Source organism: Anomaloglossus baeobatrachus, chromosome 5 (genome assembly GCF_048569485.1).
Source record: "Anomaloglossus baeobatrachus isolate aAnoBae1 chromosome 5, aAnoBae1.hap1, whole genome shotgun sequence".
NCBI lineage: Eukaryota > Metazoa > Chordata > Amphibia > Anura > Aromobatidae > Anomaloglossus > Anomaloglossus baeobatrachus.
This window is the reverse complement of record NC_134357.1, coordinates 156899514-157043692: the sequence shown is the minus strand read 5'-3', so window position 1 is coordinate 157043692 and position 144179 is coordinate 156899514.

Sequence of the window (144179 nt, the reverse complement as noted above, 5' to 3'; positions counted from 1 at the left end):
GCTAGTATAATGGCTTAGTTATAATGAATTGGAGTGTGCAATGCAGGCAGAGGTGCTCCAAATGTCTTTGCACTAGTGGGACTATAGCAAAGTCCAATAGCCACGTTTAGGATGCCACTAGGTACACTGAGTGTTTGCTAGTATAATGGCTTAGTTATCATGAGTTGGAGTGTGCAATGCAGGCAGAGGTGCTGCAAATGTCTTTGCACTAGTGGGACTATAGCAAAGTCCAATAGCTACGTTTAGGATGCCACTAGGTACACTGAGTGTTTGCTAGTATAATGGCTTAGTTATAATGAATTGGAGTGTGCAATGCAGGCAGAGGTGCTGCAAATGTCTTTGCACTAGTGGGACTATAGCAAAGTCCAATAGCCACGTTTAGGATGCCACTAGGTACACTGAGTGTTTGCTAGTATAATGGCTTAGTTATAATGAATTGGAGTGTGCAATGCAGGCAGAGGTGCTGCAAATGTCTTTGCACTAGTGGGACTATAGCAAAGTCCAATAGCCACGTTTAGGATGCCACTAGGTACACTGAGTGTTTGCTAGTATAATGGCTTAGTTATCATGAGTTGGAGTGTGCAATGCAGGCAGAGGTGCTGCAAATGTCTTTGCACTAGTGGGACTATAGCAAAGTCCAATAGCCACGTTTAGGATGCCACTAGGTACACTGAGTGTTTGCTAGTATAATGGCTTAGTTATGATGAGTTGGAGTGTGCAATGCAGGCAGAGGTGCTGCAAATGTCTTTGCACTAGTGGGACTATAGCAAAGTCCAATAGCCACGTTTAGGATGCCACTAGGTACACTGAGTGTTTGCTAGTATAATGGCTTAGTTATAATGAGTTGGAGTGTGCAATGCAGGCAGAGGTGCTGCAAATGTCTTTGCACTAGTGGGACTATAGCAAAGTCCAATAGCCACGTTTAGGAGGCCACTAGGTACACTGAGTGTTTGCTAGTATAATGGCTTAGTTATAATGAGTGAAGTGTGCAATGCAGGCAGAGGTGCTGCAAATGTCTTTGCACTAGTGGGACTATAGCAAAGTCCAACAACCACGTTTAGGATGCCACTAGGTACACTGAGTGTTTGCTAGTATAATGGCTTAGTTATAATGAATTGGAGTGTGCAATGCAGGCAGAGGTGCTCCAAATGTCTTTGCACTAGTGGGACTATAGCAAAGTCCAATAGCCACGTTTAGGATGCCACTAGGTACACTGAGTGTTTGCTAGTATAATGGCTTAGTTATCATGAGTTGGAGTGTGCAATGCAGGCAGAGGTGCTGCAAATGTCTTTGCACTAGTGGGACTATAGCAAAGTCCAATAGCTACGTTTAGGATGCCACTAGGTACACTGAGTGTTTGCTAGTATAATGGCTTAGTTATAATGAATTGGAGTGTGCAATGCAGGCAGAGGTGCTGCAAATGTCTTTGCACTAGTGGGACTATAGCAAAGTCCAATAGCCACGTTTAGGATGCCACTAGGTACACTGAGTGTTTGCTAGTATAATGGCTTAGTTATAATGAATTGGAGAGTGCAATGCAGGCAGAGGTGCTGCAAATGTCTTTGCACTAGTGGGACTATATAAAAGTCCAATAGCCACGTTTAGGATGCCACTAGGTACACTGAGTGTTTTCTAGTATAATGGCTTAGTTATAATGAGTTGGAGTGTGCAATGCAGGCAGAGGTGCTGCAAATGTCTTTGCACTAGTGGGACTAAAGCAAAGTCCAATAGCCACGTTTAGGATGCCACTAGGTACACTGAGTGTTTGCTAGTATAAAGGCTTAGTTATAATGAATTGGAGTGTGCAATGCAGGCAGAGGTGCTGCAAATGTCTTTGCACTAGTGGGACTATAGCAAAGTCCAATAGCCACGTTTAGGATGCCACTAGGTACACTGAGTGTTTGCTAGTATAATGGCTTAGTTATAATGAGTTGAAGTGTGCAATGCAGGCAGAGGTGCTGCAAATGTCTTTGCACTAGTGGGACAATAGCAAAGTCCAATAGCCACGTTTAGGATGCCACTAGGTACACTGAGTGTTTGCTAGTATAATGGCTTAGTTATAATGAATTGGAGTGTGCAATGCAGGCAGAGGTGCTGCAAATGTCTTTGCACTAGTGGGACTATAGCAAAGTCCAATAGCCACGTTTAGGATGCCACTAGGTACACTGAGTGTTTGCTAGTATAATGGCTTAGTTATAGTGAGTTGGAGTGTGCAATGCAGGCAGAGGTGCTGCAAATGTCTTTGCACTAGTGGGACTATAGCAAAGTCCAATAGCCACGTTTAGGATGCCACTAGGTACACTGAGTGTTTGCTAGTATAATGGCTTAGTTATAATGAATTGGAGTGTGCAATGCAGGCAGAGGTGCTCCAAATGTCTTTGCACTAGTGTGACTAGACAAATGTCCAATAGCCACGTTTAGGATGCCACTAGGTACACTGAGTGTTTGCTAGTATAATGGCTTAGTTATAATGAGTTGAAGTGTGCAATGCAGGCAGAGGTGCTGCAAATGTCTTTGCACTAGTGGGACTATAGCAAAGTCCAATAGCCACGTTTAGGATGCCACTAGGTACACTGAGTGTTTGCTAGTATAATGGCTTAGTTATAATGAATTGGAGTGTGCAATGCAGGCAGAGGTGCTGCAAATGTCTTTGCACTAGTGGGACTATAGCAAAGTCCAATAGCCACGTTTAGGATGCCACTAGGTACACTGAGTGTTTGCTAGTATAATGGCTTAGTTATAGTGAGTTGGAGTGTGCAATGCAGGCAGAGGTGCTGCAAATGTCTTTGCACTAGTGGGACTATAGCAAAGTCCAATAGCCACGTTTAGGATGCCACTAGGTACACTGAGTGTTTGCTAGTATAATGGCTTAGTTATAATGAATTGGAGTGTGCAATGCAGGCAGAGGTGCTCCAAATGTCTTTGCACTAGTGTGACTAGACAAATGTCCAATAGCCACGTTTAGGATGCCACTAGGTACACTGAGTGTTTGCTAGTATAATGGCTTAGTTATAATGAGTTGGAGTGTGCAATGCAGGCAGAGGTGCTGCAAATGTCTTTGCACTAGTGGGACTATAGCAAAGTCCAATAGCCACGTTTAGGATGCCACTAGGTACACTGAGTGTTTGCTAGTATAATGGCTTAGTTATAATGAATTGGAGTGTGCAATGCAGGCAGAGGTGCTGCAAATGTCTTTGCACTAGTGGGACTATAGCAAAGTCCAATAGCCACGTTTAGGATGCCACTAGGTACACTGAGTGTTTGCTAGTATAATGGCTTAGTTATAATGAGTGAAGTGTGCAATGCAGGCAGAGGTGCTGCAAATGTCTTTGCACTAGTGGGACTATAGCAAAGTCCAACAACCACGTTTAGGATGCCACTAGGTACACTGAGTGTTTGCTAGTATAATGGCTTAGTTATAATGAATTGGAGTGTGCAATGCAGGCAGAGGTGCTCCAAATGTCTTTGCACTAGTGGGACTATAGCAAAGTCCAATAGCCACGTTTAGGATGCCACTAGGTACACTGAGTGTTTGCTAGTATAATGGCTTAGTTATCATGAGTTGGAGTGTGCAATGCAGGCAGAGGTGCTGCAAATGTCTTTGCACTAGTGGGACTATAGCAAAGTCCAATAGCCACGTTTAGGATGCCACTAGGTACACTGAGTGTTTGCTAGTGTAATGGCTTAGTTATAATGAATTGGAGTGTGCAATGCAGGCAGAGGTGCTGCAAATGTCTTTGCACTAGTGGGACTATAGCAAAGTCCAATAGCCACGTTTAGGATGCCACTAGGTACACTGAGTGTTTGCTAGTATAATGGCTTAGTTATAATGAATTGGAGTGTGCAATGCAGGCAGAGGTGCTGCAAATGTCTTTGCACTAGTGGGACTATATAAAAGTCCAATAGCCACGTTTAGGATGCCACTAGGTACACTGAGTGTTTGCTAGTATAATGGCTTAGTTATAATGAGTTGGAGTGTGCAATGCAGGCAGAGGTGCTGCAAATGTCTTTGCACTAGTGGGACTATAGAAAAGTCCAATAGCCACGTTTAGGATGCCACTAGGTACACTGAGTGTTTGCTAGTATAATGGCTTAGTTATAATGAATTGGAGTGTGCAATGCAGGCAGAGGTGCTGCAAATGTCTTTGCACTAGTGGGACTATAGCAAAGTCCAATAGCCACGTTTAGGATGCCACTAGGTACACTGAGTGTTTGCTAGTATAATGGCTTAGTTATAATGAGTTGAAGTGTGCAATGCAGGCAGAGGTGCTGCAAATGTCTTTGCACTAGTGGGACTATAGCAAAGTCCAATAGCCACGTTTAGGATGCCACTAGGTACACTGAGTGTTTGCTAGTATAATGGCTTAGTTATAATGAATTGGAGTGTGCAATGCAGGCAGAGGTGCTGCAAATGTCTTTGCACTAGTGGGACTATAGCAAAGTCCAATAGCCACGTTTAGGATGCCACTAGGTACACTGAGTGTTTGCTAGTATAATGGCTTAGTTATAGTGAGTTGGAGTGTACAATGCAGGCAGAGGTGCTGCAAATGTCTTTGCACTAGTGGGACTATAGCAAAGTCCAATAGCCACGTTTAGGATGCCACTAGGTACACTGAGTGTTTGCTAGTATAATGGCTTAGTTATAATGAATTGGAGTGTGCAATGCAGGCAGAGGTGCTCCAAATGTCTTTGCACTAGTGTGACTAGACAAATGTCCAATAGCCACGTTTAGGATGCCACTAGGTACACTGAGTGTTTGCTAGTATAATGCTAGTATAATGGCTTAGTTATAATGAGTTGGAGTGTGCAGAGGACAGGAGGGTACAGTGCCAGGATTGTGGGGCTCTGGGTAGAGGAAAGGAAGCCTGCCTTTCTATTCCCTCCTAATAGGGAAATGCAGGGATGAAATCCCTGACCTTTGCTACACAGACGCTGTCGCTGTTTTTAGGACCTGTCACCTATGGCTCTGACCCTACCGGTTTGAGCCCTTAAAAGGACTGATAGAAAGTGCTATCCCTATGCTGTCCAGCGCTGTGTATGGAGCGCATACAGCTGTATCGGCGATAGGACAAAGGACGGAGCTGCGACAGTGATGTCTGACACCAAAGACGCAGAAGAGATAATGGCGTCCTGGAGGAAAATGTCCGGTTTTATAATGCAGGGACATGTGACATGGACATCCTATCACACATGCCGTTTCTTCTCTGGCTAAAAGTCCACTTAGCTGTGTGTGTGTCTGGGATTGGCTGACATGCTGGCCCGCCCCACAAGACGCGCGTGCTTAGGGAAGGAAGACAAGGAAAAAAAAAAAAATAATGGCCATTATACAAACAGCAGTGATATGAAGGCGCTGTTCCCGCACACTATACACTGAAATGTCATAATAGTGTGATTCACAGAGTGACTTACACTATTACAGCGGAAACCAAGCTAGGCATTAGCTGTTTTTTTGCTGCTAGAACCGTTCTCGAACGTTTCTAGAACGATCGAGCTTTTGCAAAAAGCTCGAGTTCTAGTTCGATCTAGAACAGGCCCCAAAATCACTCGAGCCTAGAACTGGGGAACCTCGAACCGCGAACCGCGCTCAACTCTACTCATTAGCTTACAATAAAAGATTTTTAGAAATACTTTTTCTAAAGATCACTTTATCTATGCTAGGGACAGTTAGGCAGGGATTAGCAATATGCACCTGTGACGCCCCTGAACTAGTCAAGGTGTCACAGGGTACTGCACTCCTTTCTCTCTTGGTGCAGGACTCAACCCCCCCCCATGGTTCTGGGATCCTAACGGTTGGTATTGCTCCATCAGCATCCAAATCCTAGTCACACCTCACACCACACCCTGTCAGGCACACTAGTGGGTGGTCTAGCTGGAAAAGGGCAACTCGCTTAGGGGTCAAGCAGACTGGTAGGAGGGAGGAAGTCAGTGAGAGGAAGTGGAGAGCAAAGCTTAGTCAGTGTAATAGTAATTCCCAAAGAGTGATGAGCTGGGAGTTGGAGATCCCTGGGGACTTTTGGCTAGGTTGCCTGCGGTGGTCTGGGACGGAAGGAGTCAGAAACCCGGTCATAGGGTACTGGAGAAGGATGCCAGGCTTAGTTTAGGAGAACGACCGGCATCGGAGTACCTAGTAACTGAACCGGTACTGAGCACACTGGGGTACTGGACCCTAGATCAGGGAGTAGGTTCACGCAACCTGATAATTAACCTATGGAGAATAGTCACTCTATGAACTTTCCCCAAGAGCTCAGAGATTGAAGGCACCAACATAAAGAAGGGGATAGGGCTTTCCAGCTTATGCGGCCCACTGAAATCCCAAGTGGCAGCCATCGAGAGCATAGCTCCCCTACTTAATAGTAGGGAGCGAGACCCCGACAGCTTCAAGCAGAGGGGTCACTCAGAACATCTAAAATACATTGCATGGAGGCAAGGTACAAACCATCAGCAATACCAACGGGAGCGGACTCCCGGACGAGCTCCCTCTGAAGTGGCAGCGGCACCCAGAGATTTGGTTTACTTCTGTGTCAGAGTCTGGTTTCTGGTTTAATCCATACCAACGTGGCATCAGTGAGTACGCTGTCCTCCCCTTCCCCAATCTGCACCACACACCCCTACCCTCATCATCACGAGGCCCGGGGTCTCCCCAACCCGTGGAGGGAACATCATCCGGCTTCCCCACTCCATGTACCCTGGGTACTCCCATCGGTAGTGGCGGCAATGCCCCCTACCGGGAACTACCGGTGGCATCACAAACTCTTATCCCCTGTAAATCGCCCCCTTTTCATTTGAAGTTGCCGCAAGCCCCCGAGTCCGGAGACCCTCGAGCCATGGCAACCCCCGGATCCGAGCGGTTCGACCACTGCAGGGGCGGCACACACCCAGAACTGCTTGTGGTTCTGGGTACATATTGCACCTAACAGGTTCACTTTAATCTCTATTCCTCACAAACTAATCTCCTTCATATGCTGTCATACACTATCTCCAAAGTTTATTCAGTGCCTTTATTTTTTTCTCCTTATCTTGATGGCTAACTTATGACATTTGATATCTTCACTCTATCAAAATTCACCACAAAATGGCCAAACCATTCCCTTCATTTCTTTCATGCAATCTTCTGCAGTGTGTTAAATGGAAGCAGTCTTTTAAGCAATTCTTATTAAATGAATACCAAATTGATTAAATATTGAATGTTTTATGAATTTGTAAATATTTTACATATATTTGACTTGCATTAAAATAATTTTTAATCTCTGCAGACATTTATAGTTAACCCTTTGAAACACAATAATTTGTATTTCTTTTTCTTTGTCTACTAATCCTGGTCTTTCAAAAATCATGTTTTTTTTTTCCCATTGACATAGCTGTGAGGTTCTTGTTTCTAGTATTATGTGGTATATCACAGAATGGCTGTCTCTGGGGGATACCAGATGGAAATGTGAAGTTTTTTTTTTTTTTTTATATATGTGTATATATCTATTTATATATATATATATATATATATATATATATATATAAAATTAACTTTTTTGGGATGTGTGCTCCAACTCTCATATAAAAGAGTACAAACATTTCAAACATTCATAGCATGTATATGTACATACATACATACATATATATATATGTGTATGTGTATGTGTGTGTATGTGTATATATATATGTATATATATATATATATATATATATATATATATATATATATATATATATAAATATGTATGTATGTATGCATATGTATGTATGTATGTATGTATGTATGTTTGTATATATATATATGTGTATATATATATATATATATATATATATATATATATATATATATATATATATATACACACACATGTACTGAGCTGGTAACTAGGATACTAGCTTGTGTGGGTGAAGCTTGAGTGCTGCTACAATTAAAAAGTTCATTCAGAGTTTAGTTGGAAATCAGCTTGAGCACTTGCCAGAAAGCATGTTGGGCAAGACTTTTTCCCTTCCAGTGAGCTTAAATGGAGATGGACTGACTGAAAGCAACCTGTATGATGGCCTGAGGACTAGCGCCCTGTAGACAGATGAAATACCCTGGTCTGCACAGCACAGTCTTATGCCTGCTTTACACGAGACGACCGATTGTGCGATTTCACGATCGATCGTACCCGCACCCGTCGTTTGTGCGTCACGGGCAAATCGCTGCCCGTGTCGCACAAAGTCATGAAACCCCCGTCAAACGTACTTACCTGCTGAGCGACGTTGCTGTGGGTGGCGAACATCCTCTTCCTGAAGGACATCACACAGCCGCCGGGCAAGAGAACCGGAGGGGCGGAGATGAGCGAGATGTAAACATCCTGCCCACCTCCTTCCTTCCGCATAGCCGAAGGGATGCAGGTAAGCTGTGTTCATCATTCCCGGGGTGTCACACGGAGCGATGTGTGCTGACCCGGGTACGATGAACAACCGGCGCCATTTTAAAATAAACAATATTTTGAAACTGAGCGACGAGTATACGACTTATGATTTGTGAGCGATACTGCGCCGCTCGGAGGTGTTACATGAGACGATGTCGTGAATGATGCCGGATGTGCGTCACGAAAACTGTGACCCCGACGATGCATCGCACGATAGCTCGTCTCATGTAAAGCACCCTTTAGGCTGTGTGCGCACTTTGCGTTTTTACCTGCGTTTCTGCAGCGTTTTGAACTGCAGCGCTTTAATGCCAAAAGGCATGCGTTTTGATTTTTAAGCAAATTAAAAACGCATCGTTTTAGTTGCAGAAAATTTGGCAAAAACTCGGCGTTTAAAGAAGCAGCATGTCAATTGTTTTTGCCATTTTGGCTGCGTTTTGCTAACATTGAAGTCAATGAGAATTTGCAAAACGCAATCTACTTAAAAAATCTAGCGTTTAACATGCTTTTTTGATGCAGAAAAACATGCTTTTGGGACCAATTAAATGCATGCATTTTTGACAAAATATTAATGGCATGATATGTCCCTTTACACACAGATACATAGTCTGATAAATAAATTTATGAAAATCAATAAATAAATGTAATTGTATGTATAAATATTAGCACACAGTTATCATTTTAATAAAATAAGCCATTTTATGTATGATTTTAATCTTGATATTTGTAATAATTTTTTTCCTGTTTTTAAAGTGTTTGTATATTTAAACTTTATTTAGCATTGTATTTATAGTCTAAACGCATCTGATTTTAAGCAGTGAAAAAGCATGTAAAACGCGATGAAAACATGGTAAAAACGCAAGCGTATTTTTAGCGTTTTTGTGGTCAAAACAAAATTTGACAAAGACAATATCTGCCAGAGGATGCAGTTAAAACTGCAACTACCCCGACGCAAAGTGCGCACATAGCCTTAAGACCGCTTTACACGCTGCGATCTCGCTAGCGAGATCACTAGCGTGCGTACCCACCCCCCGTCATTTGTGCATCATGGGCCAATTGCTGCCCGTGGCGCATAACATCGCTTTGACCCGTCACACTACTTACCTGCCTAGCAACGTTGCTGTGACCGGCGAACCGCCTCCTTTCTAAGGGGGCGGTTCGCTCGGCGTCACAGCGATGTCACTAAGCGGGCGCCCAATCGAAGCGGAGATGAGCGGAGCAAACATCCAGCCCACCTCCTTTCTTCCTCTTTGCGGATGGCCGCAGGTAAGATGAGGTTCCTCATTCCTGCGGTGTCACACATAGCGATGTGTGCTGCTGCAGAAACGACGAACAACCTGCGTCCTGCAACAGCAACGATATTTGGGAATGGAGGAGCGTGTCAACGAGCAACGATAAGGGGAGTATTTTTGCGGTCGCTCATTCATTTCACACGCAACGACGTCGCTAACGAGGCCGGATGTGTATCACGAATTCCGTGACCCCAACAACATCGCGTTAGCGATGTCATTGCGTGTAAAGTGGCCTTTAGTCTAAGGGTGCGCTCACATGAGCCATATGACTCGCACGAGTTTTGCATCGCATAAACCACACACTCTCTGGACAGGAGTGTGTCAGCTGATTCGAAATACATGCAGCCGGCCCACTCCTGTCAGGACAGAAGCTAGTCACACCGGGTGATGCAATCCAATACTAATTAAATCTTTCAGCTCATGTGATTGCACCCTTAAAGAAGCTCTAAGCTGTGGATGCAGGGGGGAGTATGAGCCTGCAGGATAGTCCCTCATTGGAAAAATAGGAATGCAGGAATTCTACAAAATAATGAAGGTTAGAGGGAACAGGAATTTAGGGTACTGATAGAGAACAACACTCCAGTGGAATAGAAGATAACTTTGTCGTGTCAACATGGACAGCAGAATAGGCTCTTTTTGCACTCCCTAAATATCATTCCTCACATGTGCCGGTTATGCCTGCATCTGTCGCTATCTGTCTGCCTTTGGAACTGATTCAGCTGAACATGTTATACCAACTATGTCTGTGTACACTTTGGGTGCTGAACAAGTAAAGTTCCCATGCCCTACTCTTGAGTAGTCTAATGACTCCCCTGTTTTCCTGCACCAAAATCATGGTGAATGCCACTAACAACCTAGGTACAAGGAAATAGTAATTCTTGCGTTAATCCCCACACATCCCCAGCCATGTGTCTATCACTGTCACTGGTGTTCCAGGTGGCGGGCACTGCCACCACCGCTGATTTCCTGGGTACATTGTGCACTGGATGTCACGTAACGTCATGTCAAGTAAAAATCTTTTGAGTAACATCATTAATTTTTCCATATAATGTTCTAAAACATAGGAAAAAATTCCAAGTGCGATGGAAATGAAAAAAAAAAAAAAAAACAAAAACAACAACACTTCCACTATTGGATGTTATTGGATTTGGTTTTACAAAATTCCCGTTGCAGTAAAAATTACCCCGTAACTATTCCATGGACCTGCACAGTTATGGTGATTAGGGATGGACTAGAACTAAAATGCTTGTGTGCTTGTTACTCGAGTTGAGCAATTTGTAATGCTCAGGTGCTCATCTCAAGTGACAAGCTTAATGGAAGTCAATGGGAAACTCTGAAAGTTTTCCAGTAGACTAACAGGAGGTCTAGAGAGGGGCTGAAAATCACTGAAATGGGTGGAAAATCAGCTGAAATGGAATGAGAACAGCATGGAGAAGATGCCTTGACAAATCTCTGATTCATAGGTTTCTGCTGAAAACGATGCTATCAGAGTATTACAACACTTTTATAGACTGATGATAAAACATACAATACAGTAGATAAAATGGATTTCACTGGAAAAAAATGTTAAGAAACATTCATTCCGATATAATGACTTGTATACAAGGCAAAATACAAAAGAGAAAAAAAATAGCCTTCTTCACTCCTTAAGGGGGTTTTACACGCTACGACATCGCTAATGCGAACTCGTTGGGGTCACAGGATTGCTGACGCACATCCGGCCGCATTAGCGATGCTGTTGCGTGTGACACTGATGAGCGATTTTGCACAGTTGCAAAAACATGCAAAATCGCTCATCGGTGACATGGGGGTCCATTCTCAAAAATCGTTACTGCAGCAGTAACGAGGTTGTTCCTCATTCCTGCGGCATCACACATCGCTCCGTGTCACACCGCAGGAACGAGGAAGCTCTCCTTACCTGCCTCCCGGCCACTATGCGAAATGAAGGAGGTGGGCGGGATGTTACATCCCGCTCATCTCCGCCTCTCCGCTTCTATTATTAGAAAGGAGGCGGTTTGCCGGTCACAGCGACGTCGCTGGGCAGGTAAGTACGTGTGACGGGTCTGGGCGATGTTGTGCGGCACGGCCAGCGATTTGCCCGTGTCGCACAACAGATGGGGGCGGGTACCCACACTAGCGATATCGGGACCGATATCACAGTGTGTAAAGCGGCCTTTAGGATATGTTTATAATTAGCATTTTTGCACTTTCTACAGTACAGTTTATCATGATCATTCACATGAACAATCTGAGTGTGATTTCAACATTCGGGAATACAGATTTCAAGTTGTCTGAATTTCTTTTTCTGTACAGTACAGGAAGAGTCTCACAATGTTTAGTAAGAGACATGCAGTGCTTGAGATGCTCCCATTCATTTAAAAGGTCATCATAATTCAGGTCTTTGTGATACATGTTAGCCAGAAGTTCGAACTATTTTGTGCATCAGAACTAATGGTTTTCAGTTCACTGTAGAAAGGAGACATATTGCCAATCTGTGAATAAGCCTTTACAAGTTTTGTTGTTCATATTAAATTAAAATAGGAATGAAAGTTTCCTCCATGAACTTTTCAGTTTTACGGAGAGGTACCTCTTATTCTGCTGATCCATCAACATATCTACTAAGACGCACACTCTGTTTTCGTTCCCACTTTCCCATTGCTGTAATGTGTATCTGGACACATACTAATGGCTTTCAATTCATTAAATTTGTCATCAGCTTCCTGAAGATAGGGTTTCACAGACTCAAAAAGATTTATGGCAAAAAGGATGTTCAAATCGTTTGATTGCAGGGCCATGCTTGGGTTGTTCATACTTTCCAGCATATCCTTTAAAGAATTGGGACAAAGATTGCCTGCATCTTTTCCATTTTTTTAGCTCAATCCTTTTGCCTCTTGCCTTGCATTAACTTGTTGTTCATTGTCAAGTGACAGAATCCAATTAAAGTATTTTTTAGTTTTTTTTAATCAAAAATCCCATACAGAGCATGAACAGCATCAAAATGTGCTGCCTATCATGTGCCAGATAGATGATTGACCACAAGTTCTTTTCCTAAAAATGATTTCAATGAATTCCAGTAATGAGCAGTATTTTTTGTACACACTACATCCAAAAAAAATTGTTTTACCCCTAGTGAAAGCCATTGAGAGACTTCATGTGTCACGGTATATGGGAAGAGCACAAGGGACAGGGGTTCCTAGACTGGCCTTCAGGCTAGGGGTCCCTAACTATCCTTTATTTCAGAGTTACCTCTGAAGGTGAGGATATCTGAGCTACCACCCTTGCAGGGGTAAGGGCTGTTTCATATCTCCGGTATTTTGCCGGATGCCGGATCCGGCACACATGCAGTACAGGTACATTAATTTACAGTGGAAGCGCGACACAATGTGGTTGTGTGCAATGTGAGTGATCAAGGGGTTTTTGTTGCACCCCACCCCTTCACAGCTGACTGCACTTGTATGTGTATATACTGGGGCAACTTAAAGTCTGCACCAGACTTGGTCTGCACCATGACAAGTATGCACCATATAAGTATGATGCATTGAATTAGGCCAGAGATATTATTATGATGCACTTGGTAATCTAACATCACTTCTCTGCCATCATCTAATCACCATATCTATCTTCCCACAGGTATGTCAATTCATCCATCCAACTTTCCCATCAGCTGATCTGCTCTCCCTTTTTGTCTGCTGTGTCTTTTAATACATGGTATGTCAATTCATCCATCCAACTTTCCCATCAACTGATCTGCTCTCCCCTTCTGTCTGCTGTGTGTTTTAATACATGGTATGTCAATTCATCCATCCAACTTTCCCAATATATCTGACCTGTTCTCTCTTTGCTTCAATATCTCCCTGGCATGCTGCAGCATCTCACTGTGATCTCTCACCCCCTGTTCCCCACCTTACCTTTATGACCTTTGTTTATTTTGCATATGTGAAGCTGCATCTGGCAATCTGATTGAGTGATCAAGGGGTTTTTGTTGCACCCCACCCCTTCACAGCTGACTGCACTTGTATATGTATATACTGGGGCAACCTAAAGTCTGCACCATGACAAGTATGCACCATATAAGTATGATGCATTGAATTAGGCCAGAATTGGGCCGGAAGTGACAGGAAAGTAACTGCATACATAGTCACTGTAAATAATGTTTGTGTGTCTCTTAACTTTCACCTCTATAATACTTCACTTTCTACTGCCCCCTCTGATCCCTAAACCCAGTAATGAACTATTTATCTCTCCCTCCATCCTCCCCACCCATCTCACCTTCCCCTCACATATTTTCTACCACATTTCACCCAGTGTCTCCAGACACACACGGCCACCTCACGGCCTCTCCTGCTCCCACCTACTAACATTCTCACTGCTGCTCCTCACTGCTGGAGATATCTTTCCAAATCCTGGTCCTCTTCACCACATCCCTATTGTCCCTTCAAACCCTCATCCACAATTTAACACAAATTTCCGCACCCTCTCAAACCTCATACCCATTCACCCAGCCCCCGCTCCCCCAGTCCCACTAACAGGAGCTCTATGGAACTCTTGCTCTGTCTGCAACAAACTATCCTACATCCATGATCTTTTCATCACTAATAAACTCTCCTTCCTCGCCATCACTGAAACCTGGCTCACCCCCTCTGACACAGCCTCTCCTGCTGCACTTTCTTATGGCGGTCAAACCAACTCTCCGCCCCAGCAATAAGCATGGTGGAGGAGTTGGTTTGCTCCTGTCCGACCAATGCTCCTTTACACCAATTCCACTACCACCCTCTGATACTCTCCCATCTTTTGAGGTGCACTCCGTACGCATCTACGCCCCCTCCAACCTTCCCTCCACAGCCAGCCACTGCCTTTTTTGACCATTTCACCACCTGGCTACTACACTTCCTTTCCACCGACATACCCACCATCATTATGGGTGATTTCAATATCCCCATTGACACCTCTCACTCATCTGTCTCCAAACTTCTAACACTCGCTTCCTCCTTCGGCCTCACCCAATGGTCTTCTGCAGCTACTCACAAAGATGGCCACACGCTGGACCTCATCTTCACTCGCCTCTGTTTCCTATCTAACCTCTCTAACTCGCCTATCCCCCTATCTGACCACAACCTACTCACATTCTCTTCCCTCTCTTCGCCAAGCATGCAACCCCCACTCCATAAACTTTCACACCCTCGCAGAAATGTCAAACACATTGACTTGCATGCCCTTTCTCAGTCCCTTCTCCCTCTCACAGACATTGCATTTTTACACTATGCAGATGCTGCTGCAAATTTATACAACACTACAATCTCTGCAGCTCTCGAATCAGCTGCCCCCCTCACACACACCAAAACCCGCACAATCAACAGGCAACCCTGGCACACGAGGCAGACTAAAGAACCAAGACGGGCTTCCAGAATTGCTGAGCGCAGATGGAAAAGGTCTCATTTCAATGAGCACTTCATTGCATATAAAGAGTCCCTGACCACTTTCAAGTCCACACTCACTGCTGCAAAACAAACCTACTTCTCATCCCTTATATCCTCTCTCTCTCACAACCCTAAACAGCTATTCAACACTTTCAATTCTCTCCTCCGTCCTCCAGCACCACCTCCCTCTCCTCTCCTCTCAGCTGAAGACTTTGCCTCTTTCTTCAAGCAGAAGATTGACAATATCAGAGCAAGATTTGGCCCACAATCACTACAGCCACTTCTCACAACTACTCAGCCTTCTTCCTCCAAATCCAGCTTCTCCACCATGACAGAAAACAATCTTTCCACTCTACTCTCAAGATCACATCTAACAACCTGTACACTGGATCCGCTCCCATCCCACCTCATCCCCAACATCACCGCAGTCCTCATCCCAGCCCTAACCCATCTCTTCAACCTATCACTAACAACTGGTTTATTCCCTTCATGCTTTAAACATGCTTCTATTACACCCATCCTCAAAAAGCCCTCCCTTGACCCATCCTCTGTGTCAAACTATCGCCCCATATCCCTTCTCCCCTATGCCTCAAAACTACTAGAACAGCATGTCCATCTTGAACGGTCCTCATACCTCTCATCCTGCATCCTCTTTGACCAGCTACAATCTGGCTTCCGACCGCATCATTCCACTGAAACTGCCCTAACTAAAGTCACTAATGACCTACTAACCGCCAAAGCCAAGCAACACTACTCTATCCTCCTCCTACTGGACCTGTCCTCTGCCTTCAACACAGTAGACCATTCCCTCCTACTACAGATTCTCTCATCTCTGGGCATCACAGACTTGGCCCTATCTTAGATTTCTTCATACCTAACCGACCGAACTTTCAGCGTCTCCCATTCTCACACCACTTCCTCATCTCGCCCCCTATCTGTCGGTGTCCCCCAAGGCTCAGTTCTTGGACCCCTGCTGTTCTCCATCTACACCTTCGGCCTGGGACAGCTCATAGAGTTCCCACAGCTTTCAGTATCATCTCTATGCCGATGACACACAGATCTACCTCTCTGGACCTGACATTACCTCTCTTCTAACCAAAATCCCACAATGTCTGTCTGCTATTTCATCCTTCTTCTCTGCGCGATTCCTAACACTTAACATGGACAAAACAGAGTTCATTGTCTTTCCCCCTCCTCACTCATCTCCTCCAACAAGCCTTTCCATCAAACTTGATGGTTGCTCACTCTCCTCAGTCTCACAAGCTCGTTGCCTTGGAGTAACCCTCGACTCTGCTCTATCCTTCAAGCCACACATCCAAGGCCTCTTCAACTCATGCCGATTACAACTCAAAAATATCTCCCGGATCCGTGCTTTCCTTAACCAAGAATCAGCAAAAACATTAGTGCATGCCCTCTTCATCTCCCGCCTCAACTACTGCAACCTCCTGCTCTCTGGCCTCCCTTCCAACACTCTTGCACCCCTCCAATCTATCCTAAACTCTGCGGCCCGCCTAATCCACCTCTCCCCTCGCTACTCCCCAGCCTCGCCACTCTGCCAATCCCTTCACTGGCTTCCCATCACCCAACGACTCCAGTTCAAAACATTAACAATGACATACAAAGCCATGCACAACCTGTCTCCCCCCTACATCTGGGACCTAGTCTCCCGGTACCTACCTGCACGCAACCTCAGATCCTCACAAGATCTCCTTCTCTGCTCCTCTCTATTCTCCTTTTTCCACAATCGCGTACAAGATTTCTCCCGTGTATCCCCCATACTCTGGAATGCTCTACCTCAGCACATCAGACTCTCACAAGAGGAACCTCAAGACCCACCTCTTCCATCAAGCCTACAACCTACAATAGCCCTCAGTCCAGTAGACCACTTCGCAACCAGTTCTATCCTCACCTATTGTACCATCACCAATTCCCTGTAGACTGTGAGCCCTCATGGGCAGGGTCCTCTCTCCTCCTATACCAGTCTGTTTTGTACTGTTAATGATTGTTGTACATATGCTCTCTTTCATTTGTAAAGCGCCATGGAATAAATGGCGCTATAATAATAAATAATAATAATAATAATAATAATAATAACCACATGTGTCCGTATGGCGTTACACTTCCACTGTAAATGAATGTAACTGTACTGCATTTTTTCCGGCTTCTGGCAAAATACCGGAGATGTGAAACGGCCCTGACTGGGATAGGTTTCCAGCATGTGATCACAGAGTGTAGCACTTGCTAGCCTGACCATTAATGAGCAGACAGCAGTCGACGCACAAGTCTGCCTTTATAACTCAGAAACACCAAAGAAACCATAATATGGAGTGTAGAATCTGTACTGTGAACAGCTTCTGATGCCGCCATGACATTTTTTTTAGCAAAATTCTGTTTGACAGTACCCCTCCCTCTATGAAGGGCCTCTTGACCCTCAGAACCAGGTCTCTCCAGATGATGTCAATGAAATGCCCTTACTGTACAATCAATATGGGTATCAGAGTCTGGTACCCAACTCAGGACCATAACCTTGCCAGTGAACCAAGTAATGTAAAGAACATGAGAATCTATAATTACTGATACCTTAAACTCCAAAGACCCATCAAGTAAGACTAGACGTAAGGGAGGAGGGGCTCCTGACATCAAAAAATTTCTCTTTAACAGAGATTTATGAAAAATGTTATGATTTTTTTATGATGCTGGTAACACCAGATGGAAAGCCAGTAGATTGATGACAGCATTGATTCTGAATGGACCGATGAACTGAGGACCTAACTTAAGTTAAGGCAGTTAAAGCTTATTGTTTTTCATGGACAACCACACCAGATTACCCACACACTGGTCCGGACCAGATACACATTTACAGTTAGCCGCATGCTTATACTTAGATCCCAAGTCATGCAAATGCTGCTAAACCTTCTCCCATGTAGATGATAGTGCTGACACCAATTGGTCCTCCTCAGATACCCCAGATGAGTACCCCTACTGAAATGTACAGAACTGATGATGCTGACCATAAACACAAAAAGAAAGAGGTAAACTAGAGGATTCATAGTGGCAAATATTAATTGCAAACTCGGCAAGAGGAAAGAACGAGGATCACTCCTCCTGATTATCTGAGACAAAACAGAACAAATACTGCTCCAAATTCTGAATTATGTGCTCTGTTTGTCCATTAGAATGTGGATGGAATGTAGACAAGTGAGACAGTTAAACCCCTAACCAAGCACAGAAAGCCCTCCAAAAGTTGGCAATAAATTGTGTTCTTCTATTAGAAAAAATATTAGATGGGATTCCACGGAGTATGATGATCTCACATATAAATACCTGGTTAAAGTTTTAGGATTGGATAACAATGGTAAAGTGATAGAATGTGTCATTTTAGAAAACCTATCCACCACAACAAAAATGACCATATTACCAGCAAAGAAGGGAAGATCCGTAATGAAGTCCATTGAAATGTCCATACATGGTTGACAAGGGACACTCTAGGGCTGCAGACAACCTGACGAATGAGATTGTAGTGCCTTTGTTTGTGCACAGTTGGCACATGCAGACACATAAAACACCACACCCCTTTGGATTCTGGGCCACCAAAAGCAATCCAATGGGAGATCCAGGGTGACCAGCAAGCACAGAATCATGATGCATCTTCAGAACCCTAAGGTAAAGATTCAGGGAAACAATGTGACTTGTTAGCTGGCACCTCAGATGGCACTTCACCTTGAGCCTCAGCAATCTCAGATTCAACCTCAGTACTGAGTCCCGACACCACCACTCCCTTCTGACGGATAGGAACAGGTTCCTCACAAGGTTACCCCTTGGAAAACTCCCGGACAATGCATCGGCTTTAGTGTTCTTAGAACCTGGACGATAAGTTATGAAAAAGTTAAACCTATTGAAAAATAATGACCCTCAAGCTGGTCTCGGTGTAAGATGTTTAGTCGACTCAAGGTAAAGAAGATTTTTATGGTCAGTATTTAGAGTAACAGGATGCATAACTTCATGAAAAAGTGTCGCCATTTCTCAAACACTAATTTGATAGCAAGTAATTCCCTATTGCCAAAAATATAAATACATTTGGCTGGAGATAACTTCTTAGGAAAGAAAGAACATGGATGCAGTTTACCAATAGATGAACCTTGCGACAATACAATTTCCACCCCCGCCTCTGATGCCTCAACTTCCACTGTGAAGCATTGAGAAACATCAGGCTGTACTATTATTGGTGTCGATGCAAAGCATTTTTTTAGACATTCAGATGTGTACAAAGCACCCTCAGACCAATTAGAAGAGTCTGTACCTTTTTTCTTCATGTCAGTAAGAGGTCTTGCTATGACAGAATAATTTGTAATAAACTTCCTGTATTAATTTGCAAACCCCAAGAAATGTTGAAGCTCTTTAACGTTCTCAGGATGGTCCCATTTCAATATAATATGTAACTTATAGGGATCCATTTTAATACCAGAATCGGAAATTATGTAACCTAAAACCGAAAGTTCCTGAATGGTGAAGACATACGTTTCTATTTTTGAATACAACTTATTATCTCTGAGAATATCCTGTGAATATATGAGATTATTATCCAGGTAAATGATCACAACTACCCTAAAGGGTGAGAAGAAGGAGCTATGGTCAGACAAAACGGCATCACTAAATTTATTGAAGTGACCCTCTGGTGTCTTGAATGACATTTTCTGCTCATCCCCCTATAGGACCCGAATCAGATTATAGGGCCCTCTAAGATACAGTTTGGAGAACAATTTAGCACTAACAATCTAATTAAATAGGCCCGGGATGAGCGGCATAGGATATGGGTCACAAACTTTAATCTGGTTGAGCGCATGGAAATCCAGACATGAACACTGTCCATCATCCTTAGTTTTGCCAAAGAAGAAACCAGGAGCCAAAGGAGACGAAGATGGCCTAATTTGCCCATTAGCCAAACTTTCCATTTTATACTCTTTTAGAGAAAGTCTGTCAGGACTGGACAGATTATACAGTCTGCACAAGGGTAACTTGGACCCTAACATCAACCTAATGGTGCAGTGATAATCTCTATGCAGCAGCAACTCCTGACAACCTTTCTCGGAGAACACATCACCAAAATCTGAGAGAAGATTTGGAAGACTAGAAGTTTTTGCAGAGCTACATGTCCTTTCAAACTGCATGGGCTTAGGTGAGGCCTAAGGAGGTAAAGTAGGTCCAGTAATCCCCTCCCAGAGAGTCTTGGTATTATGAGTAGAGATGAGCAGTTCCATCGAGGCTCAATTAGCTGGCAGCAAATGAGCCTAGCTCCATAGACTGGAGCTTGACCCAAACCCTGGATCAAGTCACTGATTGGCATTTTGATTCTACGCCCACATACAGCCAGCCATAAGGAGATCACTTCTGGGAGAGGGTGGGCAGGTTTTTTCAACCTTTTCTTGTTGCACACTACATGTGATTATGCTGTTGTTCCCCCAGTGTGCATCGTTCAAACACTACAAACGGCTTGCACAGGGCTGAGCACCAAGTGTACCTGAGGACATCTTTGCTCTCGTGAGTTTTGTTTGCATGTAAAGCATCTGAACCAAACCTGAACTTTGATTTTTAAATGTGGTGTTCAGTTCAAAAACCGAACCTCAGGTTTGCTCATCTCTAATTATGAGATCTCAGTTGAAAACACCAATCAATATGGATTACGAGAGCCATGGCCCTCTCAAAAGAAGGTGGAGTTTCATGCATCACCAACGCCTCCTTTACCCTCTCGGACACACCCTGAAAACACTGTTTTTTGAGTTGTTCCACTAAATGTCCATGGACTAGCGCTGGAATTCAGTGCAATGATCGTCTGCCAAACGATTTTGCTGGTGCAGTGAATGTATTTTAAATTCAGTTAAAGATACCTTATTGGGGTCATCATAGATGAGTCCAAGTGTAGAGAAAAATCCGTCCACCAACAGAAACACAGGTAACTCAGAGGCAAGGAAAAACCCATGCAGGGACAATGCCTGCAACTGCCTAGATAGTGCAGCAACTGAGTCCATGCCAAAAATGTAAGTATGGGCTGACTATAATGTCAAAGTGAATGGGGAAAGTGCAGGGGACAGGAGCTCATAGACTGGACTTCAGGCTAGGGGTTCTCAACTATCTCTTATCTCAGAGTTACCTCTGAAAGTGAGAATATTTCAGCCTCCATCCTGTCTCTGCTGCTAACCAGCTCTAATCTTATATTCCCCCCCAAATCCTTTGGACTGCGGGTACAAGAGTGATAACATCAACAGAGGTCAATTGGGTTGTTCCTCCAATGACCACATTTGGTCGTGAATGGAGGTGACTTGTCTGTAGGCCAATAGAGTCTGGTATCTCTGACCAGAATTCAAACCTGGGACCACTCGCACCCCAAGCGAGATGCCTACCACTAGACCAATGAGGGGAATTAAAGAACATCAATTTGACTGTTCCTTCAATGACCACATTTGGTCGTGAATGGAGGATTGGACCTGCCAATTGTCCATAGGCCAACAGAGTCTGGTACCTCTGACTGGGATTCAAACCTGGGACCTCTCACACCCCAAGAGAGAAGCCTACCACTTGAACAGCGAGGAGAATTAAAGACACCAATTGGGCTGTTCCTCCAATGACCACATGTGCTCGAGAATGGAGGATTGGACCGTACACCAATTCTTAACACCAACAGAGATAGAAAACCAGGGAAACGAAAACTCAATCTCAAAGCACATTCACATGGAGATATTATGTTTACATCCTGCTCATCTCCACCCCTCCGCTTTGATTGGCCGCCTGCCGTGTGACGTCGCTCTGACGTTGTACGACCCGCCCCCTTAGGAAGGAGGCGGGACGCCGGCCAGAGTGACGTCGCAGGACAGGTGAGTGCATGTGAAGCTGGTGTAGCGATAATGTTCGCTACGCCAGGAATCACAAGATATCGCTGCTGCGACGGGGGCGATGACTATCGTGTGTGACATCGCAGCATCGGCTTGCCATGTCGCAATGTGCAAAGCCCACCTAAGACACAACAGCACAAAGACCAACACAGCATAAGACTATAGTCGGCATAGAAAGACATATATTACCATTTTAAAAAGTCTGGAGTAACTGTGATAGGTTTCCAACAACATGTGATCACATAGATAATCAGCAGGCTAGCAGAGTTTAACGCTTGGTAGTCTGACCATTAATGAGTACACAGCTGGTCAACGCCCAAGCCTTCCTGTGTTAATCAGAAACACCAGACAAAATATAGTGTGGAGTGTCAGAATCTGTAGTGTGAACAGTAACTGATGCTGCCATGACATTCGGTGAGTTTTGAGCAAATCTATGTGTGACAGCATGTGGCTTGCACTGGGTTGAGCACTAAAGGCTACTTTACACACTGCGATATCGGTCAAGATATCGCTAGTGTGGGTACCCGCCCCCATCTGTTGCGCGACACGGGCATATCGCTGCCCGTGCCGCACAACATCGCCCACAGCCGCCACACATACTTACCTGTCCGGCGACGTCGCTGTGACCGGCGAACTGCCTCCTTTCTAAGGGGGCGGTCCGTGCGGCGTCACAGCGACGTCACTGAAACGTCACTGAACCGCCGCCCAATAGCAGCGGAGGGGCGGAGATGAGCGGGACGTAACATCCCGCCCACCTCCTTCCTTCCTCATAGCGGCCGGGAGGCAGGTAAGGGGAGCTTCCTCGTTCCTGCGGTGTCACACGGAGCGATGTGTGCTGCCGCAGGAACGAGGAACAACCTCGTTACTGCTGCAGTAACGAGATTTGAGAATGGACCCCCGTGTCGCCGATTAGCGATTTTGCACGTTTTTGCAACGATGCAAAATCGCTTATCGATGTCACACGCAACGGCATCGCTAATGCGGCCGGATGTGCGTCACGAATTCCGTGACCCCAACGACTCCGCATTAGCGATGTCGTAGCGTGTAAAGCCCGCTTTAGTGTACCGTAGCACATCAATACTTGATCGAGTAGCTATTAAACATATAGCAGCCAAACTCAGAAATTGGATTGTGATTTTTTTTGTAAAGTATGTGTTCAGTAGGAACCCCAAAATGTACAGTTCTGGTCTGCTCATCTCTACTCTTGATATATTTTTGGCATTATCATTTGACTTACTAAGACAGTTTCAGTGGAATTTAGTTCTCAATAAGAAAATCCACAACCGTGTCTTTTAAGGCCCTGTCACACACAGAGATAAATCTTTGGCAGATCTGTGGTTTCAGTAAAATTGTGGACAATCAGTGCCAGGTTTGTGGCTGTGTACAAATGGAACAATATGTCCATGATTTCACTGCAACCACAGATCTTCCAAAGATTTATCTCTGTGTGTGACGGGGCCTTTAGACCCTGTCCTCCATGAGAAAAGATGGGAATGACCATCATGACACGTTCCACAGGCTCACAGCCTTTAATGTATTGGACTTTAAATGTCAGTTGATCTGTGTGTTAGATGTCTTAAATGGACTCTACACTTAATGAGTAATACTTGACTTTTACTTCTTTAAGAATAATGCAAATAACCTGCAGTTCCATTAAATCAATAAATTCCTCACTAATATCTGCAGATAAATGACATTCTCTTTTTCAGGATTTCCATACTTTTTTAGATGTTTGTCCAAAAAAAGATACCAAAACTTTCCATGGGTTCACTTAGTGATTATTGAATCTTGTACTATAAACCAATAGTAGAAGCTTTTACCCCATTTCATTATTTCTTTTATATTACAGTTTTTGCCATAAGAATCACTCACTGAACTAATTATTCACTATGATTTACACAAAATGAACTACAGTTTAATCCAATTTCACACTATGGACTCTCTCTAACCAAGTTATATTATATATTTTCAAAATCTGTAATAGATCTGGGAACTAATACTAAAACTCAGAGCTTACAATCTATTTTTGCACACGGGTTTCATCCAACTTCTAGTCTGAACACTCCTCTATTTTAGTACAAATGAAATAATTAAATGCCTTTTTTTTAAATGTGATATGATCAAATATCAAATACAATTTATCTTCTAATGCCCTTTTCCTATTTTTTAAGTGATTAAAGTTTTTATGTGATATGTCAGGTGACTGCACGACACCCGTGCACCTCTTTTTGAACATTAGCGTTCTATGTAAGGAATCAACTCCTTTTGATTTGATGTACATCACTGATTTTTTCCTGAAGAAGGAGTTGGAGTAAATAAAAATCAGATGTTTAAACTTGATCAATCTTATCCTCCTTCCTTTGGCAGCATGGATTAACCCTTTCTATCACCTAACATTTATCATCTCTCTGAATGCAAAATGGGCTGGAATCATTTGCAGATGCCATGTCATGATTGGAGAGCCCTTGATGTGCCGAAACAGTGGATATTCCCCAAATGTGACCCCATTTTTTAAACTAGACAACTCAAGGCGGTCACCACCACCTTGAACCAGCAACTGCTTCACAGAATTTTGTAACGTTGTACCATAAAAATGAAAAAATATATTTTTAACCACAAAAATGTTGCGTTAACCCACCATTTTTCTTTTTCACAAGGGTAACAGGAGGTAATGGACCATGTGATTTGTTTTGAAATTTCCCCTGAATATACCAATATTTCATATGTGGTCAAAAACTACTTTTGAGGCACAGTGCACAGTGACAGTGAAGAAGGGAAGGAGCACTATATTGGAGTGCAGTTTTAGTTGGAATGGTATGCGAATGCCCTGCCAGAACAAGGCAAGAATGAGGCTTTCACAGAGATGCATTGAAAAGGGACCTCCTGCATGATCCATGAAATACTGGAGCATCCAGCAGGTCACTTTTTGCTGCAGACTAGAGTTGAGCGCGGTTCGCAGTTCGCGGTTCTCCAGTTCGCGGTTCGAGTGATTTTGGGGTTTGTTCTAGATCGATCTAAAACTCGAGCTTTTTCCTAAAGTTCGATAGTTCTAGTTACGTTCGAGAACGGTTCTAGCAGCAAAAAGCAGGGCTTTTTACAGCTACAGTGTGCAGGGAGCCATCGCTGGCAGCCTGCCAGAAGCTGGTAACCAAGATAAACATCGGGTATCCAAGCAAAGCGCTTTGGTTAGTAACCCGATATTTATCCTAGTTACGTGTGCAGGAAGCCGACACTTCCCCGCTCAGCTCGCTCCGCCCTCTCCTGCACGCGGCATGTACACATACATAGACACACACACACACACACTCACACTCACCTGTCCCCAGCCATGCAGTCCACGACACTGACGTCATCAGCGCCACATGACCCCGCTAGGCTCCACCCACTTCGCACTCCGCCGCCAGCACACATGGCTCCGCCCACCTGGCACTCTGCACACATGGTCCCGCTAGGCTCCGCCCACCTGACACTCTGCACACATAGTCCCGCTAGGCTCCGCCCACCTGGCACTCTGCACACATGGTTCCGCTAGGCTCCGCCCACCTTGCACTCTGCACACATGGTCACGCTAGGCTCCGCCCACCAGGCACACTGCACACATGGTCCCGCTAGGCTCCGCCCACCTGGCACTCTGCACACATTACCCCATTAGGCTCCGCCCACCTGGCACTCTGCACACATGGTCCTGCTAGGCTCCGCCCACCTGGCACTCTGCACACATGGTCCCGCTAGGCTCCGCCCACCTAGCACTCTGCACACATTTCCCCGCTAGGCTCCGCCCACCTGGCACTCTGCACACCTTGCACTCTGCACACATGGTCCTGCTAGGCTCCGCCCACCTGACACTCTGCACATATATCCCCGCTAGGCTCCGCCCACCTGGCACTCTGCACACCTGGCACTCTGCACACATGGTCCCGCTAGGCTCCGCCCACCTGGCTGTCTGCACACCTGGCACTCTGCACACATTACCCCGCTAGGCTCCGCCCACCTGGCACTCTGCACACATGGTCTTGCTCGGCTTACCTGCGGTGATGAAGTCCCGACCTCAGCGCTGTCACTGTCCTCCATGGCCGCCGCTCGTCACATCACCTTCTCTCACTTCCAACCCGAGACTGACTAGCGGTGACGTCACGGGCCTCTCGCGATACGTGACTGTGAAGGCGGCGGTCATTGAACTCAGTGACAGGTGCTGTCAGCAGTGCAGGAGATCAGTGCAGGTAATGTACCTCGCTGACAGCAGCACTTGTCATCCCCTGCAGTGACCTGGGCTGACCCATTGATGTTAGCTCAAGTCACTGCATTGCTCTCCCAGCCAATGGGGAACATCCTGCTCTTCATTGACTGGGACAGTGTGGATCGTCATGGCAACCCCTTGGATTACACCAGACCTGGATTTGTTTTTCTTTCTAATAAATTGGTTAAAGAGGGAATGTTTTGGGGAGTGTTTTTTCAAATAAAAATGTTTGTCGTCTATTTTTTTTATTACTGACTGGGTTGGTGATGTCGGGTATCTGATAGACGCCTGACCTCACCAACCCCAGGGTTTGATGCCAGGTGACATTACACATCTGGTATTAACCCCATATATTACCCCGTTTGCCACCGCACCAGGGCACGGGATGAGCTGGGGCGAGGCACCAGGATTGGCGCATCTAATGGATGCGCCACTTCTGGGGCGGCTGCAGCCTGCTATTTTTAGGCTGGGGAGAGTCCAATAACCATGGACCTCCCTAGTCTGAGAATATCAGACCCCAGCTGTCTGCTTTACCTTGGCTGGTGATCCAATTTTGGGGGGACCCCTACGTGTTTTTTTTTTTTTAAACTATTTATTTAATTTAAAATAACAGCGTGGGGTGCCCTCAGTTTTGGATTACCAGCCAAGGTGAGGATGCCAGCTGTGGTCTGCAGGCTGCAGACGTCTGCTTTACCCTAGCTGGCTACAAAAATAGGGGAAACCCCACGTAATTTTTTTTTTTCATTTTTTTGGCTAAATACAAAGCTAAGCACCCCTTAGTGCCACATGAAAGGCACCAAAGGGTGCAAAATTACAAAATGCAGGAGAGTGGGACATTATGTGTCTTTCTGCCATTATAATGACAGAAAAGACTGATATGAAGTGTACAAGCACTGTAAAATCACCAGAGCGCTCTACGCTGTGAAAAGCAGTAGAAAATGGCACTGGAGTGAACATGTGACCGCCTCATGTAGGTTGAAGCTATGGATCCTGGGTAAATTTACGTATTTTCCCTACTTCAGTTTTTTTGCAGCACACAAAAAAAAACGGAAGGCACACGGATGACAAACAGATGACATACGGACCGTCTACGGAACGGAAACGGATGCACCCATGAAAAAAAACGGACTGTTTTTTGCAGACCACAAAAATGGATCGGTCGTGTTAATGTAGCCTTATTCTGATCTGCCGTTTATAAACAGCAGGCAGAAATAAGTGAATAACGCCCCCCAGCGTCAGAAAATCTCCGGGGTTTCAGGCGTAGCTGAGACCCTGGAGATCATGATTCAGGACGGTTTTTCCGGTCCCCGCTTACGTGATCACAGGTATACACCGTATACCGATGATCACGTTACAGTAAATGACAGTGTCGGTAAAAAATTATTTATCTCCCATCTGGCATGAACAAACATGATAAATCTCCTCCCCGGTCCCCTCCAGTCCCCCGATGTCGCCAAAGTGCCCCCCCTGATGCCCTCCCAGAAATCCAAGATGGCCGCACGCACAGCAGCGCGCCGGCCGCATTCACCCTACTCCTCTGATTTCTGTGTCATGTGCCATGACACATGCGACAGAAAACTCCTCCCCAGGCCCTGCCAGGTCACCCCCTATAACCCCACCGGTGTTCCCCGGTGTCCCACAGTACCTGTGCAGCGTTGATCCCCCCACGGCTCTCTCCTTCACAATAGACGCTGCCACATGCACAGAGCGGCTGTCAGCTCAGCTTCCTGTGTTCAGACACAGTGAGTGGTGGTTATGCATCTGTAAGCTAAATGTACGGCACGGTGGCTCAGAGGTCCTGGGTTCAATTCCCACCAAGGACACCATCTGCAAGGAGTTTGTATGTTCTCCCCGTGTTTGCGTGGGTTTCCTCCGGGTACTCCAGTTTCCTCCCACACTCCAAAGACATACAGCGCTATGGAATTAATAACACTATATAAATGAATAAATTATTATTATTACTGCAATGCCCTGCTCATGAGGTAAGGAACATAATTGATCAGGAGAGCTATACACTACATTTCCAAATGGAGGGATTTGCTTTTATAGTTTCCCTGCTGAACGACTACCAAACATGAAAGTCCGTTATACGCCACAAGAAAACACATCTAAATAGCGAGCTCTGTTGTTAAGTATTCATTCAGCTGGATAACTGGACTTAAAGGTGTATTCCATCTCCAAGATCCTATCCCCAATATATAGTAGGTGGAATAGCAATAATATCAGCAAATACCAATATTTGGAAATGTAGAATAGTTCTCCTGATTAGGCATGCCCTTACCTCATGAGCAGGGCATTGCAGCTTTGGTAGCAACCATTACGACATGGACTCTGCTGCTGTGGACCCGGGGAGAGTGAGTGCAGATTCATTGCACCCACACTCCTCACATGAAGGGTCTGCACTCCTAGAAAAGGGGGGATACGTTCCCTGAGTGTCTCCCCCCCATATTCTAGACGGTCCAGAGTTGTCGTGGGACCCCTTTATTTTTTTTCTTACAATAAATTGGTGAAAGAGGGAATGTTTTGGGGACTGTTTTTTCCAATAAATTTCTTTTGTCGATTTTTTTTTGTTAGTACTGACAGTTTATGATGTTGGGTATCTAATAGACGCCATGACATCACAAACTGCTGGGCTTGATGTCAGGTGACTTTACAGCTAGTATCAACCCGATTTATTACCCCGTTTGCCACTGCACCAGGTCACGGGATGAGCTGGGGTGAAGCGCCAGGATTGGCGCATCTAGTAGATGCGCCACGTCTGGGGTGCCTGCGTCCTGCTATTTTTAGGCTGTGAAGGCCCAATAACTATGGACCTTCCCACCCTGAGAATACCAGACCACAGCTGTCCGCTTTACCTTGGCTGGTGATCCAATTTGGGAGGGACCCTACTTTTTTTGTGTAATTATTAATATTTATAAAATAATTATAAAAAAAGAGCCTGGGGGGACCTCCACATTGGATCTCCAACCACGGTAAAGCTGCCAGCTGTGGTTTTCAGGCTACAGCCGTCTGCTTTACCCTAGCTGGCTATCAAAAATGGGGGGACCCAACGTCATTTTTTTTTAACTATTTTTTAAATAGAAAAAATTAATGGGCTTCCCTGTATTTTGATTGCCAACCAAGATAACGGCAGGCAGATGGGGGTGGCAACCCATAGTTGTCTGCTTTATCTGCGCTGAGAATCAAAAATACCGCGGAGCGCTACGTCATTTTTTTTAAAGATTTATTTTTACAGCACTGTGATATCCAGCAATCAAAATACAGGATAGCCCATTTTTTTTTTAGTTATTTAAATAAATAATTAAAAAAAATATATATGGGCTCCCGCTGCATTTTTGGTATTGCTAGCTAAGGGTAATCCAAGCAGCTACTGGCTGCTAACCCCCACTGCTTGGTGTTAGCTTCACTGGCAATGGAAAATCCAGGGAAGCATTTTTTATTTTTTTTGCCAAAAAACTACAAAAAAAGGACGTGAGCTTCGCCATATTTTTGTATGCTAGCCAGGTATAGCAGGCAGGTGCTGGAAGAGTTGGATACAGCACCAGAAGATGGCGCTTCTATGAAAGTGCCATTTTCTGACGCGGCTGCAGACTGCAATTCGCAGCAGTGGGGCCCAGAAAGCTCAGGCTAACCTGTGCTGCGGATTCCAATCCCCAGCTGCCTAGTTGTACCTGGCTGGACACAAAAATGGGGCGAAGCCTACGTCACTTGTTTTCTAATTATTTCATGAAATTCATGAAATAATAAAAAAAGGGCTTCCCTTTATTTTTGGTTCCCAGCCGGGTACAAATAGGCAACTGTTGGTTGGGGGCAGCCGTACCTGCCTGCTGTATCTGGCTAGCATACAAAAATATGGCGAAGCCCACATAATTTTTTCAGGGGGCGAAAAACTTCTGCATACAGTCCTGGATGGAGTATGCTGAGCCTTGTAGTTCTGCAGCTGCTGTCTGTCTGTATGGAGAAGAGCAGACAGCAGCTGCAGAACTACAAGGCTTAGCATACTCCATCCAGGACTGTATGCAGAAGTTTTTTGCCCACCAAAAAAATGACGTGGGCTTCGCCATATTTTTGTATGCTAGCCAGGTACAGCAGGCAGCCACGGGCTGCCTCCAACCCCCAGTTGCCTATTTGTACCCAGCTGGGAACCAAAAATATAGGGAAGCCCATTTTTTTTTAATTATTTCACTTATTTCATGAAATAATTAAAAAACAAATAACGTGGGCTTTGCCCCATTTTTGTGTCCAGCCGGGTACAACTAGGCAGCTGGGGATTGGAATCCACAGCACAGGTTAGCCCGAGGTTTCTGGGCACCTCTGCTGCGAATTGCAGTCCACAGCCGCCCCAGAAAATGGCGCTTTCATAGAAGCGCCATCATCTGGCGCTATATCCAACTCTTCCAACAGCCCTGAAGCGGGGTGGCTTGCTGGGTAATAATGAGTTAATACTAGCTTTGTTTTACTAGCTAGTATTAAGTACACACAACCATGGACGTCAATGGACACCCACATATACGAGTGACACGAAAGACAGTAAAAAAGACACCTTTATTAATATTAATTTTAAAAAAAGTTTAAAACAGACAAAAGGTACCGTGAACAAAGAGGGACACAGGCAGGAAAAATTACAAAAAATTAATGGTTTTTCAGGTGACCAAAAATATACACCTGCGCCGGCATACCTATTAGACTAAATGCTGGAAATTTCAGTATCCTGCGCTGCTCATCGGTTATAATGAATCACTACTAAATTGCCGTACAGATGGAATTCCACCAACCGGCAGAGCATATGTGTGAATATTGATCGACAACCATGTGCAGAACACAGAGTGCAGCAATAATGTATTCCACCTGCAGTGAAAACCAACTTACTACCCCTCACCCATCCAGATCCACACATTGTCCGTGCATGGCATATGTATAAATCATGCCAACATAGGTCACACCCCTAAGTGGGGCAACCTTCCAAGTTGGAGCTGGCTATGCAATATAACGTTCACCAAAACAAGTAAGGTGAACAAGAATGCAGTTTAATAAAGCATAATGCATGCCAGGCACAGGCAACTGAGTAGATACCAAGGGGGGGAGGGGGAGTGGTAATGCAGGCAGATTTAAACAGGCAAGACGGTAAATAACAGGCACATTGAAAAGTGGAAATAACAAATTACATCACCTGAAAATATCCTGCCGCGGCCCTCACACTCCGACACGTGTTTCGCAGTTGCTTTCTCAAGGAGCGTGCCAGAGGTGAGGGGCAGGCTGCTATTTTCAGGTGATGTAATTTGTTATTTCCACTTTTCAATGTGCCTGTTATTTACCGTCTTGCCTGTTTAAATCTGCCTGCATTACCACTCCCCCTCCCCCCCTTGGTATCTACTCAGTTGCCTGTCCCTGGCATGCATTATGCTTTATTAAACTGCATTCTTGTTCACCTTACTTGTTTTGGTGAACGTTATATTGCATAGCCAGCTCCAACTTGGAAGGTTGCCCCACTTAGGGGTGTGACCTATGTTGGCATGATTTATACATATGCCATGCATGGACAATGTGTGGATCTGAATGGGTGAGGGGTAGTAAGTTGGTTTTCACTGCAGGTGGAATACATTATTGCTGCACTCTGTGTTCTGCACATGGTTGTCGATCAATATTCACACATATGCTCTGCCGGTTGGTGGAATTCCATCTGTACGGCAATTTAGTAGTGATTCATTATAACCGATGAGCAGCGCAGGATACTGCAATTTCCAGCATTTAGTCTAATAGGTATGCCGGCGCAGGTGTATATTTTTGGTCACCTGAAAAACCATTAATTTTTTGTAATTTTTCCTGCCTGTGTCCCTCTTTGTTCACGGTACCTTTTGTCTGTTTTAAACTTTTTTTAAAATTAATATTAATAAAGGTGTCTTTTTTACTGTCTTTCGTGTCACTCGTATATGTGGGTGTCCATTGACGTCCATGGTTGTGTGTAATTATGTTATATAGAGTGCTAAGTTTCACTAAATAGGACATGAGGTTGGTAACTAGCTAGTATTAAGCCAGAGATTCTTAATGTCAGGCACGTTTGACCCGGCCATTAAGAATCTCCAATAAAGGGTTAAAAAAAAGACACCACACAGAGAAAAAATACTTTAATAGAAATAAATACACAGACACATTAGAGACTCCATGTTTATTACCCCCTGTCAGCCCTCCACGATCCATGGTCTTCTGTTTTTCTCGTTCAACAAATGCAGCTCTGCTCCATCACTGCTGCATGGGGGAAGACGCTGCTTCCCGTGCAGCCTTCACTCCGTGAGAGATCAGTGCTGCTGGCTGTTAGCGGTAACAGCGGTAACGCTGACAGACGCGTTACCATAGCAACGGTGCTCCGATCATGTGATTCCCGGAGCCGCGGTTAGCGGTGACGTCACCGCTAACTGCGTTGCTAGGGCAATGGTGATCTCCGTTAATGACCGGCTGTGTCAGACGGTCCCTAACGGAACGGGGAGTCGACCGTGTGCTAGAGCATGTCACCGGTACACGGCGATACACAAATGTGCACCGTGTACCGGAGAGTGCAATGACAGGACCTAGGACAGGACATGACGTCAAAGCCATGTGACCAGTCTGTAGCCAATGAGATAATAGCCACGTGACTGGTCACATGGCTATTTTGACGACGTCATGGAAGGTCCTGTCAGTGCTGGTTATCGGGAGGACGCAGCGATCATCCGAAAGAATAGTGACAGGAGACAGAGTGCAGGACGCATCGCGGGCACCGGTAAGTGTTATGGCAATGTTTATTAACTGTATGTGTACATTTATAATGCGTTTTTATGTGTTTGTGATTGCCTCCCATTATTTCCTTTCGGTTCGTCGAACTTTTGCCGAACCGAACTCGAACGAGACCTCGGTTCGGCGAACCGAGCTCGAGCCGAACCGCGGCTGGTTCGCTCATCTCTACTGCAGACTAACCAGGGGATGAAGGCGGCAGAATGTGAATATAACATTAGGGGCTGTAGATGTTAAATTTAAAGGGAAGATATAAAAAAAATAAAATTAAATAACTGAAAAAATTGAAAGTATTAATGTTTCAATGTTTTGTTAAAATATTATTATATATTTTTAATTCAGCAAAATATAAAAAATATTAAAAAGTTTGATATTTTCTATTCTTAAACACTAAGTGGAGCAGCTGCTGAAATCCTGCTGCACAGCTACTGTAGAACTAGCTCATATTACAGCTGCAGTAAAAGTGGGCAGAATCTGCTCTCCTGTTTGTGATGTCAAAGCTCCCCCTCCCAATCTGGATGTTTCCAAAAGGATAAGGTAAGATGAAGCTTAGGATCACAGTGTGGAGCTATTTTGCTGGTGACCACAAATGTCTAAAGTGTCACCAAGGACAGCTGCATAGTGCTCCCCACATAGCGCTCTGCATGCCCCAGTTCAGCAATCCTCTGCCACATGCATGCCCACCCGAAATGTTCTGCCACATGAACGCACACACACAATGCTCTGCCACATGCCCGCCCGCAATGCTCTGCATGCATGCACACCCGCACGCAATGCTTTGTATGCGTGCACGCCCACATGCAATGCTCTGCCACATACATGCACACAATGCTCTGCCCCATGCACGCTCGCAATGCTCTGCTCCACACATTCACACAATACTCTGTCACACACAAGCATGCCTGCAATGCTCTGTGTGCATGCACGCCCGCATGTAATGCTCTGCATGCATTCACACCCATGTCGCACCCCAGGGCTATGGGGTACTTGGTCCTGGGCCTGGTTTCACTGGGAAGAGTCACGGGTGTAATGACCGGTGCCCGGTTCCGTGACCCTGGGGGGGTTGCTTTTAAAAGGCGGTATTTACAGGGATTATAATAAAGTTTTTGTTGGGACACCACTTGTCGGTTGCGGCTATATAGATGGAGCAGCCGCTGCACACTCTCTCACTGCTGGGGATGATGTTAATTGCAGCCTGGATGTTGTGGCCCTCCGCAAATAGGGCTAGGCCCCAGGGGATGATGATAGTGGTTGTAGTCGCCGCAGCATGGGACGATGTCGCCGGTAAATAATGGGAACGAGGCAAGAGCTCCGGTTCAGGTGTTTTGCTCACTGACTAAGAGATTGCCCGAGAGTGTACTAATTCACTGCTGGTAAGTCCCTGGTTATCCGCTGCAAGATTCAGGTGGTTACCGGTGTCAGTGTAAATGTCCTGTTTGTCCTTGCTGTCCAGCAATCAGCAGAAGGAACCTGGGCTGAGCTCCAGCTCAAAAGCCCCAGGCTCCACAATGGCAGGTTAAGCTGTGTGTTGTACCACTAGCACTGGTGCTCTCCTGCACCCAGTCTGGTCTCATGGGACATCCCTCCAGAAAGCTCTCTATGTGTCATAGCTACATCCTCTTATACCCCATGCAGCACCGCACACAATGCTCTGCCACATAAATGCACATAATGCTCTGGCCCACGTACGCCCATAATGCTCTGCCCTACTCATGCACACAATGCTCTGCCACACGCATGCCCACCTGCAATGGTCTGCATGCACACCCACATGCCCACAATTCTCTGCATGCATGTACGCACGCATTGCTCTGCATGCATGCACACACGCATGCAATGATCTGTATGCATGCATGCAATGCTCTGCATGCATGCCTGCCCGCATACAATGCTGAACATGCATGCACACCCACACGCAATGCTCTGCATGCACGCATTGCTTGGCATGCACCCATGCCTGCATGCAATGTTCTGCATGCATGCATGCCCACATGCAATGATCTGCATGCATACCCATATTCAATGCTCTCTATGCACACATGCAATGCTCTGCATACATGCATGCATGCCCACATGCAATGCTCTGCATGCACACATGCCCGCACGTAATGGTCAGCATGCACGCCCACAGAGGCTGCGGCAAGGAGAGGGGGGAGGGTAGCGGTGGACTGCAAAGGGGGGAGAGCAGGGGGTGTCAGTGGAGACGGTAGCAGTGGAGGCAGGGGAGGGGCGCCGGTACTTACACAGGCTGAACGGTTGACAGGGGAAAGTGCAGCACACAGAATACACTGTGAGCTGCACAAAGATGGCGCCGATCTCCTCCCTCTGCTGCAATCTGGACAGCCCAGAGGATGCGTCCAGGTCACAGCAGGGAGCTGTCCTGTATTAAGTATAGGGTCGCAGCGCGACTATCAGAGTGAATGCACAGAGGGCTGCCATAAAGGAGGTGAGTAACTGTCGTTACACACAGCAAATCCAAGATGGCAGCCCCCAGTGCCTTCAGTAAAACTAGAATTAAATAAAAACTAAATAAACAGTGAGTTTAATTTTGTATTAAAAATTCTTGATTTCCTAATCACTATTATTAATACAAAAATGAAAAACTCGACACCTTTCCTTTAAAGCACCATTTTGATGGTCTAATAAAAAAAAATGTTGGAGTGGTGCATTAATTGTGAAGGGGACTGCACACGACAAGGTCTCAAGCATGTAAAAAGCTCAACTAAAATTATCTGTTCTTTTAGTGTAAAGTTGTCAGAAAGTTCATTTCTACTTGAACAAACAGATTAGCAGAGGCTCCAGTGATCGTAGTCCTTCAGGGCAAGAGCCCATGTATTAAGATGGTCCCTAGAGTATATAACTATACAGTACTAGATGTATAGCCAATTTCCTTTAAACAGATGTAAAAAGACAAACCTATGTGATAAATGGAAGAAATAATATAATGACATAATGCTAACAATAAGGAATCAGAATTAAAAAAAACCTCATGGATATAAAGAATGCTGTGTAGAATATTAGTCTTCCTCCAATAAGGAATTAGAAAAAGTGTTTAAAATGCAAAAAAAAAATACTTAAAGCATCTCAACAGCTTTTTTTTAATTTTATTTCACCTGTAACTCTTTCACCATCCGGTGCTTTTCTGTTTTTCGTTTTTTCTTCCCTTTCTTCCAAGAGCCATAACTTTTTTTTATTTTTCAGTCAATAAAGCCATATGAGGGCTTGTTTTTTGCGGAACGAGTTGTATTTTTCAATAACACCATTCATTAATTCTGCCACATTATGTACTGGAAAAGGGAAAAAAAATCCAATTGCCGTCAAATTGTCAAAAGTGCAATTCCACAAAATTGTTGTGTTTTTTATTTATGTTCACTATTTGGTAAAAGTGTCCTTGGCGGTAAGATTTCCCAGGTCAATATGAGTTTGTAAATACCAAACATGTATAAAACATTTTTTATTCAAGAGGTGAAAAAAAATTGTGCTTTTATGACTTTTTTTCAGAGACCCACATTGTTCTAATTTTTGGGATTTGAGGCTGTGTGAGGATTTATTTTTTTGCATCTGGAGCTGATATTTTTGAATATAATTTTTGGGGAGATGCAATGTTTTGATCACCTATCATTGTATTTTATTGCAATGTTGTGGTGACCAAAAAACAGTGATTCTTGTGTTTTGATCTTATTTCTTCTTATACCCTTTACCGATCGGATAAATTTATTTTAAATTTTGGTAGATCTGGCATTTCTGAATGTGGCAATACCAAATATGTGTATTTTTTATTTTTTCGATTGTTGTACTGTCAATGGGGCAAATGGGGGGTGATATGGACTTTTGTGGAGTTTTTTTTTACTTTTTTCATATCTTTTAAAACTTTTTTTAAAAAAACCTTTACTTGTTTTTATGAGTCCATTTAGGGGACTTGAAGCTCATGCACTCCGATCTCTTATGCTGTTTAAAGCAGGGCATCAGCACCACTCTGAACAGCAAAATAACTGATCTCCTGTGTATATCAGTGCTCATTCATCATGACAGTCATAGGGGTCATCAACTGACCACTGACTGTCATGTCCACCCATCACAACATTTCGGGGAATGCAAACAGTGGCAGGGAATGACATGCTCTCCGACAGTGTGCTTTAAATCCCACTGGCAGAGATTGATGGCAGAATTTAACTGATTGACAGGTGTGGGTAGATCTCCAATCCATCCGCGCCTGTTAGCTGCACATGTCAGCTGGTCATATTACAGGAAAAGACAGAACCTTAGATGTATTGGTGCATCCATTGTCATCAAAGATCTAACATATTGCTTTGAGGGTATGTGCGCACGTTGCTTTTTACCTGCTTTTTACCTGCTTTTTTGCTGCTTTTTCTTCTGCGCTGTTTAATGCCAAAATGGATGTGTTCTTCTATTCAAGCAAAGTCTATGGGAATTTGGGTTTCTTGTTCACACTATGTTGTTCAAAATGCTGCCTTTTTGTGGCAGAACTTTGGTCAAAAACTCAGCTTTTCAAAGAAGCAACATGTCAATTGTTTTTGCCATTTGGGTTTTGCACTGCAAAGCTGAGTTTTTGACCAAAGTTCTGCCACAAAAAGGCAGCATTTTGAACAACATAGTGTGAACAAGAAACCCAAATTCCCATAGACTTTGCTTGAATAGAAGAACACATCCATTTTGGCATTAAACAGCGCAGAAGAAAAAGCAGCAAAAAAGCAGGTAAAAAGCAACGTGCGCACATACCCTTAATCTAAGTCCCTTTCCTCTGTTATACTCACCCCCAAGCATCTTCATTTGTTACCACCTGCACCTTTGTATGTCTCCAGCAGTTTTTCAGCTGCTGTTCCAGTGTTTCATTGAGCAAGCAGTAAGTCACAACTAAATACAAGTCTATGAGAGCCTTGATCTGGCCTCATTCTGACACTCTTAGGGCAAGCACGCACTTTGCGTCGTCAAAAATGCATTTTAAAACGCTAATTGTTGCCAAGTTGCCTTTTGCCTTTTTTGCCATGAACTCATCGCAAACGTATGCGTTTGCGTTGCTTTTTAATAGCGTTTGCGATGCTTGTCATGTACGTTTTGTATTAATCAAACATGCGTTTTCCTTGCGTTTACAAACATTGTTATGTGCGTCGTTCCCTTCGACAAGTAAAGTTGTTTCTTTTTTTTCTTTTACTACTAATTACCATATAAAAAAGTGGATCTATAGAGTTCTACTGATGTCATTTCCTACCTGAATGTTTTTGCCTAATAAACATTTTGGTTTAATCAAACGCATAAGATGCCAGATACCCGAAGAACCATTCGTTTGAGGCGCAGTCAAAGGCATCGATTAATGCTCATATTAATGATGTTACATCGTCGACGAAGGATTCTGGTATGTTAATTTAAATTTAACCATGTACAATGGTTTTGATGTTTTTTTCTTTGTTTTAATTATATAATTTAATGAATCTACAAATTATCTGTTTTTTTTACAAAAGGGGTGTATCCAAAATCTAGCCATGTGGGTGCATGGATTTTAATGGATCGTTCAAAAAAAGGGCATTTCAACAACTTATACATTGATTTACGCAAGTATGTACAGAAAATGGTTTTAGAGCAAGTTAAAATTTATTTAATTTTATGTAATATTTGTATGTCAAATATTTGATTTTCTTTTTCAAATATATTATGTTTGTGTTGCAATAAATTTTAACTTCAATTTTTTTTTTTTTTATAAAGTTTTTAAAAATTACTGTATATTTTATTTAATATTATACTCACATTTTATTAAAAATACAATTTACTGTTTTATATTTTATTTAAAAAAAAACAAAAAACCTTATGAACATTATACAAAAAACACATAAAAAAACTAACCAATCTTGATTTGCAAAGATTGATCGGCCTCATGCCATTGTGGATAGAGCTCTTTGCAAATAATGATCCAGCAATCAGTCCTTTTAAGTTTTAACTGTAGTCAGGGGCTGTTGGGTCCCATAAGCATGGCATCGATTCCACCTGTGTAAATATATGTCTAATGTTAAACTTGTATTTGCAAAAATCAGGATAAAAATGTAATTATGCGAACATCATACGAAATTATTAGCCATAACTTTATCAAAATGTATTTTTAAATCATGAGATTAGTTAACAACATTTAAATTTAATATAAAATCAAAAATAATTTTAAGAAAAAAATAAACTCACCAGGCTTATCAATTTTGAAACATCCAACTTGAGCCTTTTATACCATGACATTATTACTGAGTTTCAGATCAATATGACTGGCAAAAGAGGTAGCAAGAGGTGACTGTATTTTTAAACTCACAAAGTAGATCATTTTTAAATGGAGGGGATGTGACAAAAAAGGTTTCGCTGATGAGGTCACTTCCATGCATAATGAAGTTGCGTTTAGAACTATAGAAACGCATCTGCGACGCATACAAAAAGCAACGGAAACTTATCTTTTTTCAGATTTGCTACTAGACAGACGTTTTACATTGACTTCAATGTTAGGAAAACTGACCGAAAATGGCAAAAACAACTGACATGCGCCTTCTTTGAACGCATGGTTTTTGCCACAATATATGCAAATTTTTAATTGCGTTTAGAAACGCAAAATGCGGTCGGGAATTAGAGATTTTACATTGACTTGACTGTGAAAAGAAAATGCATGCTTTATGGCATGAAAAAGGTGCTTCTCCAAACGCACCCAAAAAGCACCATAAACGCAGCAGAAAACGCAAAGTGCGTGCTTGCCCTTAGGCTAGGGCCCCACTTTCCATTTCCACCTGCGTTTCAGGTGCTTTTTTGGTCCGTTTTGAGAAGCACCTTTTTCCTGCCAAAATGCTTGCATTTCCATTTCCCATTAAAATCAATCGCAAATGTGATTTTTCCGATCCCACTTTGCGTTTGTAAACGCATCTGTGAATTTGCATATTTTGTGGCACAAACCATGCGTTCAAAGAAGCAACATGTCAATTGTTTTTGCCATTTTTGGTCAGTTTTGATAACATTGAAGTCAATGAGAAATGGCAAAAACAAGAATCATCCAAATTCCTGCGTTTAACCTGCTTTTTTGGTGCAGAAAACATGCGTTTTGGACTTCAAAAACGCATATTTTTTGGACATCAAAATAATGATTTCATATGTCCCTTTACACACACACATAGTCCGACCAATAAAATTTAAAACATTATTAATTTATTGCTAATTTTTCGTTAAATATCGAACTAACGCAAAAAATGAATTATATAAATATATTTCCAATATTTTACTTTAAATTATAGATTTGTTTAACTTTTTTCCTTTTTTTCATTCTGTTTGACTGCTTAAACTTTATTTAGCTGTGTCTTGATGTCCAAAACGCATCTTTCAAAATGCAAGTGGAAAAGCATGTAAAAACCGCTGAAAACGCAGCTAAAACGCGGTAAATACGCATGCGTTTTCAGCGAAAAATTTCAGAAAAAGGCAACTTTGGATAAATCAATTAAGGCAAAAACGTGCGTTATGAACTGCAAGTAGGAGAACGCAAAGTGGGGCCCTAGCCTTAGACTTGTATTAATAGCTTATCAAAATGTATTTTTAAATCATGAGATTAGTTAACAACATTTAAATTTAATATAAAATCAAAAATAATTTTAAGAAAAAAAAAAACTCACCAGGCTAATCAATTTTGAAACATCCAACTTGAGCCTTTTATACCATGACATTATTACTGAGTTTCAGATCAATATGACTGGCAAAAGAGGTAGCAAGAGGTGATTGTATTTTTAAACTCACAAAGTAGATCATTTTTAAATGGAGGGGATGTGACAAAAAAGGTTTCGCTGATGAGGTCACTTCCATGCATAATGAAGTTGCGTTTAGAACTATAGAAACGCATCTGCGACGCATACAAAAAGCAACGGAAACTTATCTTTTTTCAGATTTGCTACTAGACAGACGTTTTACATTGACTTCAATGTTAGGAAAACTGACCGAAAATGGCAAAAACAACTGACATGCGCCTTCTTTGAACGCATGGTTTTTGCCACAATATATGCAAATTTTTAATTGCGTTTAGAAACGCAAAATGCGGTCGGGAATTAGAGATTTTACATTGACTTGACTGTGAAAAGAAAATGCATGCTTTATGGCATGAAAAAGGTGCTTCTCCAAACGCACCCAAAAAGCACCATAAACGTAGCAGAAAACGCAAAGTGCGTGCTTGCCCTTAGGCTAGGGCACCACTTTCCGTTTCCACCTGCGTTTCAGGTGCTTTTTTGGTCCGTTTTGAGAAGCACCTTTTTCCTGCCAAAATGCTTGCATTTCCATTTCCCATTAAAATCAATCGCAAATGTGATTTTTCCGATCCCACTTTGCGTTTGTAAACGCATCTGTGAATTTGCATATTTTGTGGCAAAAACCATGCGTTCAAAGAAGCAACATGTCAATTGTTTTTGCCATTTTTGGTCAGTTTTGATAACATTGAAGTCAATGAGAAATGGCAAAAACAAGAATCATCCAAATTCCTGCGTTTAACCTGATTTTTTGGTGCAGAAAACATGCGTTTTGGACTTCAAAAACGCATATTTTTTGGACATCAAAATAATGATTTCATATGTCCCTTAACACACACACATAGTCCGACCAATAAAATTTAAAACATTATTAATTTATTGCTAATTTTTCGTTAAATATCGAACTAACGCAAAAAATTAATTATATAAATATATTTCCAATATTTTACTTTAAATTATAGATTTGTTTAACTTTTTTCCTTTTTTTCATTCTGTTTGACTGCTTAAACTTTATTTAGCTGTGTCTTGATGTCCAAAACGCATCTTTCAAAATGCAAGTGGAAAAGCATGTAAAAACCGCTGAAAACGCAGCTAAAACGCGGTAAATACGCATGCGTTTTCAGCGCAAAATTTCAGAAAAAGGCAACTTTGGATAAATCAATTAAGGCAAAAACGTGCGTTATGAACTGCAAGTAGGAGAATGCAAAGTGGGGCCCTAGCCTTAGGGGCACTTTGCACACTGCGACATCGCAGGTGCGATGTCGGTGGGGTCAAATTGAAAATGACGCACTTCCGGCATCGCATGCGACATCGCAGTGTGTAAAGGCTGGATGATACGATTAACGAGCGCAAAAGCGTCGTAATCGTATCATCGGTGCAGCGTCGGCGTAATCCATGATTACGCTGACGCGACGGTCCGATGTTGTTCCTCGCTCCTGCGGCAGCACACATCGCTGTGTGTGAAGTCGTAGGAGCGAGGAACGTCTCCTACCGGCCTCACTGCGGCTTCCGTAGGATATGCGGAAGGAAGGAGGTGGGCAGGATGTTTACATCCTGCTCATCTCTGCCCCTCCGCTCTGATTGGCCGCCTGCCGTGTGACGTCGCAGTGACGCCGCACGACCCGCCCCCTTAACAAGGAGGCGGGTCGCCGGCCACAGGGACGTCGCACGGCAGGTGAGTGTGTGTGTGAAGCTGGCGTAGCGATAACTTTCGCTACGCCAGCTATCACCACATATCGCTGCTGCGACGGGGGCGGGCACTATCGCACTCGGCATCGCAGCATCGGGCTGCGATGTCGTAGTGTGCAAAGCCCGCCTTAGACTTGCATTAATAGCTTGTAATGTAACTTTGACTTCAGGCCAGTCAGAAGTAACGGTCACAAGATGACATCACAGGGTCAGAGTAGAGTCAATAAAAAATGAAAATGCTAGAGGGTGAATATGAGGCTGGGGGCAATAGACTTAGATTTAAAGCACCACTCGAGCACTGGAAAAAAAGCTATTGTGGTGCTTTATTAAAATGCTGTGGTCATATATGTGAGAACGATTGGAAAAGGATTACTAACCCAAGTTCATAATTCTATGCACCTGCCTCCTCAGTCTCCAACATGTGTTTCATATCTGCTTTCTGTGTATAAAGTGTTTTTATTTGATTTTCAAAGTTTATGAACCAACATTTAAGGAGTGGGGGGGAGGAAGGTTTAGGAAAGTTAACTTTATTGGGAAAACCTCAGAAAGATTTTGGGGAAAAAAAGAGGGGGGGGGAACAGTGCGGGGAAAGGAATGAACAGTTTACACAATGATCACATTTTAAAACAATTTACTAAGTTTTACTAAATATTTTTCCCATGCTTAATTTTTTAGTTGCAATGGATCATATGTGCTTTCTGAAGGAAGGAGGTCAGCAAGAGGCTACACACTATTAAGATTCAAAGCAAGGTTTGTATGAAAAGTTGGCAAAGGTGACAAATTTTAATTAAAAAAATATTTGCTCATCTGTAGGCTGAAGTTAGACTAGCATGTGCATACAATGCAAGAGAGTAGGAGGATATTATTATTATCTTTATGTTAGCGCCATTTATTCCAAGGCGCTTTCCATGGGAAAAGGAGTACACATAGTAGGGACAAGTACAATAACTATAAAAAAAGCAAGGCATATATTCTAATGTCGCTAGGCTCAGACTCAGCTGCGAGCATAAGCCTAGTATCATTCAGTGTGCAGCAATTCTTTTGCCCACAAGGATAACAGCACAGGTGTGTAAAAGAGGGAGAGATTTATTTTTCCATCTTCTTTATTGCCTGTCTCTGCGTATATCTGACGGCTTTTAGATGACATCTGAGTGCAGTCTGATGTTTCACATAGACTTGTATGGGTGCGAGTAAGCCGAGACTTGCAGACAATCGCAGCATGCTGCCATTTTTTCCCCAGTCCGATTAGGGCTGAGGAGAACATTGCAGGTCTGAGCTGCCCCATTACTTAACATTAGGCCGGATGCAATGAGAGATTTTCTCACATTGCACTCTTGTGAGTTATACACCAGTGTAAATATACCCTTACTGGTAAATCAGATAAGAAAAATAAAAGAATACAAGTTTAGAGAATTAAATTATCAGGTTTGAAATTCACAAAAAATTAAAAAGATCTATATTTTGAAGAATAATTTGTGTGCAGAGAAAGATTTCTATGGTATGTCAAAACAACTGTGTTTCTCATGTGCAATGCCAAGTATTGAATAATATTACTAAAGTATTATTTTTTGATTCTCTGCATTTACTATTTAATGCCAATTCTTTAGCTAAAAGATTAACACAAAAAAATGAATTTCATTATATATTCTTCCATGAAGTTATAATTAAGGCAATAAATGAATCTTATTCATGAAGCTTCAAGCCTGGACTCTGCAAATAAAAGCAAGCAATGTTTCTTTCCAATTGTCTAAAGTTATAAAAGACATTTCTTATGTTTCACTAATTAATTGAATTCACTTTATTTTGGAATGTCCTACCTAACAAAAAGAATTGAAAGAAGAATGCTTTGATTTACGATAAAAGAAGAAAAATGTTAGTTGTGTATTGTTTTATATCCTAAATTTTCTGTATAGTTTTTAAACTGCTATTCAGCACCAGCGTTTCTTCAATTGTTCTTTGTATTGTTAAATATAGGCCGGACTCACACGAGCGTATGGCATCCGATGCGAGAGCATCGGATGCGATATGCTAATGACCCCCGGCTCAGTCTCTGCTGCGAGCGTGAGCCGGGTGTCATGCGACTGTAACCCGATCTTGCGATCGGGTCACAGCTGTGAAGCTGAGTGCAGGCGCTGCGGAGGAGAGGGAGGGGTTAATCCTCCCATCTCCTCCACTGTCAGCCTATGCGTAGATCGCACTGCACTGGGATAACATCCGAGTGCAGTCCGATGTATCTCTCGCATCCATTCACTTGAATGGGTGCGAGAGATACGGCGGTAGCAGCAAAACGCAGCATGCTGCCGCTTTTCTCGCATCCAGAATCTGGATGCGAGAAAAGCTGACCAACAGCTCAACCTCATTGCCTAACATTGGTCAGAGTGCAATGCGAGAATTTCTCGCATTGCACTCGTCCGATTTTCACGCTCGTGTGAGCGTACCCATAAGCTGTAAAACCTCAGAAATGCAGATTTGTGGGGGCAATTTATTAACCCCTTCACCCCCGGCCACTAAAACACCCTAATGACCGGGCCATTTTTTGCAATTCTGACCAGTGTCACTTTGACAGGTTATAACTCTGGAACGCTTCAACGGATCCTGGCGATTCTGAGATTGTTTTTTCTTGACATATTGTACTTCATGTCAGTGGTAAATTTAGGCCAATATTTTTTGCATTTATTTGTGAAAATTTAGGAAATTTTGCGAAAATTTTGAAAATTTTGCAATTTTCAAACTTTGAAAATTTATGCCCATAAATCTGAGAGATATGTCACACAAAATAGTTACTAAATAACATTTCCCACTTGTCTACTTTACATCAGCGCAATTTTCGAAACAAATTTTTTTTTCGTTAGGAAGTTAGAACGGGTCAAAGGTCATCAGCAATTTCTCATTTTTCCAACAAAATTTACAAAATATTTTTTTTAGGGACCACATCACATTTGAAGTGACTTTGAGAGGCCTAGGTGACAGAAAATACCCAAAAGTGACCCCATTCTAAAAACTGCACCCCTCACACTGCTCAAAACCACATCCAATAAGTTTATTAACCCTTTAGGTGCTTCACAGTAACCAAAGCAATGTGGAAGGAAAAAATGAAAATTTTACTTTTTAACACAAAAATGTTACTTTAGCCATACAATTTTCATTTTTACAAGGGAGAAAAGAGAAAGTGCACAAAACAATTTATTGTGCATGTTCTCCTGAGTACGCTGATACCCCATATGTGAGAAAAATCAATTGTTTGGGCGCACGGCAGAGCTCGGAAGGAAAGGAGCGCCATTTGAATTTTTGAATGCAAAATTAGCTGCACTCATTAGCGGACGCCATGTCGGGTTTGAAGACCCCCTGAGGTGTCTTCAACTAGGTAGCTTTTTTTTTCACAAGGGTAACAGGAAAAAATGCACCATAAAATGTATTATGCATTTTCTCCTGAGTACGCTGATACCTCATATGTGGTGGAAATCAAATGTTTGGAGACACGGCAGTGCTCGGAAGGCAAGGAGCGCCATTTGAATTTTTGAGTGCAAAATTAGCTGCACCTGTTAGCGGACGCTATTTCGGGTTTGAAGACCCCCTGAGGTGCCTAAACAATGAATCTCCCCCACAAGTGACCCCATTTTGGAAACTAGAGCCCTCAAATAATTTTTCTAGATGTTTGGTGAGCACTTTGAACACCTGGGGGCTTCACAGAAGTTTATAGCGTTGAGCCGTGAAAAGAAAAAATTGTTTTTTTACCACAAAACGGTTGCTTCAACTAGGTAGCTTTTTTTTTCACAAGGCTATCAGGAAAAAATGCACCATAAAACGTATTGTGCAATTTTTCCTGAGTACGTAGATACCTCACATGTGGTGGAAAGTAATTGTTTGGGCAAATGGCGGGGCTCAGAAGAGAAGGAGCGCCATTTGACTTTTCAAACGCACAGACGCAGTGCACTGATCGGCCGCTGCAGGACGCACGGTCGGATGCGATACAAAAAGCGTCGGGGATAAGTAAAAAAAAAAGTCACGCCAAAAATTGACCATGGATGCAGATCCGTTATGTGCATCCCTGATCAGCGCTTGGCGGGATGCACGGACGGATGCGATACAAAAAGCGTCGCAGATACGGAAAAAAGTCACGCCAAAAATTGAGCAGGGATGCCGATCCGTTATGTGCATCCCTGATCAGCACTCGGCGGGACGCACGGACGGATGCGATACAAAAAGCGTCGGGGATACGGAAAAAAAAGTCCCGCCAAAAATTGAGCAGGGATGCAGATACGTTATCTGCATCCCTGATCAGCGCTTGGCGGAACGCACGGACAGATGCCATACAAAAAGCGTCGGGGATACGGAAAAAAAAAAGTCACGCCAAAAATTGAGCAGGGATGCAGATACGTTATCTGCATCCCTGATCAGCGCTCAGCGGGACGCACGGACAGATGAGGTGTAAAAATGGACAGGGGATACAGAAAAAAAAAAAAAAGTTATACTCACAGTACCCAGAGGATCATTGACCAGAAGAGCTGCAGAGGAACAGATGGCAGAGAGATGGCCAGCTTTACAGGAGCAGCAGGCAGATCAGCAGAATGCCCAGGAAGGACCCAGCGATGGAGGCAGATGTGATCGGGCCAGTGAAGACAGGTAAGAGGACGTCGGGGGAGAGCAGAGGGGGGGAGAGCAGAGAGGGGAGAGTGGGGGGTGAGAGCAGGGGGGGAGAGCAGAGGGGGAGGGGGGAGAGCAGAGGGGGAGACCGGAGAGGGAGCTGCAGAAGCAGAATAGAGATAATGGGGGAGGCAGTCAGATCGCGGGGGGAGCAGATCGGGATGTCAGGGAAAGGGGGGGAGCAGATCGGGATGTCGGGGGGGCAGATCGCAGGGGGGCACGGGCAGGGGCTAACACTGGAGCGCACAGGGGCACCATGGGAGCGCGCACGGGCTGCAAGGTGAGCACAGTACTCACGGGCAGCAGGAGCGGTGACCTCAGCTACGGCGGCGGCGGCAGCAGCAGCGGTGGCGTGGTACCACAAGTACCAGCCACTGCACGCTGCAGACATGTTGGGGGAGGGCTCGCAGGCCAGCACAGGCCTGGGGAGGGCGGCCACCGGCAGATCAGACCGCCCCACTGCACACTGATTGGAGCGATTGCGTGTCATAGCACGATCGCTCCAATCAGTGCTGCAGGGCCTGGGGGCGACATGTTTGAGGTCCACCTATGATATGCTGCCGCAGCTGCGGCATCTCATAGCTGGATCTCACAGTATCACACTATTTCCGGCATTATTTTTGCCGAAATTAGTGCGAACGATGTGGTTGGCGGTTCAGATTTGAACAGCCAATCACATCGATCGTCGATAGGGGGTGGCGATGCCGCCCCCCCTGGGGTCAAGCAAAGGTCCCCTGCTGTAAGAAACAGCAGGGGACATCATTTGAAAGCCATTGCTATGGCCACGGCAATCAAATGAAGTTTAGGCAGTAAAATTACGTCCCTGGTCGTTAAGTCACGTTAAAATAGGACGTCATTTTACTGCCCGCGGTCGTGAAGGGGTTAATGCAACTCAGTGAAATGTTTTGATGAAGTTGGCTAAAGGCCACTTTGCACGCTGTGATCTCGCTAGCTAGATTGCTAGTGTGCGTGCCTGGCCCCATCGGTTGTGCGACACGGGCAAATCGCTGCCCGTAGCACACAACATCGCTAGGAACTGTCACACATACTTACCTGCCTAGCTACGTCGCTGTGACCGGCGAACCGCCTCCTTTCTAATTGGGCGGTTCGTTTGGCGTCACAGCAACGTCACTAAGCGGGCAACCAATAGAAGCGGAGGGGTGAAAATGAGTGGGATGAACATCCCGCCCACCTCCTTCCTTCCTCATTGCGGGCTGCCGCAGGTACGATATAGTTCCTCGTTCCTGCGCTGTCACACATAACGATGTGTGCTTCCGCAGGAACGACGAACAACAAAGTACCTGCAGCAGCAACAATATTTGGGAATAGAGCAGCATGTCAATGAGCAACGATATGTTGAGTATTATCGCTCGTTAACGATCGCTCCTGCGTGTCACACGCAACAACATTGCTAACGAGGCCGGATGTGCATCACGAATTCCGTGACCCCAATGACATCTCTTTAGCAATGTCGTTGCATGTAAAGCGGCCTTTAAGCTGTCACATTACAAAGCTCTTAACACACACACCACACACATCTGGCTGTAGCACCCGGCATTGCCCAGGATAGTAATTGTCTCTCTGTTTCTCTCCCAGTCTCTGTCTGTCTCCATCTCTGTCTGTATCTCGCTTTGTCTGTGTCTGCCTGTCTTTTTCTCTCTCTGTGCCTCTCTCTATTTATTGGTCTGTCTGTCTCTTTCCTTGTTTGTCTGTCTGTCTCTTTCCCTGTCTGTCTATCTCTTTCCCTTCCTGTTTCTCTATCTCTTTCACCATCTTTCTCTGTCTGTTTCTTTCCCTGTCAGTCTCTTTTCCTTTTCTGTCTCTTTGTCTGTGTCTGTCTCTTTGTCTGTCTCTGCCTGTCTCTGTCTTCCTCTTTCCCTGTCTGTCTCTTTCCCTGTCTCTTTGTCTGCCTGTCTATCTCTTTCTGTCTCTTTTCCTTGCTGCATTGTGACACGCCAACATTCCATTTAAAGGCGTGGCTGTGCATTCTTTTGAAGTTCTGGCTGCATTGTGGCTCCCTGCTCCATTGACTTTAATGGAGGCAGGTGTTTTGGTGAATAACTGTAAAGTGCGGGGTAAAATTTCCCCTCAAAACATAGTCTATGACATTCCCTGAGTCAAATGGAGTGTTTGTGCAAAATTTTGAGATTGTACATGCGACGGTGCGAATTCCTTTAGCGGACATACATACACACACGTACATACATTCAGCTTTATATATTAGCTATATATAAATTGAATGTTCATTTCTCCACCATAAGTGGGGATGAGAGAACCCGAATTTAAAGTTAATTTTCCATACCAGACAACTAGTTCCTCTCAGGGAAGTCCAGGTTAGTGTTTGGTTTTGCCACCCGGATAATGATAGAACTTTATACAAAAAGGTAAACGAAAGAAAATAAGGAATAAAGCAGAACAGCTATACTTACTAACATTTTTCAGGTTTGTAACACTGCTTCTGGGTCCGATCAGTCCCGGTGTCGGTGATTGGTTGCAAAAAGGCCACGCCCTAAACCTCTGTGACAGCGTCTGTAATTGGTTGGAATCACACATGCTCTCTGCATCCCTATAGTGGCGTAAAAATAAATAAATAAAAAAAATGGTGTAGGGTCCCCCATATTGTGATGCCAAGTGTAGATAAAGAAGACGGCTACCGGCTGCAGCCCCCAGTTTTGTGTGTTATCTTGGCTGTGTATAAAAATATGTGGGACCCCATACGGCTTTTTTCATTATTTACATAAATAATTTTAAAAAATGATGTGCAGTTCTCCTACCAATGTTAATACCCATCCAAGATAAAGCAGACAGCTGGGGCTGGTATTTTTAACCTGGGGAGGACCATGGATGTTTGACTCCCCCATCCTTAAAATTGCAGCCTGCAGCCTCCCCTAAATTGTCACATTCCTTATATGCCACAATTCCAGCCCATTACCTGGCTCATCCTGATTGCCCTGGTGCAGTGGCAATTGCAGTATTATAAAGGTCAATGACTGCTGTGACAGAAACAATGCTCGTCATTCTCATCTGGCCTCATTCATTTCTCCACCTGATTGCAGTTTGTCATAGTAACTGACTTGAGAAGGCAAATGCTCACATTCTATGGTGTAAGGCACATTGGAAAGGTGTTCTCTTCATGGATGAATCCCAGTTTTCAATGGAGAAGGCAGATGGCAGACTAGTAAATGGTGGTCACACCAAATCCTGATTAATTTTTCCCCCAGGAACCCTTCACTTCTGTAAAGCTTCACATTTTGAAGTAGCTTTTTATCCTAGCCAGCCTAAGGCACGCCTGTGCAATAATCATGCTTCTAATCAGCATTATGATTTGCCACATCTGTGAGGTGGATGGATGATCTCGGCAAATGAGAAGAGCTCACTAATGCTATGTGCCCACTTTGCGTTTTTTTCATGCGTTTCTGCAGCGTTTTGAACTGCACCTTTTGAGTGCCAAAATGCCTACGTTTTCATTTCCCAGCAAAGTCTATGAGAAACAGGGATTTCTTGTGCCCACCATGCTGTTAAAAATGCTGCGTTTAATATGCATAAATTTGGGACAAAAACTCAGCGTTTAAAGAAGCAACATGTAATTGTTTTTGCCATTTGAGGTGTGTTTTGCTAACATTGAAGTCAATGAGAAAACCCAAAAACCAAGATTCTTACAAATTCCAGCGTTTTACCTTCTTTTCCAGTGCAGAAAACATTTGTTTTGGACTACCTAAACGCATGTTTTTTGTACATCAAAATAATGATTTCATATGTCCCTTTACACACACACATAGTCCGACAATTAAAACATAGAACAATATCTATTTATTGCTATTTTTGTGATAAATATCATATTACCGCTAATATTTTAATAAATATATCTATTTCCTTTATTTATCTACAAAATATTGATTTGATTCGATTCTTTTTTTTCACTTTTTTCATTTTGTTTGACTATTTAAACTTTATTTAGCAGTGTCTTTATGTTCAAAACGCATCTGTCAAAATACAATGGAAAAGCAGGTAAAAAGCGCTAAAAACGCATCAAAAACGCGGTAAATACGCATGCGTTTTTAGCGCTATTTTGTGGTCAAAAGCAACTTTGGCTAAATCAATTACTGCAAGAGGATGCGTTTAGAAATGCAAGGACCTCAATGCTACATGGGCACATAGCCTAACACAGATTTAGACAACTTTGTGAACAATATTTGAAAGAAAAAGGTATTTTGTGTACATAGAAAAAGTCAGATCTTTGAGTTCAGAAAATGAGTTGAAAAATGGAAGCGTAAGAAAAATGTTCCATTTATGTTTTTGTTCAGTGTATACAGTAAATCACAAAAGGGAGTACACCCCTCAAATTTTTGTAAATATTTTATTATATCTTTTAATGAAACAAGATATGACACTTTCATACAATGTAAAGTAGTCAGTGTACAGCTTGTATAACAATGTAAATTTGGTGTGTCCTTTAAATAACTCAATACACTTGCATTAATGTCTAAACCCCTGGCAACAAAAGTGACTACACCCCTAAGTGAAAAAGGCCAAATTGTGCCAAAAGTGTCAATATTTTGTGTGGCCAGCAATATTTGTAAGTACTGCCTAAACTCTTTTGAGCATAGACTTTACTAGAGCTTCACAGGAGCCACTAGAATCCTCTTTCATTCTCCACAATGACATCATGGACCAGATGGATGTTAGAGACCTTTTGATCCTCCACCATTTGATGTTCCTAAGATGCCCAATAGGGTTTAGGACTAGAGACATGCTTGGCCACGCCAACATCTTTACCCTTAGTTTACTTAGCAAGGCAGTGTGTTTAGGGTTTCTAAAATGTTGGAATACTATACTTCAGCCTCGTTTATGAAGGGAGGAGATCATGCTATTCTTCAGTATGTCACAGTACATATTGACATTCATGGTTGTCTCAATGAACTCATGCAGCCCCAAACCACAACACTGCCATTATCAAGCTTGACAGTAGGCAAGACACACTTGACTTTGTACTCACCAGCACACACACTTGACTCTTGTGAATGTCAGTTGTGCTTTTGCCGCTGTTAGTCTCCCTCTTGTGGCCAGGAATGGTTTGGACAGAGACCAGGTGTGTTGAGCAATGGGTGTTTCCATTGCTAACTCTCTGCCTATTTAAATCCTGGTCTGATTGCAGGCTATGCCGGATGTCAGTTGTTCTTTGTTCACCAGCCTGCTTCTTCCTGCTCCAGACCACATCTACCCCAAATAAGTGCTTGGCTCTTTATTTTGTTGTTTGTTTTTTTTACTCTTATCTGAGTTAGTCATTTACTGTAGTTGTTTTCAGTTTATTTGCATGCAGGGATCTTCCCTCTCAGTTGCTTAGCTGGGAAACTCCCTGCAGCTATGTTTGGAGTATTGCTCCTATGAGTCCATGTGTTTGTTGCTTCTTGAATGTGTAATGATCCCTGCTTTCTGTTCATTGGTTTGACAAGAGTGCCTGGTATAGGACGGAGTTCAGATGCAGCGATCTGAGGGCTTCTTGTACTATCAGGTTCTTGGATTTTGCAGGGTTTTTCTCTGGCCACCATCAGTCCCTTTCCTATCCTGTCCTATTTAGTTAGTGGGGGCCTCACCTTTGCTAATCCTATCATCTATCTGTGTATTGTGTTTTCCTATATCACCGCAGTCTTTGAATGTGGGGGGCTTGCTATTCTTTATCTATTTTCTGAGGCAGAGAGTTATTCATTTTTCCTTCCTTTAGGATAGCTAGTTCTCTGGCTGGGTTCGCGGTGCACATGATGTTAGTTCACCCCTCGGCTACTTCTAGTGTTGATGGTTAGTAAGGAGATGGCGGCCAGATTAGTTGCCAATGCTCTTGTCACCTTTTTACCAATGATTTATGGTGGTCTTCCATGGTTCCAGATCATAACACTTGACACCATCTGAAACAAACAGGTTTATCTTAGTCTCATCTGACCACAGGCCCTGGTTCTAGTAATCCATACCCTTAGGCCGGCATCACACGAGATGATATATCATGCGATCGCATAAGCAATCGCACCCGCCCCGTCGTTTGTGCATCACGGGCAATTTGCTGCCCGTGGCGCACAAAGTCATTTACCCCCGTCACACGTACTTACCTCCCAAACTACCTCGCTGTGGGTGGTGAACATCCTCTTCCTGAAGGGGGATGGACGTTCGGTGTCACAGCGACCTCACACAGCGTTTTCCCTTTATCTAGTGTGCCACACAGCCATGGATCACCACATCTGACAGCTGGGATTTTGGCCTCCTGATGATCCTTGTATTTAGAAAAAGGGGAAACGCGTCGAGGCGATATGGAAACATTCATTTGAAGGGAAGTAATTGTATCTAAATATCTCCCTTTTTGTGTGCATTTTTGCATTTAAGTTGCTGGTTTGCTTCTTGGTATGTAGGATTGCCCTGATATAAGATTGCACGACTGATGATTTTATCTAGCTTTATGATTATCTTGTGCATCTCGATAAGCCTACAATTTTGAGGTTTTTGTGGGTAATTATCCCTCCATCCACTCTCCGTTGGTATTCGGCAGTCTGGTATCAGTATTCTCCCTGACTGCATGTGGATCCGGTATCTTGTTTTCCTCTTATTTTTTGTGACTGGCATTTTTCCCTCTATATTCAAACAAGCATTTGTATATTTCTTCTAAGACAATTGGCTACATATTGTTGTATTGGAATTTTGCTGCCCTCTTGTGTATATCTCCCTTATGGGCATTATTTTTCTTATATGGGCAGGTGAGTTTATGAACTCCATCCTAATATAGATGCTTTTGTCTGGAAAAGCCATATTGGCAATATATATATATTTTTTATCTGCTTGTTGATACTATATTTTTTATGGGAAAGTGCTAGCACTATTTACTATTTTTGAGGTTTACAAACCACTGTTTGGTTCTCATATCCCTTTTCTTGAAATTGCACAAAAAAATATATCCCATTGCGGATGTGCAAAAAATTCTCTCTTAGGGGTTTTGTTTTCCTGCTTTTAGCATGTTATATGTATTGAGAAATTACAAATTTTAGTGAATATTTTGTGGTTTACTGTGATACACACATATGTGAATTCAAGTGGTTCTTGGAGGGATTGGTTTGTGGCAAAAAATCCCCCTTTTTTCTTATATCTCTCTTATAAAATGTATTTTTAAAAAGATATTTTCAATAAAATAAATCCTTTTTTTAAAAATTTGTTTCGCTATATACTCTGGTTTTTTCATTGGTATCCTTCAACTCTAGAGTTAGCATTGTTGTGATTGGGCCAATAATTTGGTATTATTGATTCAAGTGGTGGCATACTGATTATTGACTTTAATCAATCTGTAAGGAACCGGTATCCAAGTTATTAAACTGCAGATTGCGTGCTTAAAAAGCCATCTTTTTGATTCATGTATGAGTGTTGTGCCCGCTTTAGTATTAATTCACTCATAAATTAGGGTACATTAAGGGAAAGCCAACGTGGAACGGGGCGCCCAAAACATTTACGGCGTCACACCCTCCGTTGGTAGGTAGGAGTGAGTTCCCACAGGGTGAGATAGGGACCCCATAGAGAGTGCCTCCTCCTCCCTCCCTGCCCTTATAGTGTTATTAATACTTCACTGTAATTTAGGGTGCATCAAGGGTTAGTTGATGCTGAACAGAGGCGCCCAGTACATCTATGGCGCTACATATATTTGTATAATCCCCCGTTGATAGGTAGGAGCAGGATCAAGGACAGCAGTAACGAGGTTGTTCCTCGTTCCTGCGGCGTCACACATAGCAATGTGTGCTGCCGCAGGAATGAGGAACAACCTCGTTACTGCTGCAGTAACGATTTTTGAGAATGGCCACCCATGTCACCGATGAGCGATTTTGCACGTTTTTGAAGCGATGCAAAATCGCTCATCGGTGTCACACGCAATGGCGTCGCTAATGCGGCCGGATGTGCGTCACCAATTCCGTGACCCCAACGGGTTCGCTTTAGCGATGTCGTAGCGTGTAAAGCCCCCTTTAGTCCTATCTTGGAGCCATTGCACATGTGCGGGTGACATCATCGCTGACACGAGGTCACATGTCTCTGACACCTTCTAAGCTTATTGGCCACTGGTCATGTGCTTGTGACACGTGGTCACATGTCTCTGACACCTTCTATGCCGATTGGTCGCTGGTCATGTGCTTGTGACGCTTTGCTCGGTGATAGGCCAGTGTGACGTCATTGCTGTCACTCTGGCAGCGGATTGGCTGGTGTCCTCCATCTTGGATGAGGCACAGAGTCTATATAAGACCCTGACGCACGCCGCCTGGCGCTCAGTCCTCTTGGTTCATGCATGCGAGTAGACGCTCTGTGCACGTTCCTCTAGGCATCTCTCTGTCTATGTTAGGTGAGCGCTACCGGCAGGGTAGCGTTCTTATACCTTACAGCTTCGGCTGCAGTCCGTATCCTTACCTCTTAGTGGAGCGGACATAGGCAGGTGCCTGAGGCACATGGTCCGGCTGGGCCTTGTGATTCTACTCGTAGGTTGACGTTGCCGCTAGGGTAACGTTTCTTATACTGCGTCTGGCAGTTGTTTGTATCCTCGCACACTGGGGGTGCAAACAGAGGTAGGAGCTTTGTGCGGCTTATGCTGCTGTCCGTCTCTTTTGCACCACTAGAAGAGCGGACCTAGGCAGGTGCCATATCTAGTGGTTCGTGTCCTCGCACACTAGTGGAGCGAACGCAGGTAGGAGCTTTGTGCGGCTTACGCTGCTGTCCGTCTCTTTTGCACCACTAGAAGAGCGGACCTAGGCAGGTGCCATATCTAGTGGTTCGTGTCCTCGCACACTAGTGGAGCGAACGCAGGTAGGAGCTTTGTGCGGCTTACTCTGCTGTCCGTTTCCTGGCACCACTAGAGGAACGGACGTAGGTAGGTGCCATTTCACACTCACTGCTTTTGTCTCTGTGATCTTTAACAGAGACCATTCCACACACCCTCCAAGTAAAGGAGGAATTGCTTTATTTTCTAATTATATTCCTCTGTGAGTATAACAGAGGTATTGCACTCTGCACTTGTGCTATCATTGTTTACAGTGGCACACTTATATACCCCTTATCCTCTGCCATAGTCTGCAGCAGAGTCTTTGCACGGTGGACCCTGACTGTCTGACATTCCTTTAGGTTTTTTTATCAGACAGCCCTGAGACCATGGTGACATCTGCACATGATCCTCGACTTGCTCTGCCAAACAGATATTCTGGTGATGCCAGATCATGTCGTGGTTTCATTAGTCAGTGTCAGATACACCTAGAGGTCAATTCTTCTCGCTTCTCTACGGAGAGGTCCAGAGTAGGCTTTATCATCTCCTTACTTCAGGACAAAGCCTTAGAATGGGCGACTCCCTTATGGGAGCGATCTGATGTGGTTACTCTGAGACATCAAGACTTTCTTGATGCTCTTAAGGCGGTATTCATGGGTCCGCAGGTTACCCATGATGCGGCCCTGAGACTCTTAGATCTATCTCAGGGTTCGTTATCCACTAGTTCTTATGCCATTGCTTTTAGAACTCTGGTGGCAGAACTAGATTGGCCAGAGAAGGTGTTGATTCCTATCTTCTGGAGAGGGTTGGCAGGCTATGTCAAGGATGCCCTTGCTACTCATGAGGTCCCTGCTTCTCTGGAGGACTTGATCACAGTAGCAACGAGGATTGACGTACGCCATAGGGAACGTAGACTTGTGGTCTCTTCCTCACGCCCTAAGCATCGGGCTATTCCAGTTGTTGAGGGTCCACTACCATCTTACTCAGCATCTGAAACATCTCCCACTCCTATGGAGTTAGGTCATACGTCCTCCAGACTACGCAAGTCTGGTCCTCCTATATGTTACGTATGTCGTCAGGCTGGGCACTATGCCAACAAGTGTTCTAGTCGTCAGGGAAACTCCCAGGCCTAGTAACCATTAGAGGGGGGTTACTAGAGACGTCTTCTGCACCCTCTAAGTGTAGTATCCCAGGTCAGCTCTCATTCTCTGAGAATACATGGCCTATTATGGCTTTTGTGGATTCCAGAGCTGACGGGACTTTTGTGTCCTCAGGATTTGTAAAGAGACACAATATTCCCTCTATCATGTTAGAGGCGCCTATTCCTGTCCGTGTTTTTAATGGGACTATGTTGTCTGACTCCATTACATTGAGGACAGTTCCCTTGCGCCTTTCCCTGCCTCAGGGTCACATAGAGGAGATTTCTTTTCTTGTTTTGCCTGAGGGTATAGACGACGTCCTTCTGGGTCTCCCATGGCTTCGGACTCATGCTCCTCACATTGACTGGGAGTCCGACAGCATTATTAGTTGGGGTTCGAAATGTCAGTCCCGATATCTTCCCTTACCACCTAAGGTCATTGCAGTTGCATCAACTGATCTCTCTCCCATACCTACACCCTATTTGGATTTCGCTGACGTGTTCTCCAAACAGGGTGCTGAGGTTCTTCCACCCCATAGGCCGTATGACTGTGCCATAGACCTTATCCCAGGTTCGGTTCCACCTAAGGGCAGGGTTTACCCCCTGTCAATCCCTGAGTTGGAGGCCATGTCGACCTATATAAGAGAGAGTTTAGAGAAGGGGTTCATTCGTAAGTCTGTCTCTCCCGCGGGAGCTGGGTTTTTCTTTGTTCGGAAGAAAGAGGGTGATTTGCATCCCTGCATAGATTACAGGGGTCTCAACACAATCACAATAAAGAACAAATACCCGTTACTTTTAATTTCGGAGCTCTTTGACAGACTGAGGGGAGCTCAGGTGTTTACGAAGTTGGATCTGCGGGGTGCGTAAAACTTGGTACGAATTCGAGAGGGTGACGAATGGAAGACCGCTTTTAACACCCGAGACGGTCACTATGAATACCTCGTCATGCCTTTTGGGTTATGTAATGCACCCGCAGTATTTCAGGACTTCGTAAACGATGTGTTCAGGGATTTACTGTTATCCTCCGTCGTGGTGTATCTGGACGACATCCTGATTTTTTCTCCTGATCTGGAGACTCATCGTCAGGATGACGTTCGTGTCCTTTCCCATTTAAGGGAGCACTCATTGTTTGCTAAACTCGAAAAATGTGTATTCAAGCAGTCATCCTTGCCTTTTTTGGGCTACATTATCTCACAAGAGGGTCTGGCTATGGATCCTGCGAAGCTCTCTGCTGTCCTGGAATGGTCCGAACCTCATTCCTTGAAGGCGGTGCAACGCTTCTTAGGATTCATAAATTATTACAGGCAGTTCATACCCCATTTCTCTACTTTGGTGGCCCCTTTGGTGGCCTTGACTAAGAATGGTGCTAATCCCAAAGTCTGGTCTACTGAGACATCTCAGGCTTTTGAGGCAGTAAAAAGACACTTTTCAACTGCTCCCGTTCTTCAAAGACCCGATGAGAATAAGCCCTTCCTCTTGGAGGTTGATGCCTCTTCAGTGGGTGCTGGTGCGGTCTTGTATCAAAAGAACGGTGCAGGTAGAAAAAGGCCGTGTTTCTTCTTTGCTAAAACCTTTTCACCGGCAGAGAGAAACTATACCATTGGGGATAGGGAACTGCTCGCCCTAAGATTAGCCTTGGAGGAGTGGCGTCACTTGCTGGAAGGAGCGAAACATCCTTTCCAGGTCTATACAGACCATAAGAATCTGACGTACTTACAAACCGCTCAGCGTCTGAATTCTCGCCAAGCTCACTGGTCCTTATTTGTCTCCCGCTTTCACTTCTCCATCAACTATCTGTCTGGGAGTAAGAATAACAAGGAAGATGCCCTGTCTCGCTCTATGGTTTCTACCCAGGAAGAGATTGACGAACCTCGTCTTATCCTTCCCTCCAGGGTTTTTCATACGCTCTCCCCTGTGACGTTAGACCAAATCCCACCAGGCAAGACCTTTGTGCCGCCTGATCGACAGAATGATATACTGTCATGGGCCCACACCTCAAAGGTGGGTGGGCATTTTGGTATTAGGCGGACACGAGAGTTACTGGAGAGGTGGTATTGGTGGCCACACTTAGTCAGCCACATCAAGAGATATGTCGGTTCCTGCTACTCGTGTGCTCGCAACCGTCCATTACGGCAGAGACCGGCTGGGCTCTTGCATCCTTTACCAGTGCCAGATAGACCATGGGAGGTGGTAGGCATGGACTTTGTGGGTGATCTTCCATGTTCACAGGGACATAGATTTGTGTGGGTCATTACGGACCATTTCTCCCAGATGGTTCATCTTGTACCGTTATCGAGAATCCCGTCTTCCAGGGAACTAGCCAAACTATTCCTCAAGCATGTCTTTAGGCTTCACGGGATGCCAGATCGTATCATTTGTGATAGAGGTCCGCAATTTGCTTCCCGTTTCTGGCGAGATCTTTGTAGCCTTCTGCAAATTGAGTTGAATCTCTCTTCGGCATACCCCCTGGAGACCAATGGTTTGGTTGAGCGTACCAATCAATCCATGATTATATACCTTCAACACTTTGTTGCTGAGAACCACGATAACTGGTCCTCCCTCCTACCCTGGGCAGAATTTGCCCTTAACAATCGCTGGCTGAGGCCACTGGGCAGACACCATTCATACTGAATAATGGGCAACACCCTAGGGTACCGGTACCGTTTCCCGCTGCTGCACCTTCTCCTCTTGTGGCCGACTGGGCAACTAATGCCAGAGAGGTTTGGGATCAGACTCAAGAGTCGATCCAAGCAGCTAAGGACCGTATGAAGACGGTGTCCGATCGGTTTCATCGCCCGGCTCCTGTCTTTTCTCCAGGGGATTTTGTGTGGCTCTCTGCAAAACACGTGAAACTTAGAGTGAGCTCTGTCAAATTTGCTCCTCGCTTCCTGGGTCCTTATGAGGTTCTTCGACAGGTAAATCCTGTAGTCTACCAATTGAAGTTACCCGTCCATCTTAGGATCCATGATAAATTCCATGTTTCACTGCTAAAGCCGGCTATTTTACCTCACGCTTGTGAGGTGCACTCTCCTGCCTCTGATTCCTCTCGCTCTAGCTATGAGGTACGAGCCATAGTTGGTTCTAAAATGGTTAGAGGGCGCAGGTTCTTCTTGATAGATTGGGAGGGCTATGGCCCGGAACATCGCTCTTGGGAGCCTGAGGAGGCTGTCCATGCTCCCGACTTAGTTGCCGATTACCTGCGTCGCCGGGAGGGGGGCCCTTGATGGGGAGGTACTGTTACGGTTGCTGTGGCTCTGGAGACTATGTCCGGATTTCTTGCTACTGCACATGTGCAAGCGCTGGAGACTAAGTCCTATCTTGGAGCCATTACACATGTGTGGGTGACATCATCGCTGACACGAGGTCACATGTCTCTGACACCTTCTAAGCTGATTGGCCACTGGTCATGTGCTTGTGACGCTTTGCTCGGTGATAGGCCAGCGTGACGTCATTGCTGTCATTCTGGCAGCGGATTGGCTGGTGTCCTCCATCTTGGATGAGGCACAGAGTCTATATAAGACTCGCACTCGCAGTCTATATAAGACGCACGCCACCCGGCGCTCAGTCCTCTTGGTTCATGCATGCGAGTAGACGCTCTGTGCACGTTCCTCTAGGCATCTCTCTGTCTATGTTAGGTGAGCGCTACCGGCAGTGTAGCGTTCTTATACCTTACAGCTTTGGCTGCAGTCCGTATCCTTACCTGTTAGTGGAGCGGACATAGGCAGGTGCCTGAGGCACATGGTCCGGCTGGGCCTTGTGATTCTACTCGTAGGTGGACGTTGCCGCTAGGATAACGTTTCTTATACTGCGTCTGGCAGTTGTTTGTATCATCGCACACTGGGGGAGCGAACAGAGGTAGGAGCTTTGTGCGGCTTATGCTGCTGTCCGTCTTTTTTGCACCACTAGAAGAGCGGACCTAGGCAGGTGCCATATCTAGTGGTTCGTGTCGTCGCACACTAGTGGAGCGAACGCAGGTAGGAGCTTTGTGCGGTTTACGCTGCTGTCCGTCTCTTTTGCACCACTAGAAGAGCGGACCTAGGCAGGTGCCATATCTAGTGGTTCGTGTCCTCGCACACTAGTGGAGTGAACGCAGGTAGGAGCTTTGTGCGGCTTAAACTGCTGGCCGTCTCTTTTGCACCACTAGAAGAGCGGACCTAGGCAGGTGCCATATCTAGTGGTTTGTGTCGTCGCACACTAGTGGAGCGAACGCAGGTAGGAGCGTTGTGCGGCTTACGCTGCTGTCCGTCTCCTGGCACCACTAAAGGAACAAACCTAGGTAGGTGCCATTTGACACTCACTGCTTTTGTCTCTGTGATCTTTAACAGAGACCATTCCACACACCCTCCAAGTAAGGGAGGAATTGCTTTATTTTCTAATTAAATTCCTCTGTGAGTATAACAGAGGTATTGCACTCTGCACTTGTGCAATCATTATTTACAGTGGCACAATTATATACCCCTTATCCTCTGCCATAGTCTGCAGCAGAGTCTTTGCACAGTGGACCCTGACTGTCTGACATTCCTTTAGGTTTTATTACCAGACAGCCCCTGTAACACACCCCTTCAGTGGCAGCACTTGTGCCCCAGTTGTACACTTCACAGGTAGATTTGCATCAAGCACATTCAAAAATACGCCATCCTTAACCGTCCCCAGGATGGCACCGGGGTAGGTAGCAAAGTCTATGCTGAAAAATGACTTGTTCATCTTGGCTCCTTTTTTAAAACACAGCAAGCAAGGGTTACTCCAAGCAGAGTCTCCCTTTTTTCCAAAAATTGGGCCACACAGACACCCACCCCTTCGGTGGCAGCACTTGTGCCCCAGTTGTACACTTCAGAGGTAGATTTGCATCAAGCACATTCAAAAATTTGCCATTCTTAACTGTCCCCAGGATGACACCGGGGTAGGTAGTAAAGTCTTTCCTGATCCCAGATCTGTTCATCTTGGATCATTTTTATAAACACAGCAAGCAAGGGTTACTCCAAGCAGAGTCTCCCATTTTTCCAAAAATTGGGCCACACAGACACCCACCCCTTCAGTGGCAGCACTTGTGCCCCAGTTGTACACTTCACAGGTAGATTTGCATCAAGCACATTCAAAAATACGCCACCCTTAACTGTCCCCAGGATGGCACCGGGGTAGGTAGCAAAGTCTTTCCTGATCCCAGATCTGTTCATCTTGGATCATTTTTAGAAACACAGCAAGCAAGGGTTAATCCAAGCGGAGTCACCCTTTTTTTCCAAAAATTGGGCCACACAGACACCCACCCCTTTAGTGGCAGCACTTCTGCCTCAGTTGTACACTTCACAGGTAGATTTGCTTCAAGCACATTCAAAATACACAAGCATTTACTCTCCCCAGGATGACACAGGGGTAGTAAATTCCTTGTGGATCCATGACTTGTTTATTTTGATGAACGTTGGTCTGACCACATTGTTACTGGACAGATGCGTGAGCCTATCTGTCAGCACACACCCAGCAGCACTGAAGACACGTTCAGAGACAACGCTGGCAGCTGGACACGACAAGATCTCCAAGGCGTAAGTGGAGAGCTCTGGCCATTTTTCAAGATTTGAAGCCCAAAATGAGCATGGCTCCATTTTCAAAGTCATGGCATCGATGTTCATTTGGAGAAACTCCTGTTACATCCTCTCCAGCCGTTGACTATGTGCCAGACTTGTTGTCTCTGGAGGCCTTGCAATGGATGGTCTAAAAAAATTATAAAAAGATTCAATAAAATTGCTGTTACCAGCACCAGATACGCTGCTGCTAATATGGGTAGACTGTTGAAGATGACGAGACCGTCCCATGTTTGTAGAGTTACAACTGGGAGATTCACTCCGTGCACCACGGGTGTTTGGTGGAAAAGCCGAGTTAAGATCGAGTAACAGCTTTTTCTGATACTCCTGCATACGTGCGTTCCTTTCTATGGCTGGAATTATGTCACAAAATTTGGATTTGTACCGGGGATCTAATAGTGTGGCAAGCCAGTACTCATCATCACTTCTAATTTTGACAATACGAGGGTCATGTTGAAGGTAGTGCAGCAAGAAGGCACTCATGTGTCTGGCGCAGCCATGTGGACCAAGTCCACGCTGTGTTTGTGGCATAGAGGTGCTAACCGTTCTTTCTTCCTCTGACATCTCCCCCCAACCTCTTTCAACTGAAATTTGACCAAGGTCTCCCTCATCCACTGAGTCTTCCATGTCCATGGACAGTTCGTCCTCCATTTCTCCTGCACCTTCCTCAACATTTCAACTGCTACCATGCGCCCTTGTTGATCCCTGTCCCCCATGGTCCCATGCCTGCCGCCTTGGTGATGATGAACGTCTGGACCTTTGTGATGTTGTTGTCTCTTGCACATATGAATCCTCCTGTAGTTCCTCCCCTTCCTGTTGTCCCACCCCCTGAGTCCGAATAGTGTTTAGCGTGTGCTCCAGCATGTAAATGACTGGAATTGTCATGCTGATAATGGCATTGTCAGCGCTAAACATATTCGTCGCCATGTCGAAACTGTGCAGAAGGGTGCATAGGTCCTTGATCTGAGATCTGAGCCCCACCTCTGCATCTCGTTGGCCCAGGCTATACGTCATAACGTATTGCACCAGGGCTCGACGGTGCTGCCACAGTCGCTGTAACATGTGGAGAGTCGAATTCTAGCGTATCGGCACATCGCATTTCAGGCGATGAACCGGCAGGCCGAAAGACTTCTGGAGCCATGCAAGTCGCTCAGCAGCGGTGGTTGAATGGCGGAAGTGAGCAGACAGATTTCCGGAGGAAATCCACGCAAACACGCTGAGAACATACAAACTCCTTGCAGATGGTGTCCTTGGTGTGAATTGAACCCAGGACCTCAGTGCTGCAAGACTGCAGTGCTAACCACTGAGCCACCATGCCGCCCATTTAACTTACAGGTGCATAACCACCACTCACTGTGTCTGAACACAGGAAGCTGAGCTGACAGCCGCTCTGTGCATGAGGCAGCGTCTATTGTGAAGGAGAGGGCCGCGGGGGATCAAAGCTGCACAGGTACCGTGGGACACCGGGGAACACCGGTGGGGTTATAGGGGGTGATCTGGCAGGGCCTGGGGAGGAGTTTTCTGTCGCATGTGTCATGGCACATGCAACAGAAATCAGAGGAGTAGGGTGAATGCGGCCGGCGCGCTGCTGTGCGCGTGGCCATCTTAGATTTCCGGGAGGGGGTCAGGGGGGCACTTTGGTGACACCGGGGGACCGGAGGGGTCCAGGGAGGAGATTCATCATGTTGGTTCATGCCAGATGGGAGATAAATAATTTTTTAACGACACTGTCATTTACTGTAACGTGATCATCGGTATACGGTGTATACCGGTGATCACGTGAGCGGGGACCGGAAAAAACGGCCTAAATCCTGATCTCCAGGGTCTCAGCTACCCCCTAAAACCCCGGAGATTTTCTGACGCTGGGGGGCGCTATTAACTTATTTCTGCCTGCTGTTTATAAATAAGTACAGTTTCGAATTTTTAGTGCTGAAGTGCACATCTAGTGCTGGCTCTTTGTTTTTTCTTCATTGAATTGGTCGGTGGCTGACCCTCACCCTGCTATGCACCCCAATTTGGGATGTATTCCACCTGTCTAGATTTTGGCGGTTGGTGACTGTTCACATCAGTCATCAGGCCTTGTCCACAGGCTCTTTACTTCATGCAGCATTTGCTCGGACCTGTACCGCCCACAGCCATGACTCAGTCATGGGTACGGGATTGAAATAGACCAGGTGAGTGCTGCTAAGAGCAGTTCTACTATTCATATGTGAGGCCGTATGGCACATTTTATAAAAATATTTTAGTGTAGGACTGCCTCAAATGAGATTTGCCGTGATGTGGCGAGGTAGCTCAAGAAAATGCAATTTTTTGCCAAAAATCTCAAAATTTACAGTTTGGAATTTTTAGTGCTGAAGTGCACATCTAGTGCTGGCTCTTTGTTTTTTCTGCTGTTTATAAACAGCAGATCCGAATAAGGCTATATTCACACGACCGATCCGTTTTTGCGGTCCGCAAAAAACGGTTCGTTTTTTTCATGGGTGCATCCATGTGGCATCCGTGTGGCGTGTTTCTGTTCCATATACGTTCCGTATGTCATCCATGTGCCTTCCGTTTGTTTGCGAACTGCAAAAAAACTGAAGGAGGGAAAATATATAAATTTACCCAGGATCTGTGATGCCCTGGACCCCCAGGGGTCACAGGTAACAACACACAACACCACACACACTTCCACACTAGTGAGGCAACAGCAGCCAACAAGTCCTTACCGCCTACCTCAGGTCTAGCAAGGCACACCAGGTGGGCGGAGCCAGGCGGATAGGCACCCCCTCCGAGGAGTCTGCTGGCCTGAGGCAGGGAAAGGACAAGTGAGTCGAGTGGGGAGAGGAGTAGTGAGCGGAGTAAAAGTGGCGAGCTGAGAGTCAGGGGCCTAGGACGGAGCCTAGGACCCCTTGGAATGGTCAGGCAGGCAGATGGTGGTGGCCGTCTGCAGGAGTCCGGTCAGGGACTGAACTGCGGAACCGTAGGGATCGAGAAGAGGGTGGTGACCCTTCGGATCCGAACCGGGGAGCTAACAAGTCAACCGGAACACTAGGCAGGGTACTCAGACCCCGTTCTAGCCCAGAAGCAACCGGGCTCAGACAAATCTACGGATTGCCGTCTGGACCTCAGGGGTTCATTCCCACCCAAAGTCCTGATAGATGGCAACAGCCCACCGATTCCGGATAAGAGCCACCGCAATGGGCCAGAGATCCAAATGGCCAGTGCCTGCGGGCAAAAGGGCTCCTCTGGTAAACAAAAGCCGGGGAGCGGACTACCGTTGCTGAAGCATAGGAGTCACTATAGCAAATTTAAAGGTGCAGGAGAAAGGCGACATCACCAAACTCACTAAGGACACACGCAGCCGGCTGCAGGCACCAATCTACACCGAACTTGGTTTACCATTGACTCTGTGTGGCTTAATCGTGAGTACACCAGTGCCATCAGGCACCACGCTGCAAGAGAGCCCCTGCGTCCTGGAACCCCCGCTCCTGCCACCTGGCCCAGGGACCAACAAACCCCGTACCCACAGAGGGGTCAACACCTAGCTGCGACCCACCACCGATCCCGGACGAGCCCCCGCACCCTCACCGCAGCGGTGGTGCCCATCACCTCACCATGACCCGTGGGTGGCGTCACGAACTGTTACCGGTCACCGCGGCTCCGGCCGTGAAACCAGTCCACCCCAAACCAAACAACCAACCCCCCCTTTCCAGAGCGACGTGGCCCCCGGTCCGGAGGCGCTCGAGCCACAGACAACCCGAGCCCGGATCTGAGCGGCTCGGCGGAGAGCAGCCGAGCCCCCAGGGCCGTATAGATCCATAGCTTCAACCTACATGAGGCAGTCACATGTTCACTCCAGTGCCATTTTCTACTGCTTTTCACAGCGTAGAGTGCTCTGGTGATTTTCTAGTGCTTGTACACTTCATATCAGTCTTTTCTGTCATTATAATGGCAGAAAGACACATAATGTCCCACTCACCTGCATTTTGTAATTTTGCACCCTTTGGTGCCTTTCATGTGGCACTAAGGGGTGCTTAGCCTTGTATTTAGCCAAAGAAATGAAAAAAATGACGTGGGGTTCCCCCTATTTTTGTAGCCAGCTAGGGTAAAGCAGACGGCTGCAGCCTGCAGACCACAGCTGGCAGCTTCACCTTGGCTGGTAATCCAAAACTGAGGGCACCTCACGCTGTTATTTTAAATTAAATAAATTATTTAAAAAAAAAAACACGTAGGGTTCCCCCCAAAATTGGATCACCAGCCAAGGTAAAGCAGACAGCTAGGGTCTGATATTCTCAGACTAGGGAGGTCCATGGTTATTGGACTCTACCCAGCCTAAAAATAGCAGGCCGCAGCCGTCCCAGAAGTGGCGCATCCAATAGATGCGCCAATCCTGGTGCTTCGCCCCAGCTCTTCCCGTGCCCTGGTGCAGTGGCAAACGGGGTAATATATGGGGTTAATACCAGATGTGTAATGTCACCTGCCATCAATCCCTGGGGTTAGTGATGTCACGCGTCTATCAGATACTCGACATCACCAACCCAGTCAGTAATAAAAAAAATAGACGACAAACATTTTTATTTGAAAAAACACTGCCCAACACATTGACTCTTTCACCAATTTATTAGAAAGAAAAACAAATCCAGGTCTGCTGTAATCCAAGGGGTTCCCATGATGATCCACACTGTCCCAGTCAATGAAGAGCAGGATGTTCCCCATTGGCTGGGAGAGCAATGCAGTGACCTGAGCTAACATCAATGGGTCAGCCCAGGTCACTGCAGGGCATGACAAGTGCTGCTGTCAGTGAGGTACATTACCTGCGCTGATCTCCTGCACTGCTGACAGCACCTGTCACTGACTTCAATGACCTTCACAGCCAAGTATCGCGAGCGGCCTGTGACGTTACCGCTAGTCACAGTCTCGGGTCAGAAGCGAGAGAAGGTGATGTGACAAGCGGCGGCCATGGAGGACAGTGACAGCGCTGAGGTCGGGATGGCGGGACTTCATCACCGCAGGTAAGCCGAGTGGGGCCATGTGTGCCGAGCGGGCCCATGTGTGCTGAGTGCGAGGTGGGCGGAGCCTAGCAGGGTAATGTATGCAGAGTGCCAGGTGGGCGGAGCCTAGCGGGGCCATGTTTGCAGAGTGCCAGGGGTGCGGAGCCGAGCGGGACCATGTGTGCAGAGTGCCAGGTGGGCGGAGCCTAGCGGGGTAATGTGTGCAGAGTGGCAGGTGGGCAGAGCTGAGCGGGACCATGTGTGCAGAGTGCCAGGTGGGCGGAGCCTAGTGGGACCATGTGTGCAGAGTGCCAGGTGGGCAGAGCCTAGCAGGGTAATGTGTGCAGACTGCCAGGTGAGCGGAGCCTAGAGGGGCCATGTGTGCAAAGTGCCAGGTGGGCGGAGCCTAGCGGGACCATGTGTGCGGAGTGACAGGTGGGCGGAGCCTAGCGGGACCATGTGTGCAGAGTGCCAGGTGGGCGGAGCCTAGCGGGACCGTGTGTGCAAAGTGCCAGGTGAACTTAGCCTAGCGGGACCATGTGTGCAGAGTGCCAGGTGGGCGGAGCCTAGCAGGGTAATGTGTGCAGAGTGCCAGGTGGACGGAGCCTAGTGGGGTAATGTGTGCAGAGTGCCAGGTGGGCGGAGCCTAGCGGGGTAATGTGTGCAGAGTGACAGGTGGGCGGAGCCTAGCGGGACGATGTGTGCAGAGTGCCAGGTGGGCGGAGCCTAGGGGGGTAATGTGTGCAGAGTGCCAGGTGGGAGGAGCCTAGCGGGACCATTTGTGCAGAGTGCCAGGTGGGCGGAGCCTAGCGGGACCATGTGTGCAGAGTGCCAGGTGGGCGGAGCCTAGCGAGGCCATTTGTGCAGAGTGCCAGGTGGGCGGAGCCTAGCAGGACCATGTCTGCAGAGTGTCAGGTGGGCGGAGCCTAGCGGGACCATGTGTGCAGAGTGCCAGGTGGGCGGAGCCTAGAGGGACCATGTGTGCAGAGTGCCAGGTGGGTGGAGCCTAGCGGGACCATGTGTGCAGAGTGACAGGTGGGCGGAGCCTAGCGGGACCATGTGTGCAGAGTGACAGGTGGGCGGAGCCTAGCGGGGTAATGTGTGCAGAGTGCCAGGTGGGCAGAGCCTAGCGGGACCATGTGTGCAGAGTGCCAGGTGGGTGGAGCTTAGAGGGGTAATGTGTGCAGAGTGCAAGGTGGCGGGGCCTAGCGGGGTAATGTGTGCAGAGTGCCAGGTGGGCGGAGCTTATCGGGACCATGTGTGCAGAGTGACAGGTGGGTGGAGCCTAGCGGGGCCATGTGTGCTGGCGGCGGAGTGCGATGTGGGTAAAGCCTAGCGGGGCCTTGTGGCGCTGAGGACGTCATTGTCGTGGACTGCATGGCTGGGGACAGGTGAGTGTGTGTTTGTGTGTGAGTGTGTGTGTGTGTACATGCCGCGTGCAGGAGGGGGGCGGAGCGAGCTGAGCGGTGAAGTGTTGGCTTTCTGCACACGTAACTTGGATAAATATCGGGTTACTAACCAAAGCGCTTTGCTTGGATACCCGATCTTTATCTTGGTTACCAGCTTCTGGCAGGCTACCAGCGATGGCTCCCTGCATACTGTAGCTGTAAAAAGCCCTGCTTTTGCTGCTAGAACCGTTCTCGAACGTAATTCGAATTGTCGAGCTTTTAGCAAAAAGCTCGAGTTCTAGTTCGATCTAGAACAGCCCCCAAAATCACTCCAACCTCGAACTGGAGAACCGCGAACCGCGCTTAACTCTATTTAGGACCAACAGAAGTACACTAAACTAGGCTTTGTAGTTATAAAATAAGGATCCTGACTTAGGTGGCTGAAAAATGCGAATGTGTTTTACGTCAGTTGGTCCTCCACAATCCGGAAACTGACACATTTTCTCAAAATCTTCTGCCACTTGTCGCCACTTTTCTGAATTCATAGAAATTTAAAAAACAGCACAACTGTATGATAAAGTGAGGTTTATCAAATCTATGGTATGCTTAGATTATTTGATGTTTAAAAACTTTTCTTTACTTATACTGAATAGTTAACAATAAAACATTTTTAAAAAAATACTCGTTTCTAATGTAAGGTCGAGTAAAAATTATGTACATTGTTAGATATTTGCAAAAATAATTTCATTGAAGTCTGTTTCCTTAAAGTATTTGTTCTTTAAAGCCACTACACTTGTATCACAAGTCTCTGGAATAATACATGACAGAGATGTCTGAGAAATAGCTGTAGTGAATCTTAAGTCATTTTGTGACCTGCCCGTAACCAGAAAATGCGGCGTTGACATAATTTTTTTCTCTGGTGAAATTGCTACACACGTAACAAGACCTCTTCTTGTTAATGACATGACCATCTCCAGCAACTTCACAAATGAAAACTCAGAATTATGCAGATAGTTATGAAAATCTTCTGAATTACAGCTTTTGATTTTATACACCAGAGACTGGTGTGAAAATGTTTCACACTGTTGTAGCCACCTTTTAGCCAACATTCTTCTTTTTCATTTTTTTGGTTGACAATCAAATCCTCCAACCTCAATAATGTGAAGCAAAATTCCTAAGGCCAGTAGATTTCTCTCGTACCTGGACATGGTAGTAACGGTGTGACAACTTAACTGAGGGTTATTCTGCGGTTCATTAGAAGTAATACTGTTTGTGTAGATACTCCTCCTTTTTTCACACTACCCACCTAACATTACAATACACATACCCTCAGTTCACATAAACACCAAACCAAAGAGATAAAATCTTGGTCTGATCTTAAGGTGTAAAACACCGTGTGAAAAATTATTTGGCAGGTTGTATTTTAGAAGATTTTTTTATTATTGATCAACAACTATATTCTCACTCAACCCAAAAGCTTAATATTTTTGGAAGTTGGAGTGGGTTTTTTTAGATTTGGCTATCTCAGGAGGATATCTGTTTTTGCAGGTAACTATTACTGTGCAGAATTATGAGGCAACTTAATAAAAACCAAATATATTCCCATCTCACTTGTTTATTTTCACCAGGTAAACCCATATAACTGCACAAAATTTAGAAATAAACATTTCTGACATGCAAAACCCCAAAAAATTAGTGACCAATATAGTCACCTTTTTTATGATGACACTCAACAGCCTACCATCCATAGATTCTGTCAGTTGCTTGATCTGTTTGCGATCAACATTGCGTGCAGCAGTTACCACAGCCTACCAGACACTGTACTGTCTCCCTTTAGATCTTACATTTTATGAGCGACCACAGGTTCTCTATGGGGTTCAGATCAGGTGAACAAGGGGGCCATGTCATTAGTTTTTTATCTTTTAGAACTTTACTGGCCAGACACTCTGTGGAGTAGTTGGATGCATGTGATGGAGCATTGTCCTGCATGAAAATCATGTTTTTATTGAAAGATACCGATTTCTTTCTGTACCACTGCTTGAAGAAGTTATCTTCCAGAAACTGGAAGTAGATCTGGGAGTTGAGCTTCACTCCATCCTCAACCCGAAAAGGTCCCACAAGTTCATCTTTGATTATACCAGCCAATACCAGTACCCCACCTCCACCTTGCTGGCGTCTGAGTTGGAGTGGAGCTCTCTGCCCTTTACTAATCCAGCCTCTGGCCCACCCATCTGGCCCATCAGGAGTCACTCTCATTTCATTAGTCCATAAAACCTTTTAAAAATCAGTCTTAAGATGTTTCTTGACCCAGTTTTGACGTTTTATCTTATGTTTCTTGTTCAAAGGTTGTCGTTTTTCAGCCTTCTTACCTTGGCCATGTCCCTGAGTATGGCACACCTTGTGCTTTTTGATACTCCAGTAACGTTGCAGCTCTGAAATATGGCCAAACTGGTGGCAAATGGTATCTTGGCAGCTTCACGCTTGATTTTCCTCGATTCATGGGCAGTTATTTTGTGCCTTTTTTGCCCAACAAGCTTCTTGCGACTCTGTTGGCTATTTGCCATGAAACGCTTGATTCTTCAGTGATCACGCTTCAAAAGTTTGGCAATTTCAAAACTGCTGCATCCCTCTGCAAGACATCTCACAATTTTGGATTTTTCAGAGCCCGTCAAATCTCTCGCCTGACCCATTTTGCCAAAGGAAAGAAAGTTGCTTAATAATTAAGCACACCTTATATAGGGTGTTGCTGTCATTACACCACACCCCTCCTCATTACAGAGATGTACATCACCTGATTTACTTAATTGGTAGTTGGCTCTCAAGCCTATACAGCTTGGAGTAGGACAACATGTGTAAAAAGTATCATGTGATCAAAATACTCATTTGCCTAATAATTCTGCACCCAGTGTACATGCTATTATGAATGACTAGCAACTTTCCAATAGACTGCAACAGTGATCTTTTGGATGAACATTTGCTCGTGCAAAAATAATTTTGTACAGAAAATTATGACCCAATAACTATTTGTTTGTCAATCGCTATCATTAAAAAATGTTCCTGTCTAAAAATGCAGCTAAGAGTGGTACTATTAAAGAATACAATAGATTTTTTAGGCAGCAGCATGTTCTAGAAGGCTAGAATTCCTGTCTTTAATACCCAATATGTACTCCAGTATCTTTCCATACATTAATTGCAGATTAAAAGCGTTATTATTATCTAATAGAATAGATTTTTTAGGTAGCAGAAGTATGGTTGGTAAGGCTAGAATCCTACCTACAGGTGTATAAAACAAAATCCCTTCTCCAGCAGCTTGCCCTACACTAAATGCAGCTAACAGTGGTATTATTAGAGAATAGATTTTTTTTTATGTAGTAGCAGGAACATTAAGGTCTGAAAGGCTAGAATCACTGCCTTCATGCCTGTAACACACTATCCCTATGCAATAAGCTCACTCTACACTAATTGCAGACTTAAGCGGGCTTTACACACTACGATATATCTAACAAGATGTCGTCGGGGTCACGTCGTAAGTGACGCACATCCGGCATCGTTAGTGATATCGTAGCGTGTGACAGCTATGAACGAGCAGAAATACTCACCTTCTCGTTCATCGCTGACACGTCGCTCATTTTCTAAAAATCGAACGTCCTTTTGTTCATCGTTCCCGTGGCAGCACACATCGCTCCGTGTGCCACCCCGGGAATGATGAACTGCAGCTTACCTGCGTCCCACCGGCAATGCTGAAAGAAGGAGGTGGGCGGGATGTTTACGTCCCGCTCATCTCTGCCCCTCTGCTTCTATTGGCCGGCCACTGTGTGACGTCGCTGTGACGCCGAACGTCCCTCCCCCTTCAGGAAGTGGATGTTAACCGCCCACAGCGAGGTCGTTTGGCAGGTAAGTACGTGTGACGGGGGGTTTCCAGCATTGTGCGACACGGGCAAGAAATTGCCCGTGCTGCACAAACAATGGGGGCCAGTGCGATCGCAAATGCGACCGCACGATTATTTGTAACATGTAAAGCAGGCTTAAGAGTGGTATTATTAGATAGCACAATAAATTTAAATTAGCCCTGAAAAGGACTGTTGGTTTAACTTTACACCAGCAAGTACTGTGATGCTATACCATACTGTCCCTTCTCCAGCAGAACTTCTCCCTACACTATTTGCAGGTACAGTGAATCAAATCACCTGCATTATATTGACCCAATGATGCTGTGCGGCTGGCCAAACATAGTAAGGCCAATAGCCAACATGGTTACGGCACTGCCATGATTGGCAGGCAATCCCTGCATGTTTAGTGGATGATAAAAGCAGTTAAATATGTGGGGTGGGGATTCAAGCATGGAACCCGCGCACCCCAAAGCTAAAACAAGTACCGAGCAGAGCCAAGCACATTTTCCCATCACTAATATTCACAAATTTGCAACTCTTTGTACATTGTTCATGGGCAGAAAGCTGTCAATCAGTGGTGTGGGTGGTGTTATATACAGCTCAACATTTAGTTCTTTGGTAGCATTGCAGCAGATAAAACTGATTTTATCAAAGTGGCATCAAGCAAGTGATACAACACTAGAATCAGGATATCTGTCTTTTAAAGTCCTTAATTGCATTTGCTAGACCATACAATGTGATAGGTGTAAGCCTATCTGGCCTTACCTGACATCATAAGGGTATGTTCACACAGGGCTTTTTTGGTAAGTTTTTGCTGTGTTTTTTAGCTGCAGGTTTGCCTTGGTTTTATGCAATCCATGCTAATAAAAAGCTGCTTTTTATAGTCCCAACAAAGTCTGAGTATTCTAAAATCTCATGTACACACACAAACACCTGCAGATTTTTTCCTGACTGTTTTGTCAAATACCTGCGTTTTCACTGCAGATTTCAAAGAATGAGCATGTCAATTCTTTGCAGCGTTTTTGCAATGTTTTTTTCATTGATACCACCCCTTTTGTAGAAAAATGCACCAAAAACGCACCAAAAATGCAGATGAATCAAAGGAGATTTCCTGCCACAAGATCAGGTTTTGGTCAGGAAAAAACTTACCAAAAAAACCTTGTGTGAACATAGCCTAAGACCGCTTTCTGTCTGATACAATCATCAGTGTGAAATGATGCCAGGCATTTTCATTTTATTATTCTCTCAAATGAAAATTAACCCTTTCACGACCGGCCGATTTTTCGCTTTCCGTTTTTTTTTTTCGCCATTCTTTTTCTGAGAGACGTAACTTTTTTATTTTTCAGTCAATATGGTCATGTGAGGGCTCATTTTTTGCGGAACGAGCTGTACTTTTAAATGAAACCATCAGTTTTACCATATTGTGTACTAGAAAATGGCAAAAAAATTCCAAATGCTGAAAAATTGCAAAAAAAGTGCAATAGCACTATGGTTTTTGAGATATTTTATTCACTGTGTTCACTATATGGTAAAACTGATGTGTGGGTGTGATGCCTCAGGTCAGTGCGAGTTCGTAGACACCAAACATGTATAGGTTTACTTTTATATAAGGGGTTAAAAAAAAATCGGAAGTTTGTCCGAAAAAAGTGGCGCACGTTTTACGCCATATTCCGTGACCCGTAGCGTTCTCATTTTTCGGGATCTTAGGCTCAAGGACGGCTTATTTTTTGCATCTCGAGCTGACGTTTTTAACGGTACCATTTTTGCGCAGATGCTACGTTTTGATCGCCTCTTATTGCAATTTGCGCAAAAGTTGTGGCGACAAAAAAACGTTGTTTTGGCGTTTGGAATTTTTTTGCCGCTACGCCATTTACTGATCAGATTAATTGATTTTATATTTTGATAGATCGGGCGTTTCTGAACGCGGCGATACCAAATGTGTGTATATTTTTTATTTTTTTAACCCTTTAATTTTCAATGGGGCGAATGGGGGGTGATTTGAACTTTTAGGTTTTTTTGTTTTTTTTTAATTTTTTAAAACTTATTTTTTTACTTTTTTTTTTTATTTTACTAGTCGCCCTAGAGGGCTATTGCGATCAGCATTCCGATCGCTCTGCAGTATCTGCTGATCACAGCTGGAAGGCTGTAAACAGCAGATACGCTGTCTTTCTCTTTTGCTGTGCCCCGGGCACAGCGAAAGTGAAACCAATTCATGTGTAGTACAGGAGTCATCACATGACCCTGTGCTACCATGACAACTATCGGGAGTCACGTGATCGCGTCACGTGACTTCCGGTTTCGGCGGTAAGTAAAACTTTACCGCGATCGCGCTTATAATGGCGCTGTCATGTATTGACAGCGCCATATAAGGGGTTAATCGGCACGAGCAGATAACGATTCTGCTCGTGCCTAGCAGGCACACATCTCAGCTGTGAAAATCAGCTGAGATGTGTGCCGATCGCGGCATGCTGCCGCCGGAGGACCGCGGGCAGTAAGATTATGTCATTTAGGACGTAATTTTACGGCCCGCGGTCGTTAAGGGGTTAAAATTGCTTGAATTCTCTGGGATTTTTGTATTTCAGGAAATGTAAGCTGAAATCAATTTGCATCAGATTGTTCTGCTCACCCCTAATATATATATATATATACATATATATTTATTTATGTGTGTATGTTATATGCAATGAATGGACCTTACTCAATGGATGGACCTTACCCAATCTAGCAGACTCATAATCATGCACAAGGCTCTTGGTGGCATAGACATATGAATTCAGGCAAACTGGCACATGAATGTTTCCTTTTTTTTCTGTATACAGGTCCTGCTAATAAGCTTTGGCAGTTAAATTTAAAACATACTGAAGCAACATATTCTCAGATTTTCTTTTTATTATTTTATATGCTAAAGAAAATTTTAGGCTGATCTACCTTGAAACAATGGAACTTTATTTCTGGAATGTTGCTGTCTCTAAATAAAAGGAGGTGCCTAGGGAAAGGAATGCTCCTCTTCTCTACTTGGCACATTAAGAAGGTATTGAGGGCCTACTGTACCTGGTTTGGTCTCTAAGAAACATTCCACAGTGGTTACACAGGACATAGCAGTGAGGATGGAGCTAGAGAAAGCAGTAAAGCAAAACAGTGTGTTAGAACCATGTGATCAATATGAAAACACAGTGACCGACTTCTGGTCAAGACTGAAAGCCAGAAAATTCTCAAAAGAACATAAATCTAAAGGGGAAGGAAATGGGCATTGCATGGTTTAAGGAGCTAGTGTTCTGCATGTAAAAAATATCAAATATATTTTTTTAAAAAATGAAGTCAGACAACAAAATACATATGATGCATAATATATTTGAACATGAATTTAGTTAAATGTGTTTTTCATTGCTTCTTACGACTGGTAGCATGATAGGTGTCTGTGAATTTTCCACCATGAATCGCGTCCGTGTACCATGACATTGAAATGTAGATTTCATTTTTTTGCCCTAAAGCATGAAAGTGTGGAGAATTGTTTTTGCGCTTATTTGCCCAAGGCTTGAGGGAGTTCATGGAATTACCAGGGATTATAGTAAAACTGAAAACCATTTAAATTGCTTACTGTAGTTCTAATGTAGAAAATTGCTACAGTAGATAATGCACTGTCACAAACATTGACGTACATGCTTGTAATGCATGAGTAAATTGGTCTGGAGGCAGCACTTTATTGTGAATGTGCTACATGAAGGATTCTGTCTTTAGAGCTAAATTATCATTGCCGAGATGAGAACATTCATTCCTTGTAAGCTATTCTGTAAAATGTCAAACCTAAGGTAGTGGCCTACAGCATTGTAAGAAGAAAAACAATAGACTGGGAGTTCATCTACTGTGTATTGGTTCCACATGGTGTCTAAAGTGAACAAAATTACTGTTTGCTCCTTGTAACTTTTAAATGTTATACATTGTAACCAAGAGTGATTTGCCTTTAATATAGAAATAGTTTAATTGAAAATGCCAACAATAAAAATATGTGTGGCTGTATTAAAATAATTAGAATGTAACTGTGGCACAGTTTTATAAATGTGCAAAATATAAGCATACCACTATGTACTTTAGGTATTGTTGTTAAAGATGAGTGAATCAATCTCAGTGGAATTGAAATGTACTCATTTGCCAAAATGTATTTTTTTTGCAATTCGCTTCCACGTGTACTAAGCAAAATGTTAGCCAATGACTGCCATTTTTCTGAACCATAATGAGTCAACAAAAGATTAAAAATAATTTAAAAATTGTTAGACTCATCGCTCACCTCTTCAACCTGTCCGCTCCTCAGTCACTACCAATTGCACGACTGTTGCCCCCTATTCTGATTTCTTATTGCTCAAAGTGGAATTTCCTGGCCTCTTGTACAGTGCCAGACTTACTGATGTCATGGCCGCAGGAGGGTTATGCACAGGTGCAAAAAAGGTCATGGCACACATTATGGCATCATGATGTTGTTGACCTCAAGCACAGAAACTCCCCAAGTGCTATGATATTAGTAAGTCCAGCATAATGAGAGAGGACCAAAGATTTCAATGCAACCGGTGGGGGATCAGATGATGCGGCAAAGACTGGACATTAGCTGTGAGTAGCAGGGGGCCAGAGAGGCGAGTATAACATTTTTTTTTATTATTTTTTACAAATTATGCTTTTATGTTCTGGGGTCAGAAGAGACAGCAGGGTATAATAAGAGACATTACATTTACAGCAATAACCTCTCTGCTAATTGAATTTTCTTAGAAAAAACACAAACACAGACAAATTCAAATTTTGCCTGATCGGCACATCTGTAATGGCTGTACTCAATATCCCATAAGGGTAGAATACTAATAAAAAAATCAACTAAAAAAAAAAATGTAATGGTCTATGATAGACATCTTCATGCTAAAAGTAAAGGTTATTTATATGTGTGCTTAGTATATTAAAGTACATGTCGTTTTATCCTTCGACCTCCTTTCCAAATCCTTGTGCAGACTAATGGGGGGTCATTAGAGATGAGCAAACCGGTCGCGGTTCGGCTCGAGGTCGGTTCGCCGAACGGAGCTCCCGTTCGAGTTCGGTTCGAACTCGAACTGCATAGGAAACAATGGCAGGCAATCACAAACACATAAAAACACCTAGAAAACACCCTCAAAGGTGTCCAAAAGGTGACAAACAACCCACAACACAACACAAACACATGGGAAAGTGACAAGGACAAATTCTCATGCGAAAACAAAACAGCATTACTAGGAAAAAGAGGACGAGACACAGATATAGGCATGGCATGCCCTTCTAAAATCATGTAAAACACCGCAAGGTGACTCCAAGCGGAGTCTCCCTTTTTTCCAAAAATTGGGCCACACAGACACCCTTTCAGTGGCAGCACTTGTGCCCCAGTTGTACACTTCACAGGTAAATTTGAATCAAGCACATTCAAAAATACGCCATACTTAACCGTCCCCAGGATGACACCGGGGTAGGTAGCAAAGTCTTTGCTGAACCATGACTTGTTCATCTTGGCTCCTTTTAAAAAACACAGCAAGCAAGGGTTACTCCAAGCGGAGTCTCCCTTTTTTTCCAAAAATTGTGCCCCACACACACCCACCCATTCAGTGGCAGCACTTGTGCCCTAGTTGTACACTTCACAGCTAGATTTGCATCAAGCACATTCAAAAATACGCCATACTTAACCGTCCCCAGGATGACACCGGGGTAGGTAGCAAACTCTTTCCTGATCCCAACTCTGTTCATCTTGGATCATTTTTAAAAAACACAGCAAGCAAGTGTTACTCCAAGCGGAGTCTCCCTTTTTTTCCAAAAATTGTGCCCCACACACACCCACCCATTCAGTGGCAGCAATTGTGCCCTAGTTGTACACTTCACAGCTAGATTTGCATCAAGCACAAGCAAAAATACGCCATACTTAACCGTCCCCAGGATGACACCGGGGTAGGTAGCAAACTCTTTCCTGATCCCAGCTCTGTTCATCTTGGATCATTTTTAAAAAACACAGCAAGCAAGTGTTACTCCAAGCGGAGTCTCCCTTTTTTTCCAAAAAATTGTGCCCCACACACACCCACCCATTCAGTGGCAGCACTTGTGCCCTAGTTGTGCACTTCACAGCTAGATTTGCATCAAGCACATTAAAAATACGCCATACTTAACCGTCCCCAGGATGACACCGGGGTAGGTAGCAAACTCTTTCCTGATCCCAGCTCTGTTCATCTTGGATCATTTTTAAAAAACACAGCAAGCAAGGGTTACTCCAAGCGGAGTCTCCCTTTTTTTCCAAAAATTGTGCCCCACACACATTCACCCATTCAGTGGCAGCACTTGTGCCCTAGTTGTACACTTCACAGCTAGATTTGCATCAAGCACATTCAAAAATACACCATACTTAACCGTACCAAGGATGACACCGGGGTAGGTAGCAAACTCTTTTCTGATCCCAGCTCTGTTCATCTTGGATCATTTTTAAAAAACACAGCAAGCAAGAGTTACTCCAAGCGGAGTCTCCCTTTTTTTCCAAAAATTGTGCCCCACACACACCCACTTATTCAGTGACAGCACTTGTGCCCTAGTTGTACACTTCACAGCTAGATTTGCATCAAGCACATTCAAAAATACGCCATACTTAACCGTCCCCAGGATGACACCGGGGTAGGTAGCAAACTCTTTCCTGATCCCAGCTCTGTTCATCTTGGATCATTTTTAAAAAACACAGCAAGCAAGTGTTACTCCAAGCGGAGTCTCCCTTTTTTTCCAAAAATTGTGCCACACACACACCCACCCATTCAGTGGCAGCACTTGTGCCCTAGTTGTACAATTCACAGCTAGATTTGCATCAAGCACATTCAAAAATACGCCATACTTAACCATCCCCAGGATAACACCGGGGTAGGTAGCAAACTCTTTCCTGATCCCAGCTCTGTTCATCTTGGATCATTTTTAAAAACAATGTAAGCAAGAGATACTCCAAGCGGAGTGTCCCTTTTTCCAAAAATTGTGCCCCACACACACCCACCCATTCAGTGACAGCACTTGTGCCCTAGTTGTACACTTCACAGCTAGATTTGCATCAAGCACATTCCAAATCCACAAGCATTTACTCTCCCCAGGATGACACAGGGGTAGTAAATTCCTGGTGGATCCATGACTTGTTCATTTTGATGAACGTTAGTCTGTCCACTTTGTCACTGGACAGACGCGTGCGCTTATCTGTCAGCACACACCCAGCAGCACTGAAGACACATTCAGAGACAACGCTGGCAGCTGGACACGACAAAATCTCCAAGGCGTAACTGGAGAGCTCTGGCCATTTTTCTAGATTTGAATCCCAAAATGAGCAAGGCTCCATTTGCAAAGTCATGGCATCGATGTTCATTTGGAGATACTCCTGTATCATCCTCTCCAGCCGTTGACTATGTGTCAGACTTGTTGTCTCTGGTGGCCTTGCAAAGGAGGGTCTAAAAAAATTATGAAAAGATTCCATAAAATTGCTGTTACCAGCACCAGATACAGTCCTACTGGTACGGGTAGACTGCTGAAGATGACGAGACCGTCCCATGTTTGTCAAGTTACAACTGGGAGATTCAACATTTCGCCTGCTACTATGCACCCTTGTTGATCCCTGTCCCCCATGGTCCCATGCCTGCCGCGTTGGTGATGATGAACATCTGGACCTTGGTGATGTTGTTGTCCCTTGTGCATATGAATCCTCCTGTAGTTCCTCCCCTTCCTGTTGTCCCACCCCCTGACTCCGAATAGTGTTCAACGTGTTCTCCAGCATGTAAATGACTGGAATTGTCATGCTGATAATGGCATTGTCAGCTCTAAACATATTCGTCGCCATGTCGAAACTGTGCAAAAGGGTGCATAGGTCCTTGATCTGAGACCACTCCATCAGGGTGATCTGCCCCACCTCTGCATCTCGTTGGCCCAGGCTATACGTCATGACGTATTGCACCAGGGCTCGGTGGTGCTGCCACAGTCGCTGTAACATGTGGAGAGTCGAATTCCAGCGTGTCGCCACATCGCATTTCTGGAGCAATGCAAGTCGCTCAGCTGCGGCGGTTGAACGGCGGAAGTGAGCAGACAGTTTTCGTGCCCTGGTCAGAAGGCCATCTAGGCCGGGATAGTGTGTTAAAAATTGCTGGACAACAAGGTTCAACACGTGAGCCATACAAGGCACGTGTCACCTTGCCCAGGTGAAGGGCCGCACCCAGGTTTGCAGCATTGTCGCACACGGCCTTACCAGGCTGCAGGTTGAGTGGAGACAACCATTTAATAAACTCGGACCGCAGAGCTGACCACAACTCCTCAGCTGTGTGACTCCTATTACCAAGACATGTCAAGCTAAAGACCGCCTGATGCCGTTGCGCTCTGCTGCCAGCATAGTAATGAGGGGTGCGTGATTCCTTCTGCGCAGTGAGAATGCTTGTGGCCTGACCAGGCAGGCTTGGGGCGGAGGTGGAGGACCCAGATGAGGTGGAGGAGGCAGAAGCAGTGGCGGAATTTGGACAGACAGAGGATTGACACACAAGTCGTGGGGACGGCAAGACTTGTGCAGCAGACCCTTCACCATCTATCACCATAGTTACCCAGTGCCCAGTCAGCGACATGTAACGTCCCTGTCCATGCTTACTGGTCCAAGTATCGGTGGTGAAATGGACCCGTTCACACACAGAGTTTCTCAAGGAAGCGGTGATGTTGTGTGCGACATGCTGGTGTAGCGCGGGCACACCTTTCTTAGAGAAGTAGTGGCGACTAGGCATCTGGTACTGGGGCACAGCGACAGACATAAGGTCTCTAAAATCCTGTGTGTCCACTAGGCGGAAAGGCAGCATTTCGGTAGCCAAGAGCTTACAGAGGGATAGAGTCAACCTCTTAGCTTTGTCATGGGTCGCAGGAAATGGCCTTTTATTTGACCACATCTGAGGGACAGAGATCTGGCTGCTGTGTGTAGATGGTGTTGAGTAGGGTGTCCCTGGAAAAATGAAGGTTTGTGAGGAAAGTGCAGGCCGAGACATGATGTTGCCTTCATCCAACGTTGGTGCTATCGATGTCTGAGAGAGCTGTACACACTCACTTGTTTCCCCTTCCAAACCAACTGACGACCTACCAAGCAAACTGCCTGTTGCGGTTACAGTGGTGGAAGTTGTGCGTGGAAAACCAGGTGTGACAGCTGTCCCCACAGCCCTAGAAAATGAAGAGTGCGCGGATGCACTGGAAGGGGCAGGCCGTGGATGGTTCACTCCGCTAGGCCGCATTGCAGCACGGTGAACTTCCCACTGGGACCTATGATATTTATTCATGTGACGATTCATGGAAGAAGTTGTCAAACTGCTGAGGTTTTGACCTCTACTAACAGAATCACGACAAATTTTACACATCACATAATTTGGGCGATCTTTTTCTATGTCAAAAAAGGACCAGGCTAGGCAAGGCTTAGAGGGCATGCGACCTGCTGAGCCCCCCCGACTAGTGCTCAGAGGCAGAGTGGTGGCTGATGATGCAGTTGTAGACGTGCTACCAGTGCTCCGACTCTGTCCAGGAAGGCGCAAGGTAACTTTGTCGTCGGTTGCATCCTCCTCCATCGCCTCTGTTGACCTCCTCGAGTGCCTGACTGGGGGTTGACAGTAGGTGGGATCTAGAACTTCATCATCAATTGTTGTGTTTGCACTCCCCCTCACCCTCAGACCGAGCCTCTTCTTGCCCTGACCGAATATTTAAGTTGTCATCTTAATCTGGTATCTGCGTCTCATCGTCATCAGTATGTTCCTCATTGTCTATAACCACAGGTGTTACAGTTTGTGACAAAGGGTCAACATTATGCTCAGAAACTTCGTCCTCACGGCCTGAATCAGAGTCACAAAGGTTCTGGGCATCACTGCAGACCATTTCCTGGTCTGTACTCACTGTAGCTTGGGAGCAGACCTCTGATTCCCAGGCTATAGTGTGACTGAACAGCTCTGCAGACTCAGCCATCTCAGTTCCACCATACTGTGCAGGCCTGATGGAGACTTCAGAGCTGGGAGAAAGCAAGTTTGATTGGGATGACAACTCAGAGGACTGGTGTTTTTTGGATGCGGTACTTGAGGTGGCTGAGAGGGCACTTGTTGGACCACTTGAGATCCATTCTAGCATTTTCCTTTTTTGGCCATCATCTACCTTTTGTTCCTGTTGTTTGTGTCCGTAAAAAAGGGAGCACATCGGATTGTCCACGGTAAGTAGTAGACATCTTACTTTTGCTGGTAGATGGTCTATCTTCAGCAGATGATAATGGAGCTTTGCCACCTTCCCCACGGACAAATCCTTTTTCTCCTTTTCCACCAGGCCTCTTCCCCTTTCCACCAGCATCTGTCATTTTGCCACTCATGTTGATTGCGACAAGATTGTGCACTGAAAATGTGGTAGTAAAAATTGAGAGGTGGTGTAGATTGCAGCGGTGGTCTAGTTTTATTAACAGCAGAATAATAAAGAATAAATATCCCTGATAATGCAACTACGGCCCTTAAACTGGCAGCATAAATTGCTAGTATAATGGCTTAGTAACAATGAGTAGGAGTGTGCAATGCAGGCAGACGTGCTGCAAATATCTGTGCACTACTGGGACTATACAGAAGTCCAACAGCCACGTTTAGGATGCCACTAAGTTCACTAAGTGTTTGCTAGTATAATGGCTTAGTAACAATGAGTAGGAGTGTGCAATGCAGGCAGACGTGCTGCAAATATCTTTACACTACTGGGACCATACAGAAGTCCAATAGCCATGTTTAGGATGCCACTAAGTTCACTCAGTGTTTGCTAGTATAATGGCTTAGTTATAATGAGTTTGAGTGTGCAATGCAGCCAGACGTGCTGCAAATATCTTTGCACTACTAGGACTATACAGAAGTCCAATAGCCACGTTTAGGATGCCACTAAGTTCACTCAGTGTTTGCTAGTATAATGGCTTAGTTATAATGAGTTTGAGTGTGCAATGCAGGCAGACGTGCTGCAAATATCTTTGCACTACTGGGACTATACAGAAGTCCAATAGCCACGTTTAGGATGCCAATAAGTTTACTCAGTGTTTGCTAGTATAATGGCTTAGTTATAATGAGTTTGAGTGTGCAATGCAGGCAGACGTGCTGCAAATATCTTTGCACTACTGGGACTATACAGAAGTCCAATAGCCATGTTTAGGATGCCACTAAGTTCACTCAGTGTTTGCTAGTATAATGGCTTAGTTATAATGAGTTTGAGTGTGCAATGCAGGCAGACGTGCTGCAAATATCTTTGCACTACTGGGACTATACAGAAGTCCAATAGCCACGTTTAGGATGCCACTAAGTTCACTCAGTGTTTGCTAGTATAATGGCTTAGTTATAATGAGTTTGAGTGTGCAATGCAGCCAGACGTGCTGCAAATATCTTTGCACTACTGGGACTATACAGAAGTCCAATAGCCACGTTTAGGATGCCACTAAGTTCACTCAGTGTTTGCTAGTATAATGGCTTAGTTATAATGAGTTTGAGTGTTCAATGCAGCCAGACGTGCTGCAAATATCTTTGCACTACTGGGACTATACAGAAGTCCAATAGCCACGTTTAGGATGCCACTAAGATCACTGAGTGTTTGTTAGTATAATGGCTTAGTTATAATGAGTTTGAGTGTGCAATGCAGGCAGACGTGCTGCAAATATCTGTGCACTACTGGGACTATACAGAAGTCCAATAGCCACGTTTAGGATGCCACTAAGTTCACTCAGTGTTTGCTAGTATAATGGCTTAGTTATAATGAGTTTGAGTGTGCAATGCAGCCAGACGTGCTGCAAATATCTTTGCACTACTGGGACTATACAGAAGTCCAATAGCCACGTTTAGGATGCCACTAAGTTCACTCAGTGTTTGCTAGTATAATGGCTTAGTTATAATGAGTTTGAGTGTTCAATGCAGCCAGACGTGCTGCAAATATCTTTGCACTACTGGGACTATACAGAAGTCCAATAGCCACGTTTAGGATGCCACTAAGATCACTGAGTGTTTGTTAGTATAATGGCTTAGTTATAATGAGTTTGAGTGTGCAATGCAGGCAGACGTGCTGCAAATATCTGTGCACTACTGGGACTATACAGAAGTCCAATAGCCACGTTTAGGATGCCACTAAGTTCACTCAGTGTTTGCTAGTATAATGGCTTAGTTATAATGAGTTTGAGTGTGCAATGCAGGCAGACGTGCTGCAAATATCTGTGCACTAGTGAGACTATACAGAAGTCCAATAGCCACGTTTAGGATGCCACTAAGTTCACTCAGTGTTTGCTAGTATAATGGCTTAGTTATAATGAGTTTGAGTGTGCAATGCAGCCAGACGTGCTGCAAATATCTTTGCACTACTGGGACTATACAGAAGTCCAATAGCCACGTTTAGGATGACACTAATTTCACTGAGTGTTTGCTAGTATAATGGCTTAGTAACAATGATTTGGAGTGTGCAAAGGGCAGGAGAGTACAGTGGCAGGGTTGTGGGTCTCTGGGTAGAGGAAAGGAAGCCTGCCTTTCTATCCCTCCTAATGGGGAAATGCAGCGATGAAATCCCTGACCTTAGCTACACAGACGCTGTCATCTTGTGTAGCTGTTAAACTCTGTTTTCAGGACCTGTCACCTATGGCTCTGACCCTGCCGGTATGAGCCCTTAAAAGGACTGATAGAAAGTGCTATCCCTATGCTGTCCATCGCTGTGTATGGAGCGTATACAGCTGTTTCAGCGATAGGAGCTGCGCCAGTGATGTCTGACACCAAGGACGCAGAAGAGATAATGGCGTCCGGACGGGCAGATACTCGTTTTTATAATGCAGGGACATGTGACATGGACATCCTATCACACATGCCGTTGCTTCTCTGGCTAAAAGTCCACTTAGCTGTGTGTGTGTCTGGGATTGGCTGACATGCTGGCCCGCCCCACTACACGCGCGCGCTTAGGGAAGGAAGACAAGGAAAGAAAAAAAATGGCGTTCGCCATTATCCAAACAGCAGTGATCTGAATGCGCTGTTCCCGCACACTATACACTGAAATGTCATAATAGTGTGAGTCAGAGAGTGACTTACACTATTACAGCGGAAAGCCAGCTAGGAATTAGCTGGGTTTTTTGCTGCTAGAACCGTTCTCGAACATATCTAGAACTATCAAGCTTTTGCAAAAAAGCTCGAGTTCTAGTTCGATCTAGAGCAGTTCCCAAAATCCCTCGAGCCGCGAACTGGAGAACCACGAACCGCGAACCGCGCTCAACTCTAGTGGTCACTATATGCTGATAATCCACTAAACCTGAATGCTGTTTTGGCTAGTTATGAAATCTGCGTATGGCTTGATTTATAAATACAGGACTAGGCTGTAGTATATGGTCATCAACTTTTGGTAAAGCTCCAGCTTCCATGAGTTTCATGAACAGGCTAGAAAAAAAGTTAGGTCCAATATTCTTATTTTGATAAATGCTTATTGTTGACCATTAGGTGCTGTGTACAGCAAAAAGCCTGATATTTAATATATCAGTGCATGCCTATTTTACATGTCATCTGCCTCCTTTCTACTGAAGCCTTAGGTCTGTTTTGTAATAATGGAACCAGGGCCAAAACATTTTTTTGGAGTTGCAAAAATGCTTTAAATCTGCCTTAGCAACTTCTGAAATTAAAATTATCTAAACTTACATGAAAGTGGCCTCCCGTTTCAATTAAAGGAGACTATGCTTTTTTTTGAAGAGAAGGAAAAATCTAAGAGGAACTGTATTAAATGTCTAGTATTTTTTTTGTCCTAGGTAGAAAAAGAAACATGTCTCATCAGAACACAACTAGAGATGAGCCACCACCCTAGTGTTCGAGTCCGGTTCGGTTCTTCAAACTTGGGGTGTGTTCATTGAATGTTCGTCGAACGTTCGAAGAACACTTTCGAACACCATTGAAAACAATGGCAGGAAAACACAAACACATACAAACATGCACAAACACGAATGCAAACACACATATTACGCTCACCTTACCTTCCGGTCCATCGCTGGCCTCTTGGGACTTGCAGTTCGCCGGTACAAGGTGTGTATCGGGTAACTATCTTGACCGATGCCGGAACTTCCGCTGACAGAGCGCTGACGTCAAAGGCAGGAGCCGCTTGCCTCTGATTGGTCAGCACGCTGCCTTTGAGTAGCGTCTGACAGATGAAGTTCCTCCCTTGTTGCGATGGTTACCTGATACACATCCTGTAGCGGCGAACTACGTGTATCGGGTAACCATCGCGACAAGGGAGGAACTTCCTCTGTCAGACGCTACTCAAAGGCAGCGCGCTGGTCAATCAGAGGCAAGCGGCTCCTGCCTTTGACTTCAGTGCTTTTGCAGCGGAAGTTCCAGCATCGGTCGCGATGGTTACCTGATACACATCTTGTACCGGCGAACTGCAAGTCCCAGGAGGCCAGCGATGGAACGGAAGGTAAGGTGAGCATAATATGTGTGGGAGTGTATGTGTAAGTATGTTTGTGTGTGTTTGTGTGTGTTTGTGCATGTGTGGAATGGCACAATAGGGGACCAGGATGGGACATTTAACAAGCTGTGGAAGGAATTCTCTGCATTGCAATGATTTCCTATGGGAAATCTTGCTTTGCTAAATGAGTAACTTGGTTAACAAGCACACTCCCAGAACGGATTGTTCTCATTAACCAAGGTTCCACTGTAATAATATTGAATGACAGTATTACTGTGAAAAGCCAGTTATGCTTTTGGTGATCGAACCGTTATCGAACATAACCTCGAACTGTCGAACTTGAAGCTAATTGTTCGCGTTCGTCGAACGACTCGAACATCACCTAAAACAGGTTAAATTTGAGATTGGCAAACAGTTTGATTCGAACACCGCTCATCTCTAATCACAACTATAACTTCAACTTCAAATCCAGAAATGCACAAAGATTTAAAAAAAAAAATACCTGAAATAGTTGAGATAGATTTTTATCACACTTAATTAAAAATAAGTAAATGAAAGTTTATTCAGAGTGGATTCAGGAAAGTTAAGTAGATTAGACATGAGTGTATCAAGCAAAATTGAAACTTGACAGTTTGCACAAATTTCCTGTCAAAGTAAATTAGCAGAGAAGTAATTTTCTACAAATTGAATGACCCTTCTTGTTCTTTTGGGTCTCTAGCCCCAGATGCTAATAAATATAAGATGTAAAAAAACACATACTTGTTGTGGGAGACCTCAAATCCAGCTCTCTCTCAGGGTCACGGAGCTGGATTTCAAATCAGAACTGCGCAGATGTATATGAATCAGAAAAATGACCACACAGAGAAACGTGTCTCTATTTGGAGAAGTGAAGGTCTTCTGCCCGTGTATTCACAAAGCATAACATTTTATACAGCTTTTTGGACAGTCCTGTAAAACAACATTCCTCTAAGTCATTCAGGTGTGTCTGGGAACGGACGAAAATCTATTCAAGAATATTGCTTAAATGGAAGGTATCGTCAAAAAAAAATAATAATAATAACTGAAAAAATGTAAAGTAATAATGTTTAAATGTTTTGTTTAAATATTTTTTTTTTTTTTAATTGTGCAAAATATAAAAAAAAAAATTAAAAAGTTTGATATTTTCCACTGTTAAACACTAGGAGGAGCAGCTTCTGAAATCCTACTGAATTTCCACTGTATAAAAAGCTCAGATTACAGCCTGCCGTAAAGTGGGCGGAGTCTGCTCTCCTGTGTGTGATGGCAAGCCTCCCTCCTCCTAATCTGAGTGTATACAACAGATAACAGAGAATGACATGTAAGGACACAGTGCACAGCCATTTTCCTGGTGACCAGAAATGTCTAAAGTGTCACCAAGGACAGCAGGAGTATCACACAGGAGAAAATTAGATACACGGCTCTACAGACAGTATCACACAGAAGAGGATTAGATACACGGCTCTGCAGACAGTATCACACAGGATAGGATTAGATACACGGCTCAGCAGACAGTGTCACACAGGATAGGATTAGATACACGGCTCTGCAGACAGTATCACACAGGATAGGATTAGATACACGGCTCTGCAGACAGTATCACACAGAAGAGGATTAGATACACGGCTCTGCAGACAGTATCACACAGGAGAGGATTAGATACACGGCTCTGCAGGCAGTATCACACAGGATAGGATTAGATATACAGCTCTGCAGACAGTATCGCACAGGATAGGATTAGATACTCGGCTCTGCAGACAGTATCACACAGGATAGGAATAGATACACAGCTCAGCAGACAGTATCACACAGGAGAGGATTAGATACACAACTCAGCAGACAGTATCACACAGGATAGGATTAGATACACAGCTCAGCAGACAGTATCACACAGGATAGGATTAGATACACAGCTGTGCAGACAGTATCACACAGGATAGGATTAGATACGCAGCTCAGCAGACAGTATCACACAGGATAGGATTAGATACACGGCTCTGCAGACAGTATCACACAGGATAGGATTAGATACACAGCTGTGCAGACAGTATCACACAGGACAGGATTAGATACACAGCTCAGGAGACAGCATCACACAGGATAGGATTAGATACACAGCTCAGCAGACAGTATCACACAGGTGAGGATTAGATACACAGCTCAGCAGACAGTATCACACAGGATAGGATTAGATACACGGCTCAGCAGACAGTATCACACAGGATAGGATTAGATACACGGCTCAGCAGACAGCATCACACAGGACAGGATTAGATACACAGCTCAGCAGACAGTATCCCATGATAGGATTAGATACACAGCCCTGCAGACAGTATCACACAGGATAGGATTAGATACACGGCTCAGCAGACAGCATCACACAGGACAGGATTAGATACACAGCTCAGCAGACAGTATCACACAATAGGATTAGATACACAGCCCTGCAGACAGTATCACACAGGATAGGATTAGATACACGGCTCAGCAGACAGTATTACACGATAGGATTAGATACACAGCTCAGCAGACAGTATCACACAGGAGAGGATTAGATACACAGCCCCGCAGACAGTATCACACAGGAGAGGATTCGATAAACAGCCGTGCAGACAGTATCAGACAACATAGGATTAGATACACAGCTCAGCAGACAGTATCCCACGATAGGATTAGATACACAGCCCTGCAGACAGTATCACACAGGATAGGATTAGATACACGGCTCAGCAGACAGCATCACACAGGACAGGATTAGATACACAGCTCAGCAGATAGTATCACACAATAGGATTAGATACACAGCCCTGCAGACAGTATCACACAGGATAGGATTGGATACACGACTCAGCAGACAGTATTACACGATAGGATTAGATACACAGCTCAGCAGACAGTATCACACAGAAGAGGATTAGATACACAGCCCTGCAGACAGTATCACACAGGAGAGGATTCGATAAACAGCCGTGCAGACAGTATCAGACAACATAGGATTAGATACAAAGCTCAGCAGACAGTATCACACGACAGGATTAGATACACAGCTCAGCAGACAGTATCACACAGGAGAGGATTAGATACACGGCTCAGCAGACAGTATCACACAGGATAGGATTAGATACACAACCCTGCAGACAGTATCACCGGTACACACACAGGTACTCACATGCAGTGGCGCGCGCGTGCACACACACACACACACACAAAATCACCCCTGATGGGGACCTTGTGCCACACACGCACACACAATCACCCCAGATGGGGACCTTTTGCCACACACGCACACACAATCACCCCTGATGGGGACCTTGTACCACACACACACACACACACACACACACAATCACCCCTGATGGGGACCTTGTGCCACACACACACACACACACACACACACAATCACCCCTGATGGGGACCTTGTGCCACACACACACACACACAATCACCCCTGATGGGGACCTTGTGCTACACACACACACACACACACACACAAAATCACCCCTGATGGGGACCTTGTGCCACACACACACACACACACAATCACCCCTGATGGGGACCTTGTGCCACACACACACACACACACATACACACACACACACAATCACCCCTGATGGAGACCTTGTGCCATACACACACACACACACACACACACAATCACCCCTGATGGGGACCTTATGCTACACGCACACACACACACACACAATCACCCCTGATGGGGACCTTGTGCCACACACACACACACACACACACACAATCACCCCTGATGGGGACCTTGTGCTACACACACACACACACATACACAATCACCCCTGATTGGTACCTTGTGCCACGCACACACACAATCACCCCTGATGGGGACCTTGTGCCACACACAAACACACACACACACACACAATCACCCCTGATGGGGACCTTGTGCCATACACACAATCACCCCTGATGGGGACCTTATGCTACACACACACACACACACACACACACACACACACACAATCACCCCTGATGGGGACCTTATGCTACACACACACATAATCACCCCTGATGGGGACCTTGTGCCACACACACACACACACACAATCACCCCTGATGGGGACCTTGTGCCACACACACATACACACACACACACCTTTCACATCATTCCTCCCTGTGACCTCCGGTGGGCGATCCAGGCAGCTGTGCTGCATGCCATCCTCCCCTGCGTCTGGCCGACATTTCACACATCCGATCGCATACACTCACACATCCGATCGCATACACTCACACATCCGATCGCATACACTTACACATCCGATCGCATACACTCACACATCCGATCGCATACACTCACACATCCGATCGCATACACTCACACACACTCACGATATCGCACATACCTGTACAATCGCGCGCACACACTCACAACATACGGAGATATCACATGCTTCCCAGGTGATCCTCTCGCAGGTCCTGGAAGCTCACTGCACAGCATCGCAAGCGCCAGCACACACTCACAATCACCCCTGATGGGGACCTTGTGACACACACACACACACAGCAGCGGTGGGCAGAGCTGGGGGAGCTGCGGTGGCGGCCAGAGAGGGGACTTGGGAGAATGGAGGGAGGGGGGTGTCATTGGAGAGGGTAACGGCGGGGGGGAGGGGCGGCGTCAGTAGCTGGGGCAGAGCAGGGGCTGGGGAGAATGGAGGAATGGGATGTCATCGGAGACAGTAACGAGGGGAGAGGAGGGGAGGCGGCCCGTACTCACACATCCCTGCGGGTGACAGGGGTAAAGTGTAGCAAACAGCACACGCTGTGAGCTCCACAATGATGGCGCTGAACTCCTCCCTCTGTTGTGTTCTGGACAGCCCCGGGGGCCCATCCAGGTCACAGCAGACACCCACTGTAACGTACTTCATGGGGTCGGAGCGCGACTATCAGAGTCTATGCACAGAGGCTGCCATAAAGGAAGGAGTTACTGTCGTTACACACACAGCAAATCCAGCATGGCAGCCCCCAGTGCCTCCAGTAAAATAAGAATTACATAAAAACTAAATAAGCTGCGATTTTCATTTTGTATTAGAAATACTTGATTTCATAATCACTATTTTTAATACAAAAATAAAAAAACGCGATACCTTCCTTTTAATCATGAGTCTAACCGGTTTTCCAAGAACCTGTCAGTTTACTTATTTGAGACTACAAACTCATTACTTAGCCCTAAGCATAGTTTGTTTACATATACAATCCTTGCAACATTTCAGTCAGATATATGTAGAAAGCAATACATAAAACATTCAAAATACAGATTAATCTTATTATAATATAATATCATACTGGACAAACGATTCATAGCCTAGGCCTTCACAGTCCCCCCTTAATAAGATTATCTGTCTACTTACTCCATGAGGGCTACCCAGAGGCTACAGTGTCCCACAGCTATGGTATATAGGTGCGTGCTAATCACGGTCTTTCCTAACATCTTCACCTCAGTTCCCACAGAGGGGATCTGAGCCCTGTGGCCCCCTTCTATAACAACCTCTTAAGTTTGACTTTGGGTCGTTGAGCTTGGTAACCATTGTGTCAGATTTGGAGGGGGCTACTGTTGCATATAATACTGAAGGGAAGGTTGCCATGGCTATAGCCTCGTTTGTCCCCTTATTACAAATCTTTTTACAGCACGGCAAAATACAGTAAACAACAATTATAGCAAAAACCAACACTAGAAGGGTTATAATCCCTATCTGAATTAATATCCCTTTCAGAGAAGTCATCCAACTAAACCAGTCTCCCCAAGGATTGGTTACCCCTGAATTTTCTTTCAATTTTTTGGATAGGGAATTTAATTGTTTCAGGGCCTGGGTGACCTTACCAATTGGGCCTGTTTCATCTGGGACATAAGTACAACAGGCCTCTCCTATCATTGCACAAACTACTCCTTTTTCTGCTAATAACATATCCAAAGCCATCCGGTTCTGGTCGGCCAGCAGAGTAGTCTGACCCAACTGAGTTGCTAACCTAGTTAAGGAGTTCCTGAAGTAATTGACAAATCTCTGTTGATTATAATAGAGATAATTGATCCATGGAACATTCTTATTCACAGTAATAATGGGAAGTAAGGACTTAAATCCTGCTGCTACTTCATCTCTGGCCTTATACTCATCTGGGGCCCCCCTTGGGACTCCAATTACATCAATATATACATGGGGGTCTTCCAATAGATCATTGTTTGACACAGCTCTACGGGGCTCTGGCTCTACCTTGGTTACTTGTTCTTATCTGCTCAAGGCTAACTCCATGATTTTCAGGGGTTATTAGGATCGGCATTAACACTTTCATTAGGGCACATTGTCCTGACCAAGGAATTTCGAGTCTAGATCTTATCTTGAGGTCAGGACATAACCAAAAAACATCTGCTACAACTTGTCTGTGGTTCTTTTTCAGATGTTAAATGAGAAGGAAGATACTTGGTTGGTGCTAGTCCATCCAGGGCCGACTCGTGAACCTTGGTGATCTGCTCTTGATAAAAAGCCAAAGCGTGATGAGGCTTCATGTGAACAGTTTGAGGCGCTGACTCAGAGAAGCCTTCTGAGATAATTGGTGGAATAGCAGCCGCTCTCTGCTTCAGTTGTTTCAGGTCCATTGGTTTCTGAGGCGAGACATTAACTCGCGTGTTACTGCCAGTGCTCAAGGTTCTCTAAGTCTTCTCTTCTACCTGTTTTGGCAATGGTGGCCTTAGACTGTACAGGTCTTTTAAAAAGGATAAATACAAGCAAGATGCTCAGTGTAGCTTTGGTGGGTCGACCCTTCTGCAATGCGACGTGTGAATCCATGTTGCCCTGCCATCGAGCTTATTGACATTTCTGTGGCTGGATGGCTCATTCTCGCTTGTCCTTTCAGGATCAATCAGTCCTCTGACTGAAGACCACGTGCTCCTGACACTGATTTAAAATCTGGAATTGGAGAATACATCTGTCTATCACACTATTTGGTCAATCTTATAAAAAATTGTACATGCCTGTGATAAACCAAAAAAATATTTTACAAATAGTCCTGTTTATTACGAAAAGAAAACAAAACGTACATTTATTTCACAACTTGCCAGTTTCCACCTTTTTCTAAAATATACACTTTTTTTACTTCTGTAAACCCATTTTTTACATACCACCTTCATGTGCTTTTCAACAATAACGTCACTTTCTGCACTGGAATGCCTTTGACCAAATCTGGAAAGAAATTTACACAACACGCACAAACTCACATAAACCTACTCATGGTAGATGTATGTGTCTAATCTGCAATCACCAGAGCAGTAAAGCGGATGAGGGGGGTGTTTCTATGAGGTATTTTTAGTTTCTCTACCTTGTATTAAGCACAGGTCTTACAAGACTTGGTGTGTCTGGCCACCTGGGTACTGAGCACTGGGGCCGCCAATATCTTGTCCACCACCACACTTATAATAATCTTTGTCACATGCGTTCATGGTTTACCTAGGCCATTATTGAGTAGAGCACTCATGGCAGAGAAAGCTTACCGCCCTTTATCCACAGACCTTCCTCAGTCAGTTGGCTCCCTGCGTCTCACTCTCCGTTCCTTGCTGAATCACTTGTTTCTGTAGGGATTTAAAAACACAAGTAGTGACCAATGTCACGGACATGACAAGAGCCACCGAGGTACTGGTACTGGTCTGCATTGGTAAAGGACTCTCAGCTCTAAGCCCATTCACTGCTTCTTTGCTGTCTGCACCTGTGTGAGAGCCTCCACCTGGGTTCATATGCACTCTAGGGTCTTTATAGAGTTATCACGTCACACTAGAAAAGATCTGCTGCCAATAGCCACATTTGACTATCTTACCCCTTTCCGCTCTACGAACCACAGCAATCGCAAATCTTCATCTCATTCTCCTATTCCAATGGGAGAGGAGCGAGTGGTTTGATTTTTATTACCTCATGCTGCGTAACCTCAGCATATCCAGTGCAGAATCAACCAGTTCTTGGTATCTGGATCCATCTATGAAAAAACTTGAACTATGAAAAAAATCTGCATTAACAATGGGCTCATCTGAGACAATCTGACAATTCTTGTTACAACAGAGCAATCATGAGATATATGTATGTCTGCTGTATCCTCCTTACAGATAAAAATATAAAGAAAACTTAATAGACAATCTCAATTGATTAACAAATTAAAAACTTAAAAATAGGTGTGACTTTCCACATCATCTTTCCCCCCTTTTTTGAATCCATTATCCAAAGCATAATTAGATTCAAAAAGTATGTGTCACCAGAGCTCTACATTGAGGCACAAAAGTCACATTGTATAGATCATACCTAACCGGGAACACCATAAATATGTTGTGTAGCCTTATAATGGAAAACGATTTCAATGACTTTTCAACCTTTGCTTGAAAAACAGAAATCTGCATTACAATCCTTCTATAAAAAGAAAATAGATTATTCAATACATTATATATCAAACACAGAATACCATAAATCATCCACATACCGTAAACCAAATTATTATAATTATTAATAAATTAGATTAATAAATATTACAATAATTAACTAATTGTACACAGCCTGACCTCTATGCTCCAATATCTACCAATAAATCTAAACATGTCCACAATTCAATTTATTCTGTTTAGATAGAATCAGTAAAATAAAACACTATTGTCAATTACTTTTTCAATATAATTTACAATGAATTGCTAAAAGTAGGGAAAAGTCTCTCTTTTTTTTTTTAAGATAGGACTACTCCCCTGTAAAACTCGAAAAACCTGTATTCTTGAAACGAAAACCAAACAAGCCTTCTTTTTGTTTTTTTCCTCTTAATTTATTGCTTTACAAATTAATATAATGCCTTACAACATTATTGGGGTAAGTCTTTTAAGATTTTTTTTATTAGCTAACACGGTACAAAAATATGTATTTACCTGCCCCTATTCTATTTTAAGATATAATGCTGCCGGACATTTAAAACACCAATTGTTCAAAATTTTCACTTATTTGTACAATAAGGGGTCCACACTTCAGGGAAATCAAAGTAACAAATATTGTACTTGTAAACTCTTTATTCTCACCAGGCTGTCAAACATATTTCTCTGATTCTTCCTGAATCGTCTGACCACCTTGTAAAACCATTTGCCGGGGCCCTTCCCCAGCATGATGTAAATTTAAATTAGCTGGGTTAACATACACTCCTGTCTCCTACACCTTCTTCTTCTATTTCAACCTATCCTTCTGACTGCAACATCTGCGCTACACTTTACCAAACACCTGTGCATCTTCCCACAATCCTTTCTTTCAACTTTCCTTTCATTTCCTACAGCGCAGCATTCCATTGTGATGGTTGTAGCTGTCCTCTCCTAGGCAAACCTAACACCTTAAAAATCTCTAAGGCATGGCGCACAACTTTCTTTTCCTCTCTGTCTGTCACTAATTGTATAACATTCTGCGAACCTTCCGACTTCTCAACTTTCTTTTTCTCCACCTAAGCATTGTTGCTGTCTTGGCGGCAGTTGGATTACACTAATTCAAGACTACATGGTGCACGCTACAGTCCGGCCGGCACTGGGGCGTTCCACCCTTACTCTAGCTCCCTCAGCTAAGTACACACACACACACACAATCACCCCTGATGGGGACCTTGTGCCACACACACACACACAATCACCCCTGATGGTGACCTTGTGCTACACACACACACACATACACACACACAATCACCCCTGATTGGGACCTTGTGCCACACACACACACACACAATCACCCCTGATGGGGACCTTGTGCCACACACACATACACACACACACACCTTTCACATCATTCCTCCCTGTGACCTCTGGTGGGCGATCCAGGCAGCTGTGCTGCATGCCATCCTCCCCTGCGTCCGGCCGACATTTCACACATCCGATCGCATACACTCACACATCCGATCGCATACACTTACACATCCGATAGCATACACTCACACATCCGATCGCATACACTCACACATCCGATCGCATACACTCACATACACTCACGATATCGCACATACCTGTACAATCGTGCGCACACACTCACAACATACGGAGATATCACATGATTCCCATGTGATCCTCTCGCAGGTCCTGGAAGCTCACTGCACAGCATCGCAAGCGCCGACACACACTCACAATCACCCCTGATGGGGACCTTGTGACACACACACACACACAGCAGCGGTGGGCAGAGCTGGGGGAGCTGCGGTGGCGGCCAGAGAGGGGACTTGGGAGAATGGAGGGAGGGGGGTGTCATTGGAGAGGGTAACGGCGGGGGGGAGGGGCGGCGTCAGTAGCTGGGGCAGAGCAGGGGCTGGGGAGAATGGAGGAATGGGATGTCATCGGAGACAGTAACGAGGGGAGAGGAGGGGAGGCGGCCCGTACTCACACATCCCGGCGGGTGACAGGGGTAAAGTGTAGCAAACAGCACACGCTGTGAGCTCCACAATGATGGCGCTGAACTCCTCCCTCTGTTGTGTTCTGGACAGCCCCGGGGGCACATCCAGGTCACAGCAGACACCCACTGTAACGTACTTCATGGGGTCGGAGCGCGACTATCAGAGTCTATGCACAGAGGCTGCCATAAAGGAAGGAGTTACTGTCGTTACACACACAGCAAATCCAGCATGGCAGCCCCCAGTGCCTCCAGTAAAATAAGAATTACATAAAAACTAAATAAGCTGCGATTTTCATTTTGTATTAGAAATACTTGATTTCATAATCACTATTTTTAATACAAAAATAAAAAACCGAGATACCTTCCTTTTAATCATGAGTCTAACCGGTTTTCCAAGAACCTTTCAGTTTACTTATTTGAGACTACAAACTCATTACTTAGCCCTAAGCATAGTTTGTTTACATATACAATCCTTGCAACATTTCAGTCAGATATATGTAGAAAGCAATACATAAAACATTCAAAATACAGATTAATCTTATTATAATATAATATCATACTGGACAAACGATTCATAGCCTAGGCCTTCACAGTCCCCCCTTAATAAGATTATCTGTCTACTTACTCCATGAGGGCTACCCAGAGGCTACAGTGTCCCACAGCTATGGTATATAGGTGCGTGCTAATCACGGTCTTTCCTAACATCTTCACCTCAGTTCCCACAGAGGGGATCTGAGCCCTGTGGCCCCCTTCTATAACAACCTCTTAAGTTTGACTTTGGGTCGTTGAGCTTGGTAACCATTGTGTCAGATTTGGAGGGGGCTACTGTTGCATATAATACTGAAGGGAAGGTTGCCATGGCTATAGCCTCGTTTGTCCCCTTATTACAAATCTTTTTACAGCACGGCAAAATACAGTAAACAACAATTATAGCAAAAAACAACACTAGAAGGGTTATAATCCCTATCTGAATTAATATCCCTTTCAGAGAAGTCATCCAACTAAACCAGTCTCCCCAAGGATTGGTTACCCCTGAATTTTCTTTCAACTCTTTGGATAGGGAATTTAATTGTTTCAGGGCCTGGGTGACCTTACCAATTGGGCCTGTTTCATCTGGGACATAAGTACAACAGGCCTCTCCTATCATTGCACAAACTACTCCTTTTTCTGCTAATAACGTATCCAAAGCCATCCGGTTCTGGTCGGCCAGCAGAGTAGTCTGACCCAACTGAGTAGCTAACCTAGTTAAGGAGTTCCTGAAGTAATTGACAAATCTCTGTTGATTATAATAGAGATAATTGATCCATGGAACATTCTTATTCACAGGGAAGTAAGGACTTAAATCCTGCTGCTACTTCATCTCTGGCCTTATACTCATCTGGGGCCCCCCTTGGGACTCCAATTACATCAATATATACATGGGGGTCTTCCAATAGATCATTGTTTGACACAGCTCTACGGGGCTCTGGCTCTACCTTGGTTACTTGTTCTTATCTGCTCAAGGATAACTCCATGATTTTCAGGGGTTATTAGGATCGGCATTAACACTTTCATTAGGGCACATTGTCCTGACCAAGGAATTTCGAGTCTAGATCTTATCTTGAGGTCAGGACATAACCAAAAAACATCTGCTACAAATTGTCTGTGGTTCTTTTTCAGATGTTAAATGAGAAGGAAGATACTTGGTTGGTGCTAGTCCATCCAGGGCCGACTCGTGAACCTTGGTGATCTGCTCTTGATAAAAAGCCAAAGCGTGATGAGGCTTCATGTGAACAGTTTGAGGCGCTGACTCAGAGAAGCCTTCTGAGATAATTGGTGGAATAGCAGCCGCTCTCTGCTTCAGTTGTCTCAGGTCCATTGGTTTCTGAGGCGAGACATTAACTCGCGTGTTACTGCCAGTGCTCAGCAGACTAGGCCGGGGAGACATCAGCCTTGTGGGATGGGCTCTCCCAAAACTTTTCCTGAGATTAGAGGCTTAACAGCTGGCATTTTGAATTAAGGAAAATCAACGAATATATTTATATATGTGTTAGTAGAAAACAAAAGCATTCATAAATATGTATATTAGGTTACATCAACTAAACTGCGTATCTGGGTCTGTAAAATGGCTGAATTAAGTATTTCAGGTTACTCAATTCTTACGGTGCCAGTCCCCCCTAAAAACTTATTTCTGCCATTTCCGAATACTAAGGGTACTGTGTTCCCTTAGTAAGAGCGGAAAAGAGATCTGTTGGGAAAACCTGCCTGACTGAACGTTGAGGCATGGGTGGAGAGGGGAAAGGGTTTTCTTCACCGGTTTGAGACTAAGGACTCCTAGACGAGTCCTCACCCTTTGTAGTTGGACTTTCCCATGTCTCAAGGTTCTCTAAGTCTTCTCTTCTACCTGTTTTGGCAATGGTGGCCTTAGACTGTACAGGTCTTTTAAAAAGGATAAATACAAGCAAGATGCTCAGTGTAGCTTTGGTGGGTCGACCCTTCTGCAATGCGACGTGTGAATCCATGTTGCCCTGCCATCGAGCTTATTGACATTTCTGTGGCTGGATGGCTCATTCTCACTTGTCCTTTCAGGATCAATCAGTCCTCTGACTGAAGACCACGTGCTCCTGACACTGATTTAAAATCTGGAATTGGAGAATACATCTGTCTATCACACTATTTGGTCAATTTTATAAAAAATTGTACATGCCTGTGATAAACCAAAAAAATATCTTACAAATAGTCCTGTTTATTACGAAAAGAAAACAAAACGTACATTTATTTCACGACTTGCCAGTTTCCACCTTTTTCTAAAATATACACTTTTTTTACTTCTGTAAACCCATTTTTTACATACCACCTTCATGTGCTTTTCAGCAATAACGTCACTTTCTGCACTGGAATGCCTCTGACCAAATCTGGAAAGAAATTTACACAACACGCACAAACTCACATAAACCTACTCATGGTAGATGTATGTGTCTAATCTGCAATCACCAGAGCAGTAGAGCGGATGAGGGGGGTGTTTCTATGAGGTATTTTTAGTTTCTCTACCTTGTATTAAGCACAGGTCTTACAAGACTTGGTGTGTTTGGCCACCTTGGTACTGAGCACTGGGGCCGCCAATATCTTGTCCACCACCACACTTATAATAATCTTTGTCACATGCGTTCATGGTTTACCTGGGCCATTATTGAGTAGAGCACTCATGGCAGAGAAAGCTTACCGCCCTTTATCCACAGACCTTCCTCAGTCAGCTGGCTCCCTGCGTCTCACTCTCCGTTCCTTGCTGAATCACTTGTTTCTGTAGGGATTTAAAAACACAAGTAGTGACCAATGTCACGGACATGACAAGAGCCACCGAGGTACTGGTACTGGTCTGCATTGGTAAAGGACTCTCAGCTCTAAGCCCATTCACTGCTTCTTTGCTGTCTGCACCTGTGCGAGAGCCTCCACCTGGGTTCATATGCACTCTAGGGTCTTTATAGGGTTATCACGTCACACTAGAAATGATCTGCTGCCAATAGCCACATTTGACTATCTAACCCCTTTCCGCTCTACGAACCACAGCAATCGCAAATCTTCATCTCATTCTCCTATTCCGATGGGAGAGGAGCGAGTGGTTTGATTTTTATTACCTCATGCTGCGTAACCTCAGCATATCCAGTGCAGAATCAACCAGTTCTTGGTATCTGGATCCATCTATGAAAAAACTTGAACTATGAAAAAAATCTGCATTAACAATGGGCTCATCTGAGACAATCTGACAATTCTTGTTACAACAGAGCAATCATGAGATATATGTATGTCTGCTGTATCCTCCTTACAGATAAAAATATAAAAAAAACTTAATAGACAATCTCAATTGATTAACAAATTAAAAACTTAAAAATAGGTGTGACTTTCCACATCATCTTTCCCCCCTTTTTGAATCCATTATCTAAAGCATAATTAGATTCAAAAAGTATGTGTCACCAGAGCTCTACATTGAGGCACAAAAGTCACATTGTATAGATCATACCTAACCGGGAACACCATAAATATGTTGTGTAGCCTTATAATGGAAAACGATTTCAATGACTTTTCAACCTTTGCTTGAAAAGCAGAAATCTGCATTACAATCCTTCTATAAAAAGAAAATAGATTATTCAATACATTATATATCAAACACAGAATACCATAAATCATCCACATACCGTAAACCAAATTATTATAATTATTAATAAATTAGAATAATAAATATTACAATAATTAACTAATTGTACACAGCCTGACCTCTATGCTCCAATATCTACCAATAAATCTAAACATGTCCACAATTCAATTTATTCTGTTTAGATAGAATCAGTAAAATAAAACACTATTGTCAATTACTTTTTCAATATAATTTACAATGAATTGCTAAAAGTAGGGAAAAGTCTCTCTTTTTTTTTTTAAGATAGGACTATCTCCCCTGTAAAACTCGAAAAACCTGTATTCTTGAAACGAAAACCAAACAAGCCTTCTTTTTGTTTTTTTTCCTCTTAATTTATTGCTTTACAAATTAATATAATGCCTTACAACATTATTGGGGTAAGTCTTTTAAGATTTTTTTTATTAGCTAACACGGTACAAAAATATGTATTTACCTGCCCCTATTCTATTTTAAGATATAATGCTGCCGGACATTTAAAACACCAATTGTTCAAAATTTTCACTTATTTGTACAATAAGGGGTCCACACTTCAGGGAAATCAAAGTAACAAATATTGTACTTGTAAACTCTTTATTCTCACCAGGCTGTCAAACATATTCCTCTGATTCTTCCTGAATCGTCTGACCACCTTTTAAAACCATTTGCCGGGGCCCTTCCCCAGCATGATGTAAATTTAAATTAGCTGGGTTAACATACACCCCTGTCTCCTACACCTTCTTCTTCTATTTCAACCTATCCTTCTGACTGCAACATCTGCGCTACACTTTACCAAACACCTGTGCATCTTCCCACAATCCTTTCTTTCAACTTTCCTTTCTTTCCCTTCAGCGCAGCATTCCATTGTGATGGTTGTAGCTGTCCTCTCCTAGGCAAACCTAACACCTTAAAAATCTCTAAGGCATGGCGCACAACTTTCTTTTCCACTCTGTCTGTCACTAATTGTATAACATTCTGCGAACCTTCCGACTTCTCAACTTTCTTTTTCTCCACCTAAGCATTGTTGCTGTCTTGGCGGCAGTTGGATTACACTAATTCAAGACTACATGGTGCACGCTACAGTCCGGCCGGCACTGGGGCGTTCCACCCTTACTCTAGCTCCCTCAGCTAAGTAAAAACAAAGGTGTCCCGTGAAAGGAGGAGGACGTACAAAAATGTTACATACAAGAACGTCATGCCCTCCGGACTTGGTCAGCTGTACCAATTTATTGTCCTAATCCCTATCTTTGATCACGGGTATCCCCCCGCATCCTCAAACCACGGATCGGGTCAGTCTTACCAGCTATTTCCAACTGCTGCTGTCTTACCCCCTACTATCCATGTTCCGGATCCCTTGTGACAATTGAAATCCACACCACAGGGTAGGATTCGAGCTACTGGGCCCCCAGCGGGCACCACCACCGAGTCACTATCGGGTACCTTTAACTCCGATAGGGACACAAGGCCTGTCACACCCTCCTCTCCAAGAACAACCTTGTCGGCAGTGAATTCACAGTATGTAACACTTACCGGGGCTGTTGGTTGATCAGGCCTGTTGGAGCGGAGGGAGGTCATGGTCCGTGACGTACAAAGTATCGGGGTATCCAGGTATCGGGGTGCTCCTTATGGGGGCCCCACCTTGGGCGCCAAACTGTTGGGGGAGACCTCCGGGTCTCTCTCAGGGTCACGGAGCTGGATTTCAAATCAGAACTGCGCAGATGTATATGAATCAGAAAAATGACCACACAGAGAAACGTGTCTCTATTTGGGAGAAGTGAAGGTCTTCTGCCCGTGTATTCACAAAGCATAACATTTTATACAGGTTTTTGGACAGTCCTGTAAAACAACATTCCTTTAAGTCATTCAGGTGTGTCTGTGAACGGATGAAAGTCTGTTCAAGAATATTGCTTAATCATGAGTCTAACCAGTTTTCCAAGAACCTGTCAGTTTACTTGTTTGAGACTACAAACTCATTACTTAGCCCTAAGCATAGTTTGTTTACGTATACAATCCTTGCAACATTTCAGTCAGATATAGGTAGAAAGCAATACATAAAACATTAAAAATACAGATTAATCTTATTATAATATATCATACTGGAATAAACGATTCATAGCCTTGGCCTTCAAAACCTCAGCTATAACCTCTCTAGCCCTATGTTCATCACCATCAACCAACTATTTCTCATCGCAACTTCTGCTCACTGCCATGATTACCAAGTTCCTAGGCCTTTTCACACTAGGCCAGGACTTCGGTCTCTGATGAGGCCAAGGTTCTGTGCAAGTGTTAAGTGACACAGGGCTGTAGACTTTATGCCTCGGCATGCTACATTAAAGACAAGGTCCTAGCTTTGTGTGTTAATTTGTGCTGTCTTAACTGTATAACCGATTAGCCTGGATGTTGCCGTTGGCATTGGCTAGCCAGGAGGAAATGATGACTTTCTTCCACAAGGAGACTATCAGTTCAGTTTCAACAGAATTTAACTTAACAGCTCCTCTTCACCAACTCAATGCATGAGATAGTGGGCAAACATCTTCCAGCATTTGTCTGATGCTGTCATGACACTTTGTGAGTTATGAGCTAAAACCCATGTGACACCTGCCATTACAGGAAACACACAACATGGAGACCTAAGTTAGAGTCTCCATATTTAAAAAAATTGGGGCAGACATCTTTAAAGTTGCATCAATTGCCCCAGAGTATAGATAGTATAATGGCAGAGAAAGACTGGCCATCTGGCAATTCTGGAAAATGCCAGAAGGGCAGGTCCCTGTAGTTGGTCACTCGATCTTCAGCTATTCTCTCGCCTGCAGTGTGCATGGCAGACAGCATGAGTTTACCTTGAGCACATGATCATGCTGCGCAGCACAGCTAAAAATAGCAGGATCAGGGGGCAGCATGCCCTGGTCCTGCTAATGAGAGAGTGTGTTACAGTTTGGGGTTCCTCTGAGCCTCGAACCGCCCTTGCCCCATCCTCTTCTCCTGCAGTGGTGTCGGCTGACTCCTCTGCGCCACCTATCCGTCGCTTCAGGTGCTTGGCTGTTAGGCATTAGGTGTTCAGGGTCTTGGGTCATCCTGAGCAACTGATTAGCCATCAATGACATCAGGTGATGTGGCGGCCGCTAATAGGCCGTGGACAGCGCCGTTGCCATCTGGCGTCTGGCTTGGGGCAGGGCTTAGGCTATAAAAGACTCTGGACAACGCCCATGGGTGCACGAGCGTCTTTCCAGCTCTGTGAGAGCTTTGGTGCAGAGCAGTTTGTAGTGGCCACAAGCGCCATCATCCCTGTAGTGATTGCGACAGAGCTGCAAAAGTCATTAGGAGCGGTAGACAGGGTTAGGCATGCGGTGCCCGTCGAGCCAAGATTCGCGGTGAGGCACACCCAGAGTCAGCTAACCCGCTTTTGTCCTACCACTCCACCCATACTAAGGCAGCTCAGTGATGTTAACTGGGCTGCGTCCTCGATCTGGTTGTGCTCCCTACGCATGTGGCTGATCCTCTCAGATCTCCCTGTGCTACTAACAGGAGAGGTCATATACCCGGTGGTTTGCTGTGAACACCATCAACTGTGTTTGCTGTTTTTGTGTCTCTTTGAAGTTGTGCCATCCGGCCGCCTATCTCTCTGTGGCTTTGTCATCTGCGCGGAAGACCTTGGGAGACGCTTGAGCTATTATTAGTTTTGCTCCAATCGTCCCCCCGTGTAACAGAGTGTCTGTAGATTGAGCTCCTATCAGGCCCGTGGGATGTGGAAGTCCTATGCTGCTCCCTCCATCCTGATCAGTGTAGGGCCATGACTGGGACCCTGAAGTGCAGCAGCATGATGATGTCAGAACATTGCTGACGTTATCGCGCTGCTGGCATATAGATACACATTGGGCACTGGTAAGCATTCTGTGGAGGAGCTGAAGATGAAATCTAGCTTTAATGTGGATGAATGTGGAGGGGGATAGGGCATGAAATGTGTGAAAAGGAGGCACAGCTTTGCAAGAGAAAGTGGAGGGAGTATGTGGGTCTGTGAGGGGGGTAAATTTAGTACTGGAGCAGTATGGTGGAAATATTTTGGAGAGGAACTATTTGTGTGTGTGTGTATCAGGGATATTATAGAGAGGGGCAGTTTAAGGGAATATGATGGCAAGGGGCAGCATGGGGGAAATATGATGGAGAGTGGCAGTATGTGGGAATATGTTGGAGAAGAGAAGTGTGTTATGATCCGGTAACCGTAGAAAATGCAAAAAACACCCATTGGTGAAAAAACATCAAGAAACAGGAGTAGTTGGAACCTGGGCTGACCGCAATCCCCTAACTATCAGACAACACTAGAAGTAGCCGTGGCGCATTTCTAAAAACCTAGACAACACGTCAAAGCCTGAGAAACTGGCTACGCCTCACAGAATGAAATAAGGAGATCTATCTTGCCTCAGAGTAGTCCCCAAAGGAATAGGTAGCCCCCCACATATAAAAATTACGGTGATAAGAAAAACACAATACTCAGATAGGAAAAATAGAATTAGCAAAGGCGAGGCCCAACTAACTTGATACAAAGCATAGGAAAGGAACTGATTGTGGTCAGTGCAAAATTCCTATAGAAAAATATCAAACTCCTGATAGTAAAAATTGCCCTGGAAGTCATACGACCTCACCCCCACTATACCAGGTACTCCTGTAAACAATGGGAGAAACAAAATACCAAAAAAACAATACAAAAGTACAGAAGAGCAAATAATTAAATCAGACAGGGATAAAAAAAAAATTCCTTCTCCTGCAGGAAAGCCAGCACATGGTAAACCCCCATGCTCAAAGCATAATTGAAACAAAGCTTCATCTGCAAGAAAACAGATACACAACCAAACAAGGAAAAACAACATCCTAAGGTGTAAACAAGAAAGCAAGGCAAAACTGAAACTTATCTGCAGAAGTCTTGCTAAGGGATACAGGGAATGACAAATCTCGAGGCCAGGAACAGAGACAGGGAATATACAATTATAACTGGCATCAGCCGGGCTGAAAGTGCTCTCCTATATAGACCAGACTTGTCTGCAATAGGACTTTCCCAATTCCCAATTACCACCGACACCTGTCTGAGTCAATGGCTCAGATTTATCTCCACTACCATTCCTTGCCACCAGAGGGAGCTTCAGAACAGCACCCACACAAACGAAGTTCACAACAGAAGTGTGTGGAGGAAATATTTTGTAAAGGAAGCACTGCAGTTATTTTTTCCAGGGGTGCAGCATGGGATATATTTATGGGGCAGGATAATGATACTTTTATTTTTAAGGGCACCATATTGGAAAGTGCTACTGAAGGCAGAGAAGAGAGAAATCTGGAGAAATGAGCTCTGGGCACGAAATCTTATCATGACAACTGTACTTCTTCAAGACAAAAGGCAAGGGAACAACTCCAATCTGAGATAGCATTACCTATAAGGTATCTGCATATACATATTTACATATTTATTTGTGATACTGCCTGAGTTTCAGCAGTACTGTGTTTCCTGTGTGGTCTGCAGTTTGATGATGTCTGATAACAACTCCCAGCATGTCTCACCAAATTTCAGGACAACCTGGGAGTTGTAGGTTTATACAATACAATTGTAAATGGGGCTAAGCTTGGTCATTTATTCATGTACTGATGGTAGTTCTGACTGCATTCATGTGCTGATGGTGGTTCTGGTGCTGAATTTATGCACTTATAGTTCTAGCACTGCAGTCATGCTGATGGTGATTCTGGCGCTGCATTCATGTGCTGCGGTGGTTCTGGCAATGCATTCATGTGCTGAGGGTGGTTCTGGTGCTGCATTCATGTTCTGATGGTGGTTCTTACACTGCATTCATGTACTGACTGTGGTTCTGATGCTGCATTTATTTACTGACTGTGGTACTGGTGCTGCATTCATGTACTAACAGTAGTTCTGATCTTGTACACATTTAACAATCGAAAACAAGCTTCATGGCTAAGTTAAAATTTAAAAATCCTCAAAACTTTGTTTTGAGATTATTAGTAGAATTTGTCGAAATTCTAATGCAAGAACAGTGTAAATTAGAGTATGTTCATATTTATTTTTTTGAGCAGAATGACATCAAATCCTCATTAAATACTCAAAACGTTATTCTAATGATGTATTAATGTACTGATAGTGATTCTAGTGATATATTCATGTAAGTACCCCTTATATGATGCAAACTGCTCACATCCCCTTGATGTCTGATGATTCTTCTTTGTTATAAAAATTAGAAACTGTTGTTGTGCCTGATGTCTATAATTGATTGGTTGCAGCACTGTCATTGTGATGTTAAATTAGCATTGCAGACACAGACAAAAGCAGACCTGGGGAGAATGAATAAAGCAGTTTGTTTGTTTTTTTGTTTGTTTTAAACAAACAATCCAGGGAATGGGTTTCCAAAACTGGAAAACATTTTTGAGGGTATGTGCACACATGGTATTTTAAACTCAAGCAAAACTGCCAAGTTTTTAAAGCAGAAGATGCTGAAAAACATGGCAATATTTTCCTGACCCATCTTCTGTGTAGTTTTATAGTAGTTTCCTATGCATTTTTTCTATGGTTTTGACAATTTTTGTTTTTTCTTTTAGTGTTTTCGCAATATTTTTTTCACATATCTTTTACTGCTCTTTGTAGAAAAAGTGATAGTCAAACACAACATTGGCTGTCCTGTCATCTTTTGAGCTTTTCTATTGACATGTATTGCAAAGTACAAAGCACCTTCCAAGTGGAAAACACCAGAAAAATGGGAGGTCACTTCTTTTAACTGCTTGGTGTTTTTGGAAACCTGAATTGGTTAAAAGTTGCTCAAGAGCCTGAGCATGCAATATCAAGAGAAATGAAAAGCCTCATCGTGAGTTTTTTCTCTTGCCGACCAGGTGCACATTAAGTGAGACTCCAGCCAGTTAACCGGGACCATGGGTAATAGTAATAAAGATTTGTGGAAAGGCGAGTCTCCATAAAACCATATCTTTATTGGTTGATTAAAAGTCCATAATGGTGGTATAAAATTTTTAACGCGTTATTTGATATCAATCAGTTAACTGTCAGGTCGAAAGACCTCTGTAACGATACAAGTCAATGAGCTGTGGTTATGAATGGCCGAAGTGAGCACACAGTGACCATGCCTTCTGCAGCAGTGCATTCAGGCCGAGAAATGTCTTTACACCCAGATTGAGGACATGACCCATGCAAGACATGTGTCTGAGGTTGCCATAGGGCCATCACCAGGTTTGCACTGTTATCACACATGACCTTTCCTGGTTCCAGGTTCAGTGGAGACAGACATTGCTGAAACTCAGCCTGGATAGCTGTCCACATTTCTTCAACTGTTTGACTGCATTTTTCACTGCATTTTAATTTCAACATTGCCTGAATGCGGTGAGCCCTGTCTGTGCAGAATAGAGGTGGGGGGATTCCATCTGTACTGTTGGAACATGAGTCACATTAAGGGAGAGGTTGAGCGTGCAGGTGGAGGCCCTAGAGGACGCTGAAGAGGCAGAAGCAGAGAAGGAAGTGGTAGATACAGTGTTTTGTCCAACAAGCCTTTCTGATTTCAAGACTTGTGTAGCAGCCCCTTCCTAGCCTGCCCACGTATCCACCAGAGTCACCCAGTGCCCAGTCAGCAAAATTTAACGCCCCTGGCCATGCTAGCTCGCCCAGGTGTCAGTTGTGAAATGCACCCTGTCAGACATAGAATTTTTCAAGGAATGAGTGATCTTGTCTGTGACATGCTGGTGTAGCACCTCCAGGTGGTACCCTCCTTACTTTGTTAATGTAAAAAACAATCATTTATCTCGGGGAGACCAGCCAGAGAAAACACTGCCGACAGTCAGCGAAGGTGCTCAACACAGTGAAATACTAGGTGCATTGCCCCCTGGAGGGATATCTGGCTATTTTCTGTGTTGAGATTCCTAACAGAGGCTCCATGGACCTTTATGATTTGCATACTTCCAAGGGGACAATGCACCTAGGATTTCACTGTGTTAAGTGCCCTCGCTGGCTGCTGGCAGTATTTTCTCTGGCTGGTCTCCCCGAGATCAGTGATTGTGTTGTCTTGTTGGTCTACTAGACATTGCTCCCACCTAGCCAGAATCCTACTCCACACTGATGAGGGACAATACCCCAAAACAGCTGTCTGTGGATGGATACCTGGCCTTGGTATTTCCCTTGTCATATCTTTAAACTCGTCAAGAGCTGGATATTGACTAAAAGGGCCACTTAATATGGTGGTTATGATGATCTCCTAAAAAGAGCCACTCCTTGGCTAAGTCCATCCCGGAGGGATATCTGGCTATTTTCTGTGTTGAGACTCCTAACAGAGGCTCTACGAACCTTTTTGATTTGCATACTTTGATACTGTAGCACAGGAACAGCTTTATAAGAGAAGTAATGATGACTGGGCAATTGGTAGTAGGGGACTGCAATAGCCATATTATTTCAGAAGCCATGAACATCCACCAGGTGGAGAGGCAGCATTTCCGTGGTGAACAGATTAAATATGGTGAAGTTCATGCTTTTAGCTTTGGCTTGTGTAGGAGAAAGTAATCTTTACGTGACCACAACTGCTAGACCAAGAGATGGACTGGGAGGGAGGTCCAGGCAGCTATGTTATGGTGGACTGAGAAAGATGTAGTGGGCTCAGTGTCTGAGATCAGTCAAAAACAGCAGGCAAGTCCACTTCTAAAAGAGCTGATGCACTCTCAGTCACCCGGATTGTAGTGGGAAAACAAGTGGAGGCTCTAAGGCCGGAGCCCTGTATGAGAACATTTGCCATGGTGCCTGAGGAGTAGAGATGAGCGAGCCTCTGAAGGCTCGAGTTCGGTTCGGTTCGTCGAACGGAGGCCCCGTTCGAGTTTGGTTCGATGAACCGTTCAACGAACCTCTCGAACCCCATTGAAAACAATCGGAGGCAAACACAAACACATAAAAACACATTATAAATGTACATATACAGTTAAAAACATTGCCATTACACTTACAGGTCCCCGCGACGCGTCCTGCACTCTGTCTCCCACCGCTTTACCTTCTGATAATCGCTGCGTCCTCCCAGTAACCAGCACTGATGATAGGACCTTCCGTGACGTCGGAAAAGACATGGGACCAGTCACATGTCTATTATCTCATTGGCTACAGACTGGTCACATGGCTATGACGTCATGCTAGGTCCTGTCATTGCATCTCTCCGGTACTCGGTGATAATTCCAGCATCTCCGTATACCGGCGAAATGCTGGAATGATCTGCTTCCCCATTCCGTTATTCACCGGCTGCCACAGCCGGTCAATAACAGAGATCACCGTTGCTATAGCAACCCACCTGTCAGCGGTGAAGTCCCCGCTTACAGCCCACAGCGGCATTGGGAATCACGTGATCGGAGCACCGTTGCTATGGTAACCAGCTTGTCAATGGTGACGTCACCGCTTACAGCCTGCAGCCTCTGCTCATTCTCACCGAGTGAATAGACTGCACGGGAGCAGCAGTGTTCTTCCTTCCAGGCTGTGCTGTCTGATGTAGCAGAGCTGCATGAGTTGAAGGAGACAGAAGACAGAAGAGCAGAATCGTGGAGGGCTGACAGGGAGTAATAAAAATGGAGTCTCTAAGTCTGTCTGTGTATTTATTTCTATTAAAGTATTTTCTCTGTGTGGTGTCTTTTTTTTAACCCTTTATTGGAGATTCTTAATGGCCGGGTCAAACTTGCCTAACATTAAGAATCTCTGGCTTAATACTAGCTAGTAAAACAAAGCTAGTATTAACTCATTATTACCCAGCGAGCCACCCGGCTTCAGGGCAGCTGGAAGAGTTGGATACAGCGCCAGATGATGGCCCTTCTATGAAAGTGCCATTTTCTGGGGCGGCTGCGGACTGCAATTCTCAGCAGAGGGGCCCAGAAAGTTCGGGCTAACCTGTGCTGCAGATTCCAATCCCCAGCTGCCTAGTTGTACCTGGCTGGACACAAAAATGGGGCGAAGTTCATGTCAATTTTTTATTTAATTATTTCATGAAATTCATGAAATAATTAAAAAAGGGCTTCAATATTTTTTTAAGTTCCCAGCCAGGTACAAATAGGCAGCTGGGGGTTGGGGGTAGCCGTACCTGCCTGCTGTACCTGGCTAGCATACAAAAATATGGCGAAGCCCATGTCAAAACTGCAGAACTACAAGGCTCAGCATACTCCATCCAGGACTGTATACAGGAGTTTTTTGCCCCCCCAAAAAAAATTACATGGGCTTCGCCATGTTTTTGTATGCTAGCCAGGTACAACAGGTAGCTACGGGCTGCCCCCAACTCCCAGCTGCCTATTTGTACCCAGCTGGGAACCAAAAATATAGGGAAGCCCTTTTTTTTTTTTTTTTTTTAAATTATTTCATGAATTTCATGAAATAATTAAAAAAAAATTACATGGGCTTTGCCCAATTTTTGTGTCCAGCCAGGTACAACTAGGCAGCTGGGGATTGGAATCCGCAGCTCAGGGTGCCCAAGCTTTCTGGGCACCCCTGCAGCAAATTGCAGTCCGTAGCCGCCCCAGAAAATGGCGCTTTCATAGAAGTGCTATCTTCGGGCGCTGTATCCAATGTATATCAACTGGCCCTAAGCCCGAAATTCATGTTGTCATGCCAATATTAGACATGGCCACTATGAATTTTTAGTACAGATGAAAAAAAAACACAACACAGAAAAATATTTTTATTAGAGATAAAACACAACACAATTAGTGACTCCATCTTTATTGAAATAAAGAACCCCCCTCCGCAGTAATCCTCAGTCAAGGGTCCCACGTCGTCCAATCCGGATCCAATATCATCTGATTGGTTCGCTGGAAGGCAAAGCGTTCAGATGATATGTCAGGTTCAAGGGCCTGAATCACATGACACAGCAGCTAATTATATAAACGGCTTTTATACAATCAGATGATGCATCAGTGCAAAAAAAACCAAAACTACACACTTCTGTGCAGACTCCTTTCCGACAGCATCATTAGATAGTTTAGTCGGCTGAGCGGTAAAAAGCCGGCCTTACCGGTCGACTTATAGTGTCAGCTGATTCCGTCAGGTGACCACATCAGCTGATCACCGCCAGGTCTGAGAGAGAGAGAGAGAGAGAGAGGAAGAAGAAGAATGGAGAGAAAAGAGAGAGAAAAAAGAGAGAGAATAGAGAGAGAAAAGAGATAGATTAGAGAGAGGGAGAGAGAGAGAGAGAAGAGGAGAGAAGAGAGAGAGGGAGAGAGAGAGAAGAGAAAGAGAGAAGAGGAGAAAAGAGAGAGGAGAGAGAGAGAAAAGAGAGAGAGGACAGAGAGATAGAGGAGAGAGAGATAGAGAAGAGAGAGGGGAAAGAAGAAGAGAGAAGAGGAGAGAAGAGGAGAGAAGAGGAGAGAGAGAAGAGAGAGGAGAGAGAGAAGAGAGGAGAGAGAGACTGACTGAGACTGAAACTGACTGACTGACTGACAGAGAGACTGACTGACTGACTGAGACTGACTGACTGAGACTGACTGACTGAGACTGACTTACTGACTGACTGAGACTGACTGACTGACTGACTGACTGAGACTGACTGACAGACTGACTGAAACTTACTGACTGACTGAGACTGACTGACTGACTGACTGAGACTGAATGACTGACTGAGACTGACTGAATGACTGACTCATTGACTGAGACTGACTGACTGACTGACTCACTGACTGACTGACTTACTGACTGACTGACTGAGAGAAAGAGAGAGAGTAATGCAGCCTCATTCCGTGAACTGCTCTGATTTTAGAGGTGTGGCTCACAGCTAAGGTCCGGCTTCTCCCCTAAGTGCATAATTAAATTAAATTAGAATTATAAATAAATAATTCTAATTTAAAATTAAAAATAAATTACATTTTTTACCGGAACGGCCGGGGCTAGAACTCGTGAAGTACTGATTATTAGGCAACCACTCTATCCATTCAGCCACTGGCTCCAATAAGGAACATAGGCAGATTTCGTAGTCTTGAGGTCTGCAATGCAGACTGAAGTATGAGGTGACAGCGCAGCTTACTTCAGGTGCTACGTGGAGAGGACACAGATCGCTCCCTGTTGTCTTCATGCAGCAGAGCTAGCAGACCTGACAGTGTCGTGTGGATTACTTCGGACCTGGATTGTTGTTTTGGGATTAATAAAAAGGTAAATGAGGTTTTTTTTGTCTTTTATTCCAAATAAAGGATTTTTCGCTGTATGTGTTTCTTTACTTTCACTTTCAGTTTAATCATGGAAGGTGTCTCAGGGAGACACATGGCATGATTAACTCATTATTACCCCGATTGCCACTGCACCAGGTTAATTCGGAAAGAGCTGGGTGGAGTCCCGGGACTGTCGCATCTAAAAGAAGCGGCAATTCCGGGCCGGCTGCTGGGTGATATTGTTAGGCTGGAGGGCTCCCCATACCGTGGCGCTCCCCATCCTGATAATACCAGCCTCCAGCCATATGGCTTTATACTGGCTGGTATCAAATATGGGGGAACCGCATTTTTTTTATTATTTATTTATTTTACTGCAAGATATAGACCCGCCCACCAGCGGCTGTTATTGGTTGGAGTGAGACAGCTGTCACTCATCGTGGGGGCGTGTCCGACTGCAACCAATCACGGGCGCCGGTGTGCGGGGAAAGCACGGAACAACTGATTGAATATTGAAGCGGCAGCCATTTTCAAAAGAGGAAAAGACGCTGCGGATTTGTGAAAGCCGTGCAGCGAAACGCCCATGATCGGTGAGTAGGAAAGAGAGAGGGATTGTGCTGGGGACGCAGGACGCATGCAGACAGCAACGTGTGCCTTACTGTGAAAAGCCACATTTTTGGTGCTCAAACCGTTCTCAAACGTAACTCGAACTGTCGAGCTTTTAGCAAAACGCTCGAGTTCGTCGAACGTCTCGAACACCCCCCCAAAATCACTGAACATGAAATTGTTTTTTAGAGCAGGGACTACCTAAATTACTACATATAAAACACATTTTATTTCAAATTCATTAAAAAAGAGTCACATACAATCCCACACCGTGAACACATAACACAATAGGACCAGGACCATAAAGAGCTTTTTATAGTTAATTAAATATAGATATTTGATTGGGATAATAAATCAACATTCGCTGAAAATTAGAGATAGATTCTAAAAGGACCCTCGCTAATTCTCTCCACTACCTAACAATGGAGATATAACTGATGTTTCAAGCACCCTAAATGTAAGTTGGTGCCCCTATTCCTCGGCGGCTGTCCCTTGGTAGCTATCCCTATATCTCCCTCCTTATTAATCAGGGTAAATAGGGTAATAATATTTGATACCGGAAAAGAAGTACTTATCTCAGACATTTTAAAGAGAACACCTCCATTCTACTCATTCTCTCCAATATTTATTAGTTCCCAGGCTCTCCATAGTCCTTATCCAAATCAGTAATAGATATCAAAAAGTCTCAACGGGTTTCTCCCTACTTATACATAGGGTTTATCAGGAGACAGTTATGGTTCAATCGCCTGTGGAACAGATAGATAACTTAAGAACCCAATTCACAGAGAAAAATAGTTTGACCAGTGTCATATTTTAAAGCCCGTTCATACCACAACAAAATTTAATCTGCACATGTAGCAGCACATGCCTCTCTGGGACAATGCTTATGATAAACAGTGAGCACCTTCATTCTCCCCACTTAAATACTTGTTCTGATATGATCATCATTCACCTGTGTAAGTAACGCCCTGTTACTATGGACACCACCGTTTGTTTATACTGGCACCCAATCAGTGTTTGTATACCAGGAAGTCAGTTCAGTGAGCAAACAGTCACGTGATCATATTAGTTCCGCCCCCCTTTCCCGCGTTATTAAGTATAAAAAGTAAAAGTAGAAACATTATAACTAAAGCGGAAGAACGGCCTAACAATCCAAGGGGATAGATCACACCAATCTCGTGCAGATCATATAATTATCATTAATATTACATGTAGATGCATCGCAGAACCGAGTGCACTATGCGCTCCCCCTTCCCGGGGCGTCACGTGAAGTCTCTGGTTCCACCCCTTTTCTGTCCGATCACGTGACCCTTTACGTTTTCTCCTCAGGAGCCCGACATGTATTATCCCAGTTCAGTGGAATGCATCATGCGTTCTACCTCATGCAAGGCAGTTTAGAAAAAATAAAGAAATTGTAACGGAGTGCACTTATGTTCCACTGGCGCCATGTTTATACACCTCCCATACGGTGCACCCTCTCTACTACCAAAAATATCAAAAAACAGGAAAGGGATCTTTGTAGGCTATAATTCTTTAAGTAACGTGGATTATAAAAATTCACCATGGATAATTGTATTGTATTCATCAACATCATCATATTAAGTATATTTTAGCTCATATCACACTATATGAATTAAGGGTTCAAAATATAAATATCAATAAAGAGAATTCTCATAGATAGCTCAATATAATACAAATGGGGTAATCTCGTTTATCTCTCCATCTTTTTGGCTCGTCCCTTCACGGGACTATACAAGCCAGGCAGATATAGAATTAATTCCTTACCCCAAAGAAAAGGTTTTTCTGAGTGAGTCTGGACATATCTACAAAAAACATCCATAAGTCAATTGTTCATTTAATTCTCTACGCTGTACACTGTCAAAGTGGTAGATCCATTTACACTCCCTTTGCTGGAGCAGCTTGTCCCAGTTGCCCTTTCTGGCAGGTTCTGAAACCACCTCAATAACTTTAAATCTTTTGGAGCTTGTATCTCCCCCATGAAATTGTCGGATGTGCCTAGACACAGAGGTGTCTCTACTATTTCGCATATCCCCCAGGTGTTCGCCTATCCGTTTTCTCAGTTCTCTCTTTGTTTTGCCAACGTAGTCTAGGGGGCACATGCATGTCGCCACATAAATAACCCCCTCTGTACTACAATTGGCAAAATCTCGGATTTCATAGCATCTCTTTGTAGATGCAGATGTCACTTGTTTACCTGAGGAGATCCAGTTACAAAATTTACAGTGCCCACAATCTGTGAACTCTATTGATTTTTCTCTCCAGCCAAGTTCCTTCATGTCTTGGTGCCTGATAGAAACTATGCACAAGTTTGTCCTTTAGGGATTTCCCTTTTATGAAAGTGTTATTTGGACATATTTCAATGAACTCTCTCAGGTTCAGGTCAGCTCTTAAAATGCCGCAGTGTTTTAGTAAGATCATATACACTTCACGATTATGATTGTTGTAGGTCCCAAGTATACATGTGATGCTTTCCATTTCTTCCTTATTCCTCAATCTCAAAAGATCTTCCCTCTCTTGGACTACAGCATTTTTATTATTATTTTATTTTTTTATTTTTTTTTTACGCTGTTTTTAGGGTAGCTGGGTAACCTCTGTTTACAAATCTACAGCAGAGCTCCCCTGCCTGCTTATGAAAGGTATGGCCATTTGAACAGTTCCGTTTTAAACTTAGATACTGTTCTCTTGGTATTCTCTTAATCAAGGGCTCAGGGTGATGACTTGTCCAATGTAAAAAGCTGTTGGTTGCCGTATTCTTACTATGCACCTGAGTCTCAATTTGCCCCTTGGCCTCCGTCAACAATAGTACGTCCAACTCAACAAGATTTGCAAAGGTTTCCCTATCATCAGGGGTAATACCAAGGAGGTTAAACTTAGATTCGTTGGTGGTTTTAAAGAATATCTTCCATTTCAACTTTCTGCCAAACAGGGCAAGATCCTTTGTCCACATGAAAGAGTTATACCTCTCTGTGTGGCACAAATGATAAACCCTTTCTCAGAATATACAAATCAGTATCAGACAATGCATAACCAGAGAGATTAATAATCAGGTTAACCTTTTGGGGTCGGTATATAGACGACGTCTTGGTCCTTTGGACCGGGACAGTCAGCTCTTTTTATGACTTCGTTAAAGATCTAAACATGAACAGTATTGGTTTGTCCTTTACGTGTGAGGTTGGGATGGAGAAATTGGCTTTCTTGGACATACTACTGATGAGGGGGGCCAAGGGGAAAATTGAGACTCAGATGCAAAAAACACTGTAGCATTTTAAGAGCTGACCTGAACTGGATCTCGCCAGGTAAACAAGTGACGTCTGCCTCTACAAAGAGAGGCTATGAAATCTGAGATTTTGCCAATTGTAGTACAGAGGGGGTTATTTATGGGGCGAAATGCACATGCCCCCTAGACTACGTTGGCAAAACGAAGAGAGAACTGAGATAACGGATAGGCGAACACCTGGAGGATGTGCGAAATAGTAGAGACACCTCTGTCTCTAGGCACATCCGACAAATTCATGGGGGAGATACAAGCCCCATAAGATTTAAAGTTGTTGAAGTGGTTCCAGAACCTGCCAAAAAGGGCAACTGGAACAAGCTGCTCCTGCAAAGGGAGTGTAAATGGATCTACCACTTTGACAGTGTACAGCCTAGAGGATTAAATTAATAATTGACTTATGGATGATTTTTGTAGATATGTCCAGACTCACTCAGAAAAACCTTTTTTTCGGGGTAAGGAATTCATTCAATATCTGCCTGGAATGTATAGTCCCGTGAAGGGACGAGCCAAAAAGATAGGGAGATAAACGAGATTACACCCATTTTCATTATATTGAGCTATCTATGAGAATTCTCTTTATTGATATTTATATTTTGAACCCTTAATTCATATAGTGTGATATGAGATAAAATATACTTAATATGATGATGTTGCTGAATAAAATACAATTATTAATGGTGAATTTTTATAATCCACCTTAATTAAAGAATTATAGGCTCCAAAGATCCCTTTCCTGTTTTTTTGATATTTTTGGTAATAGAGAGGGTATGGGAGGTGTATAAACATAGCGCCAGTGGAACATAAGTGCACTCCGTTACGATTTCTTTGTTTTTTCTAAACTGCCTTGCATGAGGTGGAACGCATGATGCGTTCTACTGAACTAGGATAATACATGTTCGGCTCCTGAGGAGAAAACGTAACGGGTCACGTAATCGGACAGAAAAGGGGCGGAACCAGAGAATTCATGTGACGCCCCGGGAAGAAGGTGCGCATAGTGCGCTCAGTTCTGCGATGCATCTACATGTAATATTAATGATAATTATATGATCTGCACGAGATTGGTGTGATCTAACCCCTTGGATTGTTAGGCCGTTCTTCCGCTTTAGTTATAATGTTTCTGTACTATACTTAATAACGCGGGGAAGGGTGGTGGAACTAATATGATCACGTGACTATTTGCTCACTGGACTGACTTCCTGGTATACAAATACTGATTGGGCGCTAGTATAAACAAATGGTGGTGTCCATGGTAACAGGGCGTTACTTACACAGGTGAATGATAATCACATCAGAAAGGGTATTTAAGTGGGATGAATGAAAGTGCTCACTGTTCATCATAAGCATTGTCCCAGAGAGGCACGTGCTGCTACATGTGCAGCTGAAATTTTGTTGTGGTATGTATGGACTTTAAAATATGACACTGGTCAAACTATTTTTCTCTGTGAATTGGGTTCTTAAGCATTTGTAGAATGGAGGTGTTCTCTTGAAAACGTCTGAGATAAGTACTTCTTTTCCGGTATTATATATTATTACCCTATTTACCCTGATTAATAAGGAGGGAGATATAGGGATAGATACCAAGGGACAGCCGCCGAGGAATGGGGGTACCAACTTACATTTAGGGTGTGTGTAACATCAGTTATATCTCGATTGTTAGGTAGTGAAGAGAATTAGCGAGGGTCCTTTTAGAATCTATCTCTAATTATCAGCGAATGTTGGTTTATTATCCCAATCAAATATCTATATTTAATTAACTATAAAAAGCTCTTTATGGTCCTGGTCCTATTGGTATGTGTTCACGGTGTGGGTGTTACGGGGGGACCGGCAGATTAGGACCAGGGGGTATATATCCTAATCGCCAGTCGGGGCCCACCGTACTCCAGATGACAATGGAGCTGCTGGCACCTGAGGGTTAGGCGGAGACTATAGAGCTGGATGGCTCTGAGATAACCCAGGAACTCTGGGAACCGGTCACGTGTGTTGGGACACGTCAGACCGGACGACAACCCGATTAGCGTTTTGGTGCACCTAGCGCTACACCAACCACGTGTGCAGGAAACACGTCAGGCCGGGTGGTAACCAGGTAGCGTTGACCGGAAGACCGCCACGAAAGCGCCCTGTCGGCCACGTGTGTAGGACACGTCAGGCCGAGCGGTCCTCCGATTAGCGTTTCTGGCCACCTCTCGACTGGCCACGTGTGTGTAGGACACGTCAGGCCAGATGGGTACACCAGTAGCGTTGACCGGGAAGCCGAGGAAAATAAGGAACACCCTGTTAACTCCACAGGGGTCCTGGAGTACGCTGTCCGTGCGCGTAGGGGGCACAACCGGACAGGTGGCGCAGCAGGTGCGTTGTCCGTGTGCGTAGGGGGCACAATCGGACAGGTGGCGCAGCAGGTGCGTTGTCCGTGTGCGTAGGGGGCATAATCAGACAGATGGCGCAGCAGGTGCGTTGTCCGTGTGCGTAGGGGGCACAATCGGACAGGAAGCACAGCAGCCGCAGCCCAGTTAACGCCACTGGGCTGCTATAGCAAGACTGGAACGGCAGGAGGGAAGCACAGCGCCTGACCCTGATGTGCCGAGCCACGAATCTTGGCGTGACAGGCACCGTTCGCCTAACCCTACCTACCGCTTCCCAACACAGGCTTATGCCGCAATGAGGCTCTAACATGGAGGTGTGCTCTGACTGAGCAAAAGTGAAGACTGCGCACCTCCATGTTATCTCCAGCCCCTTTTATAACCTGGGTCCGCCCCAAACCCAGGGTGGAACCACCAAGGTCCAATAGCAGAGTGCCATGTCATCAGTGACGTCACATGCGACCTATCCGGAACCGCCAAGTCATTGATGACCTCATGGCAGCCACGCCCCAAACACTTCACCAGTCATCGTCTGACGACCAATACTGAGGTGCCAGATCATAGGGGCGGGCCTCTGCCAGCCAGTCCGGAGTTGCCACGTCATCAGGACACCCGACACCCTCAGCCCTATCAGGGCCTGCCACCTCACGGACATGCTCAGTGAGGTCCTTACCGGACCTAGCCTCTGATGCACTAAGTGCCTGAGCATGCTCAGTAGCCTGAGCCACAGGCTTAGAAAGCAGACTATCAGTTTGAGCATGCTCAGTAGGCACATCCCAGAACTTAGACACAGCACGAAGTCCAAGTACATGTGCAAAGAGGCTGTTAGGGTTAATTGTGGGAGCATGCTCAGTAGCCTGAACTGAGGACTTAGTCTCAGACATAACACAAACAGGCTGAGCATGCTCACTAGGCAAAACACCGGGCTTAGACTCTGGCTGGGGTAAATCGGCGCACGCATGCGCACTAGCCGCCTCTCCACACTTAGACATGGTGGAAGGAACAGCCAACTGGACGACCCGAGGCACGGCCAAGAACGGCAGCCGGCGCCTGGGCGCAACAGGAACCGCAGCAGGCTGCTTGCGGCTATGGCGGCGCCGGTTCGTAACAGTGGGATTGTATGTGACTCTTTTTTAATGAATTTGAAATAAAATGTGTATTTATATATAGTAATTTAGGTAGTCCCTCGATAAAAATTAATTTAACTGGCTTACATTTTTTACTTTTTCTGTTTGTTATACTCATGTTTTAGAGCAGTAAGATTCCCAGAACAATGCATGTTACATGTGCATATGCTGTTTCATGCGTGTAGAGTCAAATTATTGGAATTTTTGCCTCTACTCAGTTATTTTTGTTACAAAGTTGGCTGATAACATAAATTGGGTCATCCAATGTGATCTTAAAAAAGACCCAGGCTAAGAAACCCTAGTTGCCTATGTGAACTGCAGACCTGTGACCGCTGCTGGTGTTAGCCAGAATTGTGTCTGAGGAAGCAGTGCTTTTCATGGTTTCATCCCTCCATCTGTGTAGTAATGTGTAATGTAAACTCTTTGTGTTCCTCCTCCTCCACCTCCTCTGCTAAGTTACTTAACTATGTGCTTCTAGGGTCACAACAAGTGGGGTTTGGAACATTATCGTCATCCTCACTGTTATCCCACTGTTATCGTCACCCTGAGAGTTACCTTCCTAATATTCCTGCCCTGATAGCACAATACATTACACATGTGACTTAAGTATCTGAGTCTCATCATGATCACCTCCACTCCCAGTGGTTAACATTTGGTGATGAGGGTCTGGACTCTGTTTGAACCCTTCTTTGTCCAGCACCAAATCCAACTTTTGGCCATTGGCGCAAATGCTTTCCTCCTCTTAGTCTGTGAATCTTTGGAGCAGACCTCTGATGCGCATGGTATAGAATGTGTGAACAGCTTTGCAGACTCGCCCATCAGTGGTTCCCCAAAGTGAGTTGGGTGGTTGAACAGTTGTGCAAGGGGGGAAACAAGGGCAATTGGGGTGCCACCTCTGAGGACTGTGCTGTGTGTGATGTAGAGGTTGAGGAAGAAGAGGAAAGTCCACTTGATGTAGCACTTGCCATCCAATGTAGTACATTGTCCTTCAGGGCCTCATCTGCAAGTCATACCACTGTGCAGCTGCCAAGGAAAAGGAGCCCAATAACCGATTCAGTAACAGAAGTTATCAGATGTCTTTGGATAGATTGAGTGGGTGTTTGTTCAGTAGAGCTTTCAGTAACATTAGCTGATACCGCAAGTACACCTCAAACAATACTCCTATTACCACTTCCAACATGACCTCCCGACTTGCCACTCATGTTTGATCTATCATTCCCTCCTTTTAACAACCTGTTTCGCAACCCTAGGTCCACACCTGTCAATCAGCTTTCACTAAATTAATAATCAGTATTTATTTGCAGATAGTTAGGTAGAAGAAAATCATTAGTGCAAACACAAGCAGTTACCAAACAAAAAACAAATTTTACTGATTTTGAGAAAAGTGCTCTGGAATCCGAAGTTGAATCCGAGTGGGCAAAGCTTGCACCAATTTTTATATTTGAGAAACTTTTTTGAACATGTTCACTCATCTCTACTCCTGATTAGAGTTGAGCGCGGTTCCTGGTTCTCCAGTTCGCAGCTCGAGTGATTTTGGGGGCTGTTCTAGATCGAACTAGAACTCGAGCTTTTTGCTAAAGCTTGATAGTTCTAGATACGTTCGAGAACGGTTCTAGCAGCAAAAAGACAAGCTAATTACTAGCTGGGTTTCCGCTGTAATAGTGTAAGTCACTCTGTGACTCACACTATTATGAAATTTCAGCGTATAGTGTGCATTCAGATCACTGCTGTTTGGATAATGGCGATCGCCATTTTTTTTTTTTTCTTGTCTTCTTTCCCTAAGCGCGTGCGTGTAGTGGGACGGGCCAGCATGTCAGCCAATCCCAGACACACACACAGCTAAGTGGACTGTTAGCCAGAGAAGCAACGGCATGTGTGATAGGATGTCCATGTCCCATGTCCCTGCATTATAAAAACGGACATTTTCCTCCAGCACGCCATTATCTGCCTTCTGCGTCTGGGTGTCAGTCACCGCTGGCGTAGCTCCAGTCTCCGACACTGCTGTGTATGCTCTATACACAGCGCTATACAGAATAGGGATAGAAGTTTCTATTAGTCCTTGTAAGGGCTAATACCGGCAGGGTCAGAGCCATAGGTGACAGACAGGTCAGTAAAAACAGATTTTAACAGCTACACAAGATGACAGATGTCTGTGTAGCTAAGGTCAGGGATTTCCTCGCTGCATTTCCCTATTAGGAGGGATAGAAAGGGAGGCTTCCTTTCCTCTACCCAGACCCACAACCCTGCCACTGTACCCTCCTGCCCTTTGCACACTCAAACTCATTGTTACTAAGCCATTATACTAGCAAACACTGAGGAAACTTAGTGGCATCCTAAAAGTGGCTGTTGGACTTCCATTAGTGTCCCACTGGTGCAAAGATATTTGCGGCACCTCTGCATTGCACACTGAAACTCATTTTTACTAAGCCATTATACTAGCAAACACTGAGGAAACGTAGTGGCATCCTAAAAGTGGCTGTTGGACTTCCATTAGTGTCCCACTGGTGCAAAGATATTTGCGGCACCTCTGCATTGCACACTGAAACTCATTTTTACTAAGCCATTATACTAGCAAACACTGAGGAAACTTAGTGGCATCCTAAAAGTGGCTGTTGGACTTCTATTAGTGTCCTACTAGTGCAAATCTAATTGCAGCACCACTGCATTGCACACTCAAACTCATTGTTACTAAGCCATTATGCTAGCAACCACTGAGGAAACTTAGTGGCATCCTAAACGTGGCTGTTGGACTTCCATTAGTGTGCCACTGGTGCAAAGATATTTGCGGCACCTCTGCATTGCACACTGAAACTCATTTTTACTAAGCCATTATACTAGCAAACACTGAGGAAACTTAGTGGCATCCTTAACGTGGCTGTTGGACTTCCATTAGTGTCCCACTGGTGCCAAGCTATTTCTAGCACCTCTGCATGACACCCTCCTGCTCTGTTTTTAATAAGCTATAATAATAGCAAAAAATGCTGCCATTTAGTGGCATACAAAAAGTGGCTGTTGTACTTCCATTAGTGTCCCACTGGTGCCAAGCCATTTATAGCACCTCTGCATAACACCCTCCTGCTCTGTTTTTAATAAGCTATAATAATAGCAAAAATGCTGCCATTTAGTGGCATACAAAAAGTGGCTGTTGTACTCCATTTGTGCCCCCACTGGTGCCAAGCTATTTTCTAGCACCTCTGCATGACACCCTCCTGCTCTGTTTTTAATAAGCTATAATAATAGCAAAAAATGCTGCCATTTAGTGGCATACAAAAAGTGGCTGTTGTACTCCATTTGTGCCTCCACTGGTGCCAAGCTATTTCTAGCACCTCTGCATGACACCCTCCTGCTCTGTTTTTAATAAGCTATAATAATAGCAAAAAATGCTGCCATTTAGTGGCATACAAAAAGTGGCTGTTGTACTTCCATTAGTGTCCCACTGGTGCCAAGATATTTATAGCACCGCTGCATAACACCCTCCTGCTCTGTTTTTAATAAGCTATAATAATAGCAAAAATGCTGCCATTTAGTGGCATACAAAAAGTGGCTGTTGTACTCCAATTGTGCCCTCACTGGTGCCAAGCTATTTTCTAGCACCTCTGCATGACACCCTCCTGCTCTGTTTTTAATAAGCTATAATAATAGCAAAAAATGCTGCCATTTAGTGGCATACAAAAAGTGGCTGTTGGACTTCCATTAGTGTCCCACTATTGCAAATCTATTTGCAGCACCTCTGCATTGCACACTCAGACTCATTGTTACTAAGCCATTATACTAGCAAACACTGAGTAAACTTAGTGGCATCCTAAAAGTGGCTGTTGGACTTCCATTAGTGCCCCACTGGTGCCAAGCTATTTGCAGCACCTCTGCATGACACCCTCATGCACATTTTGCTACGCTAATTTTTTTAGCAAACTCAGGGAATTCCTTGCTGCATTTGATCATTTGGAGGCCACCTTTTGCCACGCTATTTAATTTGCCCAAAGAGCTGACTCTTTTTCTGCCTTCCTAAAATTGTAATACTAAATTAGTGTTCCTTTGCTGCCAAGCAAGGTACAACACATGTGCATTCTACACTCCTTTCCATTTCTGGAATGCAATTATTAACTGCAGGTAGTCCAGCCAATCTGTGACGAAGGTGCAGGTGTGAGTATAATGTAGCATGCATCAATGTTGGTTTTCTCGATGTCTGACAGCTCAACAATACCATCTGTTTCCACTTCCAAAACAAGTGATGACCTGCCAATCAAACTCCCTGTTGCGTGTAAAGGGGTGGAAGTTCAGTGTGAAAAACCATGTGAGACTGCTGTCCCTACAGTCACAGAGGATGAAGAGCACGCAGATGCACTTGCTGGGGCAGGCAGTGGTTGCACAGGCACGCTAGGCCGCATTGTAGCACAGTGAAATTCCCTTTGCAACTTATGCTTCATTTTAAGTTGTGTACAGGGTGGGCTCCCCAGTATGCAGCAAAACCAGGCAACAGGAAAAGGACTCTAGGCAGTTGGGTTGATAAATGATTGTTTAACTTTACCAAAACAAACAATAAGAACCATGCATACAATTTAAATAATTGAACAATCTATTTTGTTGCCTCCTACCTGCTAATCCCTCTGCGTAGTAGTAATCGTAGTAGTAATTGTGTGTTTGTGCGTGTGTGTGTGTGTGTGTGTGTGTGCGAACACGACTTACCAGTGGCGCATCACAAGAGCTTCCAAGTTATCTACCTAAACATGGACAAAACACATTACCCCCCCTGAATTCCCTTGTTAGCTGAAGCCTCAAAGATAAGGCAGATGATAACAGTGTGAATGCAAACCACACAGCTCTGCAACACAGTCATGGAAATCTTGAAAAGCAACAGTCAATGCAAACATGTGTCGCTGTCCCTCTATGATTTAAACTGTACGTGACAATTTGACAGTGCAGAGGCAGCAAGTCTTATTGTCTATATAGTTGGCCTACCCAGAACAGATATGTGTTTTGCTAATAAAACAAAGTGTTGCGTGCCCGCATTATTGTCTGGGCACAGCCTACCGTACCTGGGTACTGTGTTGTCCAGTTGCCAGAAATACAGACTTTACGCTGCTCTCACGGTAAGCAGTATAGACAGCACCGTAAGAATGTTAGTCCGTGGCACAGGATGCTGCTCACTGGCGTTACGGTACTCCTCACCAAACTCCAAAATGACTCCCCTCACAATTGAACGAAGTGTTTCCGTGGTGGCTCCTTGCTGTAACACACACCTGTAGCTTTTCCTTCTGTTCATAGACAGCATCTCCAAGTCGATACTTGAAGAGCAATTTCTCCTCCACGTCTAAGTGTGGAGAGGCAGCTAGTGTGCATGCGTGTGCCGATTTACCCCAGCCGCAGCCTAACTACAGTGTTTCGCCTAGTGAGTATGCTCAGCCTGACTGTGCCTTACCTGAGGCTAAGTCTTCATTTCGGGATACAGCGCATGCTCCCACACTTAGTGCGAAAAGCCTCTTTGCACAGGTACTTGCATTCCGTGCCGGGTCTAAGTCCTGTGTTGTGCATAGAAACCATGCTAAAGCTGATAGTCTTTTTTCAGAGACTGTATTTCATGCTACTGAGCATGCTCAGGCACTTACTGCATCAGAGACAAGGTCCGGTAATTAACTCTTTGGCCCTGCCCCTGATGTGGGGGGCCCATATAGACCACAGGGCATTAGGTGTCCCGACGATGTGGCCAGGCCACTCCCAAATGGCTTGCAGAGGCCCGCCCCTATGACTTGTCACCTCATTATTGATGGTCAGACGATGACTGGTGAGGTGTTTGTGCCGTGGCAGCCATGAGGTCATTATTGAAGTTGTGGTTCCAAATAGGATGCTAGTTATGCAACTCATGACGTGTCACTCTGCTTTTGTCTCCAGGAGGTGCATTGTGGTCCACCCTGGTTTGGGGCGGACCCAGGTTATAAAACGGGCTGGAGCCAACAAGGAGGTGCGCAGTCTTCTATTATGCTCCGAAAGAGCACACATCCATGTGTTGAACCCAGAGGTAGGCAGGTATAGGGCGTCGATGCAGGCCGCCACCACAGTTGGTAACGCAGAACAGTTAAGACCAGCTCCTGTCCTACCAGTCCTGCTTGTGCAGCCCAGTGGCATTAACAGGCCTGCTGCTGCTGATGTGCCTGCTGTCCACAGGTGTGGCCCCAATGCACATGGTCAGCGTACTCAATGGCCCCTGTGATGTTAACAGGGAGTTCCTGGGCTGGGTGGGCGTGTGGACCCTGTGAAGGTAACAGGGCTCCCAGTCTCCAGATCCGACTCTAACTCGGTTCAGGCTACTATTAGTTTCATAGCCACACAGCTCTGTATCCTCCACCTAACCTTCCAGTTGCCAACCTCTCCTTTTCCATCTGGGAGCACGGTGGACACTGACTGCTGATGGGGATATATACCTTTCTCTTTCTTTTCTTATTAATTTTCGTTATATAGCAGTAACATAGTATATACCACGTTATCCAAATCTGCCAGTCCCACCGTAACAGATGGTGTTTCTTCAGCAAATGTTACTTTTGCTTAACCACCAAATCCACGGACAAAAACTTTTTTCCCCTTTCCAACACACCTGTTCCCCTTTCTACCAGCATCTGTCCTTTTTCAACTCATTTTGTATATGACCAAAAGTGCAACTCTGCAGGGACACCGTACTCAATGCCATCTCAGCACAGCAGCCAGCCCTTGCTCCCTCAGATGTGGACAAGTAAAAGACCATTTCCTCCTACCATGACAAAGCATTGATATTCACTCTGTGCAGCACTGGTGTTTAGTTGAAAAGCAGATCTAAGATTGCGTACCACCTTCTGCAGATACTCCTGTATACGTGCGTCCCTTTCTATGGCAGGAATTATTTCGCAAAATTTTGTCTTGTACCGGGGATCTAACAGTGTGGCAACCCAGTAGTTAGCATTACTTCGAATTCGTACAATCCGAGGGTCATGTTGTAGGTAGTGCAGCAAGAAGGCGCTCATGTGTCTTGTGCATCCAGGAGGACCAAGTCCTTGGTGTGTTGGTGGCAGAGGTGAGAATTGTGCCTCCTTCCTCTGCCCTCTCCTCCCAACCTCGCACAACCGAAATTTGAGCAAGCTCTCACTCATCTGCTGAGTCTTCCATGTCCATCGCCAGTTCGTCCTCCATTTCTTCATGGGCTCCTGCACTTTCCTCAACACTTTTTGCTGATACTATGCGCCCTTGTTAATCCCTCTCCCCCACCATGACTGCCGCCTAGGTGCCGCTGACCATCTGGACCTCGTAGATCTTGTTATCCCTTCCGCATATGACTCCTCCTGTACTTCTTCCCCTTCCTCTTGTCCCAACACCTGACTGCGAATAATGCTTACAGTGTGCTCCATCATGTAGATAACCAGAATTGTCACGCTGAGAATAGCATTGCCATTGCTAAACATCTTCGTCGACATTTGCAAACTGTGTAGAAGGGTGCATAGGTCCTTGATCTGACACCACTCCAGCAGCGTGATCTGCACCACCTCTGGATCAAGGTAGGCCAGGCTATATGTCATAAACACAGGAGCTGTGGAAAATAAGCGCAATAGGGTCTTACCCTTATAGGTACAGGGCACGGGCAGGGGGAGCAATAATACTCACCAACTGCAGTTGTGAAAGTCACAACTACTATAATCGCATGTAGAAATGGACCACGGCAGCGACAACCCAAGTGGCTGATAACAGAGAGAAGTGTAGAAATAGAGTTTCTATAAGCCGCGCCAATGATCACAGTCTGGAAATCAGATTAATGTGACTTTATTGCAGCATAAGTCTATGCGTTTCAGGAGCTCTGCCCCCTTCCTCAGGACCATAGAAAAGACAACATCAAATCTACCATGGTAGATACAAGTGTACATTAAATAGACTCAGTGACATCAGAGTACCGCCCCGTATAGAAAAAACGAGCGGGAAAAAGAGCATCGTGTTCAAAACATGACGCAATACAAGGGAGAACAAGATAAAGGAACAAAACATGAATATTTGTACAATACAGGTAACCCACGTATTAAATAATCATAATAAATTGGGTGAAAATAAAATATATGTACCCAACCGCATTGTGTGTGATCCAACCATATATAAAAAAATATATGTATATATACGTATAATTCCTCCAAAATTCAGGGCGAGCCTAGAACTCATGACGAATACCAAGCACAAGATCCCAGGTAGGTATGAATTTAAGCAGCGGATGCACTGGCCCGCTCAGCCAGGGGAACTGTGACAAGTCTAGCCGTGTGGAGAAAAAAGCAAGAAAAAGAAGGGCCAAAAAATATATATATATACAAAACCATTCTGACTATTATGATTAAAGAAATAGTGACAGCCAAATGAAGTATTCAAAGAATAATTAGTGTGTATAGAACTGTAAGGAGTGAAAAACATTCACCTAGATAACGTGAGTAAGAGAGTTAAAAGTGCACCAGCCGGCGTGGATACACATATGTGTATGCCTATATGCGTGCTCATACATGGAGAAGTCCTTGGAGCAAGTATAGCTCTCAAGGAAAATGCCGAAATCGCTCCCCTCTTTCATAAGGAGTGAGAGTTTACTGCAGTTCAATACCGTGGGAAAATAACCCACAGTGGCTGCGCAGGGAACGAGTATCAGACAAGAAGGGTGAATAAAGTTCATACCCGTGGGAAAATGATATATGCACATGCGTCAAATACCGCCTAACACCCGTGTAAGACAGGCAATGAAATAGAAGGGCAGTGAACGTCAGGAATGACGATAGTGCAAGGAAAAAACAAATTAGAAGACCGGGCTCATACTATGTGACTAGACATAAGGAAATATAGAAATTATAATTGAATTAAAACCATAGTAAGCAGCTAGAATCAAGACAATTAAAAAAGAAACGAAGAAATAATTAAAGACAATATATATCCGCTTTGATAATAGTGAAATAGTATCCCACAGAGTCAAGTCAAGAGGAAAAAAGCAAAGAGGGACTCACCAAGAAAAGTCAGTCCATGTGACAGAGGAATAACCCGTTATTCTATGGAGACATATAGGAATTAATAAGGGAAGGAACAGAAACCCAATCAAAAATTAAAACTGCATAAAACATTAAACCAACGAGAATTATCTTAAAATCAACAGTTGTGGCTGTACAGGAAGAAAGAAAGAACCTTCTTTTGTTCCAGTCTCATAGTGAATATAAAGGGAACCGTATTGTATATCCAGATATGACTAATAGTGGTAATAAAAAATACATAAATACCTGAATAAGGGAATAAAACCTAACCTATCTGAACCACCAATAATTCTAATGATAAAATTTTCTTCTTTGTAAAACAGAACACATTAATTATCATACAAAGGAATGAAATAACGCAATAAAAACAGCGATTAAGAACATAAAAACAATTCTCAGATGGTGAAATTAAAATTATTCTGAAAGCGCTAATAAATTTATATATATATATATATATATATATATATATATATATCTAAGCAAGCATTGTTGACCTTAGGGAGATCAACATATCAACTGCGGAGACACCATCACGTGTTTCTCAACGCAGTGATTCTAGAGCATTGCCCCCTGGGAAGTATGTAAATAAGAAAGCCGCGGAGACACCATCACGTGTTTCTCAATGCTGGCAGGAAACTAGCCAGGTCTTTCACCAGGAAGGAGCAACCACGGGAAGGGCAGTCTCCAGTCAAGGAGACCACCTATACCAAACATGGTATCCATCCACAGACAGCCGTTTCGGGGTATTTGCCCCTCATCAGTGTGGAGTAGGAATCTGGCTAGTGGGGGCAATGCCTAGTAAAAGACTACTTAAGCAAGCATTGTTGACCTTAGGGAGATCAACATATCCACTGCAGAGACACCATCACGTGTTTCTCAACGCAGTGGTTCTAGAGCATTGCCCCCTGGGAAGTATGCAAATAAGAAAGCCGCGGAGACACCATCATGTGTTTCTCAACGCTGGCAGGAAACTAGCCAGGTCTTTCACCGGGAAGGAACAACCACGGGAAGGGCAGTCTCCAGTCAAGGAGACCACCTATACCAAACATGGTATCCATCCACAGACAGCCGTTTCGGGGTATTTGCCCCTCATCAGTGTGGAGTAGGAATCTGACCTTAGGTCAACAATGCTTGCTTAAGTAGTCTTTTACTAGGCATTGCCCCCACTAGCCAAATTCCTACTCCACACTGATGAGGGGCAAATACCCCGAAACGGCGGTCTGTGGATGGATACCATGTTCGGTATAGGTAGTCTCCTTGACTGGAGACTGCCCTTCCCGTGGTTGTTCTTTCCCGGTGAAAGACCTGGCTAGTTTCCTGCCAGCGTTAAGAAACACGTGATGGTGTCTCAGCGGCTTTCTTATTTGCATTTATATATATATATATATATATATATATATATATATATATATATATATATATATATATATATATATATATAAAATAAACCAATTTTTTTAAAAGAAACAATATATATATCATAGGGACAAAAACACAATGGGTAAAAAAATTACCTTAATATCAATGCGACCCTTAAAAAGGATGGAAACACACTGAGAGGGGTATTTTAATGGAATAAATCGGTTACTTCATTAAGGCCCTGAGGTTTCAAGGTATTGAGCTTATAGATCCAGTAAGTTTCCTTTCTATTAAGGACTTCGATTCTATTGGGCACATGTGGGGGATCCTGTTCAATGGGTGTCACTTTGAGTTTGATTTTTTTATCATGATGTAGGCTCACATGTCGAGACAGACCATGTAGCATGAAACCCACTTTAATATTATGCCTGTGGGAGTTTATCCTATTGTGTAGAGCCTGGACAGTTCTACCCACATAGCGTTTGGCACAATCACATTCGATGAGGCAAATGACGAAGTCTGATTGACAGGTCAGATGTCCTTTGATCATGAACTCCATTCCTCCAGGGGCTAAACCAAAGTTCAATCTTCCATGTTGGATATTCTTACAACATAAACAGTTTTTGGTAAGGCACTTGTAAACGCCCAGATTTTTCTTACTAATGGTGGGACTATCCCCATCTCTAAGCCTACTGGGGGCTAGCTGATTTTTTAGGGTGGACGCCCTACGATTTGTGACCCCAGGGTAATTGGGTAGTACATCTTTGAGATATGGTCATTATGTAATATGGCCCAATGTTTTTTCAAGATGCTCTTAATTAAATTTCCATCACTACTAAAAGTAGTAAGAAAATGGGACGAAAAACCTTCACCAGGGGTATCCTGTGGCTCAGTGATGCTGCTGCCCTTTTTCTCAATCAGATCTATCTGTTTGAGATTAATATTGGCCTGATATGCTTTTTTGATGGAGGCCATCGGGTATTTTTTCTCCCTAAACCTATCTCTTAATATTATAGCCTGATCTTTAAAATCCTTGTCCAAAGTGCAGTTTTTCCTAATCCTCTGGAATTGGTTTTTAGGTATGTTAAGCAACCACTTATCATAATGGCTGCTAGTGAAGTCTATATAACCATTAGAATCCACAGGTTTAAAAAAGGTTTTAGTAAGGATGACTTCATTACTCTGTGATATAGTGAGGTCCAAAAAATCAATGGACTCTACACCAATAGTAGGAGAAAATTTTAAGCCCCAGTTATTTTTGTCGATACCCTCTAGAAAGAAGGGGTAGAAGGTAAAAGATAAAAAAGGTAAAAGAAGGATTGTATCTCCCTAAAATTCACAAGAGCTTATCTAACCCACCTGGGAGACCCATCATATCTGGGATTGGGGCTCTGACAGAGAACCTGGCAGCATATATAGATGTCATAATGAGAGTACATGTTACAAACCTCAGAAGTTACCTCAGAGACTCCACTCACCTGATTAATATTCTTAAAGATATTAAGTAGAAGGATTCATTTCTTTTTGTAACCCTTGATATAGCCTCATTATACACGAACATTTCACATCCTTTAGGACTTTATTGTTTCAGGCAATTTTTAGAGATGGATGACAGACTGCCACCATCACAAAAGAATTTCATCTGTGAAGGGATGAGGTTCGTCTTGGAGAATAATTTCTTCACTTTTCAGGATACCCTGTATCATCAATGCTGTGGAGTCGCAATGGGCTCCAAGGTATCACCCACATTTGCTAATTTAGTCATGGGACTTTTTGAACTATTATATATATATTCCTCTGAATATTTTAAACATGTGGTGGTATGCAAGAGGTACATAGATGATCTCTTTATTATTTGGGATAACGGTCAAAATAATCTCCCCTTCTTTCTAGAGGGTATCGACAAAAATAACTGGGGCTTAAAATTTTCTCCTACTATTGGTGTAGAGTCCATTGATTTTTTGGACCTCACTATATCACACAGTAATGAAGTCATCCTTACTAAAACCTTTTTTAAACCTGTGGATTCTAATGGTTATATAGACTTCACTAGCAGCCATTATGATAAGTGGTTGCTTAACATACCTAAAAACCAATTCCAGAGGATTAGGAAAAACTGCACTTTGGACAAGGATTTTAAAGATCAGGCTATAATATTAAGAGATAGGTTTAGGGAGAAAAAATAGCCGATGGCCTTCATCAAGAAAGCATATCAGGCCAACATTAATCTCGAACAGATAGATCTGATTGAGAAAAAGGGCAGCAGCATTACTGAGCCACAGGATACCCCTGGTGAAGGTTTTTCGTCCCATTTTCTTACTACTTTTAGTAGTGATGGAAATTTAATTAAGAGCATCTTGAAAAAACATTGGGCCATATTACATAATGACCCATATCTCAAAGATGTACTACCCAATTACCCTGTAGTCACATATCGTAGGGCGTCCACCCTAAATAATCAGCTAGCCCCCAGTAGGCTTAGAGATGGGGATAGTCCCACCATTAGTAAGAAAAATCTGGGCGTTTACAAGTGCCTTACCAAAAACTGTTTATGTTGTAAGAATATCCAACATGGAAGATTGAACTTTGGTTTAGCCCCTGGAGGAATGGAGTTCATGATCAAAGGACATCTGACCTGTCAATCAGACTTCGTCATTTGCCTCATCGAATGTGATTGTGCCAAACGCTATGTTGGTAGAACTGTCCAGGCTCTACACAATAGGATAAACTCCCACAGGCATAATATTAAAGTGGGTTTCATGCTACATGGTCTGTCTCGACATGTGACCCTACGTCATGATAAAAAAATCAAACTCAAAGTGACGCCCATTGAACAGATTCCCCCACATGTGCCCAATAGAATCGAGGTCCTTAATAGAAAGGAAACTTACTGGATCTATAAGCTCAATACCTTGAAACCTCAGGGCCTTAATGAAGTAACCGATTTATTCCATTAAAATACCCCTCTCAGTGTGTTTCCATCCTTTTTAAGGGTCGCATTGATATTAGGGTAATTTTTTTACCCATTGTGTTTTTGTCCCTATGATATATATAGTTTCTTTTAAAAAAATTGGTTTATTTTATATTTATATATATATATATATATATATATATATATTTATTAGCGCTTTCAGAATAATTTTAATTTCACCATCTGAGAATTGTTTTTATGTTCTTAATCGCTGTTTTTATTGCGTTATTTCGTTCCTTTGTATGATAATTAATGTGTTCTGTTTTCCAAAGAAGAAAATTTTATCATTAGAATTATTGGTGGTTCAAATAGGTTAGGTTTTATTCCCTTATTCAGGTATTTATGTATTTTTTATTACCACTATTAGTCATATCTGGATATACAATACGGTTCCCTTTATATTCACTATGAGACTGGAACAAAAGATGGTTCTTTCTTTCTTCCTGTACAGCCACAACTGTTGATTTTAAGATAATTCTCGTTGGTTTCATGCAGTTTTAATTTTTGATTGGATTTCTGTTCCTTCCCTTATTGATTCCTATATGTCTCCATAGAATAACGGGTTATTCCTCTATCACATGGACTGACTTTTCTTGGTGAGTCCCTCTTTGCTTTTTTCCTCTTGACTTGGCTCTGTGGGATACTATTTCACTATTATCAAAGCGGATATATATTGTCTTTAATTATTTCTTCGTTTCTTTTTTAATTGTCTCGATTCTAGCTGCTTACTATGGTTTTAATTCAATTATAATTTCTATATTTCCTTATGTCTAGTCACATAGTATAAGCCCGGTCTTCTAATTTGTTTTTTCCTTGCACTATCATCATTCCTGACGTTCACTGCCCTTCTATTTCATTGCCTGTCTTACACGGGTGTTAGGCGGTATTTGACGCATGCGCATATATCATTTTCCCACGGGTATGAACTTTATTCACCCTTCTTGTCTGATACTCGTTCCCTGCGCAGCCGCTGTGGGTTATTTTCCCACGGTATTGAACTGCAGTAAACTCTCACTCCTTATGAAAGAGGGGAGCGATTTCGGCATTTTCCTTGAGAGCTATACTTGCTCCAAGGACTTCTCCATGTATGAGCACGCATATAGGCATACACATATGTGTATCCACGCCGGCTGGTGCACTTTTAACTCTCTTACTCACGTTATCTAGGTGAATGTTTTTCACTCCTTACAGTTCTATACACACTAATTATTCTTTGAATACTTCATTTGGCTGTCACTATTTCTTTAATCATAATAGTCAGAATGGTTTTGTATAAATATATATTTTTTGGCCGTTCTTTTTCTTGCTTTTTTCTCCACACGGCTAGACTTGTCACAGTTCCCCTGGCTGAGCGGGCCAGTGCATCCGCTGCTTATATTTATACCTACCTGGGATCTTGTGCTTGGTATTCGTCATGAGTTCTAGGCTCGCCCTGAATTTTGGAGGAATTATACGTATATATATATATATATATTTTTTTATATATGGTTGGATCACACACAATGCGGTTGGGTACATATATTTTATTTTCACCCAATTTATTATGATTATTTAATACGTGGGTTACCTGTATTGTACAAATATTCATGTTTTGTTCCTTTATCTTGTTCCCCTTGTATTGCGTCATGTTTTGAACACGATGCTCTCTTTCCCGCTCGTTTTTTTCTATACGGGGTGGTACTCTGATGTCACTGTGTCTATTTAATGTACACTTGTATCTACCATGGTAGATTTGATGTTGTCTTTTCTATGGTCCTGAGGAAGGGGGCAGAGCTCCTGAAACGCGTAGACCTATGCTGCAATAAAGTCACATTAATCTGATTTCCAGACTGTGATCATTGGCGCGGCTTATAGAAACCCTATTTCTACACTTCTCTCTCTTATCAGGCTGTATGTCATAACGTATTGCAGCAGGGTTCGGCGGTGCTGCCACAAACGCTGCAACATGTGCATATTCAAATTCCTGCGTGTCGGCACATCGCATTTCAGGCGTTTAACCACCAGACCTAAAGACTTCTGTAGCGACGAAAGTTGTTTAGCTGCTGTGTACGAACGATGGAAGTGAGCACATAGCGAGCGTGCCTGCTGCACAAGGCCATGTAGGCCGGGATGGTGTTTTAAAAATTGCTGGAGAATTAGATTCAACACGTGAGCCATACAAGGCACGTGTGTCACATTGCCCTGACGATGGCCCGCAGCCAGGTTTGCATCATTGCCGCACACTGCGGTTAAGTCATCAACGGAGTACGCTCCCTCAATTTGTACTCCGGTCGCCAGGTGACAACGTGTTCCATTCATGCATAGTGCTGATGATGGGAGAGAAGTTGATGCCAGCGGCGCAGGTGGACGCAGGTTATGCTCACCCACTGGGCTGCATTACCTTGACAGATGCAGAATCTCTGACTGAATGTAGGTGGTGGGTATCTCACAGATGAAGTACCATCATTCAGCTACAACCAATGGGAAGACACCACACCCTTTTTTATGCCCATCCTGTCTGCAGACTACTGCCAGACATAGCTATGAACCCCTGGTTACTTTTACCCCCAGTTCAGTTTTATGATTTTGTGTGCTTGTTACCTGACTACTTTTCCTGCTTGCTGTTTATGTACCTTGTTGGCCGATCCGCATTTCACCTCTGCTTGTTTTCTGATTAAGTCCTGGCCGTCCCATTCTGTTCCTGTTCCTCAATTAATGTTTTGCCTGACTACTATTCTCTGGAACTGTAGCCTTCCACAGGTATTGATCACCTTGGGCCCTGTGTAATTCCTAATCCCTGTATAGGAGTTAAAGGGTTTCAGGGTTCTGGAGGTCCTGCTTGGTGAGTGGCTTCCAGCATAGTAAGGAGGTGTGTGGTTTTCCTTGTGCGCAGTTACAAGGAAGGGTGCCCTGACCACACAGGGTTTGGGCCGAGGTGAAGGACCCACACGAGGTTGAGGAGGCAGAAGGAGTGTATTAACTTCTACATACAGAGGAAGGATTGATACAACTCGTGGGGACAGCAAGACTTGTACAGCAGACCCTTCTCCATCTTTCCCCATAGAAACCCATTGCCCAGTCAGCGACATGTAACGCCCCTGTCTATGCTTATTGGGCCAAGTATCTGTGGTGAAATGCACCCTGTCACACAGTTTCTCAAAGAAGCGGTGATGTTTGGTGCGACATGCTGGTGTAGAGCGTGCATGCCTTTGTTGGAGAAGGAGTGGCGCCTGGGCATCGGCTCTTAGGGCACTGCGATGGGCATAAGGTCTCGAAAATCCCCGGATAAAAAGGTTAGAAAGGAAGCATTTTGGTAGCCAACAGTTTGAAGATGCTGAAAGTCAACCTCTAAGCCATGTCATTGCCTTCTAAAAGCATGTAAAACACAGCAAGGGGACTCCAACCACAGTCTCCCTTGTTTCCAAAAATTGGTTCACACACACCCCACTTGACTGGCATCAGTTGACCCCCATTTTCAAGATGAAAAAGATGCTTTGCATGAAGCACTCTCAAAAATACGCGTGCCTTTTGCCTCCCCTGGCTGAGCCAGGGGAAGAAAAGTCCTCTGAGAGCCATGACTTGTTCAACTTGGTTCTTTTTCAATAGCGAGGGGACTCCAACCACAGTCTCCCTCGTTTCCACTAATTGGGCCACACACACCCCACTTGACTGGCATCTGTTGACCCCATTTTCAAGATGAAAAAGATCCTTTGCATGAAGCACTCTCAAAAATACGCGTGCCTTTCGCCTCCCCTAACTGAGCCAGGGGAAGAAAGGTCCTCTGAGAGCCATGACTTGTTCATCTTGGTGAACGTTAGTCTGTCCACATTATCAGTGGACAGATGCATGTGCTTAGCTGTCAGCACACCCCCAGCAGCACTGAGGACACGTTCCGAGAAAACGCTGGCTGCGGGACACAACAAGATCCCCAAGGCGTACGTGGTGAGCTCAGGCAATTTATCCAGATTGGAAGCCTAAAATGAGCAGGGCTCAAGTTGCACAGTAATGACATCGACGTTCCCTTGCATATAGTCATATCTGTGTCTCCTCTTCTTTTTCCTTGTCCAGCTCCTTTGTTTTCGCATGAGTATATGTCCTTGTCACTTTCCCATGTGTTTGTGTTGTGTTGTGAGTTGTTTGTCACCTTTTGGACACCTTTGAGGGTGTTTTCTAGGTGTTTTTATGTGTTTGTGATTGCCTGCCATTGTTTCCTATGCGGTTCGAGTGGTTCGTCGAACGTTCGCCGAACCGAACTCGAACGAGACCTCCGTTCAACGAACCGAACTCGAGCCGAACCACGGCCGGTTCGCTCATCTCTACTCCTGATGTCAAAATGTGACATAATGAGGAGGTCACAGTTAACAGTGGGGTACCACAGGTATTGATATTGGGCTCTTTTCTTTTTAATATATAAAGAGTCAGATGGAAGAACGATCAGGGTCCATACATTTTCAAAATTGAGATACTAGTACCACCTGGTGAATGGTAACTGTACCAATACGTTACCTTTGAAAAGTTGGAAAAAACGATCATGGTCCAGTTTTATTTTACGGTTTCAAATACTGTATGTAGTCAGATTGAATAACAATCAGAGTCCAGGTTGAAAGAGCAAAGCAAACAGATTTTTTTTTCCATCTGACTCTTCATATTTATTAATAATCTTGTAGTGGGCAATGAGAGTAGAATTTCAATATTTGCAGATGATACTAAACTATGCAAGGTAATTATTACAGAGGAGGACAATTTAATATTGCAGAAGAATTTGTGTAGGCTGCAGACTTGGGCTGAGAAATGGCATTTGACGTTTAATGTGGATAAATGTAAGGTCATGCACTTGGGCAGAGGAAATAAAATGTATAACTATGTACTCCATTATAAAACACTTGGTAAAACTGAAATTAATTGAAAAATAAAGAAAATAAGAATTAAGTGAGAATTTCATACTTACGAGACTTGGTTTCATGGTGGCAAACTGCTTCCGGGTCACGCATTCACTTCCTATACTGTGCAGTAGAACTTTCCTTGCTTTCTGTGCTTTCCCCGCCCACCGGCCATCCTGTCATCTGTGCTTGGTTGAAGTCAGACTCGCCCCCAGCCTGTGACAGTGTCTGCCTGCAGTCATTGTTCATTGCGGCTTAGTCATAGTCTACTTTTGTGAATGTCGTCTGTGTGGGTGCTGTTTTGGAGCTCCCTCTGGTGGCCAGGAATGGTAATGAAGCTGAGTCTGAGTCTGTGACTCAAACAGGTGTCGGCGTTAATTGGGAATTAAGGAAGTTCTATTGCAGACAAGCCTGGTGTATAAAGGAGAGCCCTTTTTACCTTGCTGGCACCGGTGAAAGTTGAATTTTCCTCAGTCTCTTAACCTGGCTTGGAGTTCTGTCCTTCCCTGCTTTTCTGTGCAAGACATCTGCAGATAAGGTTGCAAGCTTTTGCTTTGCTTCCTGGTTTGCACCTTAGGGTGTTTGTTTTTCTTTTGTTTTGTTATCTTGCAGGTGAAGATTTGCTTTTTTAGTTTGGTGACCATGGGGATTCCCCTTTGCTAGTTCTTCTGCAAGAAAAGGGAGATTCTCCCTGTCAAACTTGATTATTTCCACTTTTGTATTTTTTGTGTTCTTTTTGGTATTTTGCTTCTCCCATTATTTACAAGGGTACTTGATATAGTGAGGGTGAGGTCGTTTAACCTCCAGGGCCATTTCTACTATCAGGAGATTGGTATTTTTCTGCAGGGTTTTTGTACTGACTGCAAGCAGTTTCCTTTTCTTTCCTTTGTATCTAAGTAGTCAGGCCTTGCCTTTGCTAAATCTATTTTTCCTATCTGTGTATCGTGTTTTCCTACACCACCGTAATCTCTATAAGTCAGGGGCTGACTATTCCTTTGGGGTCTTCTCTGAGGCAAAGTAGATTTCCTCATTTCTATCTGTGAGGTGTAGCTAGTCTCTCCAGCTGTGACGTGGCGTCTAGGTGTTTAGGAACGCTCCACAGATACTTCTAGTGTGGTCTGATAGTTAGGGGATTGAGGTCAGCTCAGGTTCCAACTATTCTTGTTTTTCTTGGTGTTTTTCTACCTATGGGATTTTTTTGTAATCTTCCATGGTTACCGGATCATAACAGGCTACACTCACAACCAGCGGTCGTTCTCTATGGTTGCTGGCTGTGAGATGTAGCAGAGCTGGATGCGTTGTCATGGGACCTCGTGGATTATGCCAGACCTGCAGGGTTTTGGGTGATAAGGAGGGTGTGTTTTGTATTTTATCCCAAACTAGCTGTAGTACCCGGTCGTTGCCCGGGATAGTAACTGTCTCTCTGTCTCTCTCCGAGTTTCTGTCTGTCTGTCTCTGTGTGTCTGTATCTGTGTGTCTGTCTCTGTGTGCCTGTCTCTGTGTTTGTATCAGTCTCTCTGTCTCTCTCTATCTTTATGTCTCGCTCTCTATCTCTATGTCTGTCTCTCTATCTCTATGTCTGTCTGTGTCTGTCTGTCTCTATCTATCTGTCAGTCTCTTTACTCGTCTGTCTCTTTCCAGGTCTGTCTCGTTCCAGGTCTGTCTATTTCCCCATCTGTCTCTTTCCCCATCTGTCTCGTTCATTGTCTGTCTCGTTCATTGTCTGTCTCGTTCATTGTCTGTCTCAATCTCCTTTTGTCTCAATCCCTGTCTGTCTCAATCCCCGTCTGTCTTGTTCCAAGTCTGTCTTATTCTAGGTCTGTCTTGTTCCAGGTTTGTCTCATTCCAGGTCTGTCTATTTCCTCATCTGTCTCTTTCCCCGTCTGTCTCTATCCAGGTCTGTCTCTTTCCAGGTCTGTCTCGTTCCACATCTGTATCTTTCCCCGTTTGTCTCTGTCCCTGTTTCTTTTCTTGTCTGTCTTTTTCCTTGTCTCTTTACTTGTCTCTGTCTCTTTCCCTGTCTCTTTCCTTGTCACTGTCTCTTTCACTGTCTGGCTGTCTTTTTCCCTGTCTGTCTCTGTACGTCTCTGTCTGTCTTTCTCTCTGTCTGTTTCCCTGTCTGCCTGTCTCTTTCCCTGTCTGCTTCTGTCTGTCTCTTTGACTGTCTGTCTCTCTCTCTCTGTCTCTTTCTGTCTCTCTCTATCCGTCTCCCCATTGACATCTTATTACCTCACACATAAGCTTCTTATATTAACAATTTATTTTGTTCTTATAGCAACCAATTACAGCTCCTATTAATAACCTAATAACCTAATAGTTCGCAGCTCCACTGACTTTAATCGAGGCAGGTTTTTGGGAGAGTAACTGTAAAGCGCGGGGTTAAATTTTCCCATCCAAACATAGTCTATGGCATTCCCTGAGTCACATGGGGTGTCTGTACAAAATATTGTGATCATAAATGCGACGATGCGGATTCCTTTAACGGACATACACACATACGTACACACATACATACACTCAGCTTTATATATTAGATAAAGGATTTTTCTCTGTCTTTGTGCTTATTTACTGTCATGTACAGGTTATGATGCAGGTATCTCATAGACGCCTGTGCCATCACTAACATAGGGCTTAGTAGCAGCTGTGCGCTGTTATTAACGCCTCAATTACCCCGATTGCCACCGCACCAGGGCAATCGGGATTGCCACATCTAATGGATGCGGCAATACTGGGTGGCTGCAGGCTAAGAATACCAGCTCCCAGCTGGATTTATCTTGGCTGGTTATCAAACTTAGAGGGGACCGCACATCGTTTTTTTTTAAATTATTTATTTAAATTACAAGAAAAAAAAGCTGCATGCAGTTTCTCTTAGAATGGAGTCGCACTTGCGAGGGACTCATGCAAGTCTGACATTACATCACCGGCACAACCGCACACACTGACAGGAGCGTGCATGTGTTTCTGTCTACATGCATGCTAATATTCAGAGAGCGGCAGATTGTGCCGGCTAATGTCATGCCAGACTTGCATGAGTCTGACATCGCATCACCAGCACAGCCGCACACTCTGATAGGAGCATGCATGTGTTTCTGTCTACACGCACGCTCATATTCAGAAAGCGGCAGGTCGTGCTGGCTGATGTCATGGCAGACTCGAACGAGTCTGACATTGCATTACCAGCTCAACAGCACACTCAGACAGGAGCGTGCATGTGTTTGTAGGTATATGAACACTCATGTTCAGAGAGCGGCAGGCCGTGCCGCTTGATGTCATGTCATGCCAGACTTGTACGAGTCTGACATCGGATCACCGGCACAGCCGCACTCTCTTCTGACAGAAGCGCATGTGTTTTTAGGTACATGCACGCTCACCATACTGGCCCACAGACACTTGCACTCCTTTCCCCGCCCACCGGCTGTCCTGGCTCCTGTGATTGTTTGCAGTCAGCTGACATGCTGCCACTCAGGGTGGGGGCGCGTCTAACTGCAACCAATTACATGCGCTGGTGGGCGGGAAAAACAGTATTGAATTGTCGGCACTGGAAAGTAAAAGCGTGACCTGGAAGAAGTTAGCCACCATGACACAGCCTCGGTGAGTATACCGCGCACACTCCTACGCCCCTATCCCTTTCACCAATGTTTTTAATCTCCAGATTCTGGTCCTCATTGACGTATATGGGCATCGGATTCTGGAGCGGATCAGGGTATTTTTTTATTGAACAGTGATTCGCCGGTCCTGTTTTTTTTGCGAGTCCAGCAGCTCTACTCATAACCTTTATCAGCTCCTACATTTTTCAAACCATGTTTCCATCTTTATGACAACCCTTACCCAGGTCCTGCAGTAGCATTTTGTGCTCCCTGGGAATCTTGCCCACGCATTTAACACCAATTGTGGTAGATCAGCTCACTCAGCTGCTTATGAGGTATACAAGGGAATACTTTCTATTTAAATTTTCAGGTGGATTTTTACAACTCCATAAATTAGTCCAACAAAGCAAAACAAAATAGCCTTTCTGCCAAAAAGAAATTAAAACAGCATATGAATAGTCCATATAGCTGCAGGTTCTGCCCACTCAGGTATGTGGTTCTGCTCTGCAAAAAGAGCACAGCTCTCTAGGTCTGCTATCTCCATACACAGAACACTGAGGCTTACATTTTACCTGTTTGACCACACCCTAGTGTGGAGATTTGTGAACAGCTATCCCACCCATCTCTGAAACTGTTTACAAAAAACCTGAGCCAAAAAACCATGGCCAATTAACCCTTTACACACATAGCATACTTGAGCTGACTTTCCGGGTTTCACATCACTGAAGCTAATAAACTCAGTGAAAAATATCTCCCCTCCAGGATTTTACCATTGACCATCTTACAAACCCTACAATAAAATAAGTATGGAAAGTTTTTTGGGTATAAAAAAATATTTCCATCATATACTAGTATTCATAAAAAAATATATTGTTCTTGAAATATGATAATAAAACAAAACAATATTACATTTTAAAGACCCAAAATAGTCAGCTACTAAAGATGTTAGCATAAGTTGAAAAAATAACACGTTCTAGAGGCATTAAATACTGTAAATCCAGGTCACCAAGTCACCAAAGTTTTATGTATGTTAAAAAAGTATTGTATTTATA